Consider the following 143,526-nt stretch of genomic DNA (forward strand, 5'->3'; position numbering starts at 1 on the left):
GTCGCAGTTTTGAACACCATCCTTGCTTTTCAATTATGACGTATGAAAGCCAAAACTGCTGAACGCATGTTTTGTAATAAACTCCCTTGGACGCCCGAAGAGGCCGTACCAAACCCAGCCTCAGCGCAAAATTCACCTTCGATTAAGCAACCTCTAGCGCAATTAGGCGCATCGAAAACTTAGTGGGTGCGTGGCTTACCGGGTCGCTTGAACGAAGTAGGCGAGCACGAGGCTTGAGGCCCCGCTTCCCGAACGTCGGAGGGGTGCTCCCTTTCCAGACGTGACTGCTCGCGAGCATGGCGAGTTCGCACGTTGAGTGCAGCCAGCAGCGCATAAGTATTACTGCCCGCGTCTGGAAAGAAAACAGAAGAAGAAGGCATTACGGCACTGTGTCTCCAGGCACCTTCAAACGTCGCCACTGTGGCGACGGTTACGCGTGGAAGGATATTTACCTGAACTATGGGTGAAAAGGCCTTGCTTGCTGTGGTTCCACAGAAGCTCTGCCCAGAGGCGAAGAGGCGACGCGGGCCAGCACCGAGAGAAGACGCGGCTATGAAATCGAACCGTGGCAGAACGCTTGCACGCGGAATAGAAATGCGCCAGCATCGCGGGGTGGCGATTTTCAGCCTCTTCTGCGCTGCAGTGGCATGATGATTGTAGTGCTTCGCAGAAATTCTGTTCTATCGGACGCTCAAGCAAAACCGCACGATTTCGCCATCTGTGAATTTCGAGCACAGAACAGAAAGGATAGCAACAGTAATAATACCTCTGACGGCACATCTCAATTCTCTAATCGCGGTATTGACTGATGAAATCCGACCAACATACACCATAATGCCAGGGTATTATTATTTACATTGTGCTGCTAGCGCTGCTGCCTCATCTCGGGTAAAATTGGGCATCCCGAATGGCAAAGAAAACAGCATTCAAGGGGGCTAAAGAGATTTCATGTCAGTGACTAGGATGGCAGCGTAAAACGTCTGGAGGAGCTATATATAATGATTACTCAAAGGATAATATTTTTGGCAGGAGAGCACACTTAAATCTTGATTGATGCGTAACGGCGCATTAAGCATGGCATAGGACCGCCTAGCGCAATACTATTCGCGCTGTATTGCTGCGCCTGATGTTGCACAGTGTGAGGAAAATGGCTCGCGTCGGAATCAATTCATTGCAGCTTAACTCAAGGAAATTAACACGCCCACCCGCTCCCCCCGCAGCCGCCTTCTCTCTCATACATCCTGCGCGGAATTTGTACCCGTGGTTACGGCGAACAGAAAGCTGTGTCCGGAGAAATACAACGTCATTTCTCTGGCTGATGAACTTTCATTTTGACAGCCCTGAAATTTTCAGGCCGGATATATTTTTGCCATTTATTTTGCGGTCTATAGCCCCGCCATGTTCGTCAAGCCTGGTTTGTGTGGGTCCCCTGCCACAGCCGAATTCTTGATAATCAGACGGATGATTTCAATAGCGAAAGTGTTACTCCTCTCATTCTCCAAGGTTATGCTGGCTCGGAGCTAAAAATAAAAATTATCAAGTAAAAATGAAAACAATACTCAAATGCAACAGTTAAACGAAATAAAATAAAAAGAAAGAAATTAAAAACCAGAAAATAGAAAACGAAAAATAAAAAGGAGAAATCTAGATGAATTCGGGAAAATGACTGCAAATAAATCAGAAAAAAACAAGAAAACGAATAAATAACAATAAACGTAACAGATAGCAGAAAGAATTCCAAACAGATCAATGCAAACAATGCAGTAAACATTGGAGAATTGAATTCGTAAAGAATTTCAGAAAAGCATTTTTAGGTCTGCCTTATGGATGTGCAGAATTTTTTTTCTCATATTTTTCTGCAATTCTGCAATTTTTTCCCATAGCTTTCCTTAAGAGCGCCTTTCTGCACCTAATTCTTTTCTCTTGTGGGCGACTGCCCGTTTCAAGCAAGCAGATTTTACTGTTAAAGGAATCCAAGCCAGCATGCGTGCTAGACACGAGTCATATGTGTCCTTTCCACACCGAGCATGAAACGGGGAATAATTTCATTCTTTTCTTTCGCCTCCTTCCGCTAACCTTTGCTTGGAATTCCTTTCCAGAATGTAAGGCTGCCTATCACCTTCATCTTCAGCCTTACCAGGCCCACTGCACAGAAAATGTCTCCCTCGTACCTCTCGAATTAGCCCGGTCTTGTGCCTGCGGGGTGACCGTATCGCCGGAGACTTCCTAATTTCATCCGTCTCCCTATCTTTCTACCGCCCCCCTATATTTCTACCGTCCCCCTATCTTTCTACCACCCCCCTATATTTCTACCGTCCCCCTATATTTCTACCGCCCCCTATATTTCTACCGCCCCCCTATATTTCTACCGTCCCCCTATATTTCTACCGTCCATGCTGCGCTTGCTTTCACTTATAATCCGTTACTCTTAAAAACCATCGGTTATCTGTCCTTCGCATTACATGCCCTGCCCATCTTCATTTCTGTTCGTGACTCCGGCTAATGTGTATTAAGACTGCTTTCTTCTCTGAAACACTGCGCTGTCATGGCTACCTTCCGCGCTTCTCCGCCATAGGTGATTACCGGTAAGAAACAGCTGTTATTTTTATATAAGATACAGCTTCCTCTGTCAGTACCCAGTTCACTCTCGTTTGACGCTACACAACTGGGCTACAGCTGCGCGAGAGGTCTCACCGTGGTATGCAAGTTAATTTGTTCGTCAGCAAGAATTCCCAGCTTGCGGGCCTGGTCGCGCCCTGTTCGTTTTTTATTTTCCTCTTCTCCACCATCCCTTTTCTTCCGGAACCCATGGCATCCACAAGCTATGGCAAGCCAAACGAGAGACCAAGACAAGCCCAGTTAGAAGAGACGAAAAAAAAGAAAAAAGTTGAAGAGGAAAGCACTGAAGACAAGAGACATAATAGAAGAAAGAAGATGATGAACAAAACGGTGTCGAAAAAGTAATTGCCTACGCCAGCCGCGCACTGTCGCGCGCTGAGTTGAACTACTCTACTACGGAAAAAGAATGTTTGGCGGTAGTCTGGGCCGCCGCTAAGTTCCCCCCATACCTGTACGGTAGACCGTTTTGTATCGTCACCGACCACCAATCACTGTGCTGGCTGAAAAATTTAAAGGACCCTTCCGGCCGCCTAGCACGTTGGGCATTACGCCTGCAGGAATTAGATTTCACCGTCACCTACAAGTCAGGCCGGTAGCACACCGACGCTGACAGCTTGTCCCGCGCTCCTGTCGAACCTCCCCCAGAAGACACCACCGATGATGATAGCTTTCTTGGAGCGGTCAGCACGTCTGAGCTTGATTCCAGACAGCGTGCCGACGCCGAGCTGCGTCTGCTCATCGAACATCTCGAAGGTGGGCGCCCTGAAATACCACGATACCTAGCTCGTGGACTATCGTCGTTCTGCCTGCGGAGAGGGGTGCTTTACAAAAAGAACTCTACTTTCAGTCCGACAACTTACCTGCTCGTCGTACCGTCTGACCTACGGGATGAAGTCCTCCTTGCCTGCCATGATGAACCGACTTCCGGCCACCTTGGAGTTACACGCACCTTATCCCGAATCCGGAAGAACTATTACTGGCCCAACCTAACTTCAAGTGTCAAGCATTTTGTCCGGACATGCCGCCAATGCCAGCGGCGGAAAAAACCCGCGCTCAAGCCTCCTGGACTGCTTCAGTACATCGAGCCGCCACAAATACCATTCGACAAAGTCGGCATGGACCTTCTGGGGCCATTTCCTCTCTCGTCGACCGGCCACAAGTGGATCGTAGTCGCCAAAGACTACTTGACCCGCTACGCTGAAACGAAGGTCCTTGCGCGAGGTACTGCCGCCGAAGTTGCCCACTTCTTTATGCACGACATCGTGCTTAGACACGGCGCCCCATCGGCCATCATTACTGACCGAGGCAAGGCGTTTACGGCTCGACTCCTACGAGACATCTTAGCGCTTAGCCATACTGCTCATCGACCAACAACAGCGTATCATCCCCAAACCAATGGTCTAACGGAACGGCTCAACAAAACATTGGCGGACATGATCTCGATGTACGTCGACGTTGAACACAAAACCTGGGATGAGGTCTTGCCGTACGTCACCTTCGCATATAATATCGCGACGCAGGAAACCACCCAGTTCACCCCGTTCTGTCTCGTGTATGGCAGAGAGGTCCGCATGATGCTCGACGCCATGCTGCCGTACAGCGACGCAGAGCTCCCCCCTGAAGCAGGCCACTTCATGGAACAAGCAGAGCAGGCCCGTCAGCTGGCCTGCTTGCAAATCAAGGACCAGCAATCCGCCGATGCCCGACACTATAACCTTCGGCACAGGGACGTGCACTACGAGCCGGGCGACCACGTGTGGGTGTGGACACCCGTGCCCCGCAAGAGACTGTGCGAAAAGCTTATAAATAGGTATTTTGGCCCGTACAGAGTCCTGCGCCGCCTGAACAGCGTCAACTACGAAGTTGACCCCCATGGAACTGTGATCGTCGGCCCTCAGCGTCAACAGCCTGAAATCGTACATGTAGTGCGCTTAAAGCCGTACTTTTCGCGTGACTGAGCTCTGTGTTCACGCTGTGTTTCTTATCTTTTTCCCCTTACCCCACCTGTGAACTTGAGTCTCGCCGCATCTCATCTAGCGCACATTGTATAGTTCACCTCACCCCTATTCTGCCGCCGCGGTGGCTCAGCGGTTATGGTGCTCGGCTGCTGACCCAAAAGACGCGGGTTCGATCCCGGCCGCGGCGGCTAGAATTTCTTTGGAGGAGAAATTCTAGAGGCCCGTGTACTGTGCGATGTCAGTGCACGTTAAAGAAACCCAGGTGGTCGAAATTTCCGGAGCCATCCACTACGGCGTCTCTCACAGCCTTAGTCGCTTTGGGACGTTAAACCCCATAAACCAATCCAAACCATCACCCCTATTCTTGTTTTTGCTCCTCCTCCTCTCACTGTACATATCCCATTCCACATCGAGTCGATGTTTGCTTTCGCGGGGGGGAATAATGCCACGCGCCTAACGCGTCTCGCGGCCTCCGCGCTGAATCGAAGATGACGACGAGGCGGCGGTGGGTTCTCACGGCGCGCTTGTTCTGCTCGGTGTCGTGGAAGCTGGCTCTATAATTAAAAGAAGGCTCCCAGTCTTGGGTTCTTCCCGACGACTACCTTCACGACTCCTCTGGTCGTGACAATATCAACATGAAGAAAGAAGATGCAAAGAAGACAAATGAAAAGTGCAGCCAATAATTAGAAAAGGGACAACAAAAAGAAGACAAGAGTAAGGGAAAGAAAAGGAAGAGGAAAGGAAAGAAGAGAAAAACCAAGGAAAAGGGGAACTGAGTGAGTGAGAACACACCGAAGAAGGAGAGAAAGGCACCGAAAGGGTAATAAAAAGAAAGCCCAAAGAAGAGAAGAAGGATGTACCGAAAACAACACAAACCTAACCAGGAAGAACAGGAGATATCGGTGAATGGCGCCTGTGATTCGCTTGCTTCCCCACCTTATACTACTTTCGCATGATATTTCTCGATGGAACATTCAGAGGGAAACTGTTTATTCAGATAACTTCCTGTTACAAACATCGATAGTGACACACTCAGTTGAAATAATCTCGACCATAATGGCACGGGTCTCGATCTCACACGCCCAACTTAAATATGTCCAGTAATTTTTCTGATTACCACGCAGGATCGTCACAGATGGTCATGCACATTGTATATTTACCAAATGTTTTCAGAGATTCTTTCCAGAGCAAAATTGTAAACAAATATCGCAGAGCATTTCATACTCACCCACTTTGTTGAAACAGTCGAAAATGGTGCACATCAGTTGGCCATAGGGAACAGTGATTCGTGGGGAGCTCAGACAGCGGAGCTCACCCATAATCGTGATTGAGGCATAATGCACGAGCACGGTGGTACGAGCTCTTGCAAACAAACGAACATCAGGTGCTATTGAAAAGGCATGTATATACTACAACAATAAGGACCGCGATAGGGACAAATCTTCTTGGAATTGAGGCCGTCACACTCACAATTAGGGTTACAAGCGAGTGCCGCTCACGCAGTGTAGATGACCTCAGAGAGGACGGGAAGAACGCGTGGGGTACTTTCGGCCATGATTCGTCGCACGCTGCGCCGAAACGCCTGAACGCAACTTCCCGTGGGCGAAGAGGACAACCCGTCTTCCTATAAACGTTACGACCGCTTCTTAGCACAGTCACTCCCAGATGTCGTTGTCCAAGGAGGCTACGCCGTCAGCGGTGGTTGCAGGAGTGGGTCCACGGGAGGGGCTTCCAGAAGGAAGCCACGCACACGCACACATGCACACGCACACGCACACGCACACACACACACACACACACACACACACAGGCGCGCGCGCGCGCGCACACACGCATGCACATACACACACGCGTGCACTCACACACGCACGCCCGCGCGCGCGAGCACACACACAAGCAGACACACAATCCCGTGCTCGCACCCGCACGCACACACACAAATCTACACGCGCGCATACACAAACGCGCACACACGCATGCATAACACACAAGCGCAGGCGCGCAAGCACACACACCCACACACTCACAAACACAGACCAACTCGCGAACACGCGCACGTTGGGTCACCCAACCCGATGACGTCAGAGGGCAGTCTGGGCGAGCTTCAAGCTTTCAAGTCAGTGCTTTCCAAGACATTGTAATTGAGCAAGGTGCCCGACGAAATGCGTTCTGAAGGTTTATGCAGATGACTTCACTCTCATTGTCTCCCTTCTTCCCCGCAGACTGCCTGCAATGTTCCCACAGAAATTAGTCGATGCTCTGAGAATCTCCAGAAAAGATCGACATCTGGGCACAGGCGGTGCCACTCTTAACGAATTTAGCGCAATCAATGGCAGGGAGTTTTATGTAGGTGTCGCGGTGTAGTCAACCAGATTACATTGCGTTGCCTGCCACAGAATTTATTACATCTGTGCATAAAATTTCCTCTAATTTGATACACAAATACGCACGTAGCTTTTTTGTTAATTCCTTCAGGTATTTGCCTCTTTCGTCATAGAAGCAATTTCTTAAAAAATAAAATCAAGCAACAATGTTGACATTTAGTGTAGAACAAAAATATCTCCATCAATAAGATAGCAGGGTGTTGAACCGGAACCGACCCTGAACCCGAAACCGGAACCAAACCCGAATTTCCACCCGGAACCGGAGCCGAACCGAAACCATATTTTTTTCGCCATCTTGGAACTGAACCCGAACCGGAACGATTCAAAGGAACCGTTCAGAACCGGTTGTGAGCTCGGTTCAGCCCCACTTTTTTTGCAACCCGGCACACTTCTTTTTTTTTTCAGACAAAATGAGACAGCCTAGCGCGTAGGTTTACCCATCCGAAGCTGTTTGCGCTGGAAAGTGGGAGAATGGCGCCCAGTGTATGAGACAACAAAATTGAAGGAAGTATGATGTATGGGAAGAAACCTAATTGACTCTTCTGTAATGTACTAGCGCCAATTCTAAAGCATTGTAAGTCAGGTTTATGTGAAATCTTGAGTTATTACTCCTCCTCCTTTTCATATTTGTGTATGGCTTAATCAAATTGTTCGCACTGATCTAACTCAATAAAGCACTATAGACACCAAATTTTTGCTTGCGTATTTTCTCTTTTCAAACGATGATTTCGACATTGGTATACATGGAGCACCCTGTGGTATTTGCCTACAGCCAATTAATAATTTATATTCGAATTTCTTCGTGACGTTGTTTTAGTTTCATCAGCAGAACGAGTGCTGTTACCTGTAGTTGAATTTATGTTACATGAGGCACGAAATAAAACAGCAATAACTCGTTTGTTGTAATTCTAGCCTTTGACGCAGGCTGGTTTATGTGCTGTACTGAGTCAAAACAAAGTATCAGCGTCTATATCACAGGTTTGCTCGCCTCACGTGACAGTTCAACTGCAAGTCACAACATTTCTCGGTTTATGAAACCGAAACAGGATGTGAGAATAAACTCTTTTCTAAATTATTCAGCGGCCGTAGGCGAATACCACATAGTGATCCAGGTATCCTATTATCTATTATCCTATTATCCTATTATCATGTAAAAAACTAGCACTAGCTATATACACTCAAATCAAACAGAATGCATCATCGTTCACTGAGAAATATCTTCATAAAGAACACATGTACAATCTCCGGCATACCATTTATAACAGAGACAGGATTCGTACAAACTATGGAACACAAAAGTTAACATATCAGATTCCTGACTTCTTGAATAAGCATGCCATGGTTATGAATATCATTACTGACAGTTCTTCAGCTCTAGCCTTTAAAAGAAACATTAACACATTTTTTTTGAGCACACAATTTTGACTATTTCCTTTTTTTTTTCTGGGTTCCAAGTAGACACCAGATGGTTTTTGTTGTGAATGTTTTATTGTTCCCGCTTGTTTATTTTCTCTGCCTATTACTGCATGCGATTTATTTTTGGCTGTTTGTTTCCTCGCAGTATGACTTAGCCCTGTATGCTATGCTGTATTAATGTGTTCCTTTTATGTTGATCGAAACTTTGTTTAACGATCTGACTGTACCTGCTTTTGAGTGATGTGTTTGGGAAGGGGGGAAGGGGGCCGACACTGAGTCAGGCATTAATTTGCCTTTATGTCTGCCTCCTAGGCACCTATTACTGCTGCCTGAATAAAATGACTTTGACTTTGACTTTGACTTTGAAAAAGTCATCGTTTGAAAGAAGAAAACACGCAATAAAATTTGTGTGCACAGTCCTTCAAGCACCTATTGAGAATGGTGTTGCTAGGTGCGGGCTGCGGACTTAGTGAAGGCTAGGAATTGGGTTTTTATTCAGAGACTTTCACCGAAAAGGAAAGAGGGCCCCAGGCCCTGGGAAGCTACAGACTGGCTCCCCGAGCAGCTGCTCTCTTCCGCGGCTGGAGGACGAATCTCTTTGTCCGCTGACGGTCGAGTTTTCGAACGCCTTGGTCACGTGACCAAGCCGCGTTTCTTGTAGAAAGCGTCCCTGGGGGCCGAATCCAGACCACCCTGAATTAAATTGCGAGAGGAGAGGGGAGAGCCGTGGCCCTCATAAACGTCAAGGTCGAGAGGGGTGCGTCTTCGGCTGAACATGAGCCCCGCGTCCGCGACGAGGCCGGCACCCTCCGGCGCCGAATATAGATCGGAACGCTCGCGGCACAAACAGTTTTCCGGAGTTCGCGGGCTCACACACCAGCAGTGTCTTGCAACGCAACAGACTCCTCCCCCCGATGATGTCCTTCGCCGAGGCTGCGTCCCCAGATGCAGGGTCGGACAGAAGGCGGTCCGGACGGCCACAGGGCAAATGCATGCGCTCGATTTCCACACACACACACACACACACACACACACACACACACACACACACACACACACACACACACACACACACGCACGCACACACGCACGCACGCACACACACACACACACACACACGCGCGCGCGCGCACGCACACGCACACGCACACACACACGCGCGCGCACGCACGCACGCACGCACACACACACGCACGCACACACACACACACACACACACACACAGAGTGCGGTTATTTTTGGGAAGGGATGCTGTACTGCTCACGCAGTAAGAAGGACAACTAAACGAGTATGCATACTCCGAGTTGGATTCGTACCAGCGGTGGCGCAACAGAAAAGCTCCGTTTAGAGATGCCTTAGGCTACTCCGCCATCTCCGAGGCCTCTTTTTATCGTTGTTGCATAAAATATTAGGAACCTCTGTGACCCTCCTCGTGCCTTGATTGATCTCATCGAATTCAAAGATCTCAGCATAAGTCCTTACGCCACCGTGGCTCCCTTGCTCCGCCCGCACATCAAAATTTCGGAATGAGTAAGGAGATTGAAATTGAACAACATAGTCATCCAGCGGTAAAGAGCACTGTTCTCTGAACAGAGACCTCGCTGAACGCGGCGGTTCTGCGTGTTGATCCATCATGGGGGTGTTCCACACGCTAAGCTGTCCTACGAACACGAAGAGTTCGCACGGAATTTCAGAGTCTTCCGTCGCAGAAAGAAATCTTACAGTGAATAATGGAATTGCGTGGGCGAGTTGGTTTTCCATCTTGACAGTGAAAGCGCTCAAAATGACAAGGACGACAGAAAAGGAAAGACATACAAGACATACATCTCTTTCCTTTTCTCTCGTCCTTGTCCTTTTGAGCGCTTTCACTTATAGTGAAGTACAAGATCTCAATGTCTATTTTAAGACACTGCTGAAGTATGCCCCAAAAACGCAGCATCACGACAAAAAGAAAGAATTAATTTGTTGCTCAGCGATTTCTCGTTGCTCTCACAGGTAGCAATTCACTGACCACGGCACAAACGCCTCCTTAACGCGAAGGTACAGTATTTGTCAAAAGTAACCAGGCTCCATGGTTTGCTTCTCATTTCTATAACGTAGCCTTCACGGCTTCCCTAAAGATCAAACAGTTCTTTGAAGGTGAGAACAGGGGTTCTCCTTACCATAGAGATTTAGAGCTTGACGACTGACATAACAACTTTTAAGAGGATTCTGGTGTGGGCTAGTTGGTTCATTCTTAATAAACAGATTCACAACAGCGCTACGGAACGAGGACAGAAGGAACACGAAAAACACAGGACGGGCGCTGACTACCAACTCTTTACTGCGTGAAAAAACCAGCACAGATTTATACTATTTCCTGGACCACGTGATGCGCTGTCAGCCGCGGGACACAGCGAAGGAACGCCTAACACGTTTGGGGAGTCATCACACAGCTCGACAGAACTCATAAAACGTGCATGCACTATCAAAATATAGCATTGCCAAGCTAATGATAAAGGGACTAACAGATACAAAGATGTGCATGACCCAGCTACAGCCTACGACAACTACAGCTCAGATAGGCAAGAAAATGAGTACTTCAAAGCAAAGCGGAATCTTTGGGCAACGTAAAAACATTCAAGAGAGCGAGAAGGCGTAAAAGCATGTGAAAAGCATGAGCAAAATGGCGATGAAAAAAAAGAAAAAGGCATGAAAAAATAAAAGTTGCTAGGCAATAGGCACACTCAGCAGGCTAAAAGCGAAAACAAGAAACCGACACCAACAAATAACACGGTAAAAGTAACAATCGTTAAAAAGAGAAAATAAAAGAAAGAAGAAAAACATGAACCACCACCGGCCAAGCAATCAAGACGGTAAAACGACTAAAAGTCTTTAAAAGACAGAGGAACAAAGTTCCGCATAAGGTCAACAAACAAAACAACGCAAAATAAAACACTATAAGGTGAGATGCGGGGAAAAACCCTTTGTCAGGATGTCTAGCAGTTAAAACGAAAGAATCGCGTCCGTTCAAGAAAGGACCTTTCTTTCTCCTGTAAACAGACAGATGAGCTGCTGATGCACTCGTCCCCAGCCTTTTCAATCAAAAAACCTTCAATAATCTCCCTTTCTATTCTACTCCTTGCGGTCGCCAGAAACTTGGTGTCTGAAAACATAGGTCGACAATCGTGACTGGGTTGATTACAGTGTAGTGCCATGTGGCTCCCAGACTTGTTTTTTACGTTGAGGAAGTGTTCGCTTGCTCTGTCATTGAAGCAGCGTACGGTCTGGCCGATGTATACTTTTCCACAAGTGAGGGTAATCTGGTAGACAACTGCGGATCGACATTCGGTGTACTGACGGGAATGTTTTACTGAGCAGGTCGCCCGCTTCTTCCGGTTTACCATCGGACACACTCTTGCCAACTTACATGGGGCAGAAAACACAACGTTCACATCGTACCTGGCTGCAACCTTTTTAACATTGTGCGATAGCTTATGGATATAAGGAATTACGGCAACACGTTTCCTTTCCCTGGGCTCTCTCCTTCCCTCTCCTAGCTTCATTTTCTGTAGTAAGGCGTCGCACAGGCCTGCTATGAGGAAAGGTGAGTAGCCAGCTAAAAGAAGGCGTTCAACCTGGTTATCAAAGCTGTAATAAGCCATGTGCTCGCAACTTTTTGTTAGTGACGCATGAAGTGCGCTAGTTGCGACTGCCCGCTTGACAAGTTTGGAATGCGCACTGTCGAAGGGGAGTAAACCTTTCTTCGATCTAACGTTGTACGACCAACACACTCGCTCACCACTAAAAACCAGCAACAGATCTAAAAACTGGATCCTGTTCTCTTTTGGCATTTCCCACGTGAAGTTCATTCCACCAGAATAGTCCTTGAACACTCCGACGATGTCCTTGACGGCTTGTGGCATGTCAATAGCAGCAGCACTGTCTAACACGATGAGGAAATCGTCCACGTAACGACAGATCTTGACGATGTGCTTGTCATGTAAACGTTCTTGAACTGCGCGGTCCATGGTGGACAAGAAAATATCCGAGAGCACCGGGGCAACGGAGGAACCAATACAGATTCCCGATTTTTGTATCAGGAGCTGGTCTTCGTACGACACTACTGTGGATTGCAGGTAAAACTGAAGTAGGGTGATGAACCTGTCTTGACATATTCCGGTTGCTTTCTGAAAGCTGACGGCTCCGATCGCGTCTATCCTTTGGATAACAGCTGTGAAGAGTCCCTCATGGGGAATGGAGTAAAAAAGGTCTTCTACGTCAATTGAAAAGGCCGTAGCAGCATCTTGCATTCCTTGGCGTAGGTCCTCGACAACTTCCAAAGAGCTGCGTACTTGAAACGGGTCAGCTCCAGTCAAACGGTTCAAGCTGTCACGAAGGAAGTGTCCAAGGTGTTCCTGCCAGGTGCCTTTTTCCGAAACTATACTTCGTAGCGGACTCGAGATTCAGACCTTGTTTGGTGGACTGGCGCCATCCTGGGGCCACGCACGACGCGTCGGCAAGGTGGTGAAGTCTGAGTACTGGCGACAAGTTAGGTTATACCAGGACTGCCTCAGATGTGTCATCCAGGACGAGTGTGGGAGCCGTGGCGAAGCCAGGAAATTGCAGGAATACAAGAGGCTCGCAGCCCAAAGCACAGAGTTTCTGTGGCAGCGAGCACGCCTCAGCCTCCCTGCTCGGCGCAAAGAGAAGATCGTCCAACCAAACCAAGTCACCGTTCTCGGAGACGCCAGACTTCCAGAGGACATCAGGAATATTCTACAGAAAGGGCCTAAGTACTCCTATGAACCTACTGCTGCTCCTTCCCGGTTGTTGGCAATGGTTAGGGAGGTGGCAGACCGAACGCAAACCCAGGACAAGGAACGGCTCATCGGAGACGGTGTGGATTGCGTCATCAAAAACGTGAGTCACGGCCGGAAGCTACGTCCGCCCCTCGTGAAAGTCACGAAATTTATGGAAGACAACAACCTAAATGTGATGCAGTCAGACAAAGAAGGGGGATTTGTTGTAATGCCGAGTGGTGTTTTTAATGAGAAGGCACTGGCTGCCATAGCAAAGAATTTTAAGACCGTAAAGTCTCGAGAGGCAAGGAAGAAATCAGCTGCGATCCGTCTTTTAAAAGAATGTCATTTGGAAACAGTAGCGAAAAAAAGTGGAAAACGCAAAAAGTGGATGCCTTGAAATGTTCTTCTCAGGCAAGACTCACAAGCCTGATTGTCCGCTACGAAGTATAGTTTCGGAAAAACGCACCTGGCAGGAACACCTTGGACACTTCCTTCGTGACAGCTTGAACCGTTTGACTGGAGCTGACCCGTTTCAAGTACGCAGCTCTTTGGAAGTTGTCGAGGACCTACGCCAAGGAATGCAAGATGCTGCTACGGCCTTTTCAATTGACGTAGAAGAGCTTTTTTACTCCATTCCCCATGAAGGACTTTTCACAGCTGTTATCCAAAGAATGGACACGATCGGAGCCGTCAGCTTTCAGAATGCAACCGGAATAGGTCAAGACAGGTTCATCACTCTACTTCAGTTTTACCTGCAATCCACAGTAGTGTCGTACGAAGACCAGCTCCTGATACAAAAATCGGGAATCTGTATTGGTTCCTCCGTTGCCCCGGTGCTCTCGGATATTTTCTTGTCCACCATGGACCGCGCAGTTCAAGAACGTTTACATGACAAGCACATCGTCAAGATCTATCGTTACGTGGACGATTTCCTCATCGTGTTAGACAGTGCTGCTGCTATTGACATGCCACAAGCCGTCAAGGACATCGTCGGAGTGTTCAAGGACTATTCTGGTGGAATGAACTTCACGTGGGAAATGCCAAAAGAGAACAGGATCCAGTTTTTAGATCTGTTGCTGGTTTTTAGTGGTGAGCGAGTGTGTTGGTCGTGCAACGTTAGATCGAAGAAAGGTTTACTCCCCTTCGACAGTGCGCATTCCAAACTTGTCAAGCGGGCAGTCGCAACTAGCGCACTTCATGCGTCACTAACAAAAAGTTGCGAGCACATGGCTTATTACAGCTTTGATAACCAGGTTGAACGCCTTCTTTTAGCTGGCTACTCACCTTTCCTCATAGCAGGCCTGTGCGAAGCCTTACTACAGAAAATGAAGCTAGGAGAGGGAAGGAGAGAGCCCAGGGAAAGGAAACGTGTTGCCGTAATTCCTTATATCCATAAGCTATCGCACAATGTTAAAAAGGTTGCAGCCAGGTACGATGTGAACGTTGTGTTTTCTGCCCCATGTAAGTTGGCAAGAGTGTGTCCGATGGTAAACCGGAAGAAGCGGGCGACCTGCTCAGTAAAACATTCCCGTCAGTACACCGAATGTCGATCCGCAGTTGTCTACCAGATTACCCTCACTTGTGGAAAAGTATACATCGGCCAGACCGGACGCTGCTTCAATGACAGAGCAAGCGAACACTTCCTCAACGTAAAAAACAAGTCTGGGAGCCACATGGCACTACACTGTAATCAACCCAGTCACGATTGTCGACCTATGTTTTCAGACACCAAGTTTCTGGCGACCGCAAGGAGTAGAATAGAAAGGGAGATTATTGAAGGTTTTTTGATTGAAAAGGCTGGGGACGAGTGCATCAGCAGCTCATCTGTCTGTTTACAGGAGAAAGAAAGGTCCTTTCTTGAACGGACGCGATTCTTTCGTTTTAACTGCTAGACATCCTGACAAAGGGTTTTTCCCCGCATCTCACCTTATAGTGTTTTATTTTGCGTTGTTTTGTTTGTTGACCTTATGCGGAACTTTGCTCCTCTGTCTTTTAAAGACTTTTAGTCGTTTTACCGTCTTGATTGCTTGGCCGGTGGTGGTTCATGTTTTTCTTCTTTCTTTTATTTTCTCTTTTTAACGATTGTTACTTTTACCGTGTTATTTGTTGGTGTCGGTTTCTTGTTTTCGCTTTTAGCCTGCTGAGTGTGCCTATTGCCTAGCAACTTTTATTTTTTCATGCCTTTTTCTTTTTTTTCATCGCCATTTTGCTCATGCTTTTCTCATGCTTTTACGCCTTCTCGCTCTCTTGAATGTTTTTACGTAGCCCAAAGATTCCGCTTTGCTTTGAAGTACTCATTTTCTTGCCTATCTGAGCTGTAGTTGTCGTAGGCTGTAGCTGGGTCATGCACATCTTTGTATCTGTTAGTCCCTTTATCATTAGCTTGGCAATGCTATATTTTGATAGTGCATGCACGTTTCATGAGTTCTGTCGAGCTGTGTGATGACTCCCCAAACGTGTGAGGCGTTCCTTCGCTGTGTCCCGTGGCTGACAGCGCATCACGTGGTCCAGGAAATAGTATAAATCTGTGCTGGTTTTTTCACGCAATAAAGAGTTGGTAGTCAGCGCCCGTCCTGTGTTTTTCGTGTTCCTTCTGTCCTCGTTCCGTAGCGCTGTTGTGAATCTGTTTATTAATAACAACTTTAATATAAGACTATGAAGAAAAACGTGCACCCAGGTTACTTTTGACAAATACTGTACGTTTTAACGCGTAAGGTCCATGTTTGAAGCGTGAACAAGGTTTTTCCGGCCGATTGAAACTAGTCAAGCTCATTTATAACGAACCTGACGGTCACGCGGATTCCGTTCATTGTTCGTAGTAAGTGGACTCTTCGTATAACAGTCAAAAATACTAAGGCCACTAAAAGTGGCGTCTATTTCTTATAAAACTACTTTATGCACTCCTACTTGTGCAAAGCAGATCCTCCAGCGGCTCTTTCCAGGCTATCTAGGGTGGTCAGTTAATCCGCGTGGAGACCCTTGCTGCTAACCATCAAATTTAGCACACGGGGCATAACTAATCGTGGTTGAAGTGTCGACCGCAGCTGGTGGCAGGTCGGCCACATACGCAAAATTCTGGGGAGTACGGGAGTGCTTGTTCTTGGTGTTGGTCTTCGTCACAGCCCGCGCTTCTGCAATTTTGTGGTCCGCAGGAGTGTAGTTGTCCGAAGAAACATCTGGCCAGCCATGGATCAACGAAGCTTTGTCACACATCTACATGCGTACGGTCACGTGTGTTTTCGAGCTGCTTCTATAGTTCGTGTACTCATGAAGCGACAAAAGTAGCGCAGCGCTCGCGACACTAAGTACATCAGTTGCACTGTCCGCTGTGTGACGCTGCCTGTACGTGGTAGCAGCGCAAAAGATGGAGCCGACTGGGCAGGCTATGCATGCCACGTGACCAGCCCGTGGCTAGCACGCATGGCTAGCAAGGCTTTAAAAATTCTCAAATCGCTGCTGTTCCTTGATTCACGACCATGGTTAGTAGCTTCGCTTTCGACGATGCCCCTTTCTCACACGCACCGCGCTTCCACTTGAGATTCTTTGCCCAGCCGGCGAACACGCAGGCAATGATTGCCCTCGTAGGCCATCGACGCGGGCTTGGCCTGCGGTTACTTACTGTTTGAATAGGGAGTTATAGCATATCGTTACCGTGTTTACGTTACCGTTTGCAGTGTTCCCAGACGCCGGATTTCCCGGTTAGCGCTGCGCACTGCAGTGCCGTCTTTTATCGCATTTTTGGTTTGGTTTGGTTTGGTTTATGGGGTTTAACGTCCCAAAGCGACTAAGGCTATGAGAGACGCCGTAGTGAAGGGCTCCGGAAATTTCGACCACCTGGGGTTCTTTAACGTGCACTGACATCGCACAGTACACGGGCCTCGAATTTATCCTCCAAATAAATTCAGCCGCCGCGGCCGGGATCGAACCCACGTCTTTCGGGCCAGCAGCCGAGCACCATAGCCACTGAGCCACCGCGGCGGCTTTATCGCATTTTTCGGTCGTCATGTTCTTTCCGGAGCGGTGTCGTGAAGGTTGAGAGACGTTCTTTCACTTCGCGCTTACTGGAAGCACGACCTCTTAAAATGCGGGGGTAGTTTACGGCGCCTGCTCGTTCGCTATAACCGAGTGGTGCGGCCAAAGTTTTTCGTTGTATCTGCGATGAATTGCCGTTTCCCTTATGCATATCTTCACAGTAACACCACACTCGTTCGTAATAAGCGAGCGTTCGTTATATATTCGGCCGTTGGGCTGGACTGCATCCGCTGAATTCGTATAAAGAAAGGCTAGGTAAGGCTGCAGATACATTGGTAGAGGAAGCAATGACCGATCACAACCTTTATCGTCTGCCTTGTGGAGAGGTAGTACAGGTATCCCAAGGAAAAGCGAAGAGGGAGAAAACCGAATGTGTCAGCGTAAAGTTCTCTCACGACCATGTCCAGAAAAGACAGACGATCACTTAGCCGCCTATTAAGCACAGCTCCCAGAAAGGGGTTGTTTGTAGTTTTGAAAATAAATGCCCTGAAACAAATTGGTGGACAAATGGTGCACGACAGATTCACCAGAGTCCACCAAGGGCGCAAAGAATTCTGTAGACGCACAGGCTCCCTTTGATAGCCCCCCCCCCCCCCCCCAGGAAAAGTTACAAAAATTCTACGTAGTGCAAGTACACCTTCTTCCTAGCAGAATGGCGCACTTGCAAGAATGTTGCATCGCAACATCCCAACGAATATGTTACCAATTTGTGTCCGTGCAGAAACGAAGCGCCTCACCTAACCTATCCAAGTGTGTTTTTTTATCATATTCTTTCTACCAGAATAAAACATGTCGACGTCATCATAATAAGTCATAGTCGTAATTTCTCAGTGTACTAACGAGAATCCACGACTAGCTGTCTTTTTGTTTTGAAGACAATGAGAAACAGGAGCTCGAGATATATAAAGCGAGTCACAAAGGTTGTATCGAACAGAAGATTTCAGTAAAATACGTTTTGGTACGCTCAGGGTGTTAGGGAGAGCTAGTGCTCCCACGAGGCTCTCGTTCGGTGGGGGATGGGTGATGGAGGGGTTCTCGCATATTCTCGTAACATGTAGGAAAGGAGGGGGGGGGGGGGCTGGAAAGTCGATTTCGGGACGACGAAAAGGTGTCTGTATGTATATAGGTGCCGATACATGGCAGCTTTGTTTCTCAATAGTGCGCGGGAACGTATAGGCCTGGTGCGGCGGTCACGTCGGCGCCCGCGTAAGTGTACTGCGTACGAAAAATTCCCGACTGCCTCGAGCTTCAAGGAGACAAATTTCTCGCGCGACGGAGTCTCCGAAATTCCTCAAGCTGGAGAGTTGTGTAGATGGAATATCCTCCGGCTTTTCGCCTTATACATCATCAGAAGGATTATAGCATACACATAACCGTACATTATTTTTCGAGTTTATTTCATTTTGCGCCTCTTGCAGTAAACTCGTCTTTTTGCCGCGGACAATACATAAAGTGGGTAAAGTGAGAACATCTCGCATTAAACAAAGTTTTGCATTTTTACGTCATATATCGATGCCACAGGAAAAAGTAAACACCATAACAAGGTTGATTAAAACCCATCTACGTTCTAATTTTTTTTTTGCCCTGAACCCGTTTGAACCTGTTTGAACCGGTTCAGTACGGTCCGAACCGGTTCGAACCGGAACGGAATGTCGCTCTGGAGCCGAACCCAGAACTTAACCCGAAAGGTGTGAACCCGAACCTGAACCGAACCCGAAAAAATTCCGGTTCGACACCCTGTAAGGTAGTGCCTTGTCCCTCCCTGTACTAAGCGCAGCACCGACCACGCGACCCCTTTCTTATCAGAATGTGTTTGTGACAAGTGCGAACACTGTGCAACTAGCTCGTACAGCTAACAAAAACAGCAAAACCCAAAGCATCTCATCACGATTCGATAGCATGTAAAGATCATCGCAAAGAACAAAAACATGTACGAATCTTTTTCGTACATGTTTTTACATGTACGAAAAACTACACTGCTTTCTAGAACAGTAGACAGACATCAGTGGCAGAAACGCAAACAACCTTGAAAGGAAAAACCAAGCAAGGAAGCAGGACAATGTAAGAGATGACAAGAAAGGCACTTGTTCATGTTTCTTGCGCCGTTCTTACCTTGAAAAAAAAATGGCTGAGGCTTAGCTAAGGTTAAGCCTAGTCAGATGCGAAGCATATTGATGGCTAGGCGTGGTAATACATGGCTTTCCTTGGTTGAATACTTGGTCATTTTAATACAACCGCTAGAAGCTTTCGTCGTGGGGGAAGACAACGGCATGGCTACAGCGGAACGCCGACTAACCCCGAGACGCGCGTTGGGTGATCGCCTGGATTGCCACGGAAGCCGCGTCCGCCTGCCCGGTGGAGCGAGCGTTTCACCTACACCGAGTGGGAACGCGCGTTCGAAATGCGCGGGAATGCCGCTCGAGGACATTCCGGCGTCTGTGCGATGGCATCGTTCTCCCTCTCCCAGCGCGTGACGGCGATCTGTCGTGACGTGATCGTGTCACGTGGTGTGGCATCATGGTGTCGCATAATTTGGAGGCGCACAACCACAGCGACGGCGCGAGGTGGGCCCCCGTTTCTCCACTGTCGTGACGTCATCGTGTCACGTGGTGTGACGTCATGTATCACGTGATTTGGAGGCGCACAACCACAGCGACGGCGCGAGGTGGGCCCCCGTTTTTCCACTGTCGTGACGTCATCGTGTCACGTGGTGTGACGTCATGTATCACGTGATTTGGAGGCGCATAACCACGGTGAAGGGCTGAAGTGGTAGCTAAAGTAGTATGCTTCGCATAAAAATGAACACACTAGCTCAGAATTCTAATCCTGTGCACTGTTTCCTGCTGCGTGGCCTCACTTTGTCACGCTCACCTAAGTTTGTGCTGCCAACTATACGCTTCAAGCAGCCTACTTTTCATCTAAGGGGAATTTTCCACTCCTCGGTCGCCAACATTTGAAGTCGGGGTGGAAGTGAAACATGGAAATCCTCGTCCCCCTTCCGCTTTGCTAGGCACCATTCTAGTCCTGAAGCCGAAATCTAAAACCCAGCTCTCACTGAGCCAGCCACGTCCCTGCGAGGTACAGTGTATCAAATTCTCAAAATATAACTTGACAGGAAGCAAGTAGTGCCTACAAAATATTTTTTTCGTTTAAGAGCAAATGATATAAGTACATTTAAAACCTCGTTCGCAGTTAAAACTTTTTACAAGAGCGCTTTCAGGGCCCATGCAGGCCACATGTCTACACTGCACTCCAGCTGTAGAACAATTTGGTCCTCAAATATTTTCAGCAATATGGAATACCCTTTTTTTCATTTCGCTTTTTATTTATACCAAGACGATGCTGGCAGACTGAGGCAAAAAGCTGACTATTCTCGCTTGAATAGTACACGAGCCGTGCTGTACATGGCAGATAGCGAACATACAGCATACAAAATCAGATACATATCAATGCATACACTGAGAATTCTAAACAAACAAAAGAGAAAGTTAAGAAGAAATACATAAGTTATATTATCACCTTAGCGCCCTTCATGTTCACACAGGTATTGCAAGGTACTAGCGTGGATGGAACGCAGGCTACATTTTTCCGCCTCTACTTTGCTGTTACACAAGGCATATAAAAGTCGCGGCATGAAATAACACATCTTGCGCACGATTCGAGTTCAATAACTAGGAAGAAACCAGAAATCTTCTTAACGTAGTAGGTAAATGGGAACATTAGCCTTCAAATCTACTAACAACAAAAATACATCCTGAATTACTGTTAATGGATTTTAACGCTTGACAGTTAAACAATAGTCATGTAAGTTATGTACCGTGACGATCATCTCTAACAACACAAATCGCTTTCTTTTTACAAAACGTAAGGTTTGTTTACATTTTTATGGAGCGAATTCTTTCATACCAAAAGCCATAATTAAAGTGAGAAATAAACATAGCGTTATAAATAAGCTTTAAGAAGACAGGAAGAAAAGCGATTTTTCGCACATGGAAAAAGGACGAGATAGAGATCTGGTGATTATTATGGCGCTTTTTCAGAACTGCATTTAAACATACTCACCTAGCGCTTCCCATCACGGTTCCGTTGAAGAAAACACCTAGAGTTTATTGTGTTAATCTATTCCAGGGGTTTTCAAACTTTTTTGCTTGGAGGAACCCCAAAAGCCTTCAATAAGTTCCAGGGAACCTCCCCCCCCCCCTTTCACTTACCAGCAATGTTGTCGAGTGCATTTTTGCAAAGAGAGAGTTGCAAAAGTTAAATGTTTATTGCACAGATTAATACAAATACTAATGCGATGGGTGGTACTGCTTCCCCTTTTAAGAGCAAGTCAAAGCGTGGCTCAGTAGCACTCAGATACAGTCTCATATCAGCTGCCGGGTCAGGGACGGTGAGGGCTCTCGCGGAACACAAGAAGACAGCCCGCGGAACCCCTGTGTTCCGCGGAACCCAGTTTGAGGACCCCTGATCTATTCGATAGCTGTCAATAATTCATAGCCTACTGGCGTCGCACGCTGTCGTGAATTGATAAGGACGGGTTGTTTTTGCAAGGTTAATGAGCAGCAAATTCAAATCAATCCATTTATTCAATTCTCCCATGGCGTCATTAGATGCGTGTAAGAGAGAATGCATATCGCTGCCCTGAAACAATGAGGCAGTATCATCAGCGTAGATAACGTAGTGAGGTTTGCTACCAACAGATGTGGTGTCATTAATACATAACATGTAGTGGCAGGAGAAGGCTTTTCTGAGGATCATCTTCCGAAATGCCTTCAAAGGTCGATGTAGGGTTTTCATTGCTGACGCACTGTACGAGGTTCTGCTCGTAAGGCTAGAGATGATGTAGAGTTTTGCCACGAACACCCTGCAGCTCCAGTTTTCTTAAGAGGGTTTCTTGACTGAGGCAGTCAAAGACGTTTTAAACGTCAAGGTAAATTCCTACGCACAAATGCTTAAGTTCGAAAGGTTTGTTAACAATTGGCGTGTCAGGAATGCAGTTTCCGTGGATTTGCCACACAGGAAACCATGCTGCGGCGGGTTCACAAGAACAAATTTTTTACAAAATGTGATAATCACTTATCCTTCCAGGCCCTTTAAAAACATAGTCAGACTGAATGAAACTTATCCAGTAATTACGGAGGTAAATCCTTGCTGTCTCCACTTTTGAGAAAAAAAAAACTAACGTTAGGAATTTGCGTCAACTTCAAAAAAAAGCGGACACTATAAATCTAATTTTGTGGTCTTAGTGCTGGGAGTCTTGGTGGATGGCGATGGGGTCATTGGGTACATGGGAACGGTTGGCTGCCCCAGATTGAGCTTGTAGCCAAACACTGGCTTCCTGGACGCCTTCTGCCATTTTGTGCTGCTGCGCCAAGGTGTCCGTGACAACACGGACACATTAAAGGCGCGCCTCCGCCGCTTCATTTTGGAGTGTCCTCCTCGTTCGCAGAACGAATGGCTTTGATTTAGAGCCTTTACCAGAAGGCTCTGCAGGCTGGACAAGCTCTTAACCTTCAGCATCAGCTGATCTGTCTGCCCGTTTCCTCGAAGGTTGCTGCCTTTCAGGAGACGGTGCCTTCTCATTTCCAGCTGACGGCTCCGCTCCTTCGTTGGCCTTGCCCTTGGCGGCGACATGACAGCGGTGCGCCGTGAAGATGGGCTCCGGAACTTTCTCTGCTTGGGCTTAAGGTGATTCAGCAATTTTGGCCTGCGCTCACCTTCTCGATTCTCGAAGGCTGTGGTCGGCCTGATTAGCCCAATTTGGTTGCGTAATCTGGTCGGGAAGTTGCCTAGATTTCTCCTGTGAAGTCTTGTATCTTCGACGTTTCCAGTACCATCACCCTCTGCAATGCACCCAAGAGCATCGTGTGCGATAGCTGCAGAGCAAGATCTGAATCGAGAACCACTTAGCCTGGACGGTGGTGGTGCAGTGCGGCCTTCTAGGCCCTGCTGACTGTCAGGGGTCAGGCGGCATCTGCGTAAGACAGAAGTAGGCAGCACCTCTTTCGCAGCACCCGCGGCAGGGAAGCGTCTTGATGTTCTGCCAACTGCGTTCTTGCAGGGAACTTTCCCTACACCGGAACCTTGCTTTGGAAAGCGTTCCTCGACTACCGCTGAAGAGGCACACTGTTGCAACCTTGCGATATTCTTTGCAGGACTCGGTGCTTTGTCGTCAACAGGCACAGACATGGGGGACGCTCGTGTGGGGCTCGGTGTCTGAGCAGTTCGCTTCCGGGGACTCTGCTCGAGTGATAACGACGCACGTTCTTTGGTAGTTTTGCGCATCTCTGGAGCCGGATGTGATCTGTGATAAGGTGCTGCCTGTGCAGAATCTCTTCTACCCTCTGCTGAAAATGGAGTTCTTGCAGGCCTGTCTATTATCTTGTTCAACGGCGTTTTGTCCTTAATGGAGATCGGCAATGGCAGCAGCTCCTGCACTAGGCTTGTGTAAGAAGAATGCGGCCAGGCTCTCTCAGTATTCAAAGTATTCGGAGTCTTGTTCTTGGAAGGAGTCCGCAGTCCTGGTTTCCTTTGAGGGTTCGCTGTTTGAGAAGTTGGCTTTCGAGGACTGGGCGTCACTGGCACCTCCTGCCTGGTTCTGCTTGCTCTGGACTGCCCAGTCCTATCTTGTGGAGCATCCTGCCTTGCAGCGCTTGCTATGTCAGGCTCTTTAGGTTCTTCCATGGGGCATGTTTGTGGCCGTCGATTGGGGCTGGGAGCTAAAGACTGCTTCCTGGAAACCCTGGCCAATCTTGGAATGGGCGTCTTTGATTGCTTGCGAGGGCATTGTGTGGCCAGCCTTTTGCCTGCTCTCTGAGCACGTTGTTTCACGCTGTTTTTTCCGCTAAATCTGGGCGTCTCCAACTTCCGCCTAGGACATCGACCTGCATGTTTGGTTCTGGGTGAATTTTCGGTCTTTTTGGCTGCCCGTGTGTACGGAGCAGATCCCTTTGATAGCCTTCTCTTAGTGCGGGTTTCTGCTGACACTGGTTCCTTGTCAGAAGCCCTTCTCTTGCGCTCTTCTGAAGCCTTCCTTGTGGGGTTCCCTTTGGACACGTTCCTCTGGCCAGCCTTGGTGAGAGTAGCTGGCAACCTGAGAGATAGCGGAACAGAAACAGAGAAGCCCCCGTTCGTCCTGAGCACATAACTTTGAATAAAGAGGACCCCGCGATAAGCAACTCGACGTCGGAGCGCCGGCAATGCTGGCGAGGCGCCTTCGCGATGCTTGTGAAAAGGAGGCCGCATGGACGCGGAAATCACCACTCTTTTGCCACGCCTTCAGGCTTGTAACTGCCCCAGCTTGAGTAAGCAACACTTATTGGAAAGCTGCACATCGGGCAGAAAAGTGATTGCACCAGTACCATCAGCACTGTCCCTTTACTGCGCGTAATGAATCCTTCGGCGACAGATGTTGGTTGTGTGTTCCCGTATGTAAGCGCACATATTATGCGCCGGTGCTGCAAACCACCGCATTTGATTGTTTTTCTAACATCAGGGTGATAGGTAATAATATCGTGATGTAATGAATCATACTTTCGAGATGAAACCTCCCCTGAATAACAGTTAGTCCACCTCTATAACATTTAATCCCTCTATTGTCATGCAAGTGCACCCGTACAACCTGGGGCAAAACCAAACTAACTATTGAAATTAATTTTAGAAATTTTATATCGTGAAACATGGCACGATCAAAAGATCATTGTGGCCGTAGATGCTAATTATGAGAGACAGCGCTTTTTGTGCTTAATGCTTTGAACTAAGGTGTCAGCTGTCCTGCAGTAAAACCTCTGGGGGACCTCCGAGGTCACTGTTGGTGAGGTGAGTGCGAGAGGGACAAACCTTTAGCAAAATTGGCAAGATTTCTTGTTACTTCTGCATTAAATTTGATTATAATATTTCGACATTATACGCTAATAAGAAAGTATAAAACAAAACAACTTCGCTGGTCGAGATAATATAGCAGGTATCCATAAATTAATCGCCATACTTATTTCCCTCTCATATTGACCACTACTGCGTACTTGACAGAATAGCAAACACTCCATATAAAGCCGCGCAAGTAAATAGACGCGGGCGCAACGTAAGAAAAAGAACATGGTGAACTAAAATTAAAAAGAATAAATCCTAGACAGCGTAATAGGATAGCGCAATATCATCTCAAAATGATTATAACGTGATAATTGTAGCGTAAAATGAAAAAAATCAGTACCCAACTTTGAAGAAAATTTCCTCGCTAGAAGTCTCCCCATAAAATCTCAATTTGCTGGGCAGTTCGTTTCTCGAAGCCTTGATCGGCGCAAAGGCTCGCCTCAAAACTGTTTGATGGAAAATGAGGTTTTATTTGGGCAGGTAGCATCGCGCCCATCCCGCCCTTGCATCGAGGCGTAGCTGCCACCTAAAACTTTTTGGGATAGACTGTTCAATGTGTCCATGCTCGCACCGCAGGATGCAAGCGCTGCTATTTCAGCTTCGGGGCGATGTTCTTGTTCGCAGAATTACCGACCAGAAATGAGTGGAAAGACAAGAGCTTCCATCATCACGCTCGACAAATTCGCCGCCGTGAGACTTATTAGCACACCAGTCCAGCCAACGGCGCTGCAATCACCCTTCCCCAACTCTCTCCTCCGCAGAACCTTTGAGGTGTACAAGTCTTCCCGCCTACAGTAGCGCTGCGCTGTACTCTCGGCTCTGATATAGGAGAAGGACGCAGTGAGCACTGCCGGTAGAAGCAGGAGCACCAGAAGAAGCAGGGGCAACAACGAGAAAAGTGGCGCATTTTCTCCCGTGGTCGCCGCCGCCATGAGCCTTCCGCCCGGAGAACTCCTCCATACCAGGGAGAACCCTCGTATATTAAGCAGGAACAAGCGATCGACGAACCACCTTCACTTACCCCACTTCCTGGCTGCGCCCTCGTGGGTGCCTGGTGCCGCAGCAGCAGCTCCATCGTCGCCGACTAGTGCAACACGCGGCTTGGGCCCTCCCTGCGCTGCTGTCTTTCAGTGCAGGAACTCTAAGATGACTTTCACCCCGACTTTCGCCCTGCCACTGTTTCCCGTTGACAGCAGCCTTCGAAGCAGAGGGCAGTGGCCAGTCGCTTCCCCCGACATAGTGGATGGAGCAGCTAGCTGGGCCCAGCACGGCGGCATCAACATTGCTGAAGTAGGCTGCCTGAGTCTGAGTCCAGCTGAATTCCGGAGGCCAGAGCATCCGCCCCACCCAGGTCGCTGCCGTAGCGCATTGGTGCGTTGTGGAGTCCAACGCTATGTAGGCCCTGCGAATTAATTGCACGGCTTTAAACAAATCATCGACGGAGCGCTTCCTAACGTGTGATGGCCAGACATACGCTTTATCCCTGCAAAACAGATACCAATGGCTTCCTGCCCATGCATGGCGCCTGCGATCGAGTGCACGTGGCGTGAGTGCGTTTCGATAATTCAGGTCGCGGCAGGCGCCTTTAGCACAAACAGCACCGCCGAACACCACAGCTGTATGCACATCATAAAAAAGTGCTTTCACCATATGGCGTTGCAGTTCACCTAGGCCTCGTCTTTCTTATGGACAATACAGCCGTCCGGCAGGCCATCGCAGTGACAGAGGACGACAGGAAGCTGATATGGTCAGCATCTGCTGAACGTCCACGCAATCGAAAAAAGGATGTGCTAAAATGCATTTCGACCATATTGTATTAATTTCATATTTATTTCACATGTTTTGTCCCTCTGCTTAAACTGCAAGGCGATTGCTTTCTAAGCATACTGGAAATAATTTTCTGAACGTTCTTAAAAATACGTGAAAAATACATTTTTGGCCGCTTAGTACATTTATGACGCATTAAAATATACTAAAAATATACATTGTTGTGTACTGATAGCGTATGCGCATGTTTTAAACACTGCATTTTCATGTATCGCTTATCAGCCACGCAAGCAGTCGTCGGCAGATCACATATCCATCGGCCTATAAAAAGGCACTGTATCAATAAACGCTGTTCAGTTCCAGCCTGGCGTCCGACTGATACACAACAGTTGGCGACGAGGCAGCGACGGCGATGGCCGTCGGCAGGATCGGCGATTATCGTCTCGGCACGAACGCGTCATGGGACGAATACGTCGAGCGCCTGGAAATGTTCTGCGAAGCGAACCAGATAACGAAACAAGAGGAGAAAAGGGCCGTCCTGTTGAGCTGCTGGGGTGAAGAAGTCTACGGGCTCCTCGTAACTTTGGTGAAGCCAGAAAGACCGACAGCAGCAACCTACGAAGAAATCAAGATTGCTGTTCTCAAGCGCCTGCATCCAATGCCTTCGGAGCTGAATACAAGGTTTTTGTTATACAGGCGAAACCAAGCTGCCGAGGAATCGGTTGCGGACTATGTCACGGCGCTGCGGAAGCTAGCCGAAGACTGCGGTTTTGGGCCACCAAATCGGGCCACCAAATGGTCACAAAAGTGCCGTACTGGTCGCGTTCTAATCGGAGGGCTATCTAGAACCGAACTGCTATTCGAAACTTCCGTCAGGCATTGGTCAGAAGTCGAGCTGTCAAGCAACAAATACACGGGCGTCAAAGGGAGCCGGTCGGCCTTGCCAGTCGGGGTCCTTTTCGCTAGCATGTTCGGGCCCGGAAGTGCCCAAGGCGCGTTTGTCGGAAAAATGCTATCACGTTCTCCGCACGCAATATAAATAAATGGTGATTACCTTCCTGCTAGAAGTTACTATAAACGAAAGGACGACAGGAAAGAGTGAGTTATCACTGGTGCCTGAAACATCATTTCTAGCCCTATATTGTTCCGCGGTAGTTTGAAATGTAATGGAAATATGTTTACGATTTAAGTATACTTAGGACGGATTAATTGCGTATTTAAGAAAGTACACTTTAAATACATTGCCAACACCCAAATGCGATTTCACGAAACTCGATTTTGAGCATTAGATTTTTCAACGGCAGCTTGAAGTGCGCTGCAAATACTCTAATGGGGACTGCCCATTTGTCGGAAAGTAAGTATTCTGTGGACGAATTAATTGCACATTTATGGAACTGCACTTCGAATGGATTGACAACACGCAAATTTCATTTCCCGAAACGCGATTTCGAGCAATAGACTGTTCTACAGGAGCTAGAAGTGTGCTGAACATACGTCTAAAAGGACTGCCCATTTGTTCCAATTGAAGTATACTACGAGTGAATTAGTTATATATTTATAAACGTACACATTTAATGCATTGACAAGATGCTAAAACTGCATATCTATTTCTTCACGTATTCGAAAACTCATCGAAGTACCCTCTAAGTGGCGTATCTTTGAAATATTCTTAGAATATATTTCGAATACTAAGCATGAAATTTCTGGAACGTATGTCCTCAATATTTTAGTGCATTCATAAATACAAACAGTTTAAAATAAAATTTAAATAGCCCACCGCACCTTAGAAACATATTAGTTCTCGCTAAAGGTTGCTTCGCAATGCTTGACTGCGTTCCCCTCGTTACGTTAACAATCTACAACCCAATACTTTAATCTAGTGTACAGCACAGAGTTCATTTCTGTTAATTCTAAAGTTTTATAGGACAGCAGTTAGCACAGCCTCGTGGTTGTGTGGTTTTCAGATCCGTTTCGCGAGGGGTGGCTTTGGAAGTCCATAGGTTGGATGCATTGCGTTCAATGATCGTATACATACCGCAGACGTTCAACCATGCGGAGCTTCTCAGTACGAAGGGTTTTTAAATGCGGCTCGAAACGCACTCACTCTAAACGGTCGGGCTTGTGCCGTGTCAATGTCGAACCAAGCGGCTGGGTTCCGTCCTCACTCATGAAGGTGCAGTGCTGGGAGATGATCATGGCGTGCTCGGATACGAGTGCGCCGATCAGAAAACCCTGCACCGAGAGAAGAGTAAGTAACAGAGCATCCCTTTGAAAATACTGAGAAACGAAGAAATTGGAGGAAGTGCCGGAGCAGGTATTTTTTTTTTCAGGGGGTGGAGGACAAAGTGGTACGCGACACAGAAAGACACTGAGTGCACCGGCGCTTTGCCTTTCTATGAGAATCAGAAAAGCTTTAATGAAAAGAGAATAATTTCCTATCATACGACACTATGGGGCAATTGGCACTGAATAGAGAAGGTGAATCTGTAAACGCAAGACTGCCTTTGAGATTACAGGCCAATCGCGGTACCATGGACGGGTCGGTCTGTTGTTCATTTGCCTCGCTTTCGCAACTTCTGTCGGGAATGACATAGGCACAAAACACAGGATGGGCAGCAAGGAAAGATTTCCTTCTCAGAATCAGCTAATAGTGATCTGCCTGTAGCAAGAGGCCCAACTGGTACTGAGTGGTACGTTCTCGCATTTCTGGTGTCACTAAGATTATGGCTCACATGAAACCACCCTCAAGTGGATTCAAACGACGTAGTATTTGCTCGGGGGGGCAGGAGTCACGTGACGTGCTCCTACATCTCCGCGGGATTCGCGTCTGTGCTGCATGTTCTTTAATGCAGTGCTGCCAAACACCGCAGAAAAGACTAATCCGCCTATTGCCATCTGAAAATGCTAAGTTCTGAGCAGCGGCAATAAGCGCTTTAGGCAGCGGAGAGCCTTTTTCATACACTAGCCAACTAAGACAAAATTTTTGGGCCTGAACAGAACCATACTTTTGGTCAACCACTGTTACGTGGTTCAAACCAGTTTTGGCCCATCGGTTTCAAAACCAGCTGACAGCCCAACTGATGGAAAGCATTACGGTTCTTTATGAAGCGTCAGTGGACATTATCAAACTCGTAGAGCCGCAATGGTTGCAAAATGCTAAGAACGGCGGTTAGTGAACCCGGTGCCGTACCAAAATGCCGGCGCGGATTGCAAGGAGGCGTAAGTTCCACGAAATAGTCGCAGTTTTGAACAGCATCCTTGCTTTTCAATTACGACTATGAAAACCAAAGCTTCTGAACGCGTTTTAAAATAAACTCCCTTGTACACCTCAAGAGGATGCACTAAAGGAGCCTCGCCAGAAAACGCAGTATCGATTAAGAAACCTCTAGGGCAATTAGGCGCTTCGAAAACTTTGGAGGTCTGTGGCTTACCGGGCCGCTTGCACGACGTAGGGGAGCACGTGGCTTGAGGTCCAGCTTCCCGATCGTCGGAGGGGTGCTCCCTTTCCATTCCTGACAGCTTGCGGACATTGCGAGATCGCACGTTGAGTGCCGGCGACAACGCTGAAGAATGTCTCCCCGCGTCTGAAAAGAGAAGAGAAGAAGGCTTTACGGAACTGTGCCTCCAGGCACCTTCAAACGTCGTCACTGCGGCCGCGATGACGCCTGGAATGATATTTACGCTAACTATGGGTCGAAACGCCTTGCTTGCTGTGGTTACACAGTAGCACTGGCCAGAGGCGAAGAAGGGACGCAGGGCAGCACCGAGAGAAGATGCGGCGGTGAAGCGAACCGTGGCGGAACGCTTGCACGCGCACTGGGAATGCGCCAGCCTCGCGGGGACGCAATTTTCAGCCACTTCTCCGTTTCAGTGACATGATGATTATAGTGGTCCGCAGAAATTCTGTTCTGTCGGACGCTCGGGCAATACCGCAGGCTTTCGCCATCTGCTAATTTTGAACACAGAACGGAAAAAAACCAATGGTATTAATATCTCTGACGGCACATCTCAATTCTCTATTTGCGATACTGCCTAGTGAAATCCAACCCACATACCCCCTAATGCCAGCGTATTTTGATTGAAATTGGGCTGGTAGCGCTGCTGCCTCAGCTCGGGTAAAAATAGACATCCCCAATAGGAAAGAAAACAGCGTTCAAGAAGGCTAAACGGGATATCATGCCAGCAGGGTACAGAACCGGAATTTTTTCGGATTCGATTCAGGTTCGGGTTCACGCCTTTCGGTTTCAGTTCCGGGTTCAGCTCCAGAGCGGTATTTCGTTCCGATTCGAACCGGTTCGGACAGTGCTGAACCGGTTCAAACGGGTTCAGGACAAATAAATTTAGAACGTAGAAGGGTTTTAATCAACCTTGCTATGGTGGTTACTTTTTTCTGGCCCATCGATATACAGAATAAACAATATATTTTTTTTTACTGTAGCATGTTCTCACTTTACCAACTTTATTTATATTCCGCGGTAAAAAGGCGAATTTAAGGCAAGAGCCACAAAACGAAGTGAACTCGAAATTAATGTTTATCGGTGTGTGCGCTATAATCCGTTTCATTAGGTATAAGGCGAAAAGCCGCTGGGTTTTGTATCTACAAATCCCTCTAGCTTGAGCAGTTTCGGAGAGCCCGTTGCGCGAGTAATTGTTATTCCTGAAGCTCGAGTCAGTCGGGAATTACTCGTATGCAGTGCACTTACGCGGGCGGCGACATGACCGCCGCACATGGCCTTTACGCTCCCGCGTACTAATGAGGAACGAAGCTGTCATCTATCGGCACCTGTGTACAGACAAACACCTTTCCGTCACCCGGAAACCGACTTGCCAGTCACCCCCCTCCTTTCCTACATGGTACGAGAATATGCGAGAACCCTTCAACCGCCTATCTCCCACCCAACGAGAGCCTCTTGGGAGCTCTGGCTCTCCCTATCCAGAGCTTACCAAACATTTTTACTTAAATCACCTTTGAGACTCGCGTTATATATCGCGAGCCCCTATAACTCAGTACCTTCAAAAACACAGCTAATCGTGCCTTCTCGCTAGCACAGTGAAAACTTACTACTTTAGACTGTTATGATGACGTTAACTTCTTTTGTTCTGATAAAAACAGTATGATAAAAAAGCACGCTTAGACGGGTTGAGAACGCTGCTTTTCTGCACGGACTCCAATTGGTAACATCTTCGTTGGGATGTTGCGTTGCATCATTCTTGCAAATTCAGCATTCTGCGTGGCAGAAGGTGTGCTTGCACTACATAAAATTTTTGTAACTTTTTCAAAGGGCGCCTGTGCATCTACAGATTTTTTGGGCCCTTGATAGAGTCTGGTGAATCAGCCATGCACTATTTGTCCACAAACTTGTTTCGTAGCATTTATTTTCAACACTACAAAACAACCCCTTTCTGGCCGCTGGGCTAAATAGGCGACGAAGTGCTTGTCTGTCTTTTCTGGGCATGGCCGTAAGAGAACTTTATGCTGATACATTCCGTTTCCTCACTATTCGCTTTTTTTTGAATACCTGTACGACCTGTCCACAAACACGTTTTGGCGAGCTAGTTGGTTAAGCATCTTGAATAAACAGCGCGAACGAAGACGAGCACAAAAGACAAGAAAACGAGAAATCGAGAAAAATCAGCGCTGTGTCGTTGGTTTTCTTGTTTTCTTGTCTTTTGTGCTCGTCTTCGTTCGCGCTGTTTATTCAAGATGCTGTCCACAAAGCAAATGACAAAGGTTGTGATCGGTCATTACTTCCTTTACCCATATATCTGTAGCTTACCCAGCTTTTTGATGCCAGTGTATTAAAGCGAAATCAGCGGATGTAGTCGAGCCCACTTATAACGGCCGCAGACATAACGAACGCTTGCTTATTACGAACGAGCACGGTGCTACCGTTAAAATATGCATAAGAGCAATGGCAATGCGCCGCAGATACAACCAAAAAATTTGTCCGCCCTCTCGGTTATAGCGAACGAGGAGGTGCCGTAAACTACCTCCGGAGTTGAAGCGGTTGTGCTTCAAGTAAGCGCGGAGATGAGAGCGCCTCTCAGCCTTCATGACACCGCCCGAGAAAGAATACGTAGACCCAAAAATGCAATAAAAGGCAGCACTAAGGTGCGCAGCGCTAACCGAAAAGTGCGGCGTCTGGTAACGCTGTCACGGTAACGTAAACACGGTAACGATATGCTATAACTATTTATTGAAATAGTAAGTAACCGTCGGACAAGCCCCGCATCGGTTGCCTACGTGGGCAATCGTTGCCTGCGAGTTCGACGGCTCGCCAAAGCATCCCGTCGAAAGCAAAACTGCTGACCATGGTTGTGGATCAACTAGCAGCAGTGATTTGAGAATTTTGAAAGCCTTGCTTGCCGCGCTGGTCACGTGGTATGCATAGCCTGCCAAGTCGGCTCTATCTTTCGCACTGCTATCAAGTGCAGGCAGCGTCATAGAGCGTTCAGTGCAACTGATGCACTCTGTGGCACGAGCGCTGCGCTACTTTCGTCGCAGCATGAGCCCTAGAACGGAACAAGCAGCTCGAAACACACGTGACCAGGCACATGTAGATTTGTGAAAACGCTTCGTTGACCCATAACTGGCCAGATGTTTCCTCGGATAACTACGTTCCTGCGGACCACAAAATCGCAGAACCGCATTCTCTGACGAAGACGTTGAACGGCAACTACGAGCACTACCGCACTGTCAGGTATCTTATTTATGTGGCCGTCGTGGTCACTTCAACCACGATTAGTTACCCCGTCCTTAAATTTGAAAGTTGGCCGCAAGGGTCTTGACGAGGATTAAATGACCGCCCTAGATTACCTGGAAAGAGCCGCTGCAGGCTCCGCTTTGCCCAAGCAGGTGCGCATGAAGCTTTTTTATAAGAAATAAACGCCACTTTTAGTGGCCTTAGTATTTTTGGATGTTATACGGAGCGTCAACTTACAACGTACATCGGATATAACGAACGGAATTTGCGTGACCGTCAGGTTCCTTATAAATGTGCTCGACTGTAGTTTCAAACGGCCGGAAAAACTTTTTTCATGCTTGCTTCAAACATGGATCTTACGCGTTAGGCCGTACCTTCGCGCCAAGAAGGCCTTTGTGCCATTGTCAGAGGACACGAGAAATATCGAGCAAACAAATTATTTTCTTTTTTCGTGATGCTGTGTTTTTTGGCGGGTACATACTTCAGCAGTCTCTTAAAAAGACATTGAGGTCATGCACCTAACTATAGTATATCTGCTGCGATGAAAGACTCTGGAATTCAATTATAGTACCACTGAGCGTGTGGGAAACCCGCATGCTGGACACGCACAACTGCCTCGTTCAACGAGGTCGATATTCAAGGAACAGTGCTCTTTATCACAGCAGAAATATGCTCTGCAAGTTCAGCTTCCTGGCTGGTTCCGGAATTTTGAAGTGCGGGCGGAGTAAGGGAGTCATGGTGGCGTAGGACTTATACCGAGATCTCTGAATTCTACGATATCAAGCGAGGCACGAGGAGGGTCAAAAAGGTTCCTAATGTTCCATGCAACAAATATAACAAACCTCGGAGATGACCGAGTCGCCTAGGCATCTCTAAACGGAGCCTTTCTGTTGCGTCGCCAGTGGTACGAATCCAACTCGGAGTATGGATAGCCTTTTAGTTGTTTTTTTTTAGTGCGTCAGCAGTATAGCCGCCTTTCCCACAAATAGCCGCACTGTTTGCGTAGAGGGGGGGGGGGGGGGGGGGTGCGTGTGTGCGCGTGCGTACGTGCGTGCAGCCTACACCCTTGATGCACCCCGGTGGGCGCACATACGGGCACTCGCTGGTAAAAATCCCCTTTCGTACCCCAACCCCCCATCGCCCACCTGTGAGGCGGATTGTTGTGACTAACTTTCTGCCGCCCCTGCTACGCTTGCCGTCTCTTGGAATCCACTCTGTTATTCTTAAGGACCGTCGGTTATCTTGCCTTCGCATTACATGCCCTGCTCAAACCCAATTCTTCCTCTTAATTTCGACTAGGATGTCATTAACCCGCGTTTGTTTCCTCCCCCACTCCGCCCGCATCCCATCTCGTTACGTTACACCTATCAATATTCTTTACATAGCTCGCTGCATTGTCCTTAAGCTGAACCTTCTTTGTTAGCGTCCACGTTTCTGCCCCATAGGTGAGTACCTGTAAGATACAGCGGTAAGATACAGATTCAGATCCCACTTCAGAGTTCTGCAAATTGATTCTGAACAAACTGGCAAACTTATTATCAAGGGAGCCAATCACGCAGTCCGACTACCACTTCTTAAATCCGCGAAATAAACAGGCAGGACGCTTTTACCTACTTCCCAAAATCCATAAGGTTTCCGCAGAAGACTTGTTTACCGCAGATATCCCCGGCAGACCTATCGTTTCAAACAATAACACGCCCACAGAGAACTTATCAATTTTCCTGAACAACTATCTTGCAGATATTCCCACCCACCTCCCTTTCTTTGTCGAGGATACACCTTACTTTCTCCGCATAATAGATTCTCTGAATGACGCTTCCGTTATCCCAGCAGATAGCATACTTGTCACACTTGACGTCGCCGCTTTGTACACAAATATTCCCATAAATGAAGGTATCGACGCACTCTCCAAAATTCTAACTCAAAGTCCTCACCTGCACGAAACTGAAGTGTACCTCACGCTACTTGAATTGGTACTAAAACTCAACTAGTTTGAATTCGATTCTTCTTACTACCTTCAAGTATTTGGAACAAGCATGGGCACTCCCTTCGCACCCACCTACGCGAACATTTTTATGGGGCTACTAGAATCTAAACTTCTAAATTAATTTCTAAAGAAACCACTTATATACCTGCGTTAATTAGACGACATTTTTATGATATGGGAGCATGGGGCTGAGACCCTGAAGGCATTCATCACACATTTCAATTCATGCCACTCCAGCAATAAATTCACCTTCAACTCCTCGAAAACGCAAGTCAATTTCCTTGACACCACTGTCCATTTAGAAAATAGCAAGCTCAAAACCACACTTTACAGGAAGCCTACTGACCGACAACAATACTTAGATTTCACTAGCCATCATCCAAGACACTGCAAACAAGGTATATTCGTAGGACAGGCAACGAGACTAAGAAGAATATGTAGCGACGACGACGAGTACCTGAAACACCTCCACTCGCTAAAAAACACACTAATCACCAGAAACCATCCACAGACAACCCTTAATAATGCGTTCCAAAGAGCAACCACTCTGAAACGAGATGTAGTTCTTAAAAAACGAACAAAAGCTAACAGTCAAGGACCTCCTGCACTTATAACGAAATACTCAAACGCGCTTCCAAACATAAACAATATCCTGCGTAAATACCACCCCATTTTAACTGGTAACGACCGTCTCAAGAAAATATTTCCCGACGCACCAAGGGTAACATACAGACGCAACACAAACCTGAAGAACATCCTGGTGCATGCTAATGCTAGGCTCGGTAAGAAACCACCACCGACAGTAACTTCATGCTCTCGACCTAGATGCAAGACATGCAAACATTTACAAAGGGACACTACGGTTAAAAGTACGGCAAGCGATTTCAGTTTCGATATGAAGACCAGTTTTGACTGCACATCGTCCAATATTATCTTTTTTTTTTATTCGAGCTGTTTGCCATCAGGCATAATGAAAAAGGAAAGAAAGTTATAAAAAGGAGTGCAAACAAGCCTCGCTTAAAAAGCGGCAAAAGTTCGTGATATAGCGATTATCTAGAGTCCACTTGGTATAGTCGTCTGCAACGTCCCATCGCAGGCCAACCTTTCTTAGTAAACGTCGTCTCACGGAAGCTGTAGACGGGCAAGTCCACAGCAAGTGTTTTTCATCACACTGGTCGGGCGCAGCACCACAATGGGGACACTTGTCTGTCACTTCGTAACGTTTGTCACGCCACCGATGACGCACAGAAGGAGTCAGCCGCTCCTGCCCGAATCCGGCGCACAGATACCTCCTCCTCCCGAGTGAGACTCCGGGGGAGAGGGTACGAACACGGAGGAATTAGAGCGCGTGTTCGCTGACGCAAAGACTGTTTCTCGGAAACATGGGGCAGGAACGGATCTGAGGGAAGAGGGGAAGGTGGCGGGATATCGGATGTGTCAAGGTGTGTCATTGCATCCACATGGATATTATGCGGATCCTGGGCATGCCCGCGAATCCAGTGTATACGCACAGGACAGGGGTATTTTGTGCAAAGTTGGTGAATGGATTGTGTAACTTGGAATGTGCGCCGGACAGCCTTAAGCTGCTTAAGGGCGGCAAGGGAGTCGGTGTAAATGTGTACAATATCGAAAGTAGGTACGAGTGGAAGGGAAGCAATGGCATTGCGTATCGCCTGAAGCTCCAAGGCCAGGGGGAGCAAGTATCCGTGCTATATGTAGCGCGGGAGTTGAGCTGAGGATGTGAGGGACTGTAAACTGCAGTAACTCCCTGCACTGCTGTGTGTGATGCATCGGTGTATATTATGCACCCTGAAGGATGATGGGCGGCTGATATCGACGTCGAAGCAGAGGGGCGCTTGTCTGTGAGCTGACAGTATGACCATGGAGGAAGAGTCTGTAAACGATGAAGCTTAAGCGACATCTTGCGTGCTCTGTTTGCCTCACGCTGGTCGATAAGTTCACTCAATGTACTAAGTTGAGCGTATTCTTGCAGAATGGGTATGGGTGTGATACGCGGAAGATAAGTTATGGCGCGCATAGCCTCCCGATTGATTGATTCAAGGGAGTCCCACTGTCGGCGGGTGAGGCGATGAAATTGCGCTCGGTACCCTCTCCGCAGCTGAAGGATGGAGCGCACGAGTTGACGGGCAGTATCAAAACGCGCTCCGCCAGAGCGCATAGCTATGCGTCGAATCAGACCGAGAGTAGCGTGAGCCGATTTACGGGTCGCGTTTAGCCACGGAGTCCCAGTCCCAGATGTATGAAGTAGAAGACCTAGAACACGCACACTTTCAACTTGAGGAATTGCAGAATTATCTACCGTGAAGGTAAAAGGTGCTGCTTTTCGTAAGCCACTTCTGTTGCCAATGCGAATGAAACAAGATTTATTACACGAGAGGGTCAGACCCAAAGGGGGTAGTCGTGATGTTAAGGCATCCAGCGCTTGCTGAAGCGCCGACTGTTGCACAGACGCATCTGGATTACAGGACCACAAGGTTATGTCGTCGGCGTACGCAAGGACGCGCACAGAAGGAATTTTCTCTAGGGCTCGGACAAGAGGTATAAAAGTTACGCTAAATAATGTGGGGGCGAGGACGGAGCCCTGGGATACACCGCGGTTGGAGGTAAAGTGACCAAAAGGCATCCCATAGACACGTACACTGAAGGTTCTGTTTGTTAAAAATGAGTGAATTGAAAGGAGAAAGCGATGCGGGAGACCGAGATCTTGAAGGGTGCCAAGAATAGAAGAGTGTAGGACGTTGTCATATGCCTTTGTGATGTCAGTAGCGATCACCGTACGAACAAGATGACTATGGGGAGAATGGTTTAGTACGTCCGCAGCCAAAACAGCCAGACTGTCTTCTGTTCCAATGTGAGGGCGGAACCCAATTTGAGATTCTGGATAACAATCATTCGATTCCAGCCACCACGACAAGCGAGCTGCTAGAATGTGTTCATAAAGCTTGCAGATAGTAGGCGTAAGTGAAATAGGGCGGAGGGCCGAAAGAGAAACCGGCGGCTGACCTGATTTGGGGATTCGGACAATGATGGAATGTTTCCACTCTGCAGGAATAACTCCAGAATGCCACACCTCATTGAATGTACCAAGGAGGGAATGTAGAGCAGGTCCTTCCAAGTTGCGAAACAACGAGTTAGGTACACCGTCATGCCCGGGAGCAGTGCTTGTTTTGAGGCGATCTATGGAGGCCAGCAATTCTGCCATGGTAAAATCTGGAGTAACCTCATCAGGGGGCTCCCTCCCTCCCTCGTCCAATATTATCTACATGCTCCAGTGCTCCTTCTGCCAGAAACAATATCTCGGAGAAACAGGGCAAACAATGAGTGCCAGATTAAACGGGCAACGGGCTGACACAACACGGAATGAACAGAAGGCAGTGTCGACCCATTTTAATCAACGCCATCACAAATTCGACGAACTCAAATTGTTCATTCTTCAGTCAGGCTTCAAATCGAGTAGGGACAGAAAATACAGAGAAGCATTCCTAATCCACAAATTTAAAACACTGCAACCAACAGGGATTAACATGTCGAGAGGAAACCTGGAATCTCTCAGGTACATTCCAGGGTTAGCATAATTTTAAATTAACAAATGTCTTGCACGTGGTCAGACCATTTCCTAGAACCTCGCATAAGTATATTATCTTTTCAGGAGAACTCAGGGGCGCAATGGGGGACGCGGGCGTGGAGGTAGACAGGGACAAGCACTTGTCCCTGTTTACTTCTATGTCCGTGTCTTTTGTTGCGCCCCTGTGTCCTCCTGAAAAGTTATGAACCAACACGCCCAAATACAAGTACTTCTGAGTATATTATCGCTCTTTGCACCCATCCCACGTCATATCTTCCACCACATTTCCGGCCTTCTGACCCTCTCCCTTTGTTCACTCTTTTTTTCTTCTTCTTTCTCCTAATCCCCTACTATCAGTTCTCGGAAACCATGACATTCATTTACCCCCTCCGCCCCCACCTTTTGGTTTTCTCTGAACTCGAGCCATTCCCCCCCCCCCCCTGCCTTGTCCTTCCTTGGAAATGCCCCCCCCCCCCCTTTCTTTCTCCTTCCAGTGCCAGCCTATTTCGCTTGCCTTGTTCTCATTTCCCTGTACCACGCTGACTAATCCTCTTATCTGAGTTTTTCAGGTCCACCCAGCGCCAACCCCCCGTCGCAGCCCCTTCAAAGCCTTTGTTCATTACACACCCCCGGGGTATAAGTTTGTAGCGTGCCATCGTGGTCCGGCAGCCGAAGACGACGACTGTCCCAGTACGCCTGCCAAGCACGCGCAGACTGGATTTTCATGGCACAACTTTTCTTTCTCCGTATTTTTTTGTTTTGTACAATTTCTAGCTCTGCGTCCCAAAATTTTAGATTTAATTATACTCCATTCACTGTACACGAGTGCGTTTGTATCCGCTATGCACCCTGGCCAATCCCCCGCCGTGGGTATGTGCCATTCAGCCCGAGAACATCATCAAGTGCAAGGCCGGCGCAGCGCTGTTCCATCCCAGCCTGGCTGAGCGCGTCCAGCCGAATATATTTGTGGAGACCTGACGATGACTGGTGCCCACGATTCGTCTCCACAAATTTGGTGACTCCGGACTTCGCGTCTTCGTTCTCTGCTCCTGCCCTGCGCTTTGCATCAGCCGCTTCGCTAGGCCTACCGCTGCCCGGAGCCTTCCATCGTGTAAGCCCTGGCCATGGATCCCTCCACTCCTGTGCCGTCTCCGTCGCCTCGCACGCTGCCACTTCATGAGTCCGCGGTCTCCGCCCTCAAGCTCCCCGACTTCTGGTCATCGGACTCGGAACTTTGGTTCCTCACAATCGAGGCCTTGTTCCGCCGGCACCGCATCACGTCACAGGTGACCATGTTCGACCATGTCATTGGTGCGCTCATTCCTGCTACTGCTGCGGTTGTTCGCGACGTCTTGCGCTCTCCGCCTGCCGATCGCCCATACGATCATCTCAAAGCGATGCTCATCCAGAGAACTACTGAAACGGAGCCGCGTCGCCTGCAGCAGCTCCTTACCTCAGAAGAGCTTGGAGATCGCAAACCTACCGAGCTGTTGCGTCGCATGACCGCCCTGGCTGGAGACTTGGCTACTCCACACGACAGCACGCTCCTGCGGGAACTCTTCCTGCAGCGCCTGCCTCCGCAGGTGCGCATGATCCTGAGCGCGTCTTCGTCTCAGACCCTGGAATCCCTGGCTACGCTTGCGGATAAGATCATGGACGTCGGCTTTCCCTCCCTTGCAACACTTCATCGCCCTCCTGCCCCTCAGCTATCGAACCCAGTTCCTGACGATTGCTATACCCGTCTCACTGCTACTCAAGAGGAGCTAGCCCGGCAGGTGGCGCAGCTTACAGCTGAAGTTGCAGCTCTTCGTGCTCGCCGGCCGCATTCGTCGTCTCCACCCCGCCGTAGAAGCCCCAGTTTTTCTGGCAATCGTTCTCCGCCCTCGACGACCCTTTGCTCGTTCCACCGCCGATACGGCTCTCGCGCACGCCACTGCCGCCAGCCCTGCTCCTTCGCGGGAAACGGTCCGGCCGAACAGTGAAGGCGACCGGTGTTCTCGGCCCGCGATCCAGTCGCCTTTTCCACGTCACTGACCGTGTAACCAAAGTCCGCTACCTCATCGACACTGGTGCCGAGATCTGTGTTCTTCCGCCTACGTTGGCTGAGCGGCGCCGTCCTTTAGACTCTCCTCCTCTGACCGCAGTCAACGGATCCACCATACGGACATACGGCCAGAAGTCGGTAACGCTTGACCTCGGACTCCGCCGTACTTTTCGCTGGGTATTTGTTATCGCGGACGTGCGCACGCCAATCATCGGTGCCGACTTCCTATGGCACTACAGGCTCCTAGTTGACATGCGGCAAAACAGAATACTGGATTCAGAAACAAGCCTAGCCGTCCATGGCGTCTCTTGCCGCGCTCCACCACTCCGGCTCCTCCAGGCGCACAGCACCGTTTCCGACCCTTGGTCCAGCATCCTTGCTGAGTTTCCAGATGTCTTCCGACCCCCGTCCCTCCAAGCGCCAGTCGCTCACAACGTGACTCATCATATTGTGACGACTGGGCCTCCCGTGTTTGCTCGCGCTCGTCGCCTCGCACCGGATCGCCTCGCTGTCGCCAAACAGGAATTTGAGCATATGCTAGAGCTTGGCTTCATCCGCCCCTCCTCCAGTCCTTGGGCGTCGCCTCTCCACATGGTGCCCAAAAAGACCGGCGACTGGCGGCCGTGCGGCGATTACCGGGCCCTCAACAAGGCTACAATCCCTGACCGCTACCCGATTCCCCACATCCAAGATTTTACATCGGCTCTACATGGCTGCACAATCTTCAGCAAAGTCGATCTTGTGAAGGCATATCATCAGATTCCTGTGGAACCGTCGGATATCCCGAAGACCGCCATTATTACACCTTTTGGCATGTTTGAATATCTGAGGATGCCTTTCGGTCTTCGCAACGCGGCCCAGACTTTTCAGCGTTTCGTTGACCAAGTCCTACGCGGCTTGACGTGCTGCTTTGCCTACCTTGACGACATTCTCGTCTTCAGCCCTACGGTAGAGGCCCACAAGCTCCACCTGCGTCAAGTGCTCGAAAGACTCAGCCGCTTTGGTCTCGTGGTCAACGCACCGAAAAGCGAGTTCGGCGTTGCTGAGTTGGACTTTCTCGGCCATCGCGTCAACGCCCATGGCATTCGCCCCTTGCCGGCCCGTGTCACCGCCATCAGTCAGTTTCCCCGGCCCACCACCACCCGACAACTGCGCGAATTTCTTGGCCTCGCCAACTATTATCGGCGCTTCATTCCTCGCTGCGCTGCAATACTGCATGCAGCCTCTCCACGACCTTCTCTCGGGCCACGGCAAGCCGACCGCTCTTGTTGCTTGGACCGATGCCGCTGACCGCGCATTCAGCGGCATCAAAGCAGCCATTGCCGAAGCGACGCTGCTGGTTCATCCTAATTGTGACGCGCCCACGTCCGTCATGGTTGACGCATCGGACACTGCTGTCGGCGCTGTATTGCAACAGTTCGTCGCTGGTGTTTGGCAGCCAATTGCCTTCTTTTCCAAGAAGCTTGCGCCCCCTGAACGCCGCTACAGCACCTTCGGCTGAGAGCTGCTAGCAATATATTCAGCCGTGAAGCACTTCCGACATTTTCTCGAGGGACGCAGATTTCATATCCTCACTGACCACAAACCTCTGACGTCCGCGCTAGCATCCAGCAGTACCTCCTACTCTCCTCGCGAAATCAGGCAGCTCGCCTACATTTCCGAATTTACCTGCGACATTCGTCACGTCAGCGGCAAGTCCAACATAGTTGCCGACGCTCTTTCTCGTGCTGAAGTCAATGCGACGGACAATGGACGGCCAGTCATCGACTTCACGGCTATGGCTGCTGCTCAACGAGCCGATGCCGAGTTGCAACGGTTTCGCACGCGCGACACCTCTTTAGTGTTGCAGGATATCTTGCTCCCTGACTGCGCCGTTACCCTAGTTTGTGATACATCAACCGGTCGCCCTCGCCCCTACGTGCCTCCACCATACCGACGAACCGTCTTTGATGCCCTCCATTCTTTGGCCCATCCTGGCATTCGCGCAACACAGCGCCTTGTCACGGCTCGCTATGTCTGGCCTCGCATCAACGTCGACGTTCGCCGCTGGTCGCGCGCGTGCCTGAGCTGTCAGAAAAGCAAAGTGCATCGACACACTGCGCCGCCGCTTGGCACGTTCCCGTCCCCGGACGCCCGCTACATCCATCTGCACGTCGACATTGTCGGTCCCCTTCCTACCTGCGGGAACCACCGCTACCTGTTAACCTGCATTGACAGGTTCACGAGATGGCCTGAAGCGATGCCCCTTCTGGACATAACGGCGGAGTCGATCGCAAGAGCACTCATCACACTGTGGATAAGCCGCTACGGTGTCCCTTGCACCATTACGACTGATCGTTGTCGTCAATTTGACTCCACCTTATTTGCTAACCTATCTCGGCTCCTCGGCGTCAATCACATCAAGACGACCTCTTACCACCCGATTTCCAACGGTGTCATTGAGCGTTTTCCCCGGCAGCTGAAAGCTTCACTTATGGCGTCCGCTTTTCCTTCGCCATGGATTGAGCGCCTACCCTTCGTCCTGCTTGGCCTCCGCACTGCACTTCGCAGTGACTCTTCTACCTGTGCAGCAAAGCTAACGTTTGGCACTACTCTGCGTGTCCCTGGCGAATTCTTCGAGCCCTCACCACCCACGCCTGCTGACGTCTTAGATTACGCCTACCGTCTACGTAGCGCTATGAGTAGTGTAGTTCCGCCACATCAACGCCAGTATTCCCGTCGTGTCCACGTCCCCTCCGACCTTCAGCGGTGCACTCACGTCTTTGTTCGCCACGACGCCGTACGCCCGCCCTTACGGCCACCATACGATGGTCCGTACCAAGTGCTCCGGCGTGCTCCTAAGCACTTTCTGCTGCTCATCAACGGCCGGCAGGACACAATCTCAGTTGACCGCCTTAAACCTGCTCATCTTGACACCGACGTCATCGCTAACTGTGCCGCTGCATTCCCTCCCGATCGTGCCAGTCCTCGTCGCGTACGATTTGCGTCAAGCCTATCCGCTTTTCGCCATTCACACCTCGCTCATGGCTTCATCGCTAGAGGGGGGGCCCTGTAGCGTGCCATCGTGGTCCGGCAGCCGAAGACGACGACTGTCCCAGTACGCCTGCCAAGCACGCGCAGACTGGATTTTCATGGCTGCTTAACTGCAAGGCCGGCGCAGCGCTGTTCCATCCCAGCCTGGCTGAGCGCGTCCAGCCGAATATATTTGTGGAGACCTGACGATGACTGGTGCCCACGATTCATCTCCACAAGTTTTTCCACTATTGCAGCTTAACGAATCAAGATTCACCTCCCTCCCCTTCCTGACAAGCATCCCCTCTCACACCACTTTCCTTCCCCACCCCCGGGGCCTTCCTCCTCGGAGCGAAGGCCCTATTTAATCCCTGCCAATGATGAACGCTTTGCCCAGACGAAGACAAGTCCCCTTGTCGAAACGTTCGGTCAAGCAACCTGAGGTTTTCCCCTCCCTTGTTCGTTTTGTGATCGCCAAGGACCATCTATCACACCCTCTCTCTACCATAGGTTTAGAAGAGTCAAACCACTACCAATTTTTGAAGCGAAACCTTCACTGTGCTAACTGCGGAGCATTTCGCAGGGTCGGATCCAAGGCCACATATGTGCATGCGCTGTTTCCTTGGCAACCGGTTGGGCCCAGCCACAGGAGTCCGCCACGCGCCGTCGCCGCCGATGCGCCGGTCTCCTCCGCGTCGCCGCACGTGACCTCATCAGTCAGCTATGCCCCTTACTGCGCATGCGCCGCGCTATTACCGCGGCGGGACGTGCAGCTGCACTCGCTTGTCAGGGTGATCGTGATTTTTCGCTCGCTTGTCAGATGCTTAATAATGAAGACGTGGATTGAATGCGTACGCACTCAGTGCGGCATCTGCAAGGTTACGAGTAGCTACGTCGACGGATCCCGAAGTCGTAGCATGGTACAACGCAAGCCGACAATGCGAGAAGGAAGCGAGGAGGGCCGAGCGCGCGGCTGAGACACCCGAATACCGGCTCGCTAAAAGACGACGACAGGAAGCGGAGAAGCGACGACAACGAGTCGTGAAAGAAGCCGCCGCCTCGAAGTCAGCTCAACAACAGCCGATAGAAACCAAGTCAGAGAGACAGAATAACCACGTGATTAGTCTCAGCGAATTTGGGACTGCAACGCGGCAGTTTCACAGAAATTCACGGAGAACCCGTTCGGCAGCGTGTGAGAAGGTTTTGTGTATACATTAAATTTAACCAAGCTCAACCATCAGCAATTTTTTTAAACGTGCGACAGCGCACGCGCGTTTTTGCATTTCGCCTCCATCGAAATGCGGCCCTCGAGGCCAGGATCGAGCCCGCAGCTTTGGATCAGCAGCCGAGCTCCACAGCCAATGAGGCATTTTTTTTTCTTTATTGCGCCACGCACCCACCGCGCGGGGTTTTATTTAGTACCTGCTGTCAGAGACAACGAACGCTTAAAAAGTATATGTTGCACTATCCACTGCAGTGGCTCAGTGTTTAGGGCGCTCTGCTACTTATTCGGTGCACCCGGGTTCGAACCCGGCGGCATTTGGACGGAGACGAAACGCAAAAGGCACCCGTGTGCTATGCGGTGTCAGTGCACGTTAAAGATCTCTAGTAGGTCCAAATTATTCCGGAGCCCTCTCCTATGGCAACCCATTCTCTCTTTCTGCTTTGACTCCCACCTTCATCCCTTCCCTTACGCTGCGATTGAGGAGTCCATCGAGAAGTGAGACTGTTACGGCGCCATTTCGTTTCCTCAAAAACCACCGCAACAACGTTGTTGAGTAGTTGCGCTAATGTTTCATATATTTAAGGTAAATCAGGCAAAGAAACGGAAGGTATTCTCAATCGGCCTTGTTTTCGTTCCTCTTAATAACTTGTACCTGCCTTCTTAACTTGTTTACTTCTGTTTTCAGCCGTTTGTATTCTGTGTTGTATATCTGTTGTTTTCTTTGATGAATTCCCCCCTATGTAATGCCCGCATTGGGCCTTTAGGGTATTGAAATAAATAAATAAATAAATAAAGTACTATGCAGAACTAATTTCACTGCGCGTTTCCTTCTTTCAAATGATACCCTACGTAATAGAATACCTGGATCGCCGTGTTGTATTCACCTACGGTCGCTGAATAATTTAGAAAAGAATTTATTCTCTCATCCTTTTTTGGTGTCATCAACGGAACGATGCTGTAACGTGCAGTTGAATTTAGGTCCCGTGAGGAGCGGAAAAACTGTGATATAAACGCTGATACGTTGTTTTCACTAACTACTGCACATAAATCAGCCTGCATCAGAGGCCAGAAATACAACTAATAACATATTAGCAGTCATATTGCCGTTTTTTTTCCTGCCTCATGTAACCTGATTTCAGCCATCGCTCTGTTGATGAAACGAAAAGAGTGCCAAGAAGAAATTCAAATATAATTTATTTCTAGGTCGTAGGGGAATACCACGGCATGCTCCATATAAGCCAATGTCGAAAGCATCACTTGAAAGAAGAAAACACGTCAAAACAAATTGAGTGCCTAAAGTCCTTCATCGCTTTAGATCAATGCTAACAATTTGATTGAAACCATACGCAAACATCTAAAGGGGGAAGAGTAATAACTCAAGATTTCACACTGAGGTACAATGCTTTAGAATTGGTGCTAGTACATTACAGAAGCGTCAATTAGGCTTCTTCCCAGACAGCAGGCTTCATTCAATTTTGTTGTCGCGTATACTGGGTGCCATTTTCGCACTTTCTAGAGCAGACAGCTTCGGATGGGCAAACCTACGCGCTAGACTACCTCATTTTGTGTGAAAAAAAAAGATCTAGAGGAACACCACACAGATGCCGGGTTCATGAACGGCTCTCTACCACAGGGCACCCGTCGTGGCACAATGACCGAGACGCGTTTTACGTGTCACCGTAGTAGCAAACAGGACAGAAAATGCTATGTGGCCATAATAAGGCGTCGGTTCAAATAGGGCTGCGTACCACAGGGCAACCGGTTTGGCACTGAAAGTCGCGGGTTCGAAACCGGCCATAGTGATCGAATTTCGCTCGAGGCGAAATGCTTGATGCTCGTGTACTATACGACGTCAGTGCACGTTAAAGAACCCCAGTTGGTGGAAATTTCCGGAGCCCTTCCCTGCGGCGGCCATCATAGCCGGAGTCGCTTTGGGACGTTAAACTCCCATTAACCGAACAATCACAGATACGTCTTATAACCGGCGCCAGAAAGGCGTCGGTTAAAAAAAAATATGGCTACCGTGGCCCAATGTTGCCATAAGAGCAAACAATGATTTTCACGGACCTCCCATACAATGGTGTGTTGTTGCTGTTGCGACTGAAAGGAGGATGAAGAGGAAAATTCTCTGCCTCTCCCGTAACCGAGAGTAGAGTAAGCATGAAATGTTTACGGGCCTAATGTCATCTCGGTGGACACCCGAACCGCACCGTACAGGAAGGGAGGAACGCCACCACCCGTTCAGCGCGATGCCTTGCCATTTGAACGCAAGGTTTTTTGAGGAAAGGAAATGGTGGAGTAATTCTCTGCCATCTCGGTGGACACCCGAACCGCACCGTAAAGGAAGGGAGGAACGCCACCACCCGTTCGGCGCGATGTCTTGCCCTTTGAACGCAGCGCTTCTCCCCCGGGCCCTGTCCGCCTGCGCGGCTTTGCTTCGATGCGCGAAGCCCCTAAGAGATCACGTACGACAACCAAGTGTATCGTGGCATTTATGTGCGTTTTGCACGCTTTATTAGAAATCGGAAATTATAATTCCGTGCATTATCAAACGCACAGCGACTGATATCTTGATAAACATTGTGAAGGCACTGGCAGTAGTTATTTTTTATGACTCCTTTGGAGACCAACCGGCGCTTGCATGCCGGTCGCGTAGGAGGGCTTACAGAGTCTCGTTAATTCTCGTTAAGTCTCGTACGGTGCCCGGATGTTCTCGTTTCAGAGCCCGGATGACTGGAATTCAGTGCCCGGATGACTGTAATTCAGTGCCCGGATGACTGGAATTCAGTGCCCGGATGAGTGGATTTCAATGCCCGGATTAGTGGATTTCAATGCCCGGATGAGTGGATTTCAATGCCCGGATGAGTGGATTTCAATGCCCGGATGAGTAGATCTCGGTCTCGGCGTGACGTCACCACACTGCCGACAACGGGGGCTAAAAGCATTTCATGCTTAAAAATCTCTGCCTCTCCCGTAAACGAGAGTAGAGTAAGCATGAAATGTTTACGGGCCTAATGTCATCTCGGTGGACACCCGAACCGCACCGTACAGGAAGGGAGGAACGCCACCACCCGTTCAGCGCGATGCCTTGCCATTTGAACGCAAGGTTTTTTGAGGAAAGTAAATGGCACAGTAATTCTCTGCCATCTCGGTGGACACCCGAACAGCACCGTAAAGGAAGGGAGGAACGCCACCACCCGTTCGGCGCGATGCCTTGCCCTTTGAACGCAGCGCTTCTCCCCCGGATCACGTATGACAACGAAGTGTAGCGTGGCATTTATGTGCTTTTTGCACGCCTTATTAGAAATCGGAAATTATAATTCCGTGCATTATCAAACCCACAGCTCCACTGATATCTTGATAAACATTGAGAAGGCACTGGCAGCAGTTATTTTTTGTCTCGTTTGGAGACCAACCGGTGCTTGCATGCCGGTCGCGTGGGAGGGCTTAGAGAGTCTCGTTAAATCTCGTTAAGTCTCGTACGGTGCCCGGATGTTCTCGTTTCAGAGCCCGGATGACTGGAATTCAGTGCCCGGATGAGTGGATTTCAGTGCCCCGATGAGTGGATTTCAGTGCCCGGATGAATGGATTTCAGTGCCCGGATGACGGGAATTCAGTGCCCGGATGACGGGAATTCAGTGCCCGGATGAGTGGATTTCAGTGCCCGGATGAGTGGATTTCAGTGCCCGGATGATGGCTCTAGGTCTCAGCGTGACGTCACCACACTGCCGACAACGGGGGCTAAAAGCATTTCATGCTTAAAAATGTGTTGGGTGTGAAAGAAATAGTGGGGCTTAACCGAGTCCCGAACTAGTTCGGAACGGTTCCTTCGAATCGTTCTTGTTCGGGTTCAGCTCCAAGATGGCGAAAAAAATATGAGTTCGGTTCAGTTCTGGTTCCGGGCGAAAATTCAGGTTCGATTCCGGTTTCAGGTTCGGGTTAGGTTCCGTTTCCGGTTCGACACCCTGGACTATAGAAACCCACGCAGAGGTGCGGACATAAGTAAACGGAGAATGCTATTCCAATCCAAGTGCAATCACGCTCTACGTACAGAAATAAATATTGTTTTTCCGTGACAAAGCGCAATAACGTGCGCTACCAGCACGAACATACTACTTCTGGCAATTTCAATTAGGGAGTGCGTAAAATAATAGAAGCCATGAAGTAGCATATGCTCCGTTTAATTTTGTCCCCACCTGTACCTCACTGTTGTCGTTGTTCAGCGCACACCAGTTCTTTGTCTTCTTTTCGCCTGTTGCGTTCGATTCTCTTAGACCGCAGCAACGATGCGGTTCACTACGGAAAGTACCCCTTGTTATTTGTTTTCGCACAACATGCTACATACGTATATTAAGTGTCTAATTGAGGAAAGGACAGATTTTTTAGCGTGCGCTGTTACGACAAGGAAAAGAACAAAGACCTGTGTGAGTCGCCGCCGGTGTCTTGGCCAGTCCGGCCAATCCCCTGCTGTGGGTACGCGCCATTTTCTTTTGAGGGCAACACCCGAGCGGCGCCATTCGAAGCACATCGGGAATGAGTGCAGCAGAACGGCACGTCGAGATGAGGACAGGGTACCTCTCGTTGCCAAACATCCACGTGCAACGCCCTGTGTTCCTCGAAGAAGGCAAGACAGCACCCGCTGTCGCCCTGAGGACTGCAGCGCCGATCGCAAGCGTGCGTCATGCCTCGCTAGGAAATACTCACGCGGAGCAGCTCCACGTCGGGCGTATTAGCCCCGCGAATTCAATGGAAGGTGCTCTCGTAGTGCCTGCAGCTCCGGCGGCGAAACGCCGCGCTTCGCTGCCGTTACCGAAGCTATGGCAAAAATATGGCTGGAGGAAGCCAGAAGCCCCGCCCTTATTGCGGCGTGTTGCTTCCGCACTGACCAGAACCGTGATAACAGAGCGCGCGGCCATATCCCAAGAGATCATGTTTGGAAGATGGGGGGCCTCTCATGACTCCACATCTCGCGGCGGGCGACAGACAAACCCGCAAATGGACGGCGACACCGAGACCAGTGGCCGGCCACAGGCCCGCCCCGAGGAGTTGGTGCAGCGGTTTCCACTCGACGGACAGCCTCGGGCAGTGGTTCTGCCCCCGTCTCCGGCCGCGCTCTTCGGCCGAGTCGTACGAGCCGCCGGGAACGCGCTGCGATCAGGGCATTCTTCGCTTACGCTGTTGGCGTCGCAGCAGCGGGGCGCAGATCCTGAGGCCGGCTCGCCCGCGTTGGATTCCCTGCCCACGAGTGAGGACTCCGCGAGCTGGGAGCCCCGAGTCGCCCGCGAGGACGGCTCCGAAGCGCTAATGCGGAGGTTATTGTACTTGGGCCTGTTCATGTTCGCGGCATCCATGCTGACAGCGACTGTGTTTTTCCACTCTCTGGACGCTGTTGGGCCCTCGACCTACCAACCAGGGACCCAGGCAGCGGCCATGCTGCCCGCGGTGAGCGCCGAAGAAGATTCGGTCAGCTACGCAGAACAGCTTCCGTCCCTCGCTGCTGTACCTGTAGTGTACCTGCGGCCACTGAGGAACCCACAATCCCCGGACAGGGGCTGGGAGCGAACGCACCGCGCAAGCAGACCGCAGCTCACACCAGCGCAACTGGGAAGTACTGAACACACATCTCTGCCACTCCGCGCCTAAAGAGAGCCTCGGAAGTGAATAAAGTACGTGCTAAGCAAAATTCACATTTTACACGCACGCGTTTGCTGATTTTTTGGCATTGTTAATGAGTAGTGATATTTCTTCAGGCTTGAAGATGACGCTTTTCAGACGTTACCGCCCGCTCTGCCTCATGTTTTGTATACGAGCACTTGCTCGATTTCACGCTTGGCAGATTAGACACACCTATTCTCGGGCACGTATGTTCTGTCCGGCAATCCCCTCCCCGCTCTCATCTGCGTCAAGGCCTCAGAAATGGACAATGCCGTTGACAACGAGCATGAGCTCGTTGCCAGAAATTTGAAACGGCGGTCTAGTTGCCTTGCTTTGCCATCACGTGACGCATGACAAGAAACTAACAGCGGTCCTTTTGCGGGAAAACAAAAAACATCAGGGGACACTTAAGCTCCGCCTTAAGGGTATGACGCGATAGCTTTAATGGGTTAATGTCCATATATGCTCATTAGGTCATTCTCAACTTTGCATTCATAGGTCCGTGGGAGCCCTGATACCGGTGCTAGCGCTATGGTGCAGCGGTTAAGCGATGCGCCACTGCCCTACGATGATAGGTCCTGCCACCGGTGAGACGTGTGCGATGCAGGTTGCTCTTTCCAAGCAGCCTCTCGCGACACATGATTAATTTAACTGGCACCTGCCAGAATGGTCAGTTTGCTCACAATCCCGCCGGCAGATTGTGATGACACCACAAGGTCACATGACCTAGGTGGCCCAGGTTGCGGGAGTGGCCGGTTGCTCGGCTGCGAGGCTTGAAATGGTCGCCAACGCCGACACTGGACAGATTTTTCTGATATCGGGCCACTAATGCTCGCGCGTTAAAAATGCGCTGTGGCAGCAATCTGAGACTGTCTGTGCGGTGTAGCGTTAGATCACTCCGCTGCGGTGCAAGTTATTACAGTAATACAAAGTTCTATGCACATGACCCATTCACAAGGCCTCCCGCTATCGGTATAAAGTCACCCCAAAACCAAGCACTTTGAGGAAGCAAATCACTATAGAAAGAAGGAAAAGCTGAGCATGCCACAAATAGGGAGCACACTGTGGTTCGAAATTCGTGTGGTGATACAGTCCTTGAAGAGAAGCAATCATTTGGCTTAAATGAGAATTCGTAGAAACAACTAATTTACAATATCGGTTTATCATGCGAGTTTTCCATAGGCTGTGTAGTCCAGTTAGGACATCTTTCGAGGTTCGTCAACATGTGGCAAAGCAGTAAGTACCATGCACTATGAAAAATCTAATCCGCTTCTTCCGCTGTAGGGCATTCGAAAACAATATTGGATCTTTACAATTATTGAAGCATTGCTGAAGTGTCTTTGGAACGTCACAGAGGCGGCAATTAACCGACGAAACTAAAACCCCCTTTTTCTGAAGCCGTGTCTTCACTGGCAAGGTCTTAGTGTGCAGCTTGTGAAAGAAAGTGCTGACGTACGGTGAAGTAGACAATTTACGCACACGCACAAGTACATGTCTAACCAATCTAGAATACACTGAAAGGTAAATTGGCGTGGATGCACAGGATGATAGCCTTACATCGTGAGGTCGGGTAGCCCTGTTGTGTAAATGTCAATTTTGGAGAATTTTTTCCTTGTTTAGCCAAACATGGCGTTGAAACACGGAAATCCCAGTCCTATGTTCTGTGTCACCCGCAAGGACTAAGTATTGACGTCGGTTCCACATTCATTGTTGACAGTTTGAATGGTTTCAGAATAAACGTTAGGCGAGGCGTCGACACTCCGCTGCCTTTCAATTATGTTCGAGATCACCTGGAATCTAAAGCCCGTGGATAAACCCAGTCCGCTATCTACCAAAAAACGCGATTCAAGTGCCATAGTATTAACAACAGGGTGGCAGTTATCGTGATTAATCTTAATAAGCGTTACGAAGTCGTTGTGCTACAGGCCTACATGCCTACATCCAGCCACGATGACTAGATCGCCGGAAACTTCGATTAAGACGTGGAATCGACAACGAGCAAAGTAGAAACATTGTACTGTACTCATGGGTGAATTCAATGCCAAAGTTGCCAAAGAGCAGGCTGGATAGCAGACAGTGGACGACTATGGCCTAGGTACTGATTAGCAGGTCGGAGTTATTGGTAGAGCTTGCAGAGAGAAATAATTTAGAGGTCATTAATACCTTCTTCGGCAAAGGAGAGAACAAGAAATGGACATGGAAGAGCCGCAATAGTGAGTTTAAAAATAAAATAGACTCTGTGCTGTGCGCCCACCTTGAAATCGTGCAGGACGTGTAGGTTCTTGGAATGGTGCGTTATAGTGACCACGGGATGGTGAGGTCTCGAATAGGCCTATACTTGACGAGGGAACGGACTAATCGAACGAAGCGGAAGCCCTTCAATGAGTTAGCGGTAAGAGGGAAAGTAGACAAATTCAGGATCTTGCTCCTGAGCCGGTATTCGGCTTTAAACGTGTACGAAGATCTTAATGCTCAATCAGTGAACGAAAATCCCACAGCTATCATGACGATGTGGGCAGTAGTAGTGGACTGTAGGATGGTTAGACAGTATACCGGAAAGCTTTCTCATGAGAAGAAAGGTCTTAAGAAATTCCAAAGGATGAAAGCTCTAACCGCATAATAGACTGAATAGAAGAGAACTGGCAGAGCTATCAAGTATAATCAATAAGCGAAAGGTAACCCACATAAGAAAGTTTAATATGGAGGAAATCGAGCGTGTTCTCAAGAATGGAGGTAGCCTGAAAGCGGTGAAGAGGAAACTAGGCATAGTCAAAAATCAAAGGTATGCCTTAAGAGACAAAGTGGACAATACAATTAGCAATGTGAATAAGATAGTTAAATAACTGAATAGGTCCACAGCAATGTCTACAGTAGCAAATGTAATGAGGCGGTTAATGAGACAAGCAGTATAGCGCACAGCAATGGGACATCCCGCCAGCAGCGAAACGAAGTGAAGATAGCCGTCAGAAATTGGGCTCTTATTTATGGCGATAACACACGATTAGCGCTCGCGGAGTCACGAAGAAAATCGATTTTAAAGAGGCTTCTTCGCGGGTCCGGTGGTCGAGCGTGTTGTTGGAGAGATCTATCTGTGTAGGGCACACTACGGAGGGATCCGGCGACGCCATCGAAACCGTCATTTTATGACTAGCTCTCTGTCCGGAACCCAGCAAGCGCGCCGTACGAGCAGCCAATTCCCTTGCGACAAATCTTAATGCGGTGAGATCGCGCGTAAATGGCTGGTTCACGTGCAAGCGAACACGCCTACGGATCACGCCGCCGCGGCGCGGATACCTGTTTCGAGTGGCGGCGGCGGATCGAGCTGGAATTCCTTCGCGGCGGCAGTGCGGCAACACGCCTTCTTATCTGATGACGGCGCGGCGTTGCCACGTGACGAGTAGATTACTAGTGCGGGAAAGGCTTTACATAGGAAAGTGTTCATTTCCTTGCTGCACGTGGTACCAACAAGATGTCGCGCGAGCTTTTTAACGGCTTGTTAAAACCTTGCATGTGAACTTCCATGTGAACCTAAGAGAAAACAGATTGGCAATTTGGGAATTTAAGAACAGGGCTTACCTTCGATGTTCATGGCCATCAATTTCGTAATATAACTTTGGTCCCTAATGTCAAAAAGAAAAAGTTCATAAGTTAATTATTATGTTAATTAATGGTCTAACTATTGATCCATATTACGCACATAATGTCCGCCTTGCTGTACAGTCTAGCAAAACAGACCGAACAGACGTACCTCTGACAGTTTTTGACAGCTGACAGCACACCGTGACTGAGGCTGGAAGTCGGTGCCCGATCATGACAGTTCGTCCGCCGGCAAGAAGACGCCGCAATGTCGTTGCAGCTGAACGGAGCTGAATGATTCTACAGCAGATACTTTGATTCCCGGAATCTGCTAACGTCACGAGTTGCGACTCGAAAGGGTGTTCTTCAGCAGCGCCCTGCGCGATCGCGGCCCGGCAGTAGCTTTAGCAGCAGACACCCGATAAAAGCCGAAAGGTGTAGGCCTGTCGCGGTCATGATTTGTTCCACACCCTTGCTGCACGTCTCCAACCCTCAGTATCGTTTGGAAAGGTGAGAGTGAGCGGGTCCAATCGTGTGTGAACGAAATGCCTGCGTGTACTCTTATGGATGAATTGATCATAATGGCTTTACCCTTCTATCGGTCAGGAAATTGCCCCCCCCCCCCCCCCCCCCGTTATATGTTTCTTCTCAATATCGGCGGCGCTTATTCACGCGGTAGGTGTACATTGTTCTAGGTAGCGCGCGGCAAGTTTCAACTACCTGCAGAGGTCCCGTATTCCCTACACAATGACGCAGGCGGCTTTCGCTTTGCCTGGGCACGCCTACAATCAGCTTATCTTTCATTACGACGCTAGTGAATTGGTGAGCGCCGCGGTGACAATTTCGGTCGGATACATGGAAAGCCAGCCTTGAAACTTATAGGCTTCTTAAGCCGTACTTTTCTCTTTTCTGCGAAACCGTCTCGTTTGTCTTTCTTCGCGCGCGGCCGATATCCGCAAACTGCCCCAGCTGCTCTGTCTTGCGCGCCTCCACTTCTTGAGCGGCAGTTACATTTCACGCGGCGGGCCTTCGATATCACGAACTTCGGGACCGGCAAGTTTTTCTTTTTCACGAAACCATCGGGTTCGGATTTCTTTGAACGCTGCCGCATTTTCGAAACTGACCTTCTGCAGTTGTCGCAGTGCTCGTACCATTCAAGCAAGCAGCCTTCGCCTCAGCTTCAGAAGCTGGTTTACAGACGCCCTGCAGCATGTCCCGAACGATATTTTTCTCGCCAACCATCCTATTGTGCCTCGCTCTCGGTGCCAGGCGATGGCTACTCTGGCAAATCATTTGCTCCTGTGATTTTCTATGAGCCCACTGGCTCGTTTTCCTGCGGTTTTATGACACCGTCATTTAGCCTTTCCTCAGTTTGTTCCAGCTCTGATTCAGATTCTCTCTTGAATCCAGATTATCAGCTGAAGCTTCCAGTGGCTTACTGCATGCTGCGACCTTTGAAGAACTAGTGTGCAGTTTACTTTCTGCAGAGCTACACCGCTCGTTCTAATGTCGCCAATCCATCTTGCCGACTTAGAGCAACAGCCTCTTTCAGCTTCTTCTGACAAAAAAAAAACGACACTTTACTCTGGATTCTCAACCGTTACTCTCTGATGGGATGACGCGACATTGTTCGGTGGGCTTGAAATGGCCCTCTGGCACCTTGCTTCTCTCCTAGAATTTGCACCCATACCAGCCTTCGTGGTTTTGCTCTTTTCGCTAGGTTTCCAACCGAAATGATGGGTCATCGCTGCCAAAGTGGCCTTTCTTCTTAGGACTAAAAGTGTCCTATCGTTGCCCTTCGGAGCAGCAGACGTCTCATCAGGCAAACGAGCGCAGCTGCCAGGTTTGTCTCTGATGCTATAGTGGGGACGCTGCTGACTGTCAATATGGCATCTGAAATCAGCCTCTGCGCGAATTTTGAAGTACCTAAAGAGTGTACTTTTAGCTTTCAGATAGTTGTTGCCATCTTCGTCAGAGAGGTGCGCTAGTACGCAGGCCACATAACATGGGAGGATTGCCAGCAACATTATCGACCAATCACTTGTGTTCTTCCGTACAGATGTCCTCAAAGTTTTTTAGAAAACGTCTTAAGGTTTTGCCCCTTTTGCAAGTCTCTTCTGAAAACTATTCCTGTTTTTTATTAGCCCGTAACTATGCTGAAGCTTGGGAAAGCGAGGAGAAGCCCTCCCTAGTGCTGCTAACAATGGAAAGTGTTTTAGATCTCTTAGCCTGCCTTAGACAACAGCGTCAAGTAATGAACTTCTTGATTGCATATTTAAATCAATTTGAACATATTGACAAGCTCTCATTTCACCTTGCATGTTACCCTCATGCATTCTTCACGCATTGAACTGTACTCGCACATTTGTCGGACTATGCACTTCATCGTTTCATACGTAAAGTACGATTACTCGCCGATGGCCTTAGTACGCATTTAATGGCAGCATTTTATCGTCTCCCTTTTATTTCTTTTATTTCACCTTATCCTCACCGCTCTTCTTCCATATTTATCTCCCGAATTCCGTTCCTCACGCACAGTAGCCTACCAGTGATTTTTAAACACCGGCTAAATTTGTTTTGTTTTTTCATTAAAGGATTTCTCTCTCTCTCTCTCAATTGAGGATGTTCCCTATAAGCTTGTGGAGAGTGCAATTACATATGTAGTGCTGAATGGGGAAGGCTTATCTTCTTTCCCACGTCTTTGATTTCCTTTGTCGTCCTGTGCCCAAGCATTCAATGAACGAGCAATTAGGAAATTATCCAATTGTTTACTGTTCCCACTGAGGACGGGTACATAGGGATAAAAAGACTCTGCATTAGGGGAACCGGTGGCAGGTATCGTCAGGTCCTTCTGCGAGGCAGTAATCTGTAAATAATTTCTTCTTGTTGTTTTTCCGTTCTGTTTTATTTTTTTTTAACGTGTAAATAAAGAGTTGAACACTCCTGTAGTTGTCTTCGAGTAATACGATCGAGCAAGTTCGAGCCTTGAACACGTTCTGCATCCTATCACGGTCGCCAACGTTTTCCCCTTCTCGGCAACATGAGGGGAAGAAACATCACAAACCTCCTTTCCCTGTTGGTTGATTTAAGCGCCCTCTCTTGGTTGTAAAAATGACCAATACATGGAACCATCCTCCTGTACTGTCTCTCAATACTGAACGCGGGTCATTTAAACATTGTGCGTGAAGCTCTTTCTTTCCTCGCAACATCTCATCTCTACTTCGTCCGTTACGACGCCAAGACGAAGATGTCGACGCTAACGCCGTCTTAACAACCCCGAAAAGCTTTTACAGCGAGAGTTGTTGTATTTACGTTTATGGCACTTTTTCTTTAATTATAAGAACTGCTCAAAGTGCAAGACACAAAAAGGAAGCGCACTGGGCTAGCGCAATTTTTTTTGTATGCCCAATGATTTGCGCTGTTTTTGATTATATAATGTCGTGCCAACTAGCCTCCAAGCGCTCTAATGGCGTTCGAGTCCCACCCTCGTCGTTTTTTTCCGACTCTTTTTTGCTGCCCATACAAATTTATTTACCGTTAGCTGCGCGAAGAAGGGCACAGCGGGACGCAGAAACAGATCGAGAGAACTGTGGCCGCTATTGATTTTGCAAAGTTGAGAAATTAATTGCGGAATTCTGCCACCTGGTGCCTTTGCTTGCAATCATGAAGGCCGGTGCATCCGTTGCGGCGAGGTGGCCGAGCGGTTAAGGCGATGGACTGCTAATCCATTGGGCTCTGCCCGCGTGGGTTCGAGTCCCACCCTCGTCGTTTTTTTTCCGACTCTTTTTTGTTGCCCATATACATTAATTTACCGTTAGCTGCACGAAGAAGGGCACAGCGGGACGCAGAAAGAGATCGAGAGAACTGTGGCCGCTGTTGATTTTGCAAAGTTGAGAAATTAATTGCGTAATTCTGAAACCTGGTGCCTTTGCTTGCAATTATGAAGGCCGGTGCCTCCGTTGCGGCGAGGTGGCCGAGCGGGGAAACTGCCTCCGTAGCTGCTCAATGAGGTTTCGTGTTTTGTTTTTGTTTTATCCTTTGTTGTCGTGGGAAGTACCCAGCAGACAGTGTGCCTTGGTCCGGAAAGGCTGCCGAGGGACATTCGTGTGGTTTCCCGACATCAGCACTCGGATTCCTGGATCAACGACCATGTACCCTGCACACTGTGAGTTAGAAAATGTTGCACAATTTTGTAGAGTGGGCACTGTACGTCAAATGCATTTTATTCCAAGTGCATGGCGATTAAAATAGACACAGCTCTGCGCGTAGCAACTTTGAACGTCAGAGGCCTTTGTGCAAGCAGGCCTTTGTGCTCAGAGGCCTTTGTGCAATGTCACCTGAATCGTCTACTTGTTGACAACGCGCTTGATATAGTAGCTGTACAGGAGACTAAAATAGAAAGTGAGGAAGCTACTGATCGTATGGTGTCCCACTTTCGTCCAGTCTTCAATGTTTGTGTTTGTCATTCTGTGGGCACCTCGGGTGGGTGCGTTATTTTTATGCACAACAATCTAGGCACTATTGTATAGTCTGTTTTCGCTTATACCAGTGGACGTCTTCTTGTTGTTGATTTTACTTTTTCTAATCGGTGTTGGCGAGCTATCTGTGTGTATGCGCCAAACGTTGAAGCCGAACGCCAAGAGTTTTTCAGTCGTCTTTTATTTATTTATACAGAATACCCCTAAAGGCCCTCGAGAGGGTATTACATAGGGGGGGGGGGGGGGGGGGGGCACAGGCAATTGAACAGAATAAAAAAAAACCACAAATATAAAACAAACAAGAAAAGCACAAATAAGACACACTGGATGAAATAAGTAAGCAAAAGAATCAATCAAAAGCACAAATAAGACACTTTGCATGACATATAAGTAAGCAAAAGAATCAAGAGAATGGCAGCGCGGCAAAGAACGAAGATTACTGCATTATTAAAATTATACAAACAGAACACTAATACAATGAATCTTTTTAGTAACAAACCCTGCAAAAAAGGAAGCCATGAACAAATAAATTAACAATGTATGCGAAGAGTTAAGCAGTAGTTATTGAAGATATAAGTTTAAAATATTTATCAGCATCAGTGGTGGTTGCGATATGTGAAGGCAGAGTGTTCCAGTCAGATATTGTGCGTGGTAAGAATGAATGCGCATAGATAAATGTCCTGCACGTGAAACGTCTAACTTTAAAGGGATGATCGCGGCGGTCAAAAATCGAAGTAGGCAAAGAAAAAAAGTCGTTATGAAGTGATGGATGATGATAAAGTTTATGAAAAAGTGACAGTCGTGCAATTTTACGGCGGAGACATAAATCCTGGAGACCTGCGGAATATTATAAAAAAATATTGAATTGAATATTATTTTGTTTGTGACAGGACCCTGCTGGTGTTGGGTGATTTTAACTGTGTTTGTGTAGCGGCAGACCGTATGAAGTGCCTGCCGGTGCGCGAAAAAAGTGCTCAATTATTGAATAGTATTGTACGTGACCATTGTTTAGAAGACATCGGTGAAATGTTTACTTACGGTAATAGCCCTCAATATACACATTTCCAGCGTGACAGCCATGCTAGGTTGGATAGGCTCTATGTGTCTGCGGAACTCGTGCATCTCTGCATGAACTATGATGTTCAGCCTGTTGCATTCAGCGACCACTGCCTCGCAATCGCAACCTTTGGTGCAAAAAAAAACATACGTTCTTTAACTGGCACTTGTGGAAATTTAATGCTAAGCTGTTGGAAGACGAAGATTCCATAAATGAAACTACAAACGAACGACACAGCTTACTAGAAACGTAGACTGACAGCTTGGCTGTTCAGTGGGAAGATTTCAAAGAATGGGTTAAACGTAAAGCAATAGAAAAGAGTTGTCTTAATGGGCATAAAGAGAAAGAAAAGGAAACTAAATTGAATGAGCAGTTAAAATTCCTGACCTGCATGGAAAGTTCTGAGCCCGGCCTTTTTTTAAAGAATTGAGAGGAGTAAAAGCCAGCTTGAACAAATAGACACAGGCAGGTACAAAGCAGCCGTCATTCGCTCTAGGTCTGAGAAATTGTGGACCGGTGAAACGCCGACTAAACGGGCTTTGAACGACGGAAAGCGTTACATTCGCCAGAAAGAAATCGCGCAGATAAGACACGGGGCTGAAGTTTCTACCGACACGAAAGTTATCCAGAAGGTTATAATGGACCACTTTAACTGCCTTCTCGGAAACAAGCGGCAGATGGATGAAGCATTTCGGTTCATTTTTTGCCCCTATTGCCAAGGCTTCAGGATGAAGTGAATGTGCGCCTTGAGATGCCATTTAGCGTCGGAGAAATTGAATCCGCAATAGATGAATTGCAGTACGGAAAAGCAGCTGGTCCGGATGGACTAAGCGCCGATTTCGACAAAGAATTCAAATGCATGATAGCTCCGTTTCTGCTCAATGTGCTCTCTGAGGCATACGAGCGCAAAAAAGTTCCACTATCTTTTACTACTTCACACATTGTCCTGATTCCCAAAACAGATGACCCGGAGAAGCGCTTGTTGGTGGGCTCTTATCGGCCGATAAGCCTCACCAACGTAGATTACAAGATATATATGAAAGTTCTAGCAAAGAGATTACAGGGCGTAATCAAAACATTGATTGGACCACACCAGAATTGTGGCATCAAAGGACGGAGCATCGCGACAAACATACACGTTGCACGTAGCATACTGGAATGCAGTGACGCCCTTGGGGTGCGCATTGCAATGATTCAGTTGGACCTTCCGAAGGCCTTCGATCGGGTTTCATATAAAGTTCTTTTTTGCATTCTTGACCATTTGAACGTAGGGCGCGTTGTAGCGGAAGGCGTGACAGTGGCTTATGCGTACTGCAGCACGCGAGTAATCGTAAGTAGGGAGTTGACAGACCGAATAGAAGTTAATTCTTTAGTGAGGTAGGGATGCCCTCTTTCGCCCCTACTGTTCGCGACTTACATAGAGCCACTCTGCTTGGCCATAATTAACAGTAACCGTATTTCCGGCTTTCAACTGCAGTCATCCCATATGAAAGTCCTCGCCTATGCAGATGATATTGCCATTTTTTGCTCAAGCAAGGACAGTGTTACTGAAGTTACCAACCTAGTCGAAAAGTACTGTCAATAAACTGGCTGCCTGAAAAACTGGGACAAGAGCTGTGGGTTTTGGCCAGGGTGTCGAACCGGTATTTTTTCGGGTTCGGGTTCACGCCTTTCGGGTTCAGTTCCGGGTTCGGCTCCAGATGACCATTCTGTTCCGGTTCGAACCGGTTCGGACCGTCTCGAGCCGGTTCAAACGGGTTTAGGACAAAAAAAATAGAACGCAGATGGGTTTCAGCCGACCTTTCTATGCGTTTTCTTTTGGCTGGCACATTGGTATGCAAAATAAAAAATGCAAAGGTTTGTTTACGAGAACATAAAACTGGGCTAGTTGGTAGTTCACGCTTAAGCAGCGCAGTAAACAGGACAAAAGGAAGACGAGACTACACAGACGCTGAAGCACCACGCTCATCTGCTTCCTTCTTGATCATAAAGGCCTCTACCATCTCCCTACAAATTCGATCAGGGTGATTAAAGAGGAGACTTGCCTTTCTAAGTGGGGAAGCAATGAGCATTTGTTCGAACATCACTGATGGGTGAAAAAAGTAGCGGTGTCGTACAACTTGGCTTTGCATTGCAGCGAGTGCAACGATTGCTTCCCCCAGTAGATAAGACAAGTGTCCTGTTTAGTAACCCTGTTTGCATCTGTAGGGAGGTGGTCGAGGCCTATGTGATAAGGAAGGAAGTATATGAGTGTGTTGCTTCATAATCTATCAATTTGGTAGTTAAGGAGTCAGGCTTTCTTGGCAATTGTGTGAGGTCCAGGAGATAGGGGAGTGCCGTCTACTGTGGAAGATAGCCTTCGAATTTCGTTGAACAAGACGTAATGACTCGACTGTGAAGTGCATGCGGAGTATAATTTTTAAGTTTTAACCTTTGTTCTTCTGTTCTTTGGCATTGTTTCCTGTGTCGTGCGCCTTTATATACTTTTCCCGGAATAAGATAACCAGTTGGTAGTCAGCGCTCGTGTCGTCTCCCGTCTTACTTTGGTCGTGTTTACTGCTTTACTTAAGCATGAAAAAAAAATGTTTAATGCGAGATGTTCTCACTTTAACCATTTCATTTATTGTCCGCAGCAAACAGACGAATTTACGACAAGATCCGCAAAATGAAATGAAGTCTAAATTAATGAAAATCGGTTATGTATACGCCATAATCAACCTTATGAGGTGTAAGGCGAAATTCCGGTGGATTTTGCATCTGCAAGACCCTTCTGCTTGAGCAGTTTGGGAGGCCCCGTCGCGCGAGTAATAGGTCTCTCTTGAAGCTTGAGTCAGTTGGGACTTCCTCGTACGCAGTGTACTTACGGGGCCTCAAAATTGACGCAGCACGCGCCCTCTACGTTCCTGCACCCTACTGAGAAACTAAACTGTCAAGCATCGGCACCTACCTACAGACGCCTTCCCGCCGCTCCGAAACCGACTTGCCATCCCCCCCCCCCCCCTCCTTTACTACATGGTAAGAAAATGTGCGAAAATCCCTCCACCGCCCATCCTCCGCCCAACGACAGCCTCGTGGGAGCACTGGCTCTCCCTAACATCCAGAACTTACGAAACATATTTTTTTTATTTAAATCACCTATTCGACATAGACTTTGTGACTCACGTTATATATCCCGGGCCCCTATAGTTCAAAAACACCGCTAATCGTCGCTTCTCACTATAGTGCAGTAAGAAATTACGACATTGGCTTATTATGATGATATCAACCTCTTTTCTTCTGATAAAAAGAGTATGATAAAAAACACACGCTTGGATGAGTTCAGAACGCTTTGTTTTTGCACGGACACAAATTCGCAACTTCTTCGTTGCGACATTTAGCTGGAACTTTCTTGCAACTGTAGCATTGTGCGACGAAGAAGATATACTTGGACTACATAGAGTGTTTGCGAATTTTCCTGTGGCGCTATCAAAGGCAACCTTTGCGTCAATAGAATTTTTTGCGGCCTTGATAGAGTGATAAAAAGTGGTTAATCTGGCGTGCAACATTTGTCCACCAACTTGTTTCAGGCATTTATTTTCAAAACTACAACCAACCCCTTTCTGGCAGCTGTGCTTAATAGGCGACTAACTACTCGCCTGTCTTTTCTGGACGTGCTCGCGAGAAAACTTTGTGCTGATTCATTCGTTTTTCTCACTCTTCGCTTTTATTTACCTGTACGGCCTCTCCACAAGGCAGATGACAAATTTTGCGATCGGTCATTACTTCCTCTACCCATACATCTACAGCCTTACCTAGACTTTCTTCTTACTAGTGTATTAAAGCGAAGTCAGCGGATGTACAGTGCAGCCCACTTTAATGGCCGCAGATATAACGAACGTTCGCTTATTACGAGCGGGTGTAGTGCTACCGTGAAAATTTCCATAAGGGCAACTGAAATTCGTGTCAGATACAGCGAACAACTCTGGCGTCACCACTCAGTTATAAAGAACGAGGTGGCGCGGTGAACTACGCCGAGGTTTTAGAGGTCGTTCTTCCGCTAAGAACCAGACGAAATAGCTCCTCTCAACCTTCACGACACCGCCCCGGAAAGAACACGTCAACCCAGAAATGGAATTAAAGGGCGGCACTGCCGTGCGCCGCGCTAAAGGCCGATTCAAACGACGTTCCATTCGCCCGCGGCCCGCGCATCACGTGTTCATGCGTCAACACATTGAGAGGCGCGCTTACCAGGCAGCCGGCCGACAGCGCTCCTCTCAATATGGTGACACATGAACACGTAGTGCGCGGGCCGCGGGCGAACGGACCGTCGTGTGAACCGGCCTTAATCGGAAAGTCCGGTGTCCGGTAACATTGTCAACGGTAAAATAAACATGGTAACGGTATACTATAACTGTCTGTTGAAATAGTAAGTAACCGCCGGCCAAATCCGCGTCAATGGCCTACGAGGGCAATCATTGCCTACGCGTTCGCCGTCTCGGCAAAGCATCCCGAATGGAAGAAGCGCGGTGCGCGTGAGAAAGGGGCATCGTCAAAAGGGAAGCTACTGACCATGGTCACGGATCAACTAACAGCAGTAATTTCATAATTCTGAAATCCTTGCTGGCCATGCCGGTCACGTGGTATGCATAGCCTGCCCATTCGTCTCTATCCTTTGCACCGCTAGCATGTGCTGGCATTGTCATAAAGCGGACAGTGCAACGGATGCATTCTGCGTCAAAAGCGGTGCGCTACTTTGCCGCTGCATCAGCTCAAGAACAACAGAAGAAGCTCGAAAACACGCGTGACCAGACGCATGCAAATTTCTGGGAACGCTTCGTTGATCCATAGCCAATCAGATGTTTCCCAGATAACTACGTTCCTGCGGACCACAAAATCGCAGAAGCGCCTGCTCTGACGGAGACGTTGAACACCAAGTGCGAGCTCTACCTACTGCCAGGAGTCTTATTTATGTAGCCGACCTGTCACAAGCTGCCACGCACACTTCATCCATGATTAGTTATACCCCGCCCCGAAATTTTATAATTAGCAACAAGGTCTCGACGAGGATTAAATGACCGCCCTTGATGGCCTGGAAAGAGTCGCGACAGTCTCTGCTTTGCACAAGTAGGCACGCATAACGCAATTGTATAAGAAATAAACGCCACATTTAGCGGCCTTAGTAGTTTTGGTTGTTTTACGAAGAATCCAGTTGCTACGAACATCAGATATAACGCACGGAACACGCGTGACCGTCAGGTTCATTAAGTGGGCTGGACTGTAGTTTCAAACGACCAAAAAAACCTTTTTCACGCTTCAGACAAGGACCTTACATGTTAGGGCGTACATACTTTCGCCCCAAAGGGACGTTTGTGCCATGGTCAGTGCATTTCTACCTTAGCGAGCAACGAGAAATCATTTCAGCAATAAAATAATACTTTTGTTTCGATGCTGCGTTCTTTTGGGACATACTTAAGCATTCTCTTAAAAAACCCATTGATATCAAACATTTCATTATAACATTTAGTCTGAGATGAAAAACTCCAGAATTCCGTGCAAACTCTTCGTGTTCGTAGGACTGTTTCAGAAGAATGGCCTGAGGGACGAGTTGGTGCATGATGAAATGAACGGCGGCGCAACAAGGACACTAACAAGAAAGGGGACACCACATGCGCATGTGGTGTGCCTTTGTTGTTAGTGTTCTTGTTGCGCCGCCGTTCATTTTTTCATCGGACTCTTTAGCGTGTGGAAAACCCGCATGATGAATGAACACGCAGAACCGCCGCGTTCTACGAGGTCACTGTTCATACAACAGTGCACAACCGCGCAAGAGGAATATGCTGCGCAAGTTCAACTTCCTAACTGGTTCCCCTTTCTTGACGTGTGCACCGTCGGGAATTTTCATGTGCGGGCGGAGAAAGGGAGTTATGGTGGCACAAGGCCTTACGCCGAGATCGCTGAATTCGACGCGGTCAAGTAAGGCATGAGGAGGGTCAGAGAGGTTCAAAATATTCTATGCAACAACCATAAAAAGAAGCTTACACGATAGCCGAATAGCCTAAAGAATCTGTAAACAGAGTTTTCTCTTGCGCCGGCCTTGGTACGAATCCCACTCGGAGTCAGAGGTTAGAGTATGCATACTCTTTTAGTTGTTCTTTTTACTGCGTTAGCAGTATGGCCTGCTTTCCCAAATATAACCGCGCTGTGTGTGTGTGTGTGTGTGTGTGTGTGTGTGTGTGTGTGTGTGTGTGTGTGTGTGTGTGTGTGTGTGTGTGTGTGTGTGTGTGTGTGTGTGTGTGTGTGTGTGTGTGTGTGTGTGTGTGTGTGTGTGTGTGTGTGTGTGTGTGTGTGTGTGTGTGTGTGTGCGCGCGTGTGTGTGTGTTGGGGCGGGGGGGTGCATTGGTGCAGCGTCCATCCTTGATGCACACTCCGGTAGGCGCACACCCCGCCATTCACTGGTAAAATGCACCTTCAAAAACTTTCACCCATCTCCCTAACCCCCATCACCCACCTGTACCCGAATAGCCGAGGCAGATTGTTGTGAAGACTCAACGTAATCAGTAGCCCAAGCGTTCTAAGAAAAAACCGTCAGCAATCATAAGCCTATCGTGTCAGACACTAAGAAACGAAAGTATGATTGCAAGAAGTAGATATAAGTCGCCAGACAGAGAATTCAAGATCGAGCAATGCGAGAACAGCGGATGGAGCCGAGCGCTGGCGACTGGCAGCAATTTTTTCTTAGAAGCAGAACGATTTCAGCGAATCGGCATAACGAAATCACTTCATCGCACTTACATTTCATCGCAGTAGCATCTTTCTGAGCGTAATCACTATCGCATGCCAGCGAGCACGTGTATTTCCACATTGCCCTTTTGTGTAATCGGCATTTAATTTCTTTCTTATTAGTACATCTCCACCGCGCAGACAAGAATATGCTGATACTAAAAAAAAGAAGCTGAACCGATTTATACATCCTTCTCTTGGTAATACTAGTAATAAAATCTCGGGTTTAACGTGTCAAATAGGCATTGGGGCTATAGGATAGACGGTGTAGTGGAGGGCTCCAGATTAACGGAGACCAGCTGGGGATTTTCGACGTGCAACAGAGCACGCTGGTTTTTGTATTTTTGGAATCAGCAGCCGCGCTGCACAGCCATTGAGCCATTTTTTTTCTTTATTGCCCTACAGACCCATCATGAGGAGTTTTATTTAGAACCTGCTGTCTGAGACAACGAGCGCCTAGAAAAGTAAATGTTGCACTACCCATTGCGATGGCTGAGCGGTTAGGGAGCTCGGTTACTTATTCCGTGTACCCGGGTTCGAACCCGGCCCCGGGGGCCACGTTTCGATGAAGGCGAAACGCAAAAGGCATCGTGTGCTGCGCGATGTTAGTGCACGTGAAAGGACAACTGCGCCACATTTTGAGAATTTCGCGATACTCAAGGATTCAAATCTCTATAGCCTGTAGGTAAAGCATGCTAAGTTTTTTTGCACTACCATTTAAAATAGTGACGTAATCGATGATTAAATGTTGCGCTTCTCCTCAAAGCAACGCAGGAGTACGGGGAAGTTCAGTGTGACGTCACGGAAGGTATGATTTCAAATTACCGCTGCCGTCAGCTACGTCCTGCCGTGCCTCGTTGGACGCTGCCGAACAACGTTCGGTGGGCTGTGCCTTCGGTGGCGTTGGTTTTTCCTTCAAAACAGATGTTTATGCGTTGGAAATGTCCTGATACCTTCGATGACGTCATCATGCGTCCCCCACTTAGCGTTGTGCGCTGCGGAAAAGCTTGAAGGCCGTCGCAATTTTAATTGGTGATTACGTCACCGTTCGAAACGCTAGGCCAAAAGGACTTCGCATACTTTACCTGGAAGTTTCACACATTCGACCCTTTTAAGCCCGTCGATTTATAAAACCTTTGCAGTTGCCCTTTAAGGATCCCCAGCTGGTAGAAATTATTCCAGAGCCCTCCCCTAGTGCGCCCCTTTCTCTTTTTTTCTTTTACTCCCACCCTCCTCCCCCTCTTAGGGGGCTGTTCAGGTGTCCGTCAAGAAGTGAGACAGTTACTGCGCCATTTCCTTTCCTCAAAAACCACCATCACAACGTCGTTTATTCCTCGCGCTAATATTTCATCTATTTGTGGGGAATGACGCAAAGAAAAGGAAGGCATTCTCAATAGGTGATTAAATGACTATAGACACTCAGTTTTATTGCGTGTTTTCTCCTTTGGTATGATGCCATAGATATTAGAATACATGGATCACCGTGTGGTATTCGCCCACTGCCACTAAATAATTTAGAAAAAAATTTTTTCTCCCATGCTGTATTGGTTTCATCAACCGAATGATGGCTGTGACGTGAGTTCAATATTAAGTCACGTGAGGCACGGGAAAACTAATACAAACGCTGATACGTTGTTTTTAATCACTATAGCACTTAAATCAGCCGGCTTCAAGACCTATAATTGAAACGAACGGTGTATCAGCAGTTATATTACGGTTTTATTGCACCTCGTGCGACCTAATTTTGCACTACACGTCACAGCCATCGTTATGTTGGTGAAACCGAAACAGGGTCAAGAAGAAATACAAATATAAATTATTTATTCTGTGTTGGTGAATACCACGCGGTGTTCCATGTACACCATTGTCTAACGCGTCGTTTGAAAGAAGAAAGCACGCAAGCAAAAATTTGATGTCTATAGTACTTTGTTGAGTTAGAGCAGGCCTAACAATTTGATTGAATATTTACGCAAATATGTAAAAGGGGAGGAGCAATAACTCAAGATTTCACATAAACCTGACGTATAAGTCTTTATAATTGGCGGTAGTACATTACAGAAGAGGCTTCTTCCCAGGTACCAGACTTCCTGTAAGTTTGCTGTCGCATATACAGGGTACCATCTTCGCACTTCCCAAAGCAGACAGCTGCGGGTGGGTAAGTCTATGCGCTAAATCATCTCATTTTCTCCGAAAACAAGAAGTATGCCGAGATGTAAAAAAAAGTGGGGCTGAACAGGGTCCTGAACCGATTCGGAACGGTTCCTTTGAATTGTTCCGGTTCGGGTTCAGTTCCAAGATGGCGAAAAAAAATATGGGTTCGGTTCAGTTCCGGTTCCGGGTGAAAATTTGGGTTCGGATCCGGTTTCAGGTTCGGGTTCGGTTCCGGTTCGACACCCTGGTTTTGGCACGGTAATTGGGATAATGCGCCGGAACACTTCTGTTGGTTGCAGCGGTCAAAACTGCCAACGGGGTATCTCGGCGTGCCTCTCGAATGTTACCGGGATCCCAATGGCTGCTGGAACGATGAAGCGCCAAGGGCGAAGGAGAAGGCCTACTCTTGGCAAGGGAGGCAGCTATCGATGTTTTCGCGCACCTCTGTCTGTAACATTTTCCTTGTGTCAAAGATATGGTACCTAATGAATGTATTGAGTGCATCCCGAGCCAACATTCATAGAATTCACCGTGTCTTTGCTGTTTTTGTCTGGGCGTCGACATGGGAGCGAACCAGTCGCACCAATTTGTTTATTCCTGTCAAAGGTCTTGTTCATTTGGTCTTGTTCATTTGTTTTTACGGCAGGTTGCATCGCGATTTATGTTCCTCCGTGACCAGTTGGACAGCTTTTTGAGGACAGTTATTCAGCTGCGATTACATAGGCTGCTTCCTGAAATTGTGGTGTCTTCGAGTGAGAATATCCGTGGTTCCGTCGTGGGGTACATGAGAGAGGTTGTACTCTCGTTCATGCTTCACCAAGTGCGTTTTTCTATTGACTACTTGAGTATAGTTTCAAACAAAAAGCTGTATAAGGAATTAGTGGATGTAATGATGTCAATTCCTGTTTACCCAAACCTGCACCGTGGGAGTCCAGGGCAGGATGTTTTAAAACGAGTTAAAAGCATGCCAGTTAATCCATCTATGAATACGTTTTTCTACCAATTACATTCAAATACGCTCCCTGTTAAAACATGGCTGAACGAAAAGGGGATTTTCGTCCCCTGGACAACTAACTGTATCCTATGCAAGAAGCCCGAGACAATAGAACCCGTATTCCTGGAGTGTTGGGATCCCATCGCTCAATGGGACGTCCTCCAAAGAACTATCGAGAAAGATCTAACCCTGGACCCCTACGGTATTAGATTTTTGCCAATTCAAAATGAAAGAGAAGTGCCCTATGACTTACTCATGCTGCTCAGCCTCCAAAGCTTATGAAAACCACAATGCAGGTGCGGGATGCAGATGTAAACGTGCGTTCTGTGCGAGAAAACTTCATTGCAAGTGTCGTGTGCCTGAGAGAAGTATACCGAGCACAAGCTGAACAGCCTGACTGGCTCTCTGTACTAGATGACTTGGCTGCATTGAAATGATTTTAATCACCCTTGTATCAGCCGCATTGGGCTGAGGTGTTTTACATTTTTTTGTAATTTTGGTTCTGTGTCAAAATCGGCAATAAATAAAAAAAAGCGGCGAGGTGGCCGAGCGGTTAAGGCGATGGACTGCTAATCCATTGGGCTCTGCCCGCGTGGGTTCGAGTCCCACCCTCGTCGTTGTCCCTCCTACTCTTTTTTGTTGCCCATACAAATTCATTTACCGTTAGCTCCACGAAGCTCCACAGCGGGACGTAGAAAGAGAGCGAGAGAACTGTGGCCGCTGTTGATTTTGCAAAGTTGAGAAATTAATTGCGTAATTCTGACACCTGGTGCCTTTGCTTGCAATTATAAAAGCCGGTGCCTCCGTTGCGGCGAGGTGGCCGAGCGGTTAAGGCGATGGACTGCTAATCCATTGGGCTCTGCCCGCGTGGGTTCGAGTCCCACCCTCATCGTTGTCCCTCCTACTCTTTTTTGTTGCCCATACAAATTAATTTACCGTTAGCTCCACGAAGCTCCACAGCGGGACTAGAAAGATAGCGAGAGAACTGTGGCCGCTGTTGATTTTGCAAAGTTGAGAAATTAATTGCGTAATTCTGACACCTGGTGCCTTTGCTTGCAATTATGAAAGCCGGTGTCTCCGTTGCGGCGAGGTGGCCGAGCGATTCCACTTCCGGCTTTCGAGCGAAGCGGTCGCGGGATGGATGGCTCCCACGGAGCGGTTTTTGCGGCGCAAGCCAGCCGCGGTAACAGGTTTTTTGCTTCTGGTGCTGATAATTATCAAGTTATTCTGCCAAATCTGCGTACCGGTCGCATCGTCGCCAACACCGTTTTTATGCACGGTGACCCAAGGGCCCGTCCGTACCGTGTAGAAGATTACCGGGACACTTTGGCCGAGCTCGGTGCGCTCCCCGACGTTTTAGCGTTGGGGGCGTACCAAATGAACCATGTGAGGTCGGTGACGCTGACAAGCGCCGATGCTGCCCAGAAGCTACTTTCCGCCTCCGATGTCAAGGTAAAAAATTGTCGTTGTTTGCTTATCGACCCAAATAACCGGGAGGTTCGCTTGAAGCTGCATTGGCTGTTGCAGGGAGTTACAGACGAAGATGTCCGTGTGGCATTGGCGCCCTATGGGAAGGTCACGGAGGTGACGCGAGAAAAGTGGCGTGCCCTAGGCGTTACGGAGAAAGGTTCGACGACACGCACAGTGGCACTAAAATTGCACGCGGGAGTCAAGATAGACGACATCCCCCACCAGCTGAAGATAGCCGGAGAGTTGACCCTTGCCGTTGTGCCGGGCCGCGCTCCGCTTTGTTTGCGCTGTAAGAGCACTGGGCACATACGTCGAGATTTCCAGGTGCCGCGATGCAGGCGTTGTCGCCGCTTCGGCCACGAGGACGACCAGTGCCCCAAGACGTACGCCAGCGTCGCGGGACCAGTGGATGCAATTGATTCTTCAGATCACCTCATGGATGAGGCAGACTCGGAAGAAGCAGCAAGGGCGAGCCTCAGTTCGGCCGCCGAGAAAGGCTCATCGGACACCGGAAAAGATAAGCACGCTGTCGTCGCAGACGAACCCGTCGCCGAGCTTCGACAAGATTGCCCAGATGATGGGGGTGAGGGAGCGCAGACCAGCAGTGCTGACAGCAGCCTTCTCAACGTACCCGCTATGACTCACAGCGAACCGGAGCCAATGCAGGGGACCGATACGGACAGTGGCAACTCAAGTGGAAAACGAGGTCACGATGCAGTTGAAAAAGTGTCGGGCCCTGGTGCGGTCGGGACGGATGAACCACCAGCCAAGACGACTCCTGTGCGGCGCCCGCCCTATCGTCCTCGCCCGAATACTTCGGTGGAGCGGAAGAAGGCGGAGACACCGCCTTTGCCGCCTTGAGGGATTCTTTGTGCCAAGGCACTCAGCAACACAGCCCAGTTGTGAGGTAAGCGCCATGCCTCCGGTATTTACTCCGCCTTGAAAAAAAAATCGTAATGGATAAGTCAATTCGTGTCGCGACTCTAAACGTTCGTGGGCTTGCCTCTAGGAGGAAGCAGAGTCAATTGTATCGATTGGTAAGCGACTTTGACTTGGACTTTGTAGCAGTGCAAGAGACAAAGGTTGAGGGCGATGTGGAAACCGAAGGCATGGTGCACCGATTTCCTAGCGCGATACTGCGCTGTTGTGAGCCATGCCGTGGGTACTTCTTCTGGGTGTGTGCTATTTGTGCGAGAGAGCCTTGGTCCAAAAGTAGAATCTGTAATAACTTTCCCGTCAGGTCGCCTTATTATATGCGATGTTTCATTGTTTTCTTCAAAGTGGCGTGTCATTTGTTTGTACGCGCCAACTGTGGCCGAGGAAAGAAGTCAATTTTTTGAGCAGCTGAAACAATATATTCGCTGTGACAGGCTCCTCATTGTTATTGGTGATTTTAACTGCGTCCTTTCAGCCTATGATAAAACTAGCACCCGCGCATACAAAGACGCTAGCACCACTCTGCTAAGCGAGATAATAAGAGACTGCAATTTGGAAGATGTGGCCGAATGTCTTGGCGGTGGGAGAGCTGCAGAGTATACCCATTTTCAGGCATCCAGTCACGCTCGGCTAGATAGAGCTTACGTGAGCCTTGATGTAATACCACTTTGCAGGCAATATCAAGTGAGTGCTGTTTCATTTAGTGATCATTGCTTAGTCAGTTTTGTAATAGGTAGTGCAAAAGAAAGAAAAAAACAGTTTCGAGTGGCAGTTGTGGAAATTAAATTCAAAGATACTCAACGACGAACAGTTCATGGTGGCTATAACTAATCAATTTCAAGAAATCAATGTGATGAATAACAAGACAAAGAGCGAAAAATGGGAGAACTTCAAGCAGGCAGTCAAGATGAAAGCATTAGAGCGATCGAGCGCTATATGCAGAGAAAAGCGAGAGGAAGAAAAAGTGATGCGCAGGAACCTGGGAAAAGATAAGCGAAGGGTGTCGAATGCCCGGCATTTTCATGGACGATATTCGAGCGCTAAAGCACAAACTAGAGCAGTTTGACGTCGAAAGATACCGTGCTGCTCTGGTCAGAGCAAGGGCTGATAGGCTGATAGCGGGAGAAGCACCTTCAAAGAGAGCGCTGAGCTCAGAGAAGTGGCATGCACGGCGCAACCAGATAACGGAAATTGAACATAATGGAAAAGTTAGCGATACGGCGGAAGACATCGAACGCGCCTTCTACGAGCACTACCGTGCTTTTTTTGCCAAATTTTCAGTCGACATAGATCTTTTCCACAACTATTTCCTGTCATTGATGCCAAGGTTAGAGGACACAACGAGAGACATATTAGAGGCACCTATTTGAGCCGAAGAAGTACGAAGCGCTATCGAAAGCATGCATCCGGGGAAATCTCCAGGACCAGATGGTCTGACTTCAGCCTTTTACAAGTGTTTAAAAGGTACTCTTTCTCCAGTGTTGGCGGACGTGTACAACGAGGCATTCGATAGAAATGTACTACCCCCTTCTTTCTCGTCTTCCCACACGGTCCTCATACCGAAGTCAGAAGACCCAGTTGTACTGCGCAGAGTGACGTCTTACCGACCCATTTGCCTCTCGAATTGTGACTACAAGATAATGATGAAGGTATTGGCTAAGAGGCTGCAGGCAGTTATTCACGAGTTAGTGGAGCCGCATCAAACATGCGGAATTAAAGGCCGGACGATTTCAACAAATATACTCATAGCGCGAAGTATACTCGAGTGTTGCGACGCAATGGGTACGCGTGTAGCAATGCTCCAAATAGATTTGGAGAAAGCATTTGATAGGGTGCCTCATGATGTTCTGCTGAGTGTTTTAGATTATGTAAATGTCGGTAGAATTATAAGAGACGGGGTTTCCATGGCGTACCGGGATTGCTCAACGCGGCTAATTATCAACAAGGTGGTGGGAGAGCGCATCCAAGTCCAGCGCTCGGTGCGCCAGGGTTGCCCCCTCTCGCCGCTGTTGTTTTGTTTGTACATTGAACCCCTTTGTTTAAGTGTCATAAAGAGTGATTGTGTACGTGGTTTAAAACTGCAGGAAGCGGAAGTCCGTCTCTTGGCTTACGCAGATGATGTAGCGATGTTCTGCGCCGACACTGATAGTGTCGCGCATGCTGTCCAATGTGTAAAAAGGTTTTGTACTGTTAGTGGTAGCGCTGTAAACTGGTCTAAGTGCCTGGGATTCTGGCACGGGGATTGGCCGGCGACTCCAGCCACTTTTGGCAACATGACCTTCGTTAGAACTCCAGTCAAATACTTGGGTGTGCCCCTCGACTGTTACAAGGATAATGAATCGTACTGGAGGAGAGAAGTGGACAATCTTCGAGATAGAGCAAATAAGTGGAATGGGTGGAATTGGTCGATGTTTGCAAAAACCACAATTTGTAACATTTTTTTTTAGTTAGCAAAATTTGGTACACCCTCCAAGTCTTGCATTGCTCAAGGGTAAACATACAAAAATTTAATCGCGTGTTCGCCGTTTTCATTTGGGCATCATCTTGGGAAAGAACAAGCCGCACTAATTTGTTTTTGCGAGTTCGGAATGGATGACTTGGTTTGGCGCATTTGTTTTTGAGACAAGTGGTCAATCGCTTCTTTTTCTTCAGGGACGTGAACCATCCTTTCTTACGTACTATCTGTCAACTTCGCTTGGGGATGCAACTGCCTAATATGATTGTGCACGTCGGGAGTTTGCCTGGCGGCGTCCATGGCTTTCTGCGTGAAGTCGTGATTTCGTGCAGGTTTCTGTCAACACGGTTTTCACTTGAATATCTGAGCGAAGTCAAAGGGGAAAAAGCTCTATAAAGATCTCTGCGATCTGGTTCTCCCGTACCGTTATAACGGTCTCTTTACAGAGCAGGCCTTGGGAAGAACGTTTTAAAGCGCGTGAAAGCAATGTCAATCCCAGTTGGTGTAAAGTCCTTTTTTAAACTCCATACGGGAACTCTCATTGTAAAACCGTGGATGGTCGAAAGGGTTTTTTTGTTCCATGGGGTACACATTGTATAATATGCAGAAAAGAAGAAAAAATTGAGCATGTGTTCCTGCAGTGTTGGGATGCTGTGTTCCTCTGGGATGTGCTCCAGCGTACCATCAAAAAAGTTTCCACTCGACGCCTATGGAATTCGTTACTTACCAATAGAAAGTGATGACGGAACCCCTTTTGACTTGATTATGTTAATGTGCCTGCATAGTATTTGGAAATGCACAATGGCGGTTCGGCACGCTGATCCTGATGTAAGACCTGCACGACTGGATTTTAGAGAAAGCATCAGAAACTTTTTTGAGGAGCAAAACTTGCAGGAATGTGTCCCAGAATGGCTGTCACGTTTGGAACCGTTATTGTCGATGAAGGAGTTTTAAGTACGTCCGCACAAGGTGTGCGGTCGTTTTTAACTTAGTTGGTGATTGCGGTTTGTTTTGTATGTATATCTGAATACGGTAAATAAAGAAGAAAAAGCGAGGTGGCCGAGCGGTTAAGGCGATGGACTGCTAATCCATTGGGCTCTGCCCGCGTGGGTTCGAGTCCCACCCTCGTCGTTGTCCCTCCTACTCTTTTTTGTTGCCCATACAAATTCATTTACCGTTAGCTCCACGAAGCTTCACAGCGGGACTAGAAAGATAGCGAGAGAACTGTGGCCGCTGTTGATTTTGCAAAGTTGAGAAATTAATAGCGTAATTCTGACACCTGGTGCCTTTGCTTGCAATTATGAAAGCCGGTGCCTCCGTTGCGGCGAGGTGGCTTTGGTCTTCTGCGCCGACAAACCCAGTGTCAGCAACGCAGTAAGAATGACAACCAAGTTCTGCAGGATGACGGGAAGCAGTGTCAACTGGAGCAAATCAGTTGGTATTTGGCACGGTAAATGGGGCGTCACGCCGGCTGTGTTTGAAAATATGCAATGGTCGCACTCACCAGCAAAGTATCTCGGAGTGCCTATGCAGCACTATAAAGACACCGAGGAATACTGGAAGCACGACGCGGAACGCATTAAGGAAAAAACAGCAAAGTTCGGAGGGCGTGACTCCTCTATATTTGCGAGGTCAACCGTGTGCAATCTGTTTCATGTAGCAAAGATTTGGTATGTTCTGCAGGTCATGTGTGCGTCAAGAGCTAGCATACAAAAACTGCACAGAGTGCTTGCTGTGTACATATGGCGTTCAACATGGGAGCGCACGAGTCGCACCAATCTATTTCGCGCAGTGAAGAATGGAGGGCTGGGTTTAGCCCACCTGTTTTTGATGCAAGTCGTTTCCAGGTTTCTGTTTGTGCGAGAACAAAGCGATGGATTTCTGCGGACAGTCATTAAAACGAGACTGCGTGATCATTTGCCGGTTTTTGTTGTGTCATCTACTCTGGCCAACGGGCCAAGTGTGCGTGGATTTTTACGGGAGGTTGTTTTGTCTTTCCGCTTTCTTCAGGCACGTTTTTCAGTAGAGTACCTGAGCAGCGTCACCCGGAAGAAACTGTACAGAGATATGGTTGATGTGTGTATGCCAGTGCCATTGTATCGTTCAGTATATCCGTATGGAGGGGGTAAAGATGTTATGAAGAGGGTAAAGCGGATGCCGGTTAGGCCATCTGTAAAAAGCTTCTTTTTTCAAGTACACACTGCGACGCTCCCGGTCAAGCCGTGGCTCGAGCAAAAAGGCATCTTCGTCCCGTGGACTGTAAACTGTTTGCACTGTAGAAGACCGGAGACCATCAACCACATTTTTCTTGAGTGTTCTGACGCGGTTTTTCTATGGGAAATTCTGCAACGCACCATAAAAAAGGACTTGCCAGTCACGCCGTACGGCATCCGCTTTCTCCCTACCGCTAATGAAGGAGGGGTGCCCTATGACATGATTATGACCCTGTGCCTCCATAGCATATGGCGCACTAGAATGGCTGTGCATCATGCCGATCTGAACCCAAGACCCGCCAGAGAGTACTTTATTGAAAGTGTTGCTTTCATACGTGAAGTGTGTAAAGCAAGCAGTGACCAGCCAAACTGGCTGCCGCTGTTCGACGCTCTTGACAATTTGAAGCGCTTTTAAACACCGGCGCATGCCAAAGAACGGCAAGCGCCTTTTAAATTGTTCCATTTGTGTATGTATTGTTGCTGGCCGCAGAACAGGCAATAAAGAAAAAAACAAAAAAAAAAGGCGGCGAGGTGGCCGAGCGGTTAAGGCGATGGACTGCTAATCCATTGGGCTCTGCCCGCGTGGGTACGAGTCCCACCCTCGTCGTTGTCCCTCCTACTCATTTTTGTTGCCCATACAAATTCATTTACCGTTAGCTCCACGAAGCTCCACAGCGGGACTAGAAAGATAGCGAGAGAACTGTGGCCGCTGTTGATTTTGCAAAGTTGAGAAATTAATTGCGTAATTCTGACACCTGGTGCCTTTGCTTGCAATTATGAAAGCCGGTGCCTCCGTTGCGGCGAGGTGGCCGAGCGGTTAAGGCGATGGACTGCTAATCCGTTGGGCTCTGCCCGCGTGGGTTCGAGTCCCACCCTTGTCGTTGTCCCTCCTACACTTTTTTGTTGCCCATACAAATTCATTTACCGTTAGCTCCACGAAGCTCCACAGCGGGACTAGAAAGATAGCGAGAGAACTGTGGCCGCTGTTGATTTTGCAAAGTTGAGAAATTAATTGCGTAATTCTGACACCTGGTGCATTTGCTTGCAATTATGAAAGCCGGTGCCTCCGTTACGGCGAGGTGGCCGAGCGGTTAAGGCGATGGACTGCTAATCCATTGGGCTCTGCCCGCGTGGGTTCGAGTCCCACCCTCGTCGTTGTCCCTCCTACTCTTTTTTGTTGCCCATACACATTTATTTACCGTTAGCTCCACGAAGCTCCACAGCGGGACTAGAAAGATAGCGAGAGAACTGTGGCCGCTGTTGATTTTGCAAAGTTGAGAAATTAATTGCGTGATTCTGACACCTGGTGCCTTTGCTTGCAATTATGAAAGCCGGTGCCTCCGTTGCGGCGAGGTGGATGATTCCATTTCCGGCCACCGAGCGTGACGGACGTTTTATCATGAGCTCCGTTGGAGCGGTGTCAGCGGCCCAGCAGGGCCGCGGAAACAGATTTTTTGCCCAAGATTCCCAGGATTATCAAGTTGTACTGCCGCAATTGCCAACAGGTGCGTCCGTTTTGAATACCGTCTTTTTTCACGGTGATTTGAAAGCCAGGCCTTTTCGTGTTGAAGACTTTCGCGACACGTTGGTTCGCCTCGGAATGCTCCCCGAAGTGCTAGCTCTGGGGGCGTTTCAGATGAACCACGTGTGGGCGGTCACCTTCAGTATCCCAGAAGGGACGAAGAAAATTCTGGAAGTTGGCGAAGTGAAAGTGAAGGAAAAATTACCGACGATTACGTTACTTCCTAATGCGAAATTTGAGCGCAGCAAATAAGCTGTTTCACCTTTTCGATAGACTGAAGCAAAGAAATCGAGCAACACATGTATGCGCTATCACAGAATTTTTTTTTTTTCACACGTATTCGCAATTTCGGCTCGGGCGGTGCACATATACAGATCCGCCGCCACCGATCTGGCTCTCTGATTGCCACCGCACAGGGGTTGCATTGGAGGAGGAGCGAAGAAAGGAATTAAGTTCGAGCCGGCGCTTTGACAACCGGAGACTCGCAGGAAGAGGGGGGAGGGGGCGGCGTGTACACCCAGCGGCAAACGATGGGGGCAGAAGCGCGCGCAGCAAGCGGGCAACACGATAAAGGGAGGAGGGAAGAGATAGCAGCGACTGACTGATGCCGCTGACGCCGATAGCGCTGGGGGGATGAAAGGGGGGCGGAGCTGGTTACGAGGCCGACGCCGACGACGACGCGAAACCCAGGAACGGACGCCAAAGAGCTGCGCTCTAAAACGATGCCTTGTCATTGACCCCACCAACCAGGATGTGCGGCTGAAGCTGCATTGGGTGCTGCATAACGCCCCGGACGAAGATATTCGTGATGCGCTGGCCCCATACGGGAAAGTAACCGACCTGTCTCGGGAGTGCTGGCGCGTTCAGGGCATTGCTGACAAGGGCTCTTCTACCCGCACGGTCGGCCTTAAACTGAAGCCCGGACTGACTCTCGAGGACTTGCCTCATCAAGTATGTATTACTGAAAGCAATGCCCTACTAGTTGTACCAGGTAGGCCGCCGTTATGCCTAAGGTGTAACAGTCGAGGCCACATCAGGCGGGAGTGCCGAGTGCCGCGCTGCACCTTGTGCAAGCGCTACGGCCATGATGAGAGCAAGTGTACTCGAACGTACAGGTGCCCCAAAAGTAATACGGAGCACGCGAGCGGTGGCAGAAATGGAAAAAACTGCATGCCAGCGCGCTCTATCAGCAGATGCGCAGCAAAGAGCGAAGGGGCGTCGGCACATGCGGCTGACCCATCTTGATAACTTGATGCTCGTGTTATCGCCTCAACGAGAGAAGCTGCGCTGCTACCATCCCTGCCCGCCAGGGGCGCATTCAATACCTCATGGTTTGTTGTTCGTCCGGGCCGTGCAGAAATGTTTGCCATCGGCACCGTGCGGTTTATGTTTCGTCAGGACCTTCATTACCTTTGTCTGTGGAGCAGCCGAAGTCTGTGCTACACATGACGGCGAGTTTGTGCGCTGTCGAGTATAAGCACTCGAGCAACGTTTTGGAAAATGCAGTGACAACTTTTCTTCTCTCTAGGGAACGCATGACAAGCAAAAAAAACAAAAACAATAGCATGCATGGTCTGTCTTTGATAAAAATAGGTGCTCAACGGCATAGCAAGTGGGCTAATAATTCAAGACCATTTTCTTCTACACAAATTCACTTTCTTACACTGGACTGCCTTCGAGAGCAACCCGGATACGTCGACTCATTATACGAGTCCCTTCCTCGACGCATGTTCGATGTTATTAACGTGAGCGGGAGCTTCACCCGTCATAAAACTTTGAGTTTGCATGAAAAGTGCCTTTGGAATTTGTTTTTTTAATCGCCACCACCCTGTTGCCCTTTTCTCCTTTGCATGTTTGTAAAATATAGCCGATAGGGGACGACTAAATCAGAGACAAGCTCGTTTTTCGTTTCTTTTTTTCCTCCATTGTAAGAAAGCAAATTTGTGCCAAGGGAAGTGATCCTTAATTAGTTCAGTTGCTATACTGTTGATCCCCTATCTTTATAATGAAAACAACAAAGGCAACACATGAATGTTATTCTTTTTTTTATGCACTTCCTTGAACCAAGAAAAAGTTGATCACACTTGCCAAACCGACGGACGAAGCATCTATAGCTCGCGCACAAACTCGACGAACTCATCATGAGCTTGTTCATCACAATAAAAGTAGCGCGAACTCCATGACGAACGCAGAAAGGGAAGGCGTTCTCTTTTTGTGTCCTTCGTGAAGTTTTCTCAGTTTCCACTGTCACAAACTCCCCGCGAAGCGAAGAGCGAACCACGGAAGTCTGGCAGGCTGAAAATGGTGGCATTCCTGAAAAAGCAAAAAGTGCAGTCTGCCGAACGCCACTTTCTACACGGCGCGGACAAACAACAAACGCTTGCATGATGTATTGAACGTGCCCCTGGCGAGCACTGATGGTAGCAGCGCAACTTCGCTCGTGGCGGCGATAACGCGAGCATCAAGTTATCGAGATGGGTCAGCCGGATGTGCCAACGCCCCTCCGCTCTTTGGCGCACATCTGCTGATAGAGCGCGCTGGCATGCAGTTTTTTCCATTCCGGCCACCGCTCGCATGCTCCGTATTACTTCTGGGGCACCTGTACGCCAACGTAACAGGACTGGGCGCAAGCAACCAAGTCCAAGCTGAGCACCTCATGGACCAGGGCGACGCAGAAGAGGCGGCTGGTGGTCCGACTGTACCGCCTGCTCAAGACGCCACTAGACCGCTTCCTCCCGCGAAAGAAGAGGCACAGAGTGCACCAGCAAAGGAGGCTAAGCCGGGGAGCTCTGCAACGTCCACCAACGACTGCCCCGAAAAGATGACTAGCGCCTCGACTACTGCAACCGTCACGCAACAGGGGACTGAAGACGTTGTGGCACTTGACATAACATCATCTAACCTTGTGTTTGGCGCATGATAGCCATAGTTGCTTATGCGCCATAAAACCACATATAACTAACTAACTGAAGACGTTGTGATGTCAAGCGTCGGTGCCATGGCAGCGAAGCGACTTCACGACGACAGCGGCAACGAGGTGCACGGCACCAGCAAAGAAGTCGGCGGGGAGCCGCCTGTGAAAACGACGCCCACCCGAAGGTCAACATTGAAACCGCCACCCAAAATTCCGCCCGAGCCTCGGCCCGAGCGGATGCCGTCGACGCTGCCGCCGACGTGACCCGCGGCCAAGTGAGTGTGTCGGGCCTGCCGGCGAGCGACAATGGCTAGTGTAGGGACTAGTGCACTGCAAGGGCTCGGGCCAGTTCGAAAGCCCGGGCCCGGCCCGGCCCGCGGGCCGGGCCGGGACATGATTTATTTTGCCGGGCCTCGGCCGGGCCCGGGCCTGAAGTTGCGGGCCCGGGCCGGGCTCGGGCTTAAAGCTGTGGGCCCGAACCAGGCTTGGGTCCGTACAGAAACGGCTGGTGTCCGACTTTTCATTCAATATTGCAGAGTGAAGTGCACAACTGCGGCATTGAAGCAGCGACACGGATGAGCTATGAGTTATAGTACGCGCTGAGAAAAAGCTAAGCTTTATTCATTGACTTGTTTATTTCCTTATTTCCACGCCACGGTGCAGTAAGAGTAAAATTCAACCGGCCTTAATTGGCCATTGATCATTCGCGTTCCCAAAACATACCATACACTATTAGAAGTGCATTAGGGAAGAACATATTAGTTTAGGACGCTTATGGTCTTCAAGCACATAGCATGAAATACTGAAGCATTTCAGCGTTTCGTTTCTGCTGAAAGGTCACCAGTTCGGCTATGAGCCCAACCTGTAAGATCGCGTTCAATAAAAAAATGTCATCCTACTGCTTGCTAGGCAGCTTTAATATTTATACTTCGCGGCCGGGCGGCAGAATATAACTGATTAGAATCATGGGTGAACGCAGAGTAGACTAATACGCGTGATGCAGCCCTTTTTATTTGTCTCTCGGAACTTCCGAGTTTATCTTTGCCCACCTACATGAGATCACTCTCCAAAAGACGGGCCTGCCGAGAACTACTCTTCATCACTTCCTTCTGGGTTAAGAAGAACCAACTTTCTGGAAGCCAAACTGCGGTTTCAGAACCTTTGTCGGCCAGTTCCTTATCGGTGCAGTAGCAGTCTACTAGCTTGCTCAGAGTGAGCAGTATACCTCAAGCGTTACTGTGAAACGGGCCGGGCCGGGCCCGGGCTGGGCTTCACTCCGGGATTCACGGGCCGGGCCGGGCTCACTAGAGCGATAATTTAGCGGGCCCGGGCTTGAAGCCGCGGGTCTGGGCCGGGCTCGGGCTTCAGGTCTCGGACCCGGGCTCGGGCCTCAAATTGAGGCCCGTGCAGTGCTCTAGTAGGGACGCTTTCTTGCGGCGACTTAATAAGCGCCGCCTCAATGAGCCGAAGGGCGCAAGCCACTGTGCAGGTTGTTGGAAATGCGAATAGTGCCGATAGTGAAGGGGATACTGTGTGGTTCGAATGCTTCTTTAAGGAAAGATGGCAGTCAACCTAGAAACAAGTTTACACGTCGGCACGCTCAACGTGCGCGGCTTGTCTAATCGTAGGAAACAGTACCAACTTAGCCGACTTTTTATGGAGTGCGACTTAGACATAATTGCTGTTCAAGAGACGAAAGTTGAAAGCGAAGAGGCAACGAACCGCATGGTGGAACCTTTCAGAGCCAGATATAATGTGTGCATTTCTCACGCTATTGGCACAGCGGGTGGGTGTGCGTTATTTGTTAAAAATTCCATTGAAGTGATTATAGAAAGTGTTTATGCTTGTGACAGTGGCCGCCTCATTGTGTGTGACTTTATGCTGCATGCCAATAAGTTCCGAGTTATTTGTTTATATGCTCCAAATAGTGCAAGTGAACGGAAAATGTTTTTTGAGATTGTTGATCGGCACCTAAACAGTGATGAAAGGATCATTATCATGTTGGGAGATTTTAACTGTGTGTGCAGATCAGGATATCGAGCGAGACAGGCACCGGTTCGAGATGCGAGTTCAGTGTTTCTGAGCGAGTGTGTAGAGGACCGAGCACTGGCAGATGTGGGTTACTTTATGTCGAATCCAACAATACAGTACTTTACCCATCAGCAACGAGGCAGCCTCGCCAGATTAGACCGAATTTATGTTTCGGCAATACTGGTGCCTGTGTGTACCAACTATGATGTCAAAAACTTTTCTTTTAGTGATCACAGTTTGGTCACTGTGACGTTGGGTCCAAAAAAGCCACCGAAATTCAGCTGGGATCTGTGGAAGTTCGATGTACAGATTCTTGATGATGATTATTTTGTACAGAAAATGCACGACAAAATGAACGACGTGCTTCCATGCAGGACGCAAAGCTACACTGAGGCGTGGGAAATATTCAAACAAGAAGCGAAAATAACTGCCATTGAAAGAGCCAGCGTGCTCCGCAAGAATAAGAGTAAAAAAGATGAAACTGAAAAAAAAGTTGGACTGCTATCTCAGTGAAGAAGCTTCGTCGCCGGGTCGGTTTGTTAAAGAAATAAAAGAAGTGAAGAGCGAACTTGAGATAATCGACGTGGACAGATACCGAGGCGCGGTAATACGCGCGCGTTCTGAAAGATTGTACTTGGGGGAAGCACCGACTCGACGGTCTATGTCAGACGAAAGGAGCTACGCTGCACGCAACGAAATAAGAGCGATAACGTTCAGTGACACAGTTGTGCGAGGCAGTGAATCGATAAAGTGCGCTTTCGTAGATTATTACTGTGAACTGATTGGCAGGGAACCAGAACTCGTAGAAGGATTTGAAACAGAATTCTTAAAGCTCATGCCAAAGCTAGGAGAAGAAGTGAAAGAAAGCTTAGAGGCACCAATTACCATTACAGAAATAGAAAGTGCTATTGATGAATTAAGCACCGGAAAAGCACCAGGGCCGGACGGGTTCGGTTCGGAATTTTATAAAGCTTTTAAAGACAAGGTTGCAATGGCACTACACTGTGTGATAGAAGAAGCATACAGCAGAAAAGAATTGCCCCCGTCGTTTAAACATAGCCACGTGGTACTGATTCCCAAATCTGATGACCCTACTGCGCTGTTGTCGGTGCGCGCGTACCGACCGATAACGCTGTCCAACACAGATTATAAGATTTTCGCGAAAGTATTAGGTAAAAGACTTCAACGGGTAATACAACAGCTAGTGGGACCACACCAAACATGCGGCATTAGAGGACGTTCTATCCAAACAAACATACACGTGATCAGAACTGTTCTAGAGTGCTGTGATGCACATTGCGGGAAAGTGGCAATGGTTCAGTTGGATTTAGAGAAAGCTTTCGATAAAGTCGCCCACAAAGTCCTTTTAAGTGCCTTGAAACACGTGAACGTCGGCAAGGTACTTCTAGAGGGGATAGAGCTATGTTACACAAATAATTTTACCAGAATTATAATAAATAAGACATTAACCACTCCAATCCAAGTGAAATCGTCTGTTAGGCAAGGGTGTCCCTTGTCACCTCTATTATTTTCATTGTTTCTTGAGCCCTTTTGTTTGAGCATTATAATGAACAAGGATGTTACCGGTTATAGTTTTTGTTCAAGCGAAGTTAAGCTTTTGTCATACGCGGACGACATTTTGGTTTTCTGCGCCGACACACCCAGTGTCAGCAACGCAGTAAGAATGACAACCAAGTTCTGCAGGATGACGGGAAGCAGTGTCAACTGGAGCAAATCAGTTGGTATTTGGCACGGTGAATGGGGCGTCATGCCGGCTGTGTTTGAAAATATGCAATGGTCGCACTCACCAACAAAGTATCTCGGAGTGCCTCTGCAGCACTATAAAGACACCGAGGAATACTGAAAGCACGAAGCGGAACGCATTAAGGAAAAAACAGCAAAGTTCGGAGGGCGTGACCTCTCTACATTTGCGAGGTCAACCGTGTGCAATCTGTTCCTTGTAGCAGAGATTTGGTATGTTCTGCAGGTCATGTGTGCGTCGAGAGCGAGCATACAAAAACTGCACAGAGTGCTTGCTGTGTACATATGGCGTTCAACATGGGAGCGCACGAGTCGCGCCAATCTGTTTCGCGCAGTGAAGAGTGGAGGGCTGGGTTTAGCCCACCTGTTTTTAAAGCAAGTGGTTTCTAGGTTTCTGTTTGTGCGAGACCAAAGCGATGGATTTCTGCGGACAGTCATTCAAACGAGACTGCGTGATCATTTGCCGTTTTTTGTTGTGTCATCTACTCTGGCCAACGGGCCAAGTGTGCGCGGATTTTTACGGGAGGTTGTTTTGTCTTTCCGCTTTCTTCAGGCACGTTTTTCAGTAGAGTACCTGAGTAACGTCACCCGGAAGAAACTGTACAGAGATATTGTTGATGTGTGTATGCCAGTGCCATTGTATCGTTCAGTATATCCACATGGAGGTGGTAAAGATGTTTTGAACAGGGTAAAGCGGATGCCGGTTAGGCCATCTGTAAAAAGCTTCTTTTTTCAAGTACACACTGCGACGCTCCCGGTCAAGCCGTGGCTCGAGCAAAAAGGCATCTTCGTCCCGTGGACTGTAAACTGTTTGCACTGTAGAAGACCGGAGACCATCGACCACATTTTTCCTGAGTGTTCGGACGCGGTTTTTCTATGGGACATTCTGCAACGAACCATAAAAAAGGACTTGCCAGTCACGCCGTACGGCATCCGCTTTCTCCCTACCGCTAATGAGGGAGGGGTGCCCTATGACATGATTATGGCCCTGTGCCTCCATAGCATATGGCGCACTAAGATGGCTGTGCATCACGCCGACCTGAACCCAAGGCCGGCCAGAGAGTACTATATTGAAAGTGTTGCTTTCATACGTGAAGTGTGTAAAGCAAGCAGTGACCAACCAGACTGGCTGCCGCTGTTCGACGCTCTTGTCAATTTGAAGCGCTTTTAAACACCGGCGCATGCCAAAGAACGGCAAGCGCCTTTTAAATTGTTGCATTTGTGTATGTATTGTTGCTGGCCGCAGAACAGGCAATAAAGAAAAAAAAAAGCGGCGAGGTGGCCGAGCGGTTAAGGCGATGGACTGCTAATCAATTGGGCTCTGCCCGCGTGGGTTCGAGTCCCACCCTCGTCGTTGTCCCTCCTACTCTTTTTTGTTGCCCATACAAATTCATTTACCGTTAGCTCCACGAAGCTCCACAGCGGGACTAGAAAGATAGCGAGAGAACTGTGGCCGCTGTGGATTTTGCAAAGTTGAGAAATTAATTGCGTAATTCTGACACCTGGTGCCTTTGCTTGCAATTATGAAAGCCGGTGCCTCCGTTGCGGCGAGGTGGCCGAGCGGTTAAGGCCATGGACTGCTAATCCATTGGGCTCTGCCCGCGTGGGTTCGAGTCCCACCCTCGTCGTTGTCCCTCCTACTCTTTTTTGTTGCCCATACAAATTTATTTACCGTTAGCTCCACGAAGCTCCACAGCGGGACTAGAAAGATAGCGAGAGAACTGTGGCCGCTGTTGATTTTGCAAATTTGAGAAATTAATTGCGTAATTCTGACACCTGGTGCCTTTGCTTGCAATTATGAAAGCCGGTGCCTCCGTTGCGGCGAGGTGGCCGAGCGGTTAAGGCGATGGACTGCTAATTCATTGGGCTCTGCCCGCGTGGGTTCGAGTCCCACCCTCGTCGTTGTCCCTCCTACTCTTTTTTGTTGCCCATACAAATTCATTTACCGTTAGTTCCACGAAGAAGGGCACAGCGGGACGCAGAAAGAGAGCGAGAGAACTGTGGCCGCTGTTGAGTTTGCTAAGTTGAGAAATTAATTGCGTAATTCGGAAACCTGGTACCTTTGCTTGCAATTATGACGGCTGGTGCATTTTTTGGGGCGAGGTGGCCTCCAGGCCCGGTTGGTTAAGTGCTGTTTTTTATAAAGTGTTTAAAGTGTTTTTATAAAGTTTTATAAAGTGAATTAACCCCTTGGCTGACTTCTTTATTTAACGAAGCCTGCAATCGTAATGCTCTGCCTCCATCCTACGGTACGTCTGTTCACGAAAAAAAGGATGTGCTTAAAATGCATTTCAATTGTATTGTATTAATTTCATATTTATTTCGCATTTTTCTGTCCCTGTGCTTAAACTGCAATGCGAATGATTTCTAAGTATGCTGCGAATAATACATTGAACGTTCTTGAAAATAGGTGAAAAGTACATTTTTGCCCGCTTAGCATATTTACAATGCATTAAAAATATACTAAAAATACCCGTTAAATACATTAGATTACATTATAAATACACTAAAAATATACATTTAATACATTAAAAATATATTCACTTTGGCTTAAAAAAGGACGACTTCACAGAATGATACGGGTGAATGCTTCAACCGCAGAACAAATTGTATAAGTGCAATTCTCATCAATATCAATGTATATCAGATTATAAGGTCACGTGACGGCATGGGAACGGCAAAGATACCTACGCAGCAAACCATGGCCGAAAGGCTGCAGCAAACTACAAATACTCCGACAAGCGTTGTTGTTAGAGGCTGTAGAGAATAGGAAAGACAGACAAGCGCCTTACTTGGCTTGCCTTATATATACCCACCGAGAATGATGCATTATCTTACCCGATGAGGCTTTTATTTGCGCAAAGACTGTGGGCCGAAAACTTATTCGAGAAGTGCCCTTCTGGTCGCGTTCGAATCGATAGGCAACCTAGACAGAATTGCTAGTCGAAACTTACGTCAGAAATAGGTCAGGAGTCGAACTGTCAACCAACAGATACACGGGCGTCTATGGGAGCCGGTCGGCCTTGCCGGTCTTGGTCCTTTTCGCTGGCATATTCGGGCCCGGAAATACCCAAGGCGCCTTTGCCGGTATCATGCTATCACGTTCTCCGCACGTAGTGTAAATAAGTGGTGATTACCTTCCTGCTAGAAATTACCATAAACGAAAGGACTTCAAAACAGAATAGGCTTGGGCAGGTTGGTAATTCATTGCAACACAGTAATCATAGCGCGCGAAAAACGCAGCGTTCTCGTCCGGTCTCGTCTTTGTCCTGCGTTGTTTCGGCGCTATGATTACTGTGTTGCAACGAATGGACGACAGGAAAGCGATAGTTTTCACTGTTCCCTGAAACAACATTTCGAGCTCTAGATTTTTCCACGGTAGCTTGAAGTGTAATGCAAATATGCTTACGTGGACTGCCCATTTGTTCGAATCGAAGTATACTTGGACGGATTAACTGCGTATTTACGAAAGTATACTTTAAAAACATTGCCAACACCAAAATGCGATTTCCCTAAACTCTATTTCGAGCATTGGGTTCTTCAAAGGCAGCTCGAAGTGTGCTGCAAATATGCTAAGGCGGACTGCCAATTATTTGCTAGAATTTACGTATTCTTTGGACGAATTGATTGCGTATTTACGGAAGTACACTTCAAATACGTTGACAACACGCAATTGCCTTTTCCCGAAACGCGAGTTTGAGCACTCGAGTGTTCAATGGCAGCTTGAAGTGTGCTGCAAGTATGTTTTAAAGGACTTCCCTTTTGTTAGAATTGAAGTATACTTCGGATGAATTAATTTCATAATTACGAAAGTGCACTTTTAATACATGAACAAGATGCTAAAACTGCATACATATACGTTTACAAAGACTGCCCGTTTTTTATAATTCAAGTACACTTTGGATGAAATAATTTCATATTTCCGAAAATACACTTTTAATACATTGACAACATGCTATAACTGCATACATATACGCTTACAAGGACTGCCCGTTTTTTTAGAATTCAAGTATAATTTGGATGAATTAATTTCATATTTTCAAAAATACACTTTTAATACACTGACAAGATGCTAAAACTGCATACATGTTTTTTGAGGTATTTGAAAAGTGCTCGAAGTATGCTTTAAGTGAGGTATTTTTGGTATGTTTTAAAAATACATTTCGAATACCAAGCATAATATTTCAGGAACGCATTTCCTACATATTTTAAGTGCATTCATGAATGCAAAATATGTTTAAAATACGATTTAAATACCCCACCGTATATTCCGAACGTATTAGTTTTTGCTAAGGGGTCCCACACAGTACTTATTCCTAAAACAGATGACGCGCAGAAACTTAAACTGGTTACACCATATAGGCCCATCTCGCTGTCGAACGTCGATTACAAAATTTTTATGAAGGTGCTAGCTGCCAGGCTTCAGATGGCAATTATAGAAATTGTTGGCCCTCATCAAACGTGTGGCATCAAGGGGCGGTCTATTACTCATAATATTCACAAAGCAAGAAGTGTGTTGGAGTGCTCTGACGCCGTTGGTGCTCGTGTGGCAGTTCTCCAAATAGATTGAGAAAAAGCTTTTGACTGTGTTGCACATGACATATTGTTTTCTATCCATCATGTTAATTTAGGCACTATTATCACTGAGGGCGTGGCCTTGGCGTACAGAAATTGCACTACCAGGTTAATTGTTAATAAATCGTTGGGGGCCCCCATTAACGTTCAGCGCTGTGTTCACCAGGGTTGCCCTCTCAGTCCTCTTTTATTTTTTATCTATATAGAAACTTTGTGTAAGCACATTATAAGAAATAAGGCTGTTCAAGGATTTCGGCTGCAGACGGCTGAAGTCAAGATCCTAGCATATGCTGATGATGTTGCTGTTTTTGGCGTGAGTCACGATAGCATTCGTAACGCGGTCGACGGGGTAAAGCGATTCAGCACTGTGGCGGGGAGCAGGGTTAACTAGGGGAAGTGTGTGGGGTTCTGGGATTTACAGTGGCCAGAAACACCGGAAAATTTTCCTAACGTGGCCTGGAACACGACCCATGTGAAATACTTGGGGGTCCCTCTGGAAAATTACCGAGACAGCGAACCGTATTGGAGACGTCAGGTGCAAGAAACACGCGAAAAGGCAGAAAAAATTACGAGGAACTTTAGCGGCTAAAGTGCTGAAAGGCGAAAGCCTGAGTGCTGCATTCTGCTACACGATTGTTCACTTCACATTTTGTTGGTGCATTAATTAACTGCCAATTAATGACGCTTAAGCTTCGCCTTTAGGAGTGGAACGCGACAGCGTGTTGTAGCGCTGCCACGGAGTCGATTGAACGCCGCCACCCGTTCGGCGCGATGCCTTGCCCTTTGAACGCAACGCTTTTTAAGGAAAGTAAATGGCGCAGTAATTCTCTGTCGTCTCGGTGGACACCTGAGCCGCACTGTACAGGAAGGGAGGAAGTGGAGTGAAAGAAGAAAGAGGGGCCGTAATGAAGAAAATGAAAATTGTATTTGAGGAAAGGAAATTACGCATTAACTGTCTCGCATATATCAGTAGCACTAGTCGAAAATTGTATTTGACGAAAGAAAGTTGCGCAGTAACTGTCTCACATATTTCGGTGGACACCCGTCAAAATTCGCGCGTGGTGACATCACGACAATTTGGACCAATCTGAAACGCGGACAAATACGCCTTGCTCGTCAGTAAATTGTTTTTTGAGGAAAGGAAATGTATCTGTCTCGCATATCTAGGTGCACACCTGAACCTCGCCGTAACGGGAAGGGAGGAAGATAGGAGTGAACGAAGACACCGTATTCACTAGACGCACCTTTGTTCATTCCAAACCATCGAGCTGGCATAGCGGAGTGGTAGTGTGCTCGACTCGCACTCCGGAGACCGGGGTTCGATTCCCAAGCTCGGCCAATTTCTTACTCGGTTTTATTTATTTATCTGGCCTGACTAGAAAGGTTAATTGGACTAATTGGTTAAGTAAGCAATTAACTAAACTCAAACTTACTTGGAGCATCACTATACGATCCCTTTAATTGGTTGCATGGTTTGTAGCCAAAGTACAATTGGCCCCGTTTGAAATTCGCGCACTGTGACGTTGCGACCGTTTCGACCAACTGAAAAGTGTGACATTTCTTGTCGACAGCTCCTGCTTACAACGATGAGGCATTAAAGGCTTAGGCCTTAAAAGTGGAAAGCATCCTATCTATCTATATTTGCGAGAGCCACAGTGTGCAATCTGTTTTTCATCAGCAAACTGTGGTATGTGATGCAAGTGATGCATTCTTCCCGAACTGATGTACAAATGTTACACCGTATTTTTGCTGTTTTTGTGTGGGCCTCGAAATGGGAGAGGTGTACGCAAACCAATTTGTTCAGAACAGTGACGGATGGGGGACTCGGGCTTGGACATTTATTTGCGAAGCAATTGGTCAGTAGATTCCTATTTTGGCGCGATGTGCATAATCCTTTTCTGCGCACAGCGTGCCAAGTAAGGCTCAGTACGGCTTTGCCAGACTTTGTGATTTCAACTGAGTATACGTATGACGGGTGGCATTTTTGGTTTCTTCAAGGAGATAGTTGCCAGAGTCAAATTTTTAAATGCCAGATTTTCAAAACAATATTTGAGTGATGTGAGCCGGAAAGATTTGTACAAGGATTTGTGTGACAGCTTCTTTCCAGTGCCCTTGTACAGGGCCATGTGCTGTGGAGGGCCGGGCTACAACGTATTCAAAAGGGAAAAGAAAATGAAGGTACCACCGGGAGTCAAGAGTTTCTTCTTTAAGTTGCACTCTGGAACTTTACCTGTGAAAACTTTTCTCGAGGCAAAACAGATATTTCTTCCTTCGGGGTCGCATTGTATCATATGCAAAAAGCCGGACACAATTGATCACGTATTTTTGCACTGTTGGGAAGGGGTCTATTTTTGGGACGTTTTGCAGAGGACTTTGAAGAAACAGCTTCCAATGCACTCATATGGAATAAGGTTCTTCCCAACCAAAAACGAGGATGGGGTCCCGTTAGACTTAGTCATGCTGGTGGGCCTCCACAGTATATGGCGCTCCAGCATAGCAGGGTATCATTGTAACCCTGACGCACGGGCAGCCCGCATGTATTTTAGAGAAAGTATGCACAAGTTTCTGGAAGAAAAGCTAATAGTGGAGGTTCCTGAGTGGTTACCAAGGCTGGAACCCCTCGTCAATTTAAGAGAATTTTAACCTGACTTAGACAGGCCCACTCTTTGGGATCCTGGCTAACTCTCTATACTGTATGTACATATTATCATGTTCTGTTTTGTATCAAAGCCCGGCAATAAAGAAAAAAAAAGCGGCGAGGTGGCCGAGTGGTTAAGGCGATGGCTGCTAATCTATTGGGCTCTGCCCGCATGGGTTAGAGTCCCACCCTCGTCGTTTTTTGACTCTTTTCTGTTGCCCATACAAATACATTTACCGTGAGCTCCACGAAAAAGGGCACAGCGGGACGTAGAAAGACAGCGAGAGAACTGTGGCCGGTGTTGATTTTACGAAGATGAGAAATTAATTGCGTAATTCGGAAACCTGGTGCCTTTGCTTGCAGTTATGAAGGCCCGTGCTTCCGTTGCGGCGAGGTGGCCGAGCGGTTAAGGCGATGGACTGCTAATCTATTGGGCTCTGCCCGCGTGGCTTCGAGTCCCAGCCTCGTCGTTGTCCCCCCTCCAACTCTGTTCTGTTGCCCATACAAATCCATTTACCGTTAGGTCCACGAAGAAGGGCACAGCGGGACGCAATAAGAAAGCGATTGTACTTATAAAATTTTTATGAAAATGCTTGCTAAAAGGCTCCAAACAATAATTACGGATATTGGAGGGGGTCACAAAACGTGCGGTATAAAGAAGAGATCAATATTTACGAGCATTCTTGTTGCACATGCCATTCTTGAGTGTTGCGATTCTGAGGACATTCTGAGCACTCCTAGCCGTGCTTCCTGGGTTTATGCGATGTGTGTGTGAAGCCTCCGAGTAGCAAGCGTAACTGGCTCACGTGTTCAGTGGACACCTCAGTCGGGCTGCGAGCAGGCGTGGCATCCACCTACAAATTGGCGCAGCTATGTGCTTTTCTTTTTCTCAAAACCAACCGAAGGTTTGGACTGCGTTCATTTTGAGGGAGGAAAGGCGCATAACTGGCTCTCTGGGTCAGTGGACACCTCACCTGTTTTTCGAGGTACGTGACAGTGGTGACAAAGATGTGCTCTGCATGCGTTGGGGTTGACAACATTATGACTGAAACGCGGCACGAATAGGCCACCAGCATTCGTTGGATTCATTGGTGTTGGCGTTAGTGTTTTAGAGTCCGTTGATTTTGAGGAAACGAAAGGCGCATAACTGACTCCCAGGGCCTATGGAGAACTGAATCGCGCTTTGATGTACGTGGCTGTGGTGTCCACCTGCAAAAAAAAACGTGCTTTTGCACAATATTTTGTGCTGAGCAATGCTAAATCAGCAGCCATTTTTTTGGCCCATTCGCACTCGGAGTGACTTGAGGGGTAATTCTCTTGTAACTCTGAGCGCTCTCCTCTTGTAGCTCCTGGCGCTATATATATATATATATATATATATATATATATATATATATATATATATAATATACAGGGTGTCCCAGATAACTTGGACCAAGATTTACAAACAAACTAAGCGTTCTTCAGAACGGAAAACGCCTGGATATTGTAAGGGCTTATCTAAAGTTACAATACTATTTTTTTCGGTCCTCCTATTTGAATAATTAGTGCCGATAAAAAATAACTTTTTAAGTATAGCTTGAAATGTTCAGGCGTCAATAGGAATGCTGTGGAGCTCCACAAATATTGTCCAACCCAGGCACTTCCAACGAGATAGACTTCGTGCGGCTGTTTTTATTCGGGAAAAAACGCAAGCCCGCGGAGTTTAAAAAATACCACGTGACAGCACGCCCCATGCGCCCGGATGGGCTGCGATTACACCGCTCTCATCCGTGCTTTGTAAAAAACATCACTCGCTTCGCGCCTTTCGTGCTGCCCAAGACAGGCTTCACGATGCACTTGGTTCCAAGGTAAGCGCCGGTGGGTTCGGGCGGCAATTGAAAGAAAGCGCGGCTCCTGTTCTTCTGCGTAATTCACACGACGTTATCAGGCTTGTTTTATGCGTCTTTGCTTGTTGGGATCTTGCTCCCGAATTCAAACTCATGAGATTGTCATGGTTCCTCCACTTGCATTCTGCTAACGGGACAGCACATTTATCGCCGTAGGAACGGGAGCCGTGCTTTCAAGTTCTGACCGTATCCACTGACGCTTATCTTAGAACCAAGCACAACGCGGAGCACGAAAGGCGCAAAAGCAGCACGAAAGGCGCTAAGCGAGTGATGGTTTTTACAATGCATGGGTGGGAGCGCTGAAATCGCGGCGCATTCGGGCGCACAGAGCGCGCTGTCTCGTATTACTCTTTAAACTCCGTGGACTTTCGTTTTTTCCGACTAAAAATGGCCACGCTAAGTCTGTCTCCTTCGAAATGCCTGGGTTGGACAATATTTGCGGAGCTCCACAACATTCCTATTGACGCCTAAACTTTTCAAGCTATATTTAAAAAGTTAATTTTTTTATCTCGACTAATTATTCAAATAGGAGGACTGAAAAAATAGCACTGTAACTTCAGATAAACCTTAACAACATCCACGCGTGTTCAGTTCAGAACAACGCTTAGTTTTTTTTAAATCTTTTTTAAATATATATATATATATATGTATATATATATATATATGTATATATATATATATATATATATATACATACATACATACATACATACAGGGTGTTTCACCTAACTTGAAGCAAGGATTTAAAAAAAACGGTAAACCGCAGCCCGCTGAAACCAACGATACATTGTTCGTTCGCCATCGTGTGGCGCTCTTCAAAACATTTTTTATTGTGCTTAATTAGTTAATTAACTAAGATGAATTATGAAAATTTTCAAGTATTCATTTTAGTGCCAAGACAGTTAGGTTGTAGAGCAGGTTTATAAACAACCAATCCAATTTATTGTACCATCGTATCTGTTACGGGGTCTTTTTTTCCGGCATCTAAAGAAAGCCCACGAAATATGAAAAACTACAACGTCACTGCGCACCTGCGCTATCATATTGCAGCGCTCTCAACGGCCCTTCGAGCAAACGGAGCGTGCCCGCTGATCGTGGCGAAGTGAACGGCGGCCGCCCCTCTTAGCAGCGGCTTGACAGTGCGTCAGCACTTTTCGCAGCGGCGCGGCGACCGCCGTTCACTTCGCCACGATCAGCGGGTTAGATGCCAGAAAAAAGAACCCCGTAAGAGATACGATGCTACAATAAACTGGATTGGTTGTTCATAAACCTGCTCTACAACCTAACGTAACTGTGTTGGCACTAAAATGAATATTTAAAAATTTGCATAACTCATCTTTGTTAATGAACTAATTAAGCGCAATAAAAAATATTTTTAGGAGCGCCACATCATGGCGAACAATGTATAGTTGGTTTCAGCGCTGCGGTTTATCGCTTTTTTTAAATCCTTGGTTCAAGTTACGTGAAACACCCTGTATATAGGGTGTTTCACGTAACACGAACCAAGGATTTAAAAAAGTGGCCTACCGGTGCTGGGCGAAACCAACAACATTATTTTCCGTCGTAAGGCGCTGCTCACAGTATCTTTTATATTTCGCTTAATTACTTCATTAGCTGAAATTAATTATACAAATTTACTATTATTCACTTTACGGTCACGTGCTTTCCTGTAAGTTGTAGAGGAGGTCAAGAAAGAACCGATCCAGTTTTTTGCAGCAGTCTAACTCATGCGTGGTCCTTTTTTTGGCGTTTAAAAAACGCCTGCGAAATGTGAAAAAGAACCCATGTGACTGTGCTCATGCGCTACCATATTCCTGCGTTCCCAACCATGTTTTCAACGAACGATACATGCGCGCTGGCCGTGTCCAAGTGAGCGGCCGCCACTCAGTTCGACGGGCTGTGAATTTTTTTCCTTTTCTTAAAACGGTATGTCATGTAGCATTTATTTTGTTGTGCCAGCGAACTGCTCAGTGCCCGTAAACTATTATTCTAAATCGCTGAGTAGTACAGCCTTAGGCGTGAAAGTTTTGATTGTCTATAAATGGATGTAATATCCCGTACAGTATTATACCATAGACACCATACGGCGCGAAGTTTGTTCCAAAAGATAGCGAGGTGGCTCTTTAAAAAAGGTCACTGTCAAGATACACTCCTAGGTACTAATTGCCGCAGATAAATACTGTAGTGGTTTACAACAACCAGTCTTATAATCTGACCAATGCAAAAACAGCAGGAGAGTCAATTTTAACCTTCTACAAACGATCATGAATGCACGATCATCCGCGGTAGCCGTGGATGGAAGGCGGGGGGCGTTGATGTATGTGTCGGAAATCGGGGGTGACGCGTCGCCAACTGCTTAAGGGGAACGCTTTCGTGTGCAGGTTCGAAGAAGAAAACAAATCAAACAAAGCAAAACGAAGCCGTGTTTATACTTTAAAGGAAAGGAGCCAATAAAAGAAACGAAAACACCAAGGAAAACACACTCTAGACACGCGTACAACACTACGGATAAAAGGGAGAGAGTTCACCGGATACAAAGCGTCCCACGTGGAGCGGGAATGCCTTGCAGGCAGCAAGGACGCTGGTTGGCGACTTGCGATGCATCGCTGGCGTTGCGTCCAGGGAAGCGAGGGTAGAGAGACAGGAGGTGAGGAACGGAAATGGACATGGGAGACGCTGACAAACTCCTGTCAGCCGCCCCAAGAACTGGGCAGCTGCTGCAGGAAAGCCGTAGCCAGGTCCTGTCGATGGCGTTCCAAAACACCGTAGGCTTGTGCAGCCTATCCAAGAAAGCCTTGGCAGCAAGGACTCTCAGTCCATCTGCTGCCTCTTCCGACCTCGAAAGGGAGGCAGTACGCCTGCCTCGTTGATTCAAGGGAAGTCCACGGCAGCACAGACCCGAACTCTGACGGCTGCCACCTCCACGCTTTAATGGGACTCAATGACCTTGCGTCGATGATTCAAGGGAAGTCATCGGCAGCACGGACCCAACGTCCGATAGCTGCCACTTTCACGCTTGAATGACTAGACTTGTGGTGCGGTGTCTTCCTCTACACCTCGGTTTGCTGACACGTCAGCCCTCCACTCCTCGTGGCTGCCTCGCGCACACCATTCGCACGCGCACACGCGCAACGCTGGGCTGGCACATACGGCGCTCCGCTGTCCGACGCACCACTGCCGACACGCCGCGTTGCAAGAATCCCTCGACAGTGTGGTGTGCACATCACAGTATGTCTGTCGTGTCTTCCCACCTAACACACCATCGAGCGGGATTGATGTTTTGCAGGCCAGGTCATGATTTTAAATTTTCCCTTTCATCTCATGGCGACCGCCGTGAACCACTACTTTACAGTTTTTTGGTTTCTCGTCTTCTATGGTTGCGTCGAGATCAGTCTGGCAGCTTCTCGCTCAGTTGCTTTCTTTGTTTTTCTCACGGGTTTCAGATGGATGACTGTTGCGAACGCTCTGCCTTCACTACAGCGAACGCCAAGCGCATGCTCCTCACGCTTTCCCTCGTCCCTTCCTCCCCTCACCCTCGCCCGGTCACCTATATACGCTGGCTGCTCGGGATGAATAAACGCTCTTTCTATTCCCAGCGTCCGTTTGTGTTTCATGGCAGCACGGCACGCGCAATGCGCGTACTAGCTTTGTAACAGTAGCGACGAGCTCAAAGCAAATCCACGACGAGAGCCAACCTGAAATGACGGTCAAGGCTGACTCGCTGGACACAACCATCTCGGCCATGGCACATCACCAGCTTCCCGAGTGTGACAAACGCTGTGACAACTGGAGCGCCTATCTGACGAAAGTTGAAGTCAACTTCGAAGCAACTGCAATAGAAGATTCAATGAAGAAGAGGGCGTTGCTCATTTCTGCACTGAGCACACGCACAGTACAAGTACTTTCAGGGAAAGTTGCACCGAAGAAGCCTAATGTGCTGTAGTACGAAGAAGTAATTGAAGTCCGAAGTGCGTATTCTGACCCAAAACGCCACGAAATAACGGAGAGCTTCCGGTTTTTCAACCGGCGTCAGCTGGCAGGTAAGTGTCTTCATACATTCATTGTTGAAATTCGCCAAATAGCGGATTGCTGCATCTTCGGAAGCATGCTCGATAGAATGCTTCGCGAGAAGACAGTATACGGCGTCAGGTCTAGTGCCGTGCAAAAACAGTTGCTGGCGAAAACAGACCTCACCCTGAAGGAAGCCGAAGCGATAGCGCTTAGCTCTGAGGCAGCAGAAAAGGACGCTAACGCGTTTTCTTCGGACTAGGCGGCCGTAATGAAGATAAACGCGCGGCGACGGACCTGCAATGAGCCGGTATTATAGGGTGGATGGTGTGGAAGCACAAAACACAATGGAAACGCGTGTAGCTGGATGAAAGCTCGATGCTACCGCTGCGGCAGATTCGGCCACTTTGCGAAAAAGTACCTTAGCGACGCCAGCAAAGAACGCCAGAAAATCCATGCTCGAGGCAGGTCAAGCCAAGCTTTAACTGCAACAGAGGAAACATTGTGTGACGCAGCGGACAGCATACACATCTGGACTTTGGTTGCGTCTCGGAAATCTCTGTTAGAACCTCCGATTCGCCGAACGTTCACGTGGTGGGAAAACGATACACCGATGAATGTTGATACTGGTTCAGCTGTGTGTGTGTTGTGCCTAGGCAATTTTTTGAGCACCAGAAGAAACAGTGGCCACCATTGTCACCGTACAACATAAAACTTTCCTGTTACCTAGGGACCTTGCCAGTTCTGGGGCAGTTGGATACGCCTGTCTCGTACAACGGGACTGTCATCGACGGCTCATTAATTGTTATCGATTGCCCAGGACAAAGCCTCTGCGGACGCAACTTGGTCTCTAAACTCAGGAACGCAGGGCCCTCAGTTCTCAACATCGGGGCAAAGCTGCGGACGAAGCTCGGGGCGCCCCTCGGGAAGAACTGTGCATCAACCGTGGACGATGTGATCTCGGACTTCCAAGACGTCTTCAGGACAGAATTGGGCCTGATTGACGGACCACCAATGCATCTTCATCTGAAAGGAGCCACACTAAAATTCTGTAAGGCCCGTTCTCTTCCATTTGCTTGGCGCGACAATGTATCCAAAGAGATTGAAAGGCTTGTAACCATCGGAGTGTTGTCCCCTGTAACACACGCAGAGTGGGCAACACCACTTGTGCCGTTACTAAATAAGGATGGCACCGTTCGAATCTGCGCAGATTTCAAAGTAACCCTAAACCCTCCATGTGAGATGGAGCAATACCCGCTACCTGTAATTGATGACATTTTTGCGTCTTTGAATGGCGGCGAGCATTCAGCACGCTCGACCTGCGTGACGCCTATAATCAGATCTCTCTCGATGACCAGTCCAAGATAATGTGCGTTATCAATACGCACCGGGGGTTGTTCTGCTACAACCGCTTGCCTTTCGGTATAGCTTCCGCGCCTGCAATTTTTCAACGGAAAATCGACACTCTTTTGCAAGGCATATCAGGTGTCCAGGCTTACCTCTACGATATAGAGATATCGGAAAAACATGGTGGCACCGAAACATTAAGGCTGGTGCTCCAGCGTTTCCAGGAGCACGAGCTTAAGCTCAGACTGGACAAATGTAAATTTCGCGAAGCGTCTGTTTCCTACTTAGGTCACCGAATTGACCGCGAAAGTTTACATCCTACAGAGCAGCATATCGAAGCAATCATGCAAGCTCCTTGTCCGCAAAATGTGCAGGAGCTGCGTGCATTTTTGGGCATGATTAATTTTTAAGCAGAGTTCATGCCGAATTTATCAACCATTCTTGCACCCTTGTACAAGCTGCTAGAGAAGAACACTCGATGGATTTGGGGAACCGAGCAAGAGGCAGCATTTATGCAAGCCAAGCAAGGCCTTCGTGAGGAAGGGGTACTTGTCCATTTCAATCCGGCTGCAGACCGGAAGCTGGAGTGTGAGATGTCGCAACATTGGATTGGCGCCCTGCTATTCCACGCTTATGGCAAGGTGAAAAAGCCTATAAATTTCCGTTCGCGAACCTTAACAAAGGCTGAAAGGAATTACTCTCAACTCGAACACGAAGCCCTTCCCCTTGTTTTTGGCGTAACAAGTTCCGAGATTTTCTCGCAGGTCGAGAGTTCGCACTTGTTATCGACCACCAGCCTCTCCTGGGATTGCTGAGGGTAGATCGACCGACCACATCGCTGGCAGTCGCTCGCATACAACGTTGGTCTCTGTTCTTTGGAGGTTTCCGTTACAAGCTCCAGTACTTGCCAGGTAAGCAGCTTCTACATGCCGACGCCCCGAGTCGACTGCCACTCGCTACGACAGAGTTGCAATCAGACGATCCCTCTGATTACATTCTTGCTCTAGAAGGATTCGTGGACGGAACAGTGTCAGTTGATGAACTCAAGCAATTAACTGCTAATGACCCGCAACTGAAAATGGTTGCGCAGTTGACAAAGCATGGCTGGCCGTCGACCGCAAGAGGTATAGAAAATAGAAGTATTATTCCATTTTTCGATAAAAGGCAAGGTCTCTCTTTGGCCCACGGGCTGGTGCATTGGGGTCACCGAGTAATAGTGCCGAAGAAAGCACGACATCGTGTTTTTCACCTACTGCATGAAACACACCGGGAGTCGTTAGCTATGAAAGCAGTTGCCAGATCATCATTTTGGTGACCAGGATTAGACCGCGACATAGAACGACTAGCAGCAACTTGTCAGAATTATGTCCAAAGCTTTCCCATGCCAGCCGCAGTACCGCCAGAGAGCCAGCCGACTGCTCGAGAAGCGTGGTCCAGGATGCATGTGGATTTCGCAGGGCCATTTGCGGGAAGCATGATTCTCGTTGTAGTGGATGCGCACAGCAAGTGAATTGAGGTAGTTCCTAGAGGCAAGCTACTGCTACAGCTACAGTGAATTGCTTGTGCGAGATATTCAGCAGGTTTGGCATTCCAAGGACTGTAGTCTGACAACGGAACTCAATTCACCAGTGATGAATTCGCTACCTTCATGAAAAAGAATAATATAACGCATCTTCGAACGGCTGTGTATCACCCACAGTCGAATGGGTTGGCTGAAAGAGCAGTCAGAACGATAAAGGATGGTCTCTAAAAAAAGATGGCGGGGGGGGGGGGGAGTTTAGATAACCACATATCCAGATTCCTTTTTTAATTACAGAAGGACACCTAACAGCTCGGGCAAGTCTCCTTCAAAGAAGCTTCTTGCCCATCGCCTCCGGTCTCGTCTGGACACATGCTTCCCTCCCATCGTTAAAGATTCAGTCTCGGAGCCAGATGAATGGTCACCACCTCTACCTGGAGCTGCAGTGTATGCACGTAACCTTGGCGCAGGTGAAAAATGGCTCCCTGGAACAGTCATGTCTACAGGAGGTTGACGAATGGTCACCATAAAGACACCAGCCGGACCGGTCAGGAGTCATGTCGACCAGGTGCGTCTTCGACACAGAACTCCCCCACGAGCGCAAGATCCTAAGCCAGCGGAAGGCAACGCTGTGCGAGCGGAGACGCCATCGCCGGTCTCGCAAGACAAAGGTGTGGAGCGCGCGGTCCCTCGAGCAGATACCACACCTCCAGTGGCTACATCACCGGCGGATTCGTCAGCAGCGCAAGCAGAAAAAGGCTCTCGGCAGCGGCAGGAAGAAACTGCATCGGCACAGCCACCATGCATGCCGCCACTGCGACGTTCCACGCACGGAACACGTGGCGTCTGTTCCGCGCTCTCATCGATGCAATACAAACACGCACGGAAACCCAACGCCCATGCCTTGCACAACTTTACAGGAACGACAACACAGCTAGCGCACCCGCTCAGGGATCGATACGTGTGCACCACGAAGGACCGCCGGCTGGCGGCGTACTCGTATGCAGGTCAAGAGAAACGGAGCTGGACAAGCCGTTCCAGCTCCACCACCTCCGGACGGCCTTAAGCAAGATGAAGCGGAGCACTGCACCCGCGCGTGACAAAGTTACGGTCAAGCTCTTTGCCAACCTTCCCGACGCAGCCTACTCCGCGCTCCTCAAATACATCAAAAGCATTTGGGATGGAGATACTCCTCTGTCTCTCGGTTGGAAATCGGCTCTCATGACCTTCATTCCGAAGGCCAGCAAACCTATTGATGTGGAGAACCTTCGCCCCATCTCCCTGACCTCTTGTGTCGGCAAGGTCATGGAGACGATGGTGCGCGACAGACTCTCCGATTTTCTCGAAACACAGCACACATTCGCGCGCACCATGTTCGGTTTTCGCCCTCAAACGTCAGCCCAGAATATACTTCTGCAGCTCCACCACGACATCTTAGATCCTGTCGAATGTCTCCACAACGACAAGGTGATCCTGGCCTTTGACCTTAAAGGCACATTCGACAATGTCAAACACGAAGTAATCCTGGACCACCTCAGTAACACCAACTGTGGCCACAAAACATTGCACTACATAAGACAATTTCTTACTGACCGTCAAGCCTACATACGCATACAAGATGCGGAACATGGGCCATGCACTATCGGCTCGAGGTGAACACCTCAAGGCGCGGTCCTGTCTCCCATGCTCTTCAATTTTGCAATGCTTCATCTTCCCTCCAAATTGTCTTCTTTGCCCGGGATACATCGCGGTCTTTATGCGGATGACATTACGATCTGGGCCACGCAAGGTAAACGGGGCCACATGGAATACTGCCTGCAAGCAGCGGCGACCCTAGTCGACGACTACGCGGCCTACTGCGACCTCCAGTGCATCCCATCTAAGTCAAAATTTGTGCACCTGCGTCCCTGCCCTCGGGACGCAACCACGCTTCGCATCAGTCTCCCCTCGGGACCGATCCGGGAGTCCAAGGAGATCCGCGTCCTTGGCCTCTTCATACACCATCAATGCAGGGTCGACACTACCCTAGAAAAACTTCGCACGGTGAGAGACTAGGTGGGCCGCATGGTCCGCCGCATCTCCAAGAAGCGGGGCGGATTACGAAGCAAGGATGCACTGCGGCTTGCCCATGATTTCGTAACGAGTAGAATCCTCTACTCATACCCCTACTTGCACCTGTGCAAACACGGCGATGACTCATCTCTAGTGAAGCAGCGCTACGGCACAGGGCCAAAGGGGAGAAAGGGACGAACACAGCGCTGAACTCACAACAAATGTTTATTCTGGATGCTAACAGCACATATATACTCTTTTGAACCTTAGAAAAAACAAAGAAACAGAACAGCAGAAAGTATCAATCCCAGCCACTATGCGCATGCTCCTGTATCGCGTGTACATCGATCATTTGAAATAGGAAGTTGTGCTCTTTCAACGAGATGGCAACGGAAGGAGTGCTGATACAATTCGCACTCAGCTTCATGATCTCAGATGCCTCAATAATCTATCTTGTAAGCTTATTCTTGTGTTTAGTAACTACTTGGCTGTTTTTGAATTCTGGGTAACATGAACAGTCACGACAATGAATACCTATGTGGCGGGCCACGTTCTTAACATTGTTTGCATGCTCTTTGTCTTTCATTTAGACACCGGCCAGTTTTGCCGATGTATGGCCGATGTTTGGCCGATGTATGAACCACCACACGTCAACGGGACTTAATACACCACGTTTTCTAGGCACGGCACATACTTCATCCTGTGGTTTTTTTGGAATTATGACCAGATTCTGATCTTTTATCCGGACCATTAACTCTCGCACACAAGGCACTCAGTCTGACAGGAGCCGAAAAAACATCTACTCCATCCTTTTTGCCTATTCTTTTCAAATTGTGGGACACAACATGGAATTATGACCAGATTCTGATCTTTTATCCGGCCATTAACTCTCGCACACAAGCTACTCAGTCTGACAGGAGCCGAAAAACATCTACTCCAGCCTTTTTGCCTATTCTTTTCAAATTGTGGGACACAACATGGACATAAGGTATTACTGCCAGATTTCTTTGTTTGGAATGAGGGACAGCGTTGCCCTCCTTCAGCCTTTTCAAAATCCCTTCTGCTACTGATGCCAGAATGTGAAGGGGGTATTTTGCATCTGTTAGCCTATCAACCTGATTGGAGAAACTAACATCAAACTTGTGGGGGCAGGATTTTTTCATGGCATTTTGAAGGCATGACGCCACAATGCCTCTTTTCACGAGCTTCGAATGGGCTGAGCTATACGGAAGTAAGGGATTTTACCCCTGGGATCAAATGCCCAGCATACATGGAAATCAGTAAAATATAAGGTCAGATCAAGGAACTTAATGCGATCATTCACAGCCACTTCACATGTAATTTATAGCGGCGAAATCACTTCAGAGAATATCGCGCACAGGTCATTCACTTCCGAAGCGAAGCTAGCCGGGTCACAATCTAGTAAAATAAGGTAATCATCTACATATCGGAACACTCTTGCAACTGTTGAGCTCATGAGTGATTGTTCGAGTGCCCTGTCGAGCTTAGCAAGAAACATGTCACTTAGCAATGGAGCGATGCAAGATCCTATGCAGATCCCATACTTTTGACTAAAAACAGTACCTTCCCATTCTGCATAGGTTGACTGAAGGTACGCTTGCAGCAGGTCTAAAAAAGCTTTCTGCGGAAATGCCACTAGCGTTCTGAAATGCAACCACTCCGTGGTCGTCAATTGCTTCACTAATGCACTTTAACAGCTTGTCATGAGGGATGGAATAATATAGGTCTTTTACATCAATGGAAAAAGCGCGTAGTTGCTTGACCTGGTCAGTTTTTAGAAATTCAATTACTTCGTCCGACTTCTTTACCTGATAAGGGTCGTCAATAGTTAAGTGAGCTAGGTTTTTTTGTAAAAACTTCTCCAGGCTCTTCTGCCCCGTGCCCTTCTCAGAAACGATCACTCGTAAAGGCACGTCTACTTTGTGCGTTTTCGCGCTAAATAACATGTCGAGGCTGCATTTTTCGCACTTCTCAATAGAGGATAAAAGCGTCTCTAAATGTAGCTGTTTGCACAAATGTTTCGCCTTTAATTTGGCTTTTGCCAGGCAGGGTCTTCTGCATTATTTGAAGAGTGAAGAGACCGCATCACCTGCTTTTTGCTGGAAACTATCCTTGGAAAGTACAGGAAAACACCCTTCCTTGTCTGCCGTCAACAACACTAGAGCATTTTCACGCTGGTATCTAATGGTCTTATCTATTTGCAAATCTATTCCACGGGCTCTCGGGCGCAGCACAACATCCACTCCATCCGAAACGCACCTACTGGCATTTGGTTCATCAGCTCGTCGGGACACGCGCCTTACCATTGCCAGTAGTTCCGCTGGCCTCATCTTAGGCTCAACAGCAAACTTTGGGCCAAGGCAAAGGACTCGTTGAACTTCCTCCGGAATGTGAACTCCATCCACATTGTGCAGTTGGTTGAGCGTCCCTGTAGGTTTTCTTGGGACAAGCCCTCGGAGGCTTGGGAGAAGCTGTTGCCGCAAGAACTCGGTGGTGCTGTTGATGATGCGCCAATTCCGTGCCACTGGCGTATCCAAACACCCGGCTCGTTGCGGAACTGTAGAAGAAGCTTTAGATGATTCTTGCATAGCCTCACTTGTCGTTGCCATTCGGTCCTTAGAAATTTACACATCCTTATGCCGTGGCTAACAGAGGGCAAAAAGCCTCCAAACAACGACAGCACTTCAGGAGGAAGAATCCGCTTACGAATGTAAAAACCGAGAATTCGCGATTTGCATGATGCATTAGCAATAGCTCGGATAAAACGGGACGGTTCAACGAAAGAAGACGAAAAGATAGAGCCTCTTGTACAAGAAATAAAGTGGTACAACATGAACTGGTGAGCGAGTTGGTCTGACTTATCTAGCGAAGCAGCGCTACGGCACAGGGCTACGGCACAAGGATGTTAGCCACGGCATAAGGATGTGAAAATTTCTAATGACCGAATGGCAACTACAAGTGAGGCTATGCAAGGATCATCTAAAGCTTCTTTTACACTTCCGCAACGAGCCGGGTGTTTGGATACGGCAGTGGCACGGAATTAGCCGTATCATCAACAGCACCACCGAGTTCCTGTGGCAACAGCTTCTCCCAAGCGTCCGAGGGCTTGTCCCAAGAAAACCTAGAGGGACGCTCAACCAACTGCCCAATGTAGATCGAGTTCACATTCCGGAGGAAGTTCAACGAGTCCTTCGCCTTGGCCCAAAGTTTGCTGCTGAGCCTAAGATGAGGCCAGCGGAACTACTGGCAATGGCAAGGCGCGTGTCCCGACGAGCTGATGAACCAAATGCCAGTAGGTGCGTTTCGGATGGAGTGGATGTTGTGCTGCGCCCGAGAGTACGTGGAATAGATATGCCAATAGATAAGACCGTTAGATACCTGCGTGAAAATGCTCTAGTGTTGTTGACGGCAGACAAAGAAGGGGGTTTTGCAGTACTTTCCAAGGATAGCTTCCAGCAAAAACCGTAGGACGACTACGGAGTGGTAGCATTTCAGAATGCTAGTGGCATTTCAGCAGAAAGCTTTTTAGACCTGCTGCAAGTGTACCTTCAGTCAACCTATGCAGAATGGGAAGGCACTGTTTTTATTCAAAATAATGGGATCTGCATGGGATCTTGCATCGCTCCATTGCTAAGTGACATGTTTCTTGATAAGCTAGACAGGGCACTCGAACAATCACTCATCAGCTCAACAGTTGCAAGAGTGTTCCGATATGTATATGATTACCTTATTTTACTAGATTTTCACCCGGCTAGCTTCGCTTCGGTATTGAATGACCTGTGCGGGATAATCTCTGAAGTGCTTTCGCCGCTGGAAATTACACATGAAGTGGGTGTGAATGATCGCATTAAGTTCCTTGATCTGACCTTATATTTCACTGATTTCCATGTATGCTGGGCATTTGATCCTAGAGGTAAAAAGCCCTTACTTCCGTATAGTTCAGCCCATTTGAAGCTCGTGGAGAGAGGCATTGTGGTGTCATGCCTTCAAAATGCCATGAAAAAATCCTTGCCACACAAGTTTGATGTTAGTGTCTCCAATGAGGTTGATAGGCTAACAGACGCAAAGTACCCCCTTCACATTCTGGCATCAGTAGCAGAAGGGATTTTGAAAAAGCTGAAGGAGGGCAACGCTGTCCCTCATTCCAAAGAAATCTGGCAGTAATACATTATGTCCATTTTGTGTCCCACAATTTGCAGAGAATAGACAAAAAGGCTGGAGTAGATGATGTTTTTTCGGCTGCTGTCAGACTGAGTGGCTTGTCTGCGAGAGTTAATGGCCCGGATAAAAGATCAGAATCTGGTCATAATTGCAAGAAAAACCACAGGATGAAGTATGTGCTATGCCAAGACAACGTGGTGTGTTCAACCCCGTAGACGTGTGGTGGTTCATACATCAGCCAAACTGGCCGGTGCCTAAATGAAAGACTTAAAGAGCAAGTAAACAATGTTAAGAACGTGGCCCGCCACATAGGTATTCACTGTCGTGACTGTTCATGTTACCCAGAATTCAAAAACAGCCAAGTAGTTACTAAACACTAGAATAATCTTACACAAGAGATTATTGAGGCATCTGAGATCATCAAGTTGGGTGCGAATTGTATCAGCACTCCTTCCGTTGCCATCTCGTGGAAAGAGCACAACTTCCTGATTTCAAATGATCGATGTACACGCGATACAGCTGCATGCGCATAGTGAATGGGATTGATACTTTCTGCTGTTCTGTTTCTTTGTTTTTTCTAAAGTGCCAAATAGTATACATATGGTGTTAGCATCCGGAATAAACATTTGTTGTCGGTTCAGCGCTGTGTCCGTCCCTTCCTCCCCTTCGGCCCTGTGCCGTAGCGCTGCTTCACTGGATATGTCAGACCAACTCGCCCACCAGTTCATGTTGTACGATGATGACCAGCTGGAGGTCATTCACCGGAAAGTCATCAAGCGGGCTCTTGACCTCCGGGTCGCCACGTCCAACCAGCGACTTCTGGTCTTAGGCATGGTAAACACATTCAGGGAGCTTCGTGAAGCCCCTTTAGCCAACCAATACACGCGGCTTGCACAGGCCACCTCCGGTCGCCGGCTCTTGGACCGGCTACACATCACACATGACTACCATATTGAGGAAAGGGAGAGAGTGCCAGAACCCTGGAGACGCGCCCTCCGGGTCGGACCCTTTCCCCGCAACATGTGCAGAGAAGACAATAGCGGTCGTCGCCAGGCGCGCGCGTAAGCTTTGGCGCGATACTATGGTACCCAACAACATGTGTATTACGTGGACGTTGCCGGCCCACACCACGGGGGTGGTACACGGCCGCAGTCCTACACAACACAAACACAGTTTACGGGCTCACTTTCAAAGCCTACCAGCGCAACACACGCGGAGGAGATTGCCATTGCTCTGGCTCTCACTAATCACAAGTCGAAACACATCATCACCGACTCGCGAGGGGCCTGTCGGAACTGTGAGTTGGGCTGGGCTCCCACGCTTGCCTGGCGCATTCTGGAATATAGCTGCCGATGCGAAGATCCCGCTCCACGTAACCTGATTTGGGCACCCCGTCACCACGGACTCCAAGGAAACCATCAGGCCGATCAGGCCGCCCGCGCACTCTCTTCCCGAGCTACCTCCTTGTCCTTGGAAGCCTACTCCCAATCAGACAATCTAGCCCTTATATTCAAACACATCACCGATTACTACAAGCAGGTGCACCGGCGCTACCCGGCCCCTTGTAAGGGACTGGGTCGCGCTGACGAGCGCCTCCTTATCATAATTCTAACATTGTACTGTGCCCGGCGGTTCTGAAACATTTCAACACATCATTTGATGGCACGTGCCAGTACTGTGGGGACTGGGAGAGAGGACTGGGAGGCAACCCTGCTCGGCTGTCAGGTGCTAAAGACCCAAAAGGCCTTGTTTCACCGGACGCGGGCGGCGTTGCTTGCCAATGGGGCCCCGGAATAGGGGCTCCACCTAGTATTGTTAGCGGAAAGGGCCAATAGGGCCTAGCCCAATCACCTCTCTGTAAATATTTAATACTCGATAAATTTTTTTCACCACCACCACAAAAAAAAATCCAGTAGAGCGACTTTTTTATTAAGGGAAGAGAAATGTTGTGAACGCTCTCCCTTCACTATGGCGAACGCTCTGCCTTCACTACGGCGAACGCTATGCCTTCACTACGGCGAACGCTATGCCTTCACTACGGCGAACGCCAAGCGCATGATCCTCACGCTTTCCCACGTCCCTTCCTCCCCTCACCCTCGCCCGGTCACCTATATAAGCTGGCTGATCGGGATGAATAAACGCTCTTTCTATCCCGAGCGTCCGTTTGTGCTCCATGGAAGCACGGCACGCGCAATGCGCGTACTAGCTTTGTAACAATGACGCAATCCCCGTGCAACATGTACGCCGAAAGCAAGGCACGAACGTCGTTCTGGAATCCGGTGTGACTAATGACACCAAATTTGAGCTTCGCGAAGTGGTCGCGAATTTGCCGAAAACAGTGCTTTCAAAACTTTTCGATCTTTAATTATCCTCGTACAATTTCGACTTTTCTAGGGCCTGCTGATCCTAAAGATCTCTGCACAACCCAGGTAGCCTATGAACAAATAAGAACAGTGGTTGCCAACGACAGTTTCACCGTTGCAGTTGTTGGTCACCTGAAGGCCTCTTCTCGCTTCGGCGCCGTGGCATGCTTTCGTATATGCATAGGTGGAAGAATCGACGGCTTGGATGAAATGCTGCTGGTATCCAATTAGGGCGACCGAAAAAAATTCGCGCTCTCCATTTAGAGGCACAGAGACTCTCCCTTCCATGAAGCGAGGTGCCGGAACGCGCACGGGAAGCCATATTTCTCGATATCAGAATGGAATGCGCAGACTCGCCCTTTCCTTGCGGCCTCGAAAGGTAGCGGAAAACACACATTCAAGGAAAAATGTCAAACAACGAAACGGCGCCGCGCGAACGACAAAAGGAAGGAAATCAAGAAAAAACAGCGCACCTAGGCAAAAAACACTGCCATGATTTCGAGCGCTTTTCTCTCCCTAATCGGCGACGTCAGAGGCGTGAGGGGATGTCCAAAGTGCCCTTCTTGGATTGCACCGCACAGCCAGGAGAGGCATAGCGTGATATATGCCATACGTGGGGCTTCGGTATTCTATTCACTTGACAGCAGTAACGCCTATCCCGTGTCATTAAGCAATTCTCATGTGCCATGAAAACGCCTTATCATTAGCTTGTAAACAATTTTAATGAAATCTCATAGCCCTAATAGTCATACAGCGCGGCGAGGACTTTCCCCGCTTAGTCCGCTTCCCGGCTTTCCCTGCGGTGTCCTTTCTAGTTGCCTTAACTAGCAAGGGTGGCCGTCGCAGCGACACGAGCGCCACGGACGGCATTACTGCTGCGCGCGCGGAAGACAGCTCTCTCTCCGGATTGGAAACCCGATGCGTGCTGACGTTCGGGAACTGCGCACCGCTCTCAGCCAGCGAGGCGAGGCCTAGTGGGGACACTTTCCTTCTACCTCGTCCCGTCCTGCCTTGTATGCTCTCCCCTGCCCTATCATGCGCGAATGATCGATCGCAACCTTGCTTTCGAGTCAGATGACCTCGATTCCTTAGCGTATTTTTGTTAGCTGGCGTAATTTGTTTTTCCGCAATAAACGTCTTGTTTGTGTCATCAAGTGTCGTCGTTCCTTTGTTCCCCCTCAGAGCAAGACCCGCCGTGGTCGGCGTGCGTTCGGTAGCGCGCGCGATCGCAGGGTGGAGTCGGCGTGGTTTTGAACTGTAAGCGCTAGCAAAACAGCAGGGAAAACATATTTATCTCCCTTATAACAACTACACAGCACTTGGTAGCTCACAGTGGCATCATTGAGAGAACTATGCTGGTTCATCAGCTGGCTAGCAAAGTTAAAACCCGGGGGGGCCTCCGCTATCCTGGCGCAACCCACCTTAAGGAATAACATACAGGGGAAATACGGAAACACTGCAAGGTAATAGGGGAAAACCCTGCTTCCTCAAGCGCAGAGATCAGTCAAAGCAGTACATGTAATTGTCCTTCACAAAACATGGTTCTCCTCACCGTATTAATGATCTTTATGGTCAGATGGCGTGAAACAGCTTACTCTTCGTTTTGTCCAGAGGTCATAGCATATACAGATAGCATTCTGTACAGATCTGCACTACCGCGCTCTATTTTTCCGAATGTCGCGTTTCCCTCTATATTGCTTTGACTTCATTTCGGAGTACTTTCCACGACAGCTATTCAGTCAACGAAGCGCTCCTCCTCAAAAGCCATAGTTAGGGCCTATGTGAATTTACTCCTCTCCGCCTCTTATTTATTGATTTTCCAAAATTTATTTGCCGTGTGCCTTGGCGAGTGCATTCCGTTCTCGAATAAGCGAAAGTGTGCTGTCCAACCTGGTATTGTCGACCACCCAACAGAGTCCCACGGCTACATTAATCCTATAGGCCAAGATGGACCTGCTTCTGGGCACGCATCGGAAGCAATCTCGATAGAGTACTCCAGGCAAACTTCTGGCCAAGACTTGCTTCCGTCGATTGCTGCTACGCCGCGGTCTTTCGTGACTGCCAGTGCCAGATTTTGATGTCTCGGAAGCCTGCGCCCATTCTACTACCTAATCTAACGCGTAGGCACTAACGCGTAGGCGTAGGGGAGAAAATAAAAGCTCAGCGTCTTGAGGAACGTTGCCCAATTCTAAGTTATTACTCACAGGCACGCTGCTTCGGGACGATCTAAGGACGATGTTTTCATTTTTCTAACACGAGTCATCGCAAAGCAATGAGACATCATCACCCATAGACCGATGGATTCATATAAGGCGAACACCACCAACACCGAGATTGATGCAGCATAAAAAGCTTACCAACCGCTTGTGTCGGATGCCAATTTACACAGCACGAAGAGGAAGCACGCGAACTCGCTCATGTCAATATCGGGCAGTATTAGCTAAATATAGTATGCGCCGTGACATGAACTCCTACGCTCACCGGCCGGTACGGAACGCGGCGGCGAGCTTTGAGTGCGGACTCGTCTGCCGAAGAGACAAGTCGAAAACAATTTGGCGGCGCTGTTTAACAATATTGAAGCAAAAGCTTTACTACTTGCACTTTCAGCCTTTGCCGTGGCGCGGCGGTGCCGCCATTGACCTTTAGTTTACCTCTGTGTGACGTCATGTGTGACATCACGCCGAAGAGAAGGGCGACCGACTGGCGCCGTCGCAAGCCGCGGCGGTGCCACCACCGGCGCCTAACTCCTGCGCTCTCCGCTAGGAGCGCGATTGTGGCGTTACGCTGAAGAGATTAGGCTCGACTCACGTCCCTAGAAAGTAGTAGCGGTGCTAACCACCAGCGGCTTAACATTGCTTCGCGATCTCGCGCCGTCCGTGTGCGACGGCGGGGCACATGAACGGCGGCCTGACTGGATTGTACTGGACTGGATTGGATTGGATTGGATTAGATTAGATTAGATTAGATTGTATAACAGATGCATCGCCACAAGTCTAACCACAAGCACCACCACCAGCTACACTACCAGCTGAACTATGGCGTAGGTACGGATATTGCTTTCGCAATTACCGGGTTTAACCAAGCTAAGCCACAGCGAATTTTTTTATCCCGCACTCCGCAAAATGGCGCGATAAACGAGAGAAATCGAAAAAAGAACTTCTTGAAAAAGAAAGATCAGAGCAGGTTCTGGCTGCGGTCTTAATCCAGTAAAGCTCAACTGCACTTTATGCGGCAGCTCCTCGCCAAAACAAAACGCTTATGCGGTGCGGTTTTCAAGTACCACAAAAAACTGCCGAGTGCCGTGTTTTTTCAGGATTTGACTAATAGTGTACTGCATGCTGTAAAGTCAGGCACACGTTTTTTAGATGTGATTTTTTTTTTCATTTCAAGGACTTCTTTGCGCGGTAACTGGTGGCCAGCATGTCTAATATTTTGCCCTATTTAGATCTGGAAGAATTCGTATTTCTGACAACAAAGCCGTGCTGCTGTATTCCCTGTATAGATAAAAATTACTGCAGCTTACTACGATCGCTGCCCCAATTTCTGTCAACTTTTTTCGGGAGATTCCTAAATCAATGTCACCCGGAGGAGAAATTCCTGGCTCTGAACAAGTTCCTCGCTCTGGGAGCGCCAGAGGCAAAACCGCCCGAAGCAGAGACAATCCGAAAGCACTACAGGAGTGGACTCTAAAAAACGTGTGAACAGCAGCAAAGGTTGAAAACCTTAAGCATTGCGTGACCTGACAAAATCATCCCGCTAAGTTACCTGTGAAACTTGAAAGAAATTACCAATGAAGATTTCAAATACTCTCAGCTTAAACTGCATCGTCTTCTAGCGCAGTTTTTCCTGTTCGCTCGAAAAACTTCCCCTCCATATGATCGTAAATATACGATAACAAGAACGACTTCATACCATGATATGATTGAAACAGCGCAAGGCCGAAGGCAAAAGAAGAGAGCGGAAGAAAGGAGGAAACGGACAACACAGCGCCAACAGAGCGCCAACATGGACAACACAGCGAGGAAACGGACAACCGTTTCCTCCCTTCTTCAGCTCTCTTCTTTGGCCTTCGGTCTTGCGCTGTTTCAATCATATCATGCATAACCAACTCGCCCATCAGTTCGTGCTCTCAGAGTTCATACCAGGAAAGACGGTGTGTGTTAGGATGGAAATCACACGCATACGCTGAAAATGACACTGCAGGACTTCTTTATCTGCAGGTATAAAACTTCGCACATAGCGCCCGGCTGCGACGTTCCTGGCCGCTGTCGTCAGCGCGCAGTGGCCTGCCTACGAGGCGGCCGCGTACAAGCGCACTGCTGACGAATGCACACCACCGACGCTTAATCGTGTTTCCGCTTCTTTGCTTCAGTGCGCATATCTGTGAACATGAAAAGAAGCGGAGTGGAAGGGAATGAAAGAAGATATTTTAAAAGGCCGCCGCGGTGGCTCAGTGGTTATGGCCCTCGGCTGCTGACCCGAAAGACGCGGGTTCGATCCCGGCCGCGGCGGTTGAATTTCTTTGGAGGAGAAACTCTAGAGGTCCGTGTACTGTGCGATGTCAGTGCACGTTAAGGCCGATTCACACGACGGACCGTTCGCCCGCGGCCCGCGCACTACGTGTGCATACGTCAGCACTTTGAGAGGCGCGCTGTCGGCCGCCATCCATCCATGCATCTAGCGCGCCTCTCAAAGTGCTGACGTATGCACACGTACTGCGCGGGCCGCGGACGAACGGTCCGTCGTGTGAATCGGCCTTTAAAGAACCCCAGGTGGCCGAAATTTCCGGAGTCCTCCACTACGGCGTCTCTCATAGCCTTAGTCGCTTTGGGACGTTACACCCCATAAACCAACCAACCAACCAACCAACATTTTAAAAGCGAGTATTTCGACAACTGAGGGAACAGTCATGAATCTGAGCCGGCAGAGCTTCCATATAATTTTTTTTGAATTTCTGATATCATTATTATTATTTCTCTTCAGACTCCAATACGGCACAACTGTTTGAGACCCTTATCAAAATTATAAAAGTACAGATAGCACACTCCTAAATTAAAGTCTATATTCTGCATACTATAGCTTCTCTCATTAAATCTCGCGGCTTTCTCTTGTTCATAATATATTTAATCACTCAAATTCACGCTTTGAACTTATACACCTTTGAAATCATGATTTTACGTGCATTTATCAGAGTTTGAAGGACGGTATACCATACCGCCGACCCAGAGCTTTTTTACCGTCGTTTCTGCCACCTATACCCTTTACTCTGAAGGAACCGAGTTGCGCTATAAAAAAGACAGCCACAGGAAAAAGCCAAGGAGACAGACAGAGCGCAAACTATCAACTGAGTTTATTTGTGTGAAAGTGCCTTATATAGTCAGAATCACAGCAAAAGAACAAGGGGAATGAGAGAGGGGGTACAGCCAGTGAACTCCTGGTCAACAACAGGTGCGCAGAAAATAGTTTTCCTTATTATACAGTTTGACAGAAGTGTCGCTTACACATCACCGTTTTCTTTTATGTGATAGGCCTCCAAAAGCTCCCGCGCTGTTTTGTTTTTACTTCTTCCTAGAATTTGAATTTGCTTAAGCAGAGGCTCGCATCCAATGCAAGCAAGGCAATGAGCAGGCAAGTTTGCTCCTTCTTTATTCCCAATGGATCGGGGATGTTCCCCTGCGCGTTCATTCACGCATCGGCCTGTTTGGCCCACGTAGGGGCCTCCACACTTGAGTGGGATTTCATACACCACTCCAGTGGCACATTTCACATACTTTTCGGCATGTTTTATGTCGCATCCACTGCCTTTAGCTCCTTGGTTCCCGGTTCTCGGGCACAAGGCTGCGAGTTTCCGTGGGGCAGAAAAAACAACAGGGACGCCATACCTCTTGGCCATTTTTTTTACGTTGTGCCCCACTTTGTGTATATAAGGCACCACCACGATCTTCTTTTTTGGCAGCGGCTCGTCCACATTACTTCGACTTCTTCTTTTTATCTTCCTGAGAAGATTCTCGGCCACGCCTGATATGACGTCGCAGGGGAAGCCGGCTGAAAGCAACCTTTCAATTTTATTATTAAGCTTATATGCATTGCATGCGGGCATGACTTGGTAAGAGCGGATTCCAGGCACGAGCTTGCAATTGCTCTTTTGACAACCTTCGAATGCGCGGAATCAAACGGAAGCAACTCTTTCTTAGCTCGTGGGGCATAGTGCCAGCAGGCGTGTTGTGAGCTTGCGTCGCCCCTGTTCTTAGTAACATATTTTTAGCCGCCATTGACCGTTCCCTAAATGACGAGTTTACTAGTCTGGGGGTATGTAAGTGTTTTAGATATGTGGACGATTTTTTGATTGTTTTATCCAAACAAATAACCTTGACCCACACTGATTCAGTGAGTAGGATTTTAACTGCCTTTAGACAGTATGGGCGAGGTCTGACCTTTACGCATGAACTTCCTTCTAGTAGGTCGTTGTCACAAAATTCGGCGCATTTTAGAAACAAACAGAAAAACCGCCGCGCGCACGGCGACTCGCCGGCGCGAACCCAACGGGAGAAAGGGAAAGCCCCCGCCGAGCACGTGCCTCTCTCTCCCCTCCACCACCGCTGACCGCCACGGCGTGCGCCGAAGGAATGAGTCATCCACGCCGATCTCTCTAGAGCGTGCGAGTCGTTTCTGCTGTTAACCGGAGGAAGAGGGGGAAGCCTTGCGTGCGCTAAGACATGTCCCCCTCCTCTGCACTCGGACGTCGGCTACGCCGCCACGACGGCGCCACGCTAGAACACGCTGGAACCTTCGCGAAATGACTCCTGACTTTAACCAATGAGGACGCGCGGCCGGCGAGAGAAAGAAAGGGAAACTACACTGGAGATGCTGCGTGTATGTGCGCGCCTACTTTGGCGCATAGAACAAACAGACGTGAGAGCGAGCCTATAAAAGGCGTTGACCGCTGTCAGTCAGTCCGGACCGCCGTTTAAGCTTCATCGAAGCGCGCCCGTTCGACTCCCGGGAAAACACCACTCGGCCAGCATCGGACCAACGAGGCAACGTTCGCCAGTCTGCGGGACGGCATCGTCATGGAACTCTGGTCGTCGGACTGCCGCAGTGCCCGGTGAACAAATTGTGTTTTGTTGGTTTACCTCTCTCTCGTGTGTTAGTGCACTTTAGGTGCAATATTGCCATTGTATTGTATTCTCTCTCGAGTTTAATTTTGCACGAGTTGCATTGTTTGTTAATCACTTTGTATGTGCTTGTACTAGTGATTGTGTAATCCTCTGTATCGTCTCTTTGCTGCATAAACTTTGTTTTGTTTGTGAACCTTTGGCTCCGACCCATTCTCTGGCTTGCGACCAGCGAAACCTGGGCACCGAACGCCAAAAAATCTCTTGTCACTTGGTAGCTGGTCTCCGCTGAGCTTGCCACGCTGAGTCGAGGGCATCTCCTTTGAGTCCGAGACCGCTACCCCCACACGCTCTAAGGGTGTCTGGGAGCTTCCCACGTAAAAGGCGCGAAGTGTGGGTGACAGTCGTTGCAATTTTTAGATATTAACCTGAACCTCCGCTCACAACACGCCTGCTGGCACTATGCCCCACGAGCTAAGAAAGAGTTGCTTCCGTTTGATTCCGCGCATTCGAAGGTTGTCAAAAGAGCAATTGCAAGCTCGTGCCTGGAATCCGCTCTTACCAAGTCATGCCCGCATGCAATGCATATAAGCTTAATAATAAAATTGAAAGGTTGCTTTCAGCCGGCTTCCCCTGCGACGTCATATCAGGCGTGGCCGAGAATCTTCTCAGGAAGATAAAAAGAAGAAGTCGAAGTAATGTGGACGAGCCGCTGCCAAAAAAGAAGATCGTGGTGGTGCCTTATATACACAAAGTGGGGCACAACGTAAAAAAAATGGCCAAGAGGTATGGCGTCCCTGTTGTTTTTTCTGCCCCACGGAAACTCGCAGCCTTGTGCCCGAGAACCGGGAACCAAGGAGCTAAAGGCAGTGGATGCGACATAAAACATGCCGAAAAGTATGTGAAATGTGCCACTGGAGTGGTGTATGAAATCCCACTCAAGTGTGGAGGCCCCTACGTGGGCCAAACAGGCCGATGCGTGAATGAACGCGCAGGGGAACATCCCCGATCCATTGGGAATAAAGAAGGAGCAAACTTGCCTGCTCATTGCCTTGCTTGCATTGGATGCGAGCCTCTGCTTAAGCAGATTAAAATTCTAGGAAGAAGTAAATACAAAACAGCGCGGGAACTTTTGGAGGCCTTTCACATAAAAGAAAACGGTGATAAATGTGTAAGCGACACTTCTGTCAAACTGTATAATAAGGAAAACTATTTTCTGCGCACCTGTTGTTGACCAGGAGTTCACTGGCTGTACCCCCTCTCTCATTCCCCTTGTTCGTTTGCTGTGATTCTGACTATATAAGGCACTTTCACAGAAATAAACTCAGTTGATAGTTTGCGCTCTGTCTGTCTCCTTGGCTTTTTCCTGTGGCTGTCTTTTTATAGCGCAACTGGGTTCCTTCAAAGCAATGCACCAACTTGCCAACAAGAAGTTCTTCTAATATACCCTTTACCAGAGGAAAACGGGTACCAGATTTTTCCTTCTCAACTGCATAAGGGGGCTGTAGAGAACCTCTCAAGACCGAAAGAAGTCAGAACGTGGGGGCAAGTGTTCACCTTTCTTTACACAGATTCAGAGCTTAAGCGCAGCCGTAAGTGCTTCGACACGCGGCTCAGAAACAAACCACCGTTGCCATCTACATTTAGAAAACACGGTACGTGAACAGAGTGGAATCGCTTTCCGCATCGACGGCAGCCATTCAAGGACAGGACTTGTTCAAAAACGGCATAACTATAATAATGCACAATAAATTAGCCTTTGTAACGATTTTATTATTATTTGGCCCATTATTTCTTTTCTATCCCTTCTCTGTACAAGGTCAGTATTGAATTTACTACAAATATTATTTATCCTGATAAATGAAAAATTAATCACAAAGGCAACTTCCGTTCTGGTCTTCCACGAGATAGATGTCATAGATTTTTAAAGGGGTCTTACGTTAACAGAGCAGTACCTTTTTCAAGCACTCCCAGAGTCATTTCTTTTCTATTGCATATCCAGTAATCATCCACATAAACTGAGAGAAATTTACACTTAAACCTCTTGGATTTTACCTGCTATATATTGCATCCGCATAACCAAATTTTGTAGCGAAAACCTGTGCCTATTATAGTCACCCGACAATACCTCTTAGGTGGTCTTATTGCCAGTATATGAGCTTGAGCCCGCCGTATAAAACGCTCTAATTAGATGAATGTAGGGTACCGACGGGGGCAGTTTGCTCTAATCATTGGCAGGACTTGCTCTGAACTGTTACACGTTTAAGCCAATATTTCACATATATCTTTTTTTTTTCTAGATATTTACAGTCTGCTTAAGGGGCCATTAACATATAAATTTTATGTGGTATTGAAAAGACGTTATAAAGAAAATGGTATTCTGGATGTCTCATTTTTTTTACCAAAACATTACCTAGCAGTTTGAATGCATCACAAAACATAGAGAAATGCACCTTAACTTTGTAACCACAAATTAAAGAGAATGTTTTGAAGCACAAAAAAAAAATATAATCCGAAACATGCTAGCCAATTTATTCACCTGTGCATAGAAAACTCCACTCAGAAGTCATCAGGAATACCTGTGAGTGTGATGTCTAAATCATTATAATTGAAATGACAAGCTAACCAAACATATCTATAAGAGATCTCTTAGGTGTCATAGCCGTCGACCATACCAGTGACCATTGAGACACTTCGGCAAACGCACATGTCTCATATATGACAACACGCTAATCGAAAGGAACTAAAAACATAAGGTACATATGCATCTCAAGACGACATGTCAGTGTTAGTTAATACACTGCGCAGACTCTTACAGGCACAAGCAAGAATGTAGACTTAAGTCTTGTTTTCTGTTTGTGCTGGTATTAACCGCCTACATTGCTGGCTTCTTGAGCACATAAAACGCGCTCTATACGCTGAGGGCGCGAGCCGCGCATCGCATCATTAGAATCTGGCGGCTGTGGGCGCTTACTGCACGCGTTAAAGGGACAGTGAGGAGAGCTCTATCAATATTTTTTTTTACAGCAAAATCCGATAGTTTGGCATTTCATGGCTTTGTTGCCACTGGGCCGGCAGTGAAAGATGCATTTATTTCTAAGAAATTTGGACTCGAAGTTGAAAAAGTTTTCCCGCCGCTATGATTCAAACTTGGGATTCTCCTACGACGACACAGGACTAAGTGACGTGAAACATGACGTGCACATGACGTAACGCAGACTCCGTGATTTCTGACGGCCAGCAGTGCGGCCTGGCAGCAGCCGAAAGCAAAGCTACCGCCGGCCGCACGTTGAAGGCATCTATCGGCTATAGCGGCCGTCGCTACCGTCGCTTCGTTTACGTTTGCACCGGCGTTTTGCCAGCGTTACGATGGATCCCGTTCTCGAAGTCGTCAACGAAGTTCTAGCAAACAGACACCTTTAGCATACCGTGTACCTTGTTTGCGCTAGCGGAATACCGGGAGCCCGCCTACTGCCGGAGAGCAGGCGCTGATTGATCCCGATGCTGCAGGCGCGCGCGTAGCTGCCGGATACGTGGCGCCATCTGGCGACGTCAAGGAGATTTGCGCATGCATTGGCTGCGCCTCAGTGATTGATGACTTCTCGTGTTCTAGTGTTTCTAGAACCATTGGTTCCAGCAACACTGTTTGTCCTATGACGTCACCACGCTTGTAATTGCGAGTTTGGCCTGTGGCGGCGATACCTGTATTTTGGTTCTTGCTCTTTTCTACGTTACAGGAGCTTTGTTGTCAGTATGAGTGGCGTTTTTGTAATCAGGAGGTGGTATTCTGTCGATACAAACCAGCTTCAATTTCTCCTCAGTGTTCCTTTAACAAAGCGCCAGCAAGGCCGCCGTAGCGACGACGGCGAATCCGGTTGCCGCAGCGGAGCGATGCTAACAAAAGTCGGTGCGACGTCTCCTGCCTACCGCTGCGTCGTCATGCTCTATAAACGACGCCAGGTGGGCATTGAAGACAAGTGCGGCCTCCGGCGGGGTGTTTGACGGAGAGCCAATCTCGCCCAGGCTTCCTCGGGCGACGCCACTCCGTGCCACAACTGGCCCCGGAGCGCGCTGTTGTTCGCATGATCCAGGCCTCGCAGTGTCAGGTGCTCCAGGCTGCGCGCACGGGGACATGGTAAAAGCTACTGATTTATAATTGAAAAGGAACCCCTGATGAAAATTTGGGGTTTGTATAGATTCTTTCTACAAAGGGCAATTACGAAAGATACACTTTCCGAATTGGTTGGGCGACGAAGGAATACGTGGCGCAATTGGGCTTGCGTGTAACATGCATGGCAGCGGCCCTTGCATCTTCAAGCATCGACACCTGTGTAATGATCGTCAAATGAGCATTGTCACGAGTGGTGATATACTAACCTCGACACACGTCTTGCCTCACAACGTCGCTGCGATCTGATACTAAAAACTGCGTCCATAGCGTCTTCACGGTGCAACTAATAGAAATTTGAAGCCATGGTATTTGGCTGTGTGTATCGTTGACACAATTTGTACTCAAACACATCTGTTATGTTTGCTTGTACAAATTATGATAGAAGCGTAACAGTTTTCTTTTTCTTATATATTCCACCGTTGATCTGTTGTCATCGCTCGTCAAATTAAACACTGAGCATGTATTGTTTGTTGTAGTTGTCTTTATCTTCATGCATATATTGTATGGGAATGCTGTATAAGCATTTGTTAGGGATTGGGTTTTATGCGAGAGCTGTAGGGTGCCGTATTCACGTCAGGGCTTTCTTGGGCTTTCGTTATGCCTCCAGAGAGACTGCGCAAAGAAGCTTCAAATAAATATAGAAAGAAATACACCGAGCGTCAGTATAGACCTGTGCCATGATTTTATTGTGGTCTTCAAGCGAATTCTGCGTGTCATCCTAATGCGTGTTTTATAAAGCAGAACCTGTCTTGTCGTTGTTCACTTGACAAAGCGAAAGACAGCTGACAAGGAATAGCATGACGTTGAGAACGTTATTCTCGTCTTCGGGATCGCCACTGGCGCCATTGTAGGACTGCGTGCAATGAAAAGAAATGAATTTTTTTTTGTAAGGTCTGTAAACGACAGCCCTTAAGACGTGATCTGAGAAGCTTAGGCTTTTTTGGTATTTCTTGCTCTCTGTTCTGGCTATTTTATCAGTGCCGCCAACGCCAATAGTGCTCTATGTACGCATGGGATGAAAACAGCTAGATGGTTTTCCTTTTAGCACTGGTGGTACCCCCACTGTGAGTGCTCGTAAGAATTCATCGGATGCTGCCGAACGCGAAAAGGATCGCAACTGCCTTCCGTCTAGCTGTCGTTGTAAGAACAGGTTAAACAGCTTTCTACGATCGCATCACTGTGAAAGGCGCTTAGTAGTGTGTTTTCTGTGAGTCGTCGTCTCTATCTTGTGCGCTGGGGATCGTTCGATATGCGTAACCAACTAGCCGGCCAGTTCTTCCTGAGCACATCCGTGTGACTAAACAGGACCGCTCGATAAGCAACTCGACGTCTGGTCGCGGGGAATGCTGCTGGAGTCGCACACGCGATGCTTGTGATAAGTAGGCCGCCTGGAAGCGGAAATCACTACCTTTTGCCGCGGCTTCGAACTTATAACTTCACCAGCCTGCAGTAATGACGCATTTATTGCAGAGCTGCACGCGATGCATGAAAGTGATTGTGCCGGCGCCATCGGCACTGTCCCTTCGTTGCGCGTAATGAATCCCTCGGTGACAGATGTTAGTGGCGGATTCCCGTGTCTAAGCGCATATATTATTCGCGGGTACTGCAAACCACTGGAATCTATGGCTTATCAAATATACGTCAGATAAGAATATTATGAAGGAAATCCCCATACAAGTGGAGACCGTACTATCAGTGGCAAAAGCAAATAAACCATTCAAATTGATTATAAAATTTTATACCGTGTAACATGGCACGCCCAAAGGTTTATTCTGTCCCTACATTCTTACTTTACGTGCGACGAATACGACAGGGAAAAACCTTTTGCACAAATTCGCAGTATTTCTTGTTAATTCAACATTAAATTTGTGTATGGTATTTTGATATTGTATGCGAAAAAAGAAGTGTTAAAAGTGAAACAACTGCGCTGGCCCACTGAAATCAAGTAGGTATCAATAAATGATTCGCCACACTTGTTTCCCCCTCTTATTGATCACGACTGTAGACTTGGTTGAATAGCAAACATTCCATATAAAGTAACGCAAGTACATAGTTGCAGGTGCAAGGTTAGAAAAAGAACCTGGTGAACTAGTTGGCGAAGAGTAAATCCTAGACTGTGTACCAGGATAGCTCAACATCATCGCATCATGATAATAACGTGTTAATTGTAGCAGAACGTAACAAAAAATGAGTCAGTTTGTCAACTGTAATGAAAGTTTGCTCGCTCGAAATCTTCCCATCGTTACTTAGTATGTTTGGCAGGATCAGTTATGGAAGCCGTGATTGATGCAAAGGCCCACCTCATAACTCTGAAGGAAAGTGAGATTTTATTCCGTGAACTTTGCATCGCGGGCGTCCCGTCTTGCACCGAGGCGTAGCCGCCACATAAAACTTTTTGTAATGGTCTGTTCAATGTGTCCATGCTCACACCGCTGGATGTAAGTGCTGCTATTTCAGCTCCGGAGCGCTCTTCTCGTTCGCTGAATTACCGACCGAAAATGAGTGGAAAAACAGCAGCTTCCATTGCTACACGTTCCAGAAGATGGCCGCCGGGAGTCACGTTAACACACGAGTCGAGCCACCCGCGCTCCAATCAACGTCCCCGCACCCTTCGTTCCACAGAACCTTCGAGGTGTGGAGGACTTCCCACCCACAATAGCGCTGTGATGTACTCGCGGCCCTGATTTAGGAGAAGCCCGCAGTGAGCGCTGCCGGTAGAAGCAGGAGCAGGAGCAGCAGGAGCAACATCAAGAAGTGTGGAGCGTTTTTCCTCGTGGCCGCCACCATGACCCTTCCCGCAGGAGAACCCGTCCGTACAAGGGACAACCCTCGTATATCGCGCACGAAGAAGTGATTGACCAACAACCTCGACTTACCTCACTTGGCTGGGCCCTTGGGACTGCCTGGTGCAGCAGCAGCAGTCCCACTGTAGCCGAACAGTCCGACACGCGAATGGGGCTTGCAATGGGCTGTGGTTTGGGCGCAGGAACTCTCGGGCGACTTTCACCCCGCCTTTCGCCCCGCCGCTCTGTTTCCTGTTGACAGCAGCCTTCGAAGCAGAGGGCAGTTCCCAGTCGCCTTCCCCGACAGGGTGGATGGTGCAGAATGCTGGGCCCAGCACGGCGGCACCAACGTCGCTGAAGTAGGCCGCCTGAGTCTGGGTCCAGTTCAACGCCGGAGGCCTGACTATGCGTCCCACCCAGGTCGCTGGCGTACCGCACTGGCGCCTTATGTAGTCCAACGATAAGTAGGCCCTGCGCATTAATTGCACAGCTTTAATCAGGTCTTCTAAGGAGTGCTCAGGCGGCTGTCGTTATGTGAATAAGGCTCACGCTGCTAAACGGCGACCGGTTAATTGCAGTGTCATTTTTCGTCCGACCTCTTTGGAATGCTTCATGGTCAAACGTACGCTTTGAGCCAGGCAAGACAGATTCGAAAAGCTTCCTGGCCATTCATGGTGCGAGCGATCGAGTGGCCGGAGTGTGAATGCGTTGTCGATCATTGAGGTCACGGCCGGCGCCTTTAAACAAACAGCAGCGCAAAACCCCACAGCTGTATGCACAGGATAAAAAATATGCTTTCACCATGGCCTCGCAGCTCACATAGGCTTCGTCATTTTTAAGGACAATACAGCCGTCCAGCAGGACACCGCAGTGACAGAGGGCGACAGGAAACTGATACGGTCCGCGTCTGCCAAATGTCCACACGAGGTGCTGCTGTCTGTTGCTTCACAGTGCTTCACTGCGTTCCCCTCCTTACGTTAACAATCCATCACACAATCCTTTTGACTATTTGCCAGCAAGGAATTAATTTCTGATAAATATAAAGTATGATAGGACAGCAGTTAGCACAGCCTCGTGGTTGCGTTTAGTTAAGTTCCGTTTCGTAAGAGGTAGCTTTGGAAATCCTCAGGTGAGATGAATTGCATACAATGATCGTATATATTTCACAGACGTTCAAGCATGCGGAGCTTTTAGTAAGGAGGATATTTAAATAAGCCTGGAAGCGCGCTCAGTCTAAACGGTCGCGAAGGTGCCGTGGCAATGGCGAGCCGAAAGGCTGGTTTCCATCCTCAGTCATGAAGGTATAGTGCTGGGATATGGTCATGACGTGCTAAGATAAGAATGCGGCGACCAGAACGACTTGCGCCGAGAGAGGAGTATGTAAAAGAGAATCCCTTTGAAGATATTGAGAACCGATAAAATCGGCGGAAGAAGCCGGAGCAGTTTTTTTTTTGTTTTTTTTTGGCGGGGGGGGGGGGGACAAAGTCGTATGCGAAACACAAAAACACTGGGTGTACCGGCGCTTTGGTTTTCTATGAGAAACAAGAAAAGGTTTAATGAAAAGAGAATAATTGCCTGTTATCCGCTTCCATGAGGAAACTGGCACTGAATAGAGAAGGTGGCTTTGTAAACGCAAGACTGCCTTTACGATTTGTGGCCAACAGCGGTACCGCGGTCTTCTCGGTCTCTTGTTTCTTTTCTTAGCGTTCGCAATTTGTGCCGAGAGCTTCTGTCGAGAATGACATGATCAAATACTAAGGCATGGGCAGCAAGGCACGATTTCCATCTCCGAATGAGCTAATAGTGATTTGCCTGTAGCGAGAGGCTCCGGCACTGAGTTGTACGCTCTCGCATGTGTGGTGTCACCAAGGTTATGGCTATTATGAAATCACCTTAAAGTGGATTCACACGAAGTAGTATTTGTACATTCGGGGGGGGGGGGGGGGGGGGGGGCAGGAGTCACGTGACGTGCTCCTAGTTCTCCGTGGGATTCGCGCCTGTGCTACTTGTTGCTTTACGCAGCGCGGCGAAATCGCGTAGGCATGACTAATCCGCCTATTTCTACCTGCAAAAGCCAAGGCCTGAGTACCGGCAATAAGCGCTTTAGGCATGAGGAGGGCCTTTTTTAATACACTATGCAAGTAAGACAAAATCTTTGAGCCAGGACAGAGCCATACTCCTTGACAACCTTTGTTACGCCTAAGACCGATGTTTAAACCGCATTTGGCCGATTGGTTTCAAATCCAGCGGGCAGCCCAACTTATTGAAAGCACTCCGGGGCTTTACGAGGCTTCAGTGAGTCTTGTGAAGCACGTAGTGTCACACTGGTTCCAAAATGGAAAGGATTGCGGCTAAATGAATCCGGCGCCATGCCAAAATGCCTGCGCGTATTGCAAGGTGCGTACGTTCCACGAACTACGCACAATTTTGAACAGCATCATTCCTTTTCAATTATGACATACCAAAACCAAAGCTCCTGAACACATGTTTTGTAGTAAACCTCCTTGGACACCTGACGAGGTCGTACCAAACCCAGCGTCACCGGAAAACGCACCATCGATTAAGCAGCCACTAGCGCAATTAGGCGCATCGAAAACTTACCGGGCCGCTTGCACGACGTCGGCGAGCATGAGGCTTGAGGTCCCGCTTCCCGAACGTCGGAGGGGTGCTCCCTTTACCAACTTGACTGCTAGCGAACATGGCCAGTTCGCACGTTGAGTGCAGCCGACAGCGCAGAAGAATGTCTGCCCGCGTCTGAAAAGAAAACAGAGAAGAAGGCATTAAGGCACTTGTCTGCAGGCACCTTCAAACGTCATCACTGTGGCGGCGACGACGCGTGGAAGGATATTTACGTAAACTATGGGTCGAAAGTCCTTGCTTACTGTGTTTGCACAGTAGCCCTGACGAGAGGCGAAGATGCGACGCTGGACAGCACCGAGAGAAGACGCGGCTGTGAATTCGAACCGTGGCAGAACGCTTGCACGCGCACTGGGAATGCGGCAGCCTCGCGGGGTGGCGATTTTCTGCCTCTTCTGCGTTTCAGTGACATGATGATTGTAGTGGTTCGCAGAAATTCTGTTATGTCCGACGATCGAGCAACACCGCCTGTTTTTGCCATCTATGAATATTGGGCCGCGAATATAAATGAAACCAATACTGATAAAATATCTGACGATGCATCTCGATTCTCTGCTCGCGGTATTCCTTAATCAAACCCGACGCACATACTCCCTAATGCCAGCGTATTATGACTTAAATGGTGCTGCTAGCGCTGCGGCATCATCTCGGGTAAAAATGGCCATTCCGAATGGCAAAGAAAACAGCAGTCAAGGAGGCTAAACGAGATTTCGTGTCAGTGACTAGGATGGCAGCGTAAAACTTCTGGAGGAGCTATATATAGTGGTTACTCCAAGCATAATATTTTGTTTGATTTATTGGGGTTTAACGTCTCAAAGCAACTGAGGCTATGAGAGACGCCGTAGTGAAGGGCTCCGGAAATTTCGCCCACCTGGGGTTCTTTAACGTGCACTAACATCGCACAGCACACGGGCCTCTTGCATCTCGCCTCCAAAGAAATTCAACCGCCACGGCCGGGACCGAACCCGCGTCTTTCGGGTCAGCAGCCGAGCGCCGTAACCACTGAACCACCGCGGCGGGGCCATAAAATTTTGTGGCATTAGAGAAAACTTAAATCTTGATTGATGCGTAACGGCCCAGGTAGCACGGCGTAGGACCGCATAGCGCAATATTATTGGCGCTGTATTGCTGCGCCTGATGCTGCACAGTGTGATGAAAATGGCTCGCGTTGGAATCAATCCATTGCAGCTAATTGAAGTAAATAAACAAAGCCGCCCCCTACCCCACGCAGCCGCCTTCTCTCTCTTAATCCTTCGCGGAATTGGCAGTCATGGTTATGGCGATCAGAAAGCTGTGTCCGGAGAAATGCAACGTCATTTCTCCGGCTGATGAACTTTTATGTTTGGTTTGGTTTGGTTTATGGGCTTTAACGTCCCAAAGCGACTAAGGCTATGAGAGACGCCGTAGTGGAGGGCTCCAGAAATTTCGACCACCTGGGGTTCTTTAACGTGCACTGACATCGCACAGTACACGGGCCTCTAGAATTTCTCCTCCAAAGAAATTCAACCGCCGCGGCCGGGATCGAACCCGCGTCTTTCGGGTCAGCAGCCGAGCACCATACCAACTGAGCCACCGCGGCGGCGAACTTTTATGTTGACAGCCCTGCAATTTTCAGGCCGGATTTGTTTCTGTCTTTTCTCTTGCGGTCTATATCTCCGCCATTTTCGTCAAGCCTTATTTATTTATTTATTTGGCCACAGCCCAATTCTTGATAATGAGACCGATGATTTCAGTAGCGAAAGCGTTACCCCTTAAAACCAGAAAATAAAAAAACGAAAAATCAAAGTTAATAACTAGATAAATTCGGGAAAAGATTGCAAATAAATAAAAAAACAAGAAAACGAATAAATAAGAATAAACGTAGCGGATAGCAGAAAGACTGCCAGAAAGAGCTGTGCAAACAAAGCAGCAAAAACTGCGGAATCGAATTCGTAAAGAATTTCAGAAAAGCATCTTTAGGTCTGCGAAATGGATGTGCAGAATTTTTTTTTCTGCAATTTTTCAGCAATTCTGCAATCTTTCGCGTAGCTTTCCTTAAAAGCGCACTTCTGCACCTAATTCTTTTCTCTTGTGGGCGGCTCCCCGTTTCAAGCAAGCAGATTTTACTGCTAAAACAATCGAAGCCAGCATGCGTGCCAGACACAAGTCATATGGGTCCTTTCCACAACGAGCCTGAGACAATGAATAATTTCATTCTTTTCTTTCGCTTCCTTCCGCGAACCTTTCCTTGAAATTCCTTTGTAGAATTTAAGGATGCCTATCATCTTCATCATTAGCCTTACCAGGCCCACTGCATTGCAAATGTCTCCCTCATATCTCTCGAATTAGTTCGCTCTTGTGCCAGCGAGGCGACTGTATCGCCGGAGTCTTCCTAATTTCATCCTCCCCCCATATTTCTACCGTCCCTGCTGCGCTTGCGTTCTCTTATAATTCTCAAAATTTCCGACCGCACGAGAACGAAACGAGGACTGACAGAAAGGACACACACCACAAAGTGCCGTACTGCAACTGGTTTATTTGGATGCGAAGGACCCACATTATACAATGCATGACTAGTGTTGTGTGCGCGCGAAACCAAGCACTCGTGTTATCGCGTACTGTCTGCGCATGCTCACTGCCCGGCTATCTCTTATCGGGTAGCCCGTGCTGGCTTTAAAAGACCGCTCGCACGGGCCCACCGCGCTCAGTATGTAACCTGTTGGCTTCCTGCCAAGTAGCAGGAATAAACGTTCCTTCGATGCTACGTCTACGCCGCCCAGTTCTTGGATGCCAGACATGACATATTGGCGACGAGGATGGGATGACCGCCGTACGGAATTCGCAGTGTGAAGAACCTGGCCTCTGTGTAAAAGCTTCCCGCCACGAAGATTTCCCTGCGGTGAAATTCCTGAAACTGGCATCACGGCAGCCGAAACTTCCAAGTGAGTCATGAGTCGCATCGGCCACATTGAACCTTTCGACGAGACCACGAGTGACTGGCGCTCGTACGAGGAAAGGTTGAAAGCCTATCTTTTGGTCAATGATGTTCCAGTAGCAAAGAAGGTTCCTGCTTTCCTAAGTCTCATCGGCCCGAAGACCTACGCACTGCTCAAGTCGCTGACGGCACCGGACGCACCGTCGTCACGAGAGTTTGACAGTCTTCTGAAACTCCTGAGCGATCACCTGGCGCCGCAGTCGTCCGTCATCGCAGAGCGTGCTAAATTTTACAAGCGGTCACAGCGAAGCGGTGAGTCCATTACAGAATTTGTCGCGGAACTTCGAAGGCTGGTGCAGAGTTGCGAATTCGGAAGTTTCTTGGATGAAGCGCTCCGGGACTGTTTCGTTTGCGGCCTGCTCCGCGAGGACATTCAGCGTGTATTATTCACAGAAGACAAGAAGCTAACCTTCCAGAAGGCCGTAGATAGAGCTCTTGCCATGGAAACTGCAACTAAAAGCGCGGCGTTCACGCATAACAGCGCATCCCCGGCGTACGAAGTGAATAAGGTTCGAGGCGAAAAGCAGTCTGTGATGTCGCCAAGCTGCTTCCGTTGCGGGTCACCCAAGCATTCTAGCGAAGCATGCCCTCATATCGGCGATACATGTTATAATTGTAACCGAAAAGGGCATATTCAACGCGCCTGCAGGAAAGGAAAGAAAGCTAGGGAGGCAAAGCCCCGGAAACGTGTGAAGATGCTCACGTCCGTCCGAAACGAGTCGTCTGTCCCACTTAAATCTGTCAACGCAGACCCATTTACTGTACCCGTGAACGTTGACGGTGTCCTACTGACGATGGAGCTTGACACCGGCGCAGCCGTATCCGTCATATCATGGCGCGAATTCCAGAGGCTGTTTCCACGTAAGCGACTTCAGCCAGCATCGTTAAAGCTGCGCACGTATACTGGGGCTATAGTAAAACCGAAGGGTCTGGCGAAAGTCGTCGTGCACCACAACAACCAGAGCGTGGAGCTTCCCCTGTACGTCGTGGACACTACAGGACCGGCACTCCTCGGCAGAGAATGGTTGCAAGATATTCGTCTGGATTGGAAGAACCTAGTTTTTTTTAATCACCTTGGTCTCTCTCGAGAAATGTCAATGCACTGGCAAGAAAAGCTGGAAGCCATGCTAGACAGCCATTCCGAACTTTTCAAGGATGAGCTAGGTACCATCACGGAAGAGCAGGCCGAGCTTGTCCTTCGCGAAGGGTCACAGCCGAAGTTTGTAAAGGCAAGAAGCGTTCCCTTTGCTCTGCAAGGTGCAGTAGAAGCGGAACTTGTGAAAATGGAGAAGCTGGGCATCATAACGCCTGTTGCTACAAGCGAATACGCAACGCCCTTGGTACCGGTAGTGAAGAGGGATGGAAGCCTCCGGCTGTGTGGCGATTATAAAACCACCGTCAATCCCTGTCTGGAAGTAGACCGGTACCCGCTACCTCGGATAGATGACCTTCTAGCAGCGCTTGCAGGAGGAGAGGAATTTTCGAAGATCGACCTGAGTAGGGCCTACCAGCAGGTAGTTATGGCGGAAAGCTCCCGGAAACTACTGACGATAAACACGCATAAGGGATTGTATACTATGAACCGTCTGGCTTTCGGCATTTCGTCCGCCCCAAGCATATTTCAAAGAATTATGGACAACATGCTGAAAGGTTTGGAAGGAGTCAGTTGCTACCTTGACGACATCCTGGTCACAGGCAAGACCAAGCAAGAGCATTTCCATAACTTGGAAGCCGTCTTGTCAAGATTGCAGGAACGCGGTGTGCGCATCCGGCGCGATAAGTGCTCGTTCTTTCAACGAGAGCTCCGTTATCTGGGCCACGTCATCAACGCCGAGGGTGTTTGCGCATCGCCTGAAAAGGTATTGGCACTGCTAAATGCGCCTGCTCCAAAAGACAAGCAGCAACTGCAGTCATTCCTTGGGATGGTCAATTATTACGGCAAGTTTGTTCAGCGTCTGTCGACTTTGGCACAGCCGTTGTACAGGCTGCTAAAGCAAACAACAGAGTGGACGTGGGATGCGTCATGCCAGCTTGCTTTCACGGAGATAAAAGCAGCTATGGCTTCCCCTCCAGTTCTTGCTTATTATGATCCGAAGCGACCGCTTCAACTTGCCTGCGACGCATCTCAGTACGGCATAGGCGCAGTTCTTTCGCAGAAAATGATCAATGGATCAGTTCGACCGGTTGCCTACGCATCCCGCACATTGTCAAGTGCCGAAAATAACTACAGTCAGATCGAGAAAGAAGCCCTTGCCCTCGTATTCGGCGTAAAGAAGTTTCACTTCTACGTCTACGGAAGGTTCTTCACGCTTGTGACTGACCATAAACCACTGCAAACAATTTTCGGCCCGAAAACAGGCATTCCCGCGATGGCAGCTGCCCGCATGCAGCGTTGGGCGCTGACGCTGTCAGCCTACAACTATGCTCTTGAATTCAAGAAATCTACCGATAATGCGGAAGCAGACTGTTTATCGCGCTTGCCGCTCGACAGCAGCGAAAAGCAATCGGCAGAAGAAAGCGAAACTTTTTATTCGCTTCGTTTGGAAACGCTGCCTGTCACAGGCCAAGACATCGCTCGTGAAACGAGGCGTGATCCTTTACTAAGCAAGGTACTGAACTTCACAAGTGCTGGCTGGCCGTCGCATGTCGCTGAGAAGGAGTTGAAACTTTTCTTCGACAAGCGTTTGGAGCTCACAGTTCATCAAGGGTGTTTAATGTACGGCATGAGAGTAGTCGTGCCTCCAAAACACCGAGCCTTCTTGCTTGAGGAACTTCATCAGGGTCATCCCGGTATCGTAAGATGCAAAGAACTCGCGAGGAGCTACGTCTGGTGGCCTGGTATCGACGCGGACCTAGAGCAACACGTGAAGAAATGTGAAGAGTGTCAACAGCAACGGAACGAACCAGCACCGGCTCCGCTTCATCCATGGTCATGGCCGACTTCGCCGTGGCAAAGAGTTCACTTGGACTTTGCTGGACCCATGAAAGACAAAATGTTCCTTGTTGCTGTGGACGCACACTCAAAATGGCCGGAAGTTTATGTCATGCAGAAGACTACGGCGTACCACACAATTCAGTGTCTCCAAGACCTCTTCTCGCGTTTTGGCGTACCCGAGACCATCGTGACCGACAATGGACCACAGTTCGTTTCCGAAGAATTCAAGAGCTTCGTCAAAGGCTTCGGTGGTCGTCATATCGTGAGTGCAGCGTACCATCCAAGCACGAATGGCCTTGCGGAGAGATTTGTACAGACAATGAAATCTGCGTTGCGGAAAGGACGACCCCAAGACTCCTTGCAGGCAACCTTACAGACGTTCCTGATGACGTACCGCAACACGCCGCATGCGACTACAAGAGAAACTCCAGCAAACCTTTTCATAGGTAGACGACTGCGCACGAGACTCGACGCAGTCAAGCCTTCTGTCGGGGGAAGAGTGGCTCAGCAACAGCTCTCCGATATGGTGCGACGCAAGGCACGTGAGCGACTTTTCAACATCAACGATGAGGTCCTCGTGAGGAATTAGAGGTCCTGAGAAATGGGTCCCTGGCACTATCATTCAGCAGTCTGGCCCCGTTTCATTCAAGGTTCGAGTTAAGACGAATCGTGGGGTGCTCATTTGGCGTCGTCATCAAGACCAGCTACTGCTCAGCATCGACAGCTCAAAGCAGAGCATCATGGAAGATTTTATTCCAGATTTCGGGGATCCTGAGAGCGCCAACGAGCCACTTCCAGCTGCGGCCCCTGCGGCAACGAACGACCCTCCAGGGGAGCGACGCTATCCACAGAGGGACCGGCGACCTCCTGATAGATATCAGCCATAGCATTAGTTGCATTGTATAATGTAGCAAAAGGACTTTGGGCTCATTAGGAGGAAGGAGATGTTGTGTGCGCGCGAAACCAAGCACTCGTGTTATCGCGTACTGTCTGCGCATGCTCACTGCCCGGCTATCTCTTATCGGGTAGCCCGTGCTGGCTTTAAAAGACCGCTCGCACGGGCCCACCGCGCTCAGTATGTAACCTGTTGGCTTCCTGCCAAGTAGCAGGAATAAACGTTCCTTCGATGCTACGTCTACGCCGCCCAGTTCTTGGATGCCAGACATGACAACTAGAACTCGCGGACAAAGAACAAACATCAAAACAAACATCGAGGTGATACGCGTGGCTACTCCTTGATAGCGATGAAGGCCGTCGTGCGAAGAACCAGGCCAAGTCATAAACAAACAAAAAAACAAACATTATCCAGACCGAGTAAAACACGTGTAAGGGCAACATTTGCAACAGCCGTTACTGGGACCTTAAGTTTATGAAATGACGCTCCATTGTACCTAACTGCACAGAAGCAATTCCGACACAATTATCCTTGAGCTTATAGATTTCACTAGCTTCCATAATCTCTCTTGTGATTTTTTCCCCACGCCTGCGAAGAACTGTGGTCTGCTCAAAGATAGGCCGGTGTTTCTTGCACAGTTCGCAATCACTGCAGGGTATGCCCAGGTGTCAGGGGGCATTCCTGACGTTGTTGTTGTGCTCTCTGAGCCTCTCACTCAGGCACCTCCCAGTCTGGCCGATGTAGGCTCGACCGCAGCGCAAGGGAATGGAGTACACCACGTTTTCTAAACACGCAACAAACTGCCGCTGGTGTCTAGTGGTGCAGCTCCTACCGTGACAGCCGGTAGAGTTGACCTTCTTTCACAGTCTGGACTGCTTATTCGGTGCCCAAAATACCAGTTCCACTCCAGCTTTCTTGCCTATTTTGCTGAGGTTAGAGATGGTATAGAGGTACTGGATAACGGCCACTTTTTTGTCGCGACAAGTGCCCTCTGTGTTGCTGGAAGCTGGCTTCTTCAGCTGTCGGGCCATGCCTTCAGCCACAGAAAATAAAAGTGTGAAGGGTAGCCTCAACTGAGCAGCAGAGACACCTGATGATAGAAGGCAATTTCAAGGCGGTGCTCGCATGAGTGTGTGAGGGCGTTACTTAAGCAAGACCGAATAACGCCTTGTTTGACGAGCTTCGAATGCGCTGAATCGAAGGGCAGGATGGGTTTGTTCCCTCTAGGCTCGTAGGCCCAACATACATGAGTTGGAGAAAGGTATAGGCCCAAATCGAGGAACCTTATAAAGTTATTAACTGGGACATCGTGGGTCAGAGTATCGGGTTCTAGACACTCAGAAAAAAGGGACATGGTGTCGGAAATATTCTCGTGCGCTCGGAAATTTTGAGATGTGTAACCAACTAGCCCACCAATTAGTCCTTCGCAAATTCTTATAATTCGTTACTCTTACCGACCATCGGTTATCTTTCCTTCGCATTACATGCCCTGCCCATCTTCATTTCTTTTCATGATTCCAACTAATGTGTAATTAAGTTTCATTTTTTCTCTAAAACACTGCGCTCCCATGGCTACCTTCCGCGCTTCTGCTCCATAGGTGATTACCAGTAAGAACTAACTGTTATTTTTTTATAAGATACAGCTTCCTTTGTCAGTACCCAGTTCACTCTCGCTTAACGCTACACAACTGAACAGCAGCTGCACGAGGGGTCCGCTGTCTGTACGTTAATTTGTGCTTCAGCAAGAATTGCCAGCTGAGGGCCTAATCATGCCCTGTTCATTTTTTATTTTATTTTTTCCGCCACCCCTTTTATTCCGGAAGCCATGGAATCCGCAAGCCATGGAGAGCCAAACAAGATGCCAAGACAATCCCTGTTGGAACACAAGAAAAAAAAAGAAGAAAGAAGTAGAAGTGGAAAGAACTGAAGTGAAGTCGGAGAATAGAAGAAATAAGAAAGAGATCAACATGAAGAAAGAAGAAGCGAAGAAGACAACAGAAATGTGAAGCCAATAATTATAAAAGGGACAGCAAGAAGAAGACAGGAGTAAGGGAAAGAAAAAGAACAGGAAAGGAGAGAAGAGACAAATCAAGGAAAAGGGGGACTGAGTGAATGAGAAGGCACCGAAAAAGGATAGAAAGGCGCCTAAAGGGTAAGAAAAACAAAGACCAAAGCAGAGAAGAAGGATATGCACCGAAAATAACACAAAGCTATCCAATAAAGGAAAGAAACAGCAAAAAGAAAAAGAAGCGAAAGAAGAAGAGGTAGAAGTAGAAGAAAGGAAGAAGGGAAGAAAAAGCGGGACAATTAAGGAACGTCGCTTCTTCTGCCGAAACATTTTACTAAGCCGTAGCCTGTACTAAACATTTTTTTTTTGCTAATGAAATAGCTGATTGTATTGTAATTTTTCACTTTCCAATGTGCCTAATATCTACTTGCTAATATCAGCCGTTCATGTCTTCCTTTTGTGTTCAAAACCTCTCCTACGTACGTGCGGTTATCCATGGGCGCAGCAACAAGAATAATAAAAATACCATTTCAAAATCAACAGCATTGGTGAGTGATAAAATCCCAGTTGAAGCCGAATGCGTTAAGCAATCGTAATCTATTAGGCAGGCATAAAAGTGTCATGCTCTTCAGTGGTAGGAAAAGAGTGTTCAACGTTGATTAGCAGATAAAATGTTTAGATTTTTACAGCGATAGCTGTATTAGCGCCTAAATGATAGCATCGCCGTCTTCGGCGTCGGCCGCTTCTGTCACACCCTACCCATAAAGTCCATACTCCATGCCTGCTTTGAACACCGGCCTACTCGAACACTGTCAACGTAGCATCCACTCAACTGACTCTGACACCCTCCCTCACTGTGCCTGTCACGGCAGAGACCCTCGTTGTATTGATGAATGAGCGACCTTTCGTGCCCATGCATGCGGTTCCGCGCTTTGAAAAGACTGCGACTGTGTTGAGCTAACAGGCTCCCGTTGCAGTAGAGTAATGTTTGCGGGTGCGTGGTGATCGGGGCCGCCACCGCCCAGCAAGAGGGAATGACAATGCATTTGACGAACGTGACAAGAACAGGGGAAATCGGTGAATGACGCCTGTGATTCGCTGGCTTCCCCACCTTATGCAAATTTGGCACGATATTTCTCGACGGAACTTTGAGAGGGAAGCTGTTTATTCAGATAATTTCATTTTACAAACATCGATATATCCAGTAATAAATATGTCCAGTAATTTTTCTGATTACCACGCAGAATCGTCACAGATGGTCATGCACATTGTATATTTACGAAATGTTTTCAGAGATTCTTTCCACCGCGAAATTGTAAACAACTTGCGGAGAGCATTTCATAGCCATCCACTTTGTTGAAACAGTCGAAAATGCTGCACATCAGTTGGTCATAGCGAACAGTGATTTCTGGGGAGTTCAGACCACGGAGCTCACCAATAATCGTGAATGCCGCATAATGCACGAGCACGGTGGTACCAGCTCTTCCAAACAAATGTACATCAGGTGCCGGGGAAAAGCCATGCATATACTACAACAATAACGACCGCGATAAGGACCAATTTGCTTGGAAATGAGGTCGTCCCACTCACAATTAGGGTTAGGAGCGAGTGCCGCTCACGCGGTGTATATGTGCAGCTGCCCTCAGAGAGGACGGGAAGAACTCGCGGGGTTTTTTCGGCGATGATTCGACGCACTCCGCTTCCCGAGGGCGAAGAGAGCAACCCGCCTTCCTATAAAAGTTACGAGCGCTACTTAGCAGAGTTACTCACAGATATCGACGTCCACGGAGGCGTACGACGTCAGCGCTGGGTGCCGGGGGTGCGTCCACCAGAGAGGCTTCCAGAAGGAAGGCACACATACACACGCACATGCAGACACACACATACACGCACATATATACGCACACATATACGCACACATACGCGCACACATACGCGCACATATACGCACGCGCACACAATTCGACAGACAAACATAAACAAATGCACACACGTGCACACACACGCATGCATAACACACAAACCCAGGCGCGTAAGCACACACGCAAACTCACAAACACACACCTACTCGAGCACACGCCCACACTGCGTCACACAACCCGATGACGTCAGAGGGCAGTCTGGGCGAGCCTTCAAGATTTGAAGTCGGTGCTATCGGAGACATTGTATTTGAGCAAGGTGCCGGACGAAATGCGTACGGAAGGTTTATGCAGGCGACTGCACTCGGAATGTCTCCCTTCTTCCCAGCAGAATGCCAGCAATGTGCGCACAGGAATTCGTCGATGCTCCCAGAGTCACCAAAAAAGATCGACATCTAGGCACAGGCGGTGCCATTCTAAACGAACTTACCGCAGTCAAGGGGAGGGAGATTTATGTAGATGTCGTGGTGTAGTCAACGAATTTGCATTGTGTTGCCTGCCACAGAATTTATTACTTGTGTACATAAGATTTCCTCTAACTTTATACCCTAATACGCACGTAGCTTTTTTGCTAAATCTTTCAGATATTTACGTCTTTGATCATAGAAGCAATTTCTTGAAAAAAATAAAATGAAGCAATGAAGTTGACAATAATTGCAGAATGAAAACACCTCAATCAATAAGAAAATGCCTTGTCCCTCCCTTTACTAAGCGCAGCACCGACCACTCGACCCCTTTCTTATCAGGATGTATTTTTAACAAGCGGGATCATTGTGCAGCTAGCTTGTACAGCTAACAAAAACAGCGAACCTCATTGCATCTCATCACTATTCGACAGCACGCAAAGACCATCGCAAAATGCAGCGGTGGTGCGACAAGCACTGATAAAGAAAAGAATTCAGAAATCCATTTTGGCGCCAGCACTGTTCTCAAGCGCAGAGGACAGACATCAGTTGAGAAAAAAGCAAACAACCTTGAAAGGAAAAGCGGCGCAACAAACAACGACAATTTAAGAGATGATAAGACAGGCGCTTGTTCATATTTTTTGCGCCGTATACTTTCAAAGGAAAATGAACAAATTAGCCCAGAACCCTAACCAGAACCCTAACCATAACCCTGTGCACAGCTTCCTGCTGCGTGGCCTCCCACTGTCACGCACACCGAAGCTTATGCTGCCAACTCTTTGCTCCAAGCAGCCTAATTTTAATCTAAGGGGAATTTTCCACAACATGGAAGCCGGGGTGCAAGTGAAACATGGAAATCTTCGATGCCCTTCCGCTATGTTGGGCACCATTCTAGTCCTGAAGCCAATACATATTACCCGGCTCTCCCTGAGCCGGCCACGTTTCGGCAAGGCACAGTTGCTGAAGCTGCACCTTGACAGACGCAGTTCTGTAACAACTACGGTGAATCAATTGCTCAAAATTTAACCTCTGACGGGAAGCAAGTAGTGCCTGCTAATTGTTTTTTTTTCTTTAGGAGCAAATGATATAAGTACATTTAAAACATCGTTCGCAATTAAAACTTCTTGCAAGAGCGCTTTCAAGGCCCTGTGCAGGCTGCATGTCTACACTGCACTCCAGCTGTTGAACAATTTGGTCCTCAAGTATTGGCAGCAATATGCAAGATCCTTGTTTTCAATTCACTTTGTATTGATACCATGACGATGCGGGCAGACTCTGGCGAAAATCTAACTATTTTCGCTTGAATGGTACACGAGCCGTGCTGTACATGGCAGATAGCGAACATAGAGCATACAAAATCGCATACATATTAATGCACACACTCGGAATTGTAAACAAACAAAAGAGAAAGAAAAGGAGAAATACATAAGTTATATTATCACCTTAGCGCCCTTGATGTTCACACAGGTATTGCAAGATATTGGCTTGGATGGAACGCAGGCTACATTTTTGCGCCTGAACGCTGCTGTCACACAATGCATTTAAAAGTCGCGGCATGAAATAACACATCTTGCGCACGATTCGAGTTCTATAACTACGAATAACCAAATTGTTCTTATCGTAGTAGGTAAATGGGAACATTGACCTTCAATCTGCTAACTGCAAAAATACATCCTGAATTATTGTTAACGGAGTTTACACCTGACAGTCAAACAATAGTCATGCAAATTATGTTCTGTGACAAAGTTAAAATGTTCCAGTATTCCTTGAGTCTGGGCATAAAAAATCACATTTTCGCTATTTTATTACAAAATCGTAAGGGTTGTTTACATATTTATGTAGGGAATTCTCCCACACCAAAAGTCGTAATTAAAGTGAGAAAAAATATGGCGGTGTAAATTATAACATTTACGAAGACAGGAAGAACAGCGACTGATCGCACATGGAAAAAGGAAATGATAGAGATCTGGCGACTCTTACGGCGCTTTTTGAGAACAGAGTGCATCCCAGGACGTTTCTGTTGAAGAAAAGAGCTATAGTTTATTGTGTTAATATATTCGATAGTTCTCGATAATTCATAGCCTACTGGTGTCGTACGCTGTCGTGAATTGAAAAGGACGGATTGTTCTTGCAGGGTTTATGAGCGGCAAATTGAATTCACTGCATTTATTTAATTCTCCCATGACGCCATTAGATGTAAGAATGACTGCATATCGCTTCCCAGAAACAATAAGGCGTTATCACCAGCATAAATAATTTAGATAGGTTTATTACCAACATAAGTGATGTCATTACTGCACAAATCGAACAGAGAGGCAAGTGAACGCTTTTCTTCGAAACACCTGTCCAAATGTCTTCAAACGACGATGTAGGGTTTTCATTGCTGTCGCACTGAACCCGGTTCTGCTAGTAAGGCTGGAGATGTATTGTTTTCCCACGAACTCCCTAGAGCTCCAGTTTTCATAAGACGCCTTCTTGACTGAGGCGGCAAAGGCTTTTTAAACATCAACGTAAATTCCTATGCACAATTATTTCAGTTCAAAAGGTTTGTTAATTTTTTGTGTGCAAGCATTGCAGTTCCCGTGGATTAGCCATACAGAAAACCATGCTGGGGCGGGCTCAAGAACAAATTTATTACAAACTGTGATAAACTCTTATCCTTCCAGGCCCTTTAGAAATATAGGCAGAATGAATGAAACTTATCCAGTAATTACGTAGGTAAATCATACCTATCTCTATTTTTGAGAAAAAACAAACTACCCTTACAAATTTCCATCAGCTTGAAAAGAAGCGGGCACTATTAATCTATTTTTGGTCTTAGTGTTGGGAGTGTTGGTGGATGGTGATGGGATCATCCGGTACACCGGAACAATAGGCTGCCCCATATTTAGCTTGTAGCCGAATATTGGCTTCTGGGTGTCTTCTGCCATTTTTTGCTGCTGAGCTAAGGTGTCCGTGACAGCACGAACGCATTAAAGGCGCGCCTCCGCCGCTTCTTTTCAGAGTGCCCTCCTCGCTCTTAGAATCGATGGCTTTGTTTTGGAGCCTTAATCAGAAGGCTCTGCAGGCTGGACAAGCTCGTAACCTTCAGCATCAGCTGATCTATTGGCCCGTTTCCTCGAAGGTTGCTGCCTTTCAGGATACGGTGCCTTCTCATTTCCAACTGCAGACTCCGCTCCTTCACTGGCCTTGCCCTTGGCGGTGACATGGCTGCGGTGTGCCGCGAAGATGGGCTCCGAAACCTTTTCTGCTTGGGCTTAAGGTGCTTCAGCAGTTCTGGCCAGCGCTCTCCTTCTCGAGAGTCGAAGACTGCGGTGGGCCAGATTAGCCCATTTTGGCTGCGCAGTCTGGTCGGGAAGTTGCCTTCATTTCTCCTGTGAAGTCTTGTATCTTGGTCATTTCCAGTACCATCACCCGCTGCACTGTTCGGAAGAGCATCGTGTGCGATAGCTACAGAGCGAGACCTGAATCGAGAACCACTTAACCTAGACGGTGGTGGCGCAGTGCGCCCTTCTGGGTCCTGCTGCCTGTCGGTTGTCAGGCGGTAGCTGCGTAGGACAGAAGTAGGCAGCACCTTCTTCGCAGCACCCGCGGCAGGGGAGCGTCTTGATGTTCTGCCACCTCCGTTCTTGCAGAGCACTTTCCCTACGCCGTAACCTTGCTTTGGAAAGCGTTCCTCGACGTCCTCTGAAGAGGCAAACTGTTGAAATCTTGCGATTTTCTTTGCAGGACTTTGGTGCTTTGTCGTCAAAAAGTACAGACATGGGGGACGCTCGTGTAGGACTCGGCGTCTGAGGAGTTCGCTTCCGGGGACTCTGCTCGAGTGATAATGACGCACGTTCTTTGGTAGTTTTGCGGTGCTCTGGAGCCAGATGTGGTCTGTGATAAGGTGCTCCCAGTGCAGAATCACTAATAGCCTCCGCTGAGATCGCAGTTCTTGCAGGCCCGTCCCTTATTGTCTTCAACGGCGTTTTGTCCTTAATGGAGATTGGCAATGCCAGCAGCTCCTGCACTACGCTTGTGTAAGAAGAATGCCGCCAGGCTCTTTTAGTATTCGAAGTATTCAGAGTCTTGTCCTTGGCAGGTGTGCGCAATCCTGGTATCCCTTCAGGGATCGGTGTCTGAGAAGGCGGCTTTCGAGGACTGGGCGTCACTGGCACCTCCTGCCTGGTTCTGCTTGCTTTGGACTGCCCAGTCATATCATGTGGAGTATCCTGCCTTGCAGCGCTTGGTATGCCAGGCTCTTTAGGTTCTTCCACGGGGCATGTTTGTGGCCGTCGATTGGGACTGGGAGTTAAATACTGCTTCCTGGAAACCCTGGCCAATCTCGGAATGGGCGTCTTTGATTGCTTGCGAGGGCATTGTGTGGCCAGCCTTTTGCCTGCTCTCTGAGCACGTTGTTTCACGCTGGTTTTTTCGCTAAATCTGGGCGTCTCCAAATTCCGCCGAAGACATAGTCCTACATGTTTGGTTCCGGGTGAATTTTCGGTCTTTTTGGCTGCCCGTGTGCGCCTAGCAGATCCCTTTGATAGCCTTCTCTTAGTGCGGGTTTCTGCTGACACTGGTTCCTCGTCAGGAGCCCTTCTTTTGCGCTCTTGTGAAGCCTTGCTTGTGGGGTTCCTTTTCGGCACATGGCTATGGCCAGCCTTGGTGAGAGTAGCTGGCAACCTGCGAGATAGCGGCACAGAAACAGAGAAGCACCAGCTCGTCCTGAGTCCATCACTGTGAATATACAGGACCCCTCGATAAACAACTCGGCGTCGGAGCGCCGGGAATGCTGGGCGAATCGCCCACGCGATGCTTGAGAAAAAGGGGCCGCCTGGACGCGGGAATCATCACTCTTTTGCCACGCCTTCAAACTTGTTACTGCCCAGCCTGCAGTAATCACGCATTTATTGCAAATATGCACATGGTGCAGAATAGTGATCGCGCCAGTGCCATCAGCACTGTCCCTTTATTTCACGTAATGAATCCTTCGGCGAGAGATGTTGGTTGTGTGATCCGTAGGTAACCACATATAATATGCGCCGGTACTGCAAACCACTGCATTCGATTGTTTGTGTAATGCCGGGGTGATAAGAATATTATGAAGTAATGAATCCGTTACATTCCAGGACATTACCCCTCCACTGAGTAACAGTAAGTCCACCTCTATAACAATAAATGCCTGCATTCCCATACAAGCGCACCCGTACGAATTGTGGCAAAACAAAATTACTACTTAAATTGACGATGAAGAAAGAACGCCGACCAAAGAAAAACAAAAACAAAAACAGACGTTTCGGCTCCCGTACGGGAGCCTTGTTCACATTCTGTTACTGTGAACAAGGCTCCCGTACGGGAGCCGAAACGTCTGTTTTTGTTTTTGTTTTTCTTTGGTCGGCGTTCTTTCTTCATCGTCAACATGTTTGTCCCCGACCAGACGAGTTTTCGTCGAACTCTCGACTTTACTACTTAAATTGATTTAAAAATTGATATCGTGAAACATGGCTCATCCAAAAGATCAATCTGTCTGTAGATGCTAATCATGATAGCCAGCGCTTTTCGTGCCTAATGCTTTGAACTAAGGTGTTCAGCTGTACTGCAGTAAACCCTTCGATTGACCAGCGTGGTCACTGTACTTGAAGTGAATGCGAGAGGGACAAACCTTTTGCACAAATCGGAAAGATTTCTTGTTACTTCTCCATTAAATTTGATTATATAATTTTGAAATGACAATCAATCAGTCCAGCTGGTCCAATTATTCCAGCAGG

At 48.2% G+C, this 143,526-nt stretch overlaps 4 protein-coding genes, 11 non-coding genes and 1 pseudogene across 15 annotated transcripts; all 16 read left to right on the forward strand.

Moving 5' to 3' along the window:
* Positions 1-58,304: 58,304 nt before the first annotated feature.
* Positions 58,305-58,386, forward strand: TRNAS-GCU (transfer RNA serine (anticodon GCU)). Its single transcript has one exon. It is a non-coding gene; the product is annotated as a tRNA-Ser (tRNA).
* Positions 58,387-70,592: 12,206 nt separating this feature from the next.
* Positions 70,593-70,674, forward strand: TRNAS-GCU (transfer RNA serine (anticodon GCU)). Its single transcript has one exon. It is a non-coding gene; the product is annotated as a tRNA-Ser (tRNA).
* A 193-nt stretch (positions 70,675-70,867) lies between these two features.
* On the forward strand, positions 70,868-70,949 carry TRNAS-GCU (transfer RNA serine (anticodon GCU)). Its single transcript has one exon. It is a non-coding gene; the product is annotated as a tRNA-Ser (tRNA).
* Positions 70,950-71,194: 245 nt separating this feature from the next.
* LOC149357847 (uncharacterized) lies at positions 71,195-72,388 on the forward strand. Its single transcript, XM_089577979.1, has one exon. The coding sequence runs from the start codon at positions 71,195-71,197 to the stop codon at positions 72,386-72,388; it is 1,194 nt and encodes a 397-aa protein (XP_089434105.1).
* Positions 72,389-75,967: 3,579 nt separating this feature from the next.
* Positions 75,968-76,049, forward strand: TRNAS-GCU (transfer RNA serine (anticodon GCU)). The gene has a single exon. It is a non-coding gene; the product is annotated as a tRNA-Ser (tRNA).
* Positions 76,050-76,445: 396 nt separating this feature from the next.
* Positions 76,446-77,546, forward strand: LOC149357849 (uncharacterized). The gene has a single exon (XM_089576674.1). It carries the CDS (start codon positions 76,446-76,448, stop codon positions 77,544-77,546), a length of 1,101 nt encoding a protein of 366 aa, XP_089432800.1.
* Positions 77,547-77,656: 110 nt separating this feature from the next.
* TRNAS-GCU (transfer RNA serine (anticodon GCU)) lies at positions 77,657-77,738 on the forward strand. The gene has a single exon. It is a non-coding gene; the product is annotated as a tRNA-Ser (tRNA).
* Positions 77,739-77,930: 192 nt separating this feature from the next.
* Positions 77,931-78,012, forward strand: TRNAS-GCU (transfer RNA serine (anticodon GCU)). The gene has a single exon. It is a non-coding gene; the product is annotated as a tRNA-Ser (tRNA).
* A 192-nt stretch (positions 78,013-78,204) lies between these two features.
* TRNAS-GCU (transfer RNA serine (anticodon GCU)) lies at positions 78,205-78,286 on the forward strand. The gene has a single exon. It is a non-coding gene; the product is annotated as a tRNA-Ser (tRNA).
* A 244-nt stretch (positions 78,287-78,530) lies between these two features.
* On the forward strand, positions 78,531-81,831 carry LOC149357853 (uncharacterized). The gene is made up of 4 exons (XM_089576675.1): positions 78,531-78,868; positions 79,361-79,762; positions 81,255-81,506; positions 81,642-81,831. Exons 1-4 carry the CDS (start codon positions 78,531-78,533, stop codon positions 81,829-81,831), a joined length of 1,182 nt encoding a protein of 393 aa, XP_089432801.1.
* Positions 81,832-82,532: 701 nt separating this feature from the next.
* On the forward strand, positions 82,533-86,530 carry LOC149357854 (uncharacterized). The gene is made up of 2 exons (XM_089576676.1): positions 82,533-82,536; positions 85,497-86,530. Exons 1-2 carry the CDS (start codon positions 82,533-82,535, stop codon positions 86,528-86,530), a joined length of 1,038 nt encoding a protein of 345 aa, XP_089432802.1.
* A 101-nt stretch (positions 86,531-86,631) lies between these two features.
* TRNAS-GCU (transfer RNA serine (anticodon GCU)) lies at positions 86,632-86,713 on the forward strand. The gene has a single exon. It is a non-coding gene; the product is annotated as a tRNA-Ser (tRNA).
* Positions 86,714-86,905: 192 nt separating this feature from the next.
* TRNAS-GCU (transfer RNA serine (anticodon GCU)) lies at positions 86,906-86,987 on the forward strand. The gene has a single exon. It is a non-coding gene; the product is annotated as a tRNA-Ser (tRNA).
* Positions 86,988-87,179: 192 nt separating this feature from the next.
* TRNAS-GCU (transfer RNA serine (anticodon GCU)) lies at positions 87,180-87,261 on the forward strand. The gene has a single exon. It is a non-coding gene; the product is annotated as a tRNA-Ser (tRNA).
* Positions 87,262-92,960: 5,699 nt separating this feature from the next.
* Positions 92,961-93,042, forward strand: TRNAS-GCU (transfer RNA serine (anticodon GCU)). Its single transcript has one exon. It is a non-coding gene; the product is annotated as a tRNA-Ser (tRNA).
* A 5,119-nt stretch (positions 93,043-98,161) lies between these two features.
* Positions 98,162-107,614, forward strand: LOC149357859 (uncharacterized; annotated as a pseudogene).
* The last annotated feature ends 35,912 nt before the right edge of the window (positions 107,615-143,526 follow it).

Source organism: Amblyomma mixtum, chromosome 3 (assembly GCF_055824585.1).
Source record: "Amblyomma mixtum isolate Tamu chromosome 3, ASM5582458v1, whole genome shotgun sequence".
NCBI lineage: Eukaryota > Metazoa > Arthropoda > Arachnida > Ixodida > Ixodidae > Amblyomma > Amblyomma mixtum.

What these genes read in the sequence shown, in the direction of transcription:
- LOC149357847 (XM_089577979.1), top strand. Translation starts at nt 71,195, where the DNA reads ATGGATGGCTCCCACGGAGCGGTTTTTGCGGCGCAAGCCAGCCGCGGT.
- LOC149357849 (XM_089576674.1), top strand. Translation starts at nt 76,446, where the DNA reads ATGCAGCACTATAAAGACACCGAGGAATACTGGAAGCACGACGCGGAA.
- LOC149357853 (XM_089576675.1), top strand. Translation starts at nt 78,531, where the DNA reads ATGAGCTCCGTTGGAGCGGTGTCAGCGGCCCAGCAGGGCCGCGGAAAC. An exon ending in GAAAAATTACCGACGATTAC is followed by an intron (nt 78,869 to 79,360) that starts GTTACTTCCTAA and finishes GACGCCAAAGAG; the next exon opens with CTGCGCTCTAAAACGATGCC. An exon ending in GAGAGCAAGTGTACTCGAAC is followed by an intron (nt 79,763 to 81,254) that starts GTACAGGTGCCC and finishes TCTGGGGCACCT; the next exon opens with GTACGCCAACGTAACAGGAC.